Raw genomic sequence first — 121,417 nt, 5'->3', positions numbered from 1 at the left:
TGGCTTTGTAACTCAATGGGCTTTAACAGAAGACTACAAATATTTACAAACAAATGAGAGCCAGACCCCCAAGACCTCTCAGCAGCTCAGCCGGGTTCTAACAAAAGCAGTGAACACCTGCTGGCCACACTGAACTATCCAACAGTGCCAGATTTATGGTTTAAACACAGGAACAGTCACTCTGCTCCTTTCAAACCTGCTCCCCTGCCCTCCTCTGCCTGGGGCACACCTCCCCAAATTAACAACTTTTGCAGCAGATACTCACAGTCCTCCACAAGTTCTGCCAGGAGCCTGATGGCCCCTGTGTAGTAGGGGATGTCCTGGCCAGGGCTGCTGATCCTCTGCAGCAATTCCTGGATGGATAAAGCTGCGACATTCCCGGCCTGGATTTCCCTCTCTGCTCTCTCCTCATCCCTCACTCTCTTCTCCTCCAGCCTGGCCTGGCTCACACAGTCTGGGAGGAAAAATCACAAGGAAACTGAGAGTGGAAGGGAAATTCTCTCCCATCTTCACCAGAAAACCAGTGGGGAAAATATTTCATTTATTTATTTTTTAAATTTATTTTTCTTACCTTTGACCAGGTTTTGTTTCTGGGGATCAATCTGCAGCATCTTCTCATAGCACTGCCTGGCCTGGAGGGGAGGAGAAAAGGGCTCTGAGTTTCAGCTTCAGGAACAGGAAGATGACACCAGTGACATCCCAACCACATCCCAAAAGCTTTTGGGGCCACGGTCCTTAATAAACGTGAAAAGTAAAATTTATGGAGAGGCAGATGTCAAAACTCCCCAAAAAAGCCAAATATTCTCGGTCCTTACATCTGCCTGCTGTTGCGAATTCAAAGGAAAATTGCCGGTGAAACCCAAGGGACAAAAAATCAGAGTTCCAGTGAGAAAACACAAACTTTCCCCCTCTCACCCACCGAAAGCAGAACAGAGGATGGTCCCGCGGCCCCAGAATTCAGCCAGCTCACCTCGGTGAAGTGCTGCAGGGCCAGGTGAGCTTTCCCCATGAGGAAATAGGCTTTAAGGCAGCTTTTATTGCACTGAGTTGAAAAAGAAATCATTATTAGTTACGTGTTCAGAAAACTTCAGCCTTTCAGTATTTTTTTTTCCAGCGTTCTGATTAATAATTAGAGCTGCCCAAAGCAAAGATTAAGGTATTCATATAATTTATTATTTATTAGAGGTGCCTGAAGTTTTTATGCTGAATTATTGCCCCCAAGAAACACTGGCTTGAGGTGTGGGTGGAAAGCAGGGTTTCCCAAAGGTGATTATTTTTCCTTTTCATTTGAGTAAAAAAATGTGGATTTCTGTAAATAATCCCAATTTTAGAGGTCTTTTCCCACTTGACAGTTCTGGAATTACCTTTAATGCCCACTCACAGTCACTGATGGCTTTCTCATACTCACGGAGCTTCAGGTAGGCCTGAAATAAACCCCCAAAAAAGTCCAGGCAGAAGAATTAGAATCCTTCAAACAATTTCTGCTCGCTGTTGCACAAACACTGGCTAATTAAAAGGAATAAAATCAGGCTGCTGATTGGCCTGGCCAATTGATTTTTAGGGCAATTTCCATTCTGGTCTGCCATCTCCCCGGATTTTCTAATTTGGAATCAATTTAATGGAATTACACACACACACAGAGCACACAAGGCAAACAGAGAACGCAAAGCAGATATTTCACTCTATGGTTAGAGAAGTGAATCCTGGAAGAGCATTAATAATAAAAATAAATCAGAGTATTTAAATGAAACTGGGGATGGGAATGATTTTCCCCCACTTGCTCTGGAGGAGCAGGGGCTCACCACATCCAAGGGAAGAATGTTTTGGGGTTTTATCCTGGCACAAAAAGCAGCCAGAGGTGGCTCCTGACCTGTGCCCTGTTTGTGTACAGCTCCTGCTTGTCCCTCAGCTTCTCCAGCCCCTCTGAGTACCTCTGGATGGCCAGGGCAAAGTCTCCTCCCCTGAAGGCCTCGTTCCCCTGCTCCCTCAGGGCTGCAGGGCAGCACAGAGCGCTGAGAACAGCAATTCCCCCGAAATGCCCCAAATGTGCCTGAGGAGACCGGGGCCAGGCTCTCCTGCAGGAGCAGCCCCCGGGATTCCAGCCCAGCCGTGATTCCCGAGGCTCTCACTGCAATCCTACTTCTTAGAAAACTGAGCCAAACTCCCTCCCTCCAGCCCAAACTCCATCCCAAACTCCCTCCTTCCATCCCAAACTCCATCCCAAACTCCCTCCTCCATCCCAAATTCCCCCCTCCCCATCCCACACTCCTCCTCCCCATCCCAAACTCCTCCCTCCATCCCAAACTCCTTCCCTCCATCCCAAACTCCTCCTCTCCATCCCAAACTCCATCCCAAACTCCCCCCTCCATCCCAAACTCTCTCCCTCCATCCCAAACTCCCTCCCTCCATCCCAAACTCCATCCCAGACTCCCCCCTCCATCCCAAACTCCTTTCCTCCATCCCAGACTCCTTCCCTCCATCCCAAACAGCCTGAGGAGTTTCCAGCAGTCACCATTTGCCAGCTGCTCGTTCCTCCTCCTCCGCTGGGCTCGCTCTTTGGCATCCTTTTCCAAAGCTGCCAGGAAGGCATCTTTCAGCCAGGAGAGTTGGTGGCGTTTTAGGTGGGGGAAAAAATAGAGCAAACTTGATTAAAATAGAGAAAAACCCAATAATTCCTAGGGTATATTATAAAAATAGAGAAAAAAAAACCCCAATAATTCCTGGGGTATATTATAAAAATAGAGAAAAAACCCCCAGGTATTTCTGAGTGATTTCTTACTAAAAGCAAATCCCAAGGGGAGGTTTCAGCACTGAAAGGGGAAGGTGGCCGACAGGCTGTCACAGCCAGTGGTGATGCCACCCCAAGGCCGGGCACACCTGCCTCGCTGCAGCTCCTCTCCAGGGCCAAACAAACAGGTTTGCTTTGAAATTCCCAAAAAAAAAAAAGTGTTTGGATGAGGAGCCAGAACAGAACAAGGCTCCCAGCTGGCCTAAAACCCCGAGTGTGCTCCTAGAGCTGACTGAATTCTGCTTAAAAACACCGGGAAAAGTCAGTTGGGCTTCGGCAGGGCTGGGCTCAGGTCTAGCATGGACTCCAGCCCTGCTAAAACCGGTTTTAGGGCTGCGCCAGGCTGAGAGGAGTGAGGGGCACTGTCCTACCTGCATCCACTGCCTCGGGCCTCGCCGTGCCCTGCAAGAACACAAACACAGCCCAGCTATCATGGGGAGAAGGCACAGCAGCACAGCAACACTGTACAAAGCTTCTGGGAGCATCGGGGAATGTCTGGGAGCGTCTGAGACATCCAGACTGGCACGCAGAAGGAGCATCAGTCTGACATTTAAACAAGGGATGGTGAGGGTTTGATAAATCCTGACGCTCCTGGAAAGGTTCCATTTGTGTCTTTAACGAGGCAAGACCCGAACTGAGGCTTCAGGGTTGGTTTTTTTTTTCCCTTTTAATTTCAGAGGGAAATTAAAGGGAAAATTAAATTTTCCCTTTAATTTCAGAGGGAAAAGCCCTTACAGAAGTGTTGATGAGGGTTCTGTTCACCGTGGTCCTGCTCTCCTCCTCCTCCTCCCTGCTGGCTCCCTGCTCTCGGAGCCTTTTCTCAGTCTCAGCAATGGCTTTTTCCCGGACAGCCGAGTCCGGGGAGCTCAGGCCTTGCAGCAAATTGGCTAAAAAAGTCACAGAAAAAAACCCAAATAAAATACATATGCACACACAGCCCTTCAAACGTGGAGGCACCAGGAGTTCAGGTGGCACCTGCTTTGGGGTGAATAAGGGTAAATGTGAATAAGTGAATAAGGCGTTACTGCTTTAAAATCACAGAATCCCGGCATGGTTTGGGATGGAAAAGACCTTAAACCGCCCCAGTTCCATGGGCAGGGACACATCCCATAGACCAGGATGCTCCAAGCCCCGTTCAGGTTGGCCCGGGGCACTTTCAAGGAAGAGAAACTTCCGGGGGGCCAATTTCGCTTTAAATAAACAAAAACTTTCCCGCGGTCGATTTCACCGTAAACAAACAAAAACTTTTCCCACGGTCGATTTCACTGTAAATAAACAGAAACTTTTCCCACGGTCGATTTCTCTGGGATTTTCAGGAGCCACCCGCAGCTCCCGCCAGCATCACCGAAATTCACAGGAGCTCTCAGCATCCCCAATAAAACCAGGCGGCCCCCCAAGCCTCCCCGCAGCCGGGCTGGTGGGGAAACAGCGAACAAAGCGAACCGGAGAGGGGCACAGCGGGGATTTCCCCCCTTTCCCCACCGATTTTCCGCCTTCCTTGCCCCCCAGTCCTCCCTTTCCCTCGGCTGTCCCCGCCTGTCCCCGCCTGTCCCCGCCGGCACTCACTGACATCGTCCACGCGGCGCAGGAAGCGCTGGAAATCCGCCTCCGTGTCCTGGTCCCGCAGCATGGCCGGGGGACAGGGAGGGGACAGAGAGGGACACCGAGGGACAGAGAAGGGACGCCAGGGGACAGCGGGACCCGCCGGGCCCGGGCTCGAACCCGCGCCGCCGTTGCCAGGGGAACGCGGCTGACGCGGCGCCCGTGGATGGGCGTGGCGATGCTAATGAGGCGCGGGGTTATACAGATGAGGGCTGGGTGTGGTGCGTGTAAATGAGGCGGGCGGGGTTATGCAAACGAGCCGGCGGTTTGGCGGGAAAGCGGCAGCTCCCGGCGCAGAGCCGCGGGATTATCCCGGGTTTCTCCCGGGTGGGAAAGAGCTCCGGCAGCACCGAGCCCGCCCCGTGAGCCTGCCCCGCCTCGTCACCCGCCCAGGGCTCGGATTGCCACCTCCGGGCCCCCCGGGACACCCCCAGCGCGGGCAGCCCCTCCCAGCGCTTTAACCTTTCCACGGAGAAATTCCTGCTGATGGCCGGCCTGAAGCTCGTGGCGATTTTGATGCCAAATTCGGGTGATTTTTCTGTTAAGATCCCCCCGAGAGGCCGCGGGTCGCGGAGCTCTGCGAGGCGATGGAAGCTGTCGGCCACCGCAGGGAGCCAGAGCGCCGCGGAGCCGCGCTGGCAGCGATTGCCATTCCCGGCGCATCCCCAGCCCGGGAACGGCACATTCCGCACGGAGGGAACCCGGCAGCGCGAGGACGGGTCACCCCGGCAGGGACAGACCTCTCTGCGAAGCGACAGCCCGGCCACATCCATCCGCCAACGCCTCCACGTCCCGCCTCATCGCCTGGGAGGTGGAATCCGAAAAGCCGGAGAGGTGCCGAGCTCCAGGCAGCCGGAATTCCCCATCCCTTCCACCCCCCTGGCTGTAGGAACAGCCAGGGTTTCCCTTTTCCCCCCTCATGCACCAAACCCGAGCAATTCCCTTCCCTCCACCGCAAAGGGCTTGGTTTTTTGGTTTTTTTTTTTCCCTCTGATGAAGCTGTTCCCAGCCCAGTGTCCAAATAAAAACACCCACGAGGCCACAGCTGGGGCAGTGGTGTGCTCAGGAATTCGGGGTTTCTTTGGGGTTATCCCACAAAACCTGGGGAATAAAGCCACACGGGGCAGCAAATGTGCAGAGACCTTTAGTCTCTGGATACTTCAGATGATGCTCTGAAGCTCATGCACGATATTCATATACTGATAACTGATAAAAGGTCAGGTAATTATGGTTTCTGGAGGGGATGAGAGAAAGAGGCAGCTCGAAAACCTCCCTCCACCTCCCTCCAGCCCGCCCAGCCCTGCTCAGACTTACCCCGAATTCAGCCCGGGGGAAAAGCAGCCACACTCAGCCAAGGTGACGCTGCCAGCCGGGTGCCGTGGCCTTAACAGAGGGAGAGACGAGGGAAAAATAGAAATTAAATGGAAATTAAAAGGTCTGAGGGTTGAGAAAACGGCTGGAGAGACATGAAGGTCTGAAAAAGGATCTGTCAGCGGCTTTGCCCCAGCTCCAGGGGCAGGAAAATCCCTTTTCACGTCTCTGGGAGGGGAGGGAGGAAGCCCGGAGCTCCTCCAGGTTCAAAGGGCGCAGCGGGCAAAGGCAGGGCTGGTTCCATCCAGGGGGCATCGAGGGATCTCAGAAAGGGCAACCCCAAATCCCCCCCTGCCCCCCCAACCACGGACTTGGGCCACCTGGTGCCTCCCCACTCGAAAGCAGTTGGTGTTTTCTACACCAAATGACTTAAAAAGCTCTTTTTTTTTCAGCTAAATGGAAACTTCCGTGGGAAAATTAATTCTGTTTTGCCAGAATTTGTGAAGGTCAGGCAACCCTCCCCTCCCCGTCATCCCCAGAGGGAAAGAAATTAAAAGTTGGGCAATGGGGTCAATTTTTAGCTAGAATTTAGAAGAAAAAAAGAGATCAAGACTTTAAAATGAATTAATTGAATCAATTAATTACATTCAAACCTCATTAAGTTCAGGCACCCAGTTCAGGCTGGGCAGAGGTCACCTCTTACACCCAACACTCCAGTCACACTTTCCACTGCCAGGCAACAGAAAAGTGCCTTTTTTGGGAGCGAAAAAAGCTTCACAGTGGCCACAAAACTGCATTTTTGTGTTTGTTATCTCCCGGAAATGAGTAAATAAATATAGAGGGAGAAAGAAATAAACTTTAAAGTGCTTTTAGCGCCACTCAGCTGGGAGGAGGCAGCAGGACCAGGTGTCGGCAGAGCAGCTAAAGAAGGGCAGACTGCAGGCATCAGCTTTTTTTTTTTTCTTTTTTTTGTAGTTTTTATTTGAACACAGTATTCTGACAGAATGCAAAGTCAAAATCCTCAGTTAGTATCAGTATTTACACCAGTGAGAATGGGGATAAAGGTGGAGTCGATGTTTCCACTCGGTAAAAAGATTTTTTGTTTTTTTCTTTTTTTAACAAGATAGAAGGCCCCCAAAAGTAGGGAATGCTGGGGAAGGATGGCCATGGAGGGGCTGAGAACAACTATCAAAACAGCCTGGTGGTGAAAAATGTGGGGTTTGAAGGCTCCATAGAAAAGTGTGAGGAGAAAACGCCACTCTGGAAGCCGACGGGCGGGATGCACTATTGTCACCTGTACGAATGGTGCAGCACGAGATGGCAGCTCCTGGGACACTGGGGACAGGCAGGGGTGGGCATGGCACTGCCACCGGCCCTGGGGGAGCCACGGCAGTGCCACCAGCCCTGGGACAGCCACAGCAGTGCCACCAGCCCTGGGGCAACCCTGGCAGTGTCACCAATCCTAGGGACAGAGACATGGAGCAGCCCTGGCAGTGCCACCGGCCCCGGGGATGGACACACAGAACAGCCCAGCCAGTGCCACCAACCCTGGGACAGCCCTGGCAGTGCCATCAACCTTAGGAAAGGACACATGGAGCAGCCACGGCAGTGCCACCAGCCCCGGGGCAGCCAAGGCACTGTCACCAACCCCAGAGCAGCCAAGGCAGCGCCACCAACCTCAGGCTGGTCCCTCCCGGCAAGGGGACAGGTCAAAGCCCTGAGGCTGCAGCTGGCTGGGAAGGGGACACTTGGAAATGAAACGTGGATTTGCTGTTAAGGGCGGTGTCAACCCAGCACAGGGGAGGGAGGGTCACCGGAAGGAGCTGCCGGACGCGGCTCAGGGTTCCCTCCTGCCTCCATCCACCCCAAACCAGAGCTGTGGGACAGAAGGGACCCTAAAGCCCAGGCAGAGCCACCCCCAGACTGTCCCTGCGTGCTGGGCTGGGCTCTGAGCTCGTCACCTCCCGGGACAAAAACGCCAATCCAGGTGGGGCAGCTCCCCCAGGGCCCACCTGGCAGGAGCTGGGGGAGGTCCCTGTCAGGATTTTGGGAATGTTGGTGTGTTTCCTACCAGCTGCTCGGCTTTGGGGGTTACAGCACACACAGGTGACAGAAGCAGCCAGAATTGGGGACAAAAAGGGACAAAGGGACATCCACAGGGATGGAGGCACCGCTGCTGCCCAGCACTGCCCAGCTGCCTTTTAGGGATTCATTTCCTTGGGGAAAAGAAAGGAATCCTTGGGACCACGAGCCCAGGGTGCCCAGAGCTCAGGGACACTGCTGTGACAGGACATGCAGGGGCTGCCTTTGGCACCAGGCTCGGGAACGAGGCCCCAGCCCTGCCCCAAATCCAGCCGGGACGGGCAGGGCAGCCCCAGCCCGCACCTCCAGCCCTCCCCGGGCGCCCCAGGAGCTGAGGAAAACAAAACGCAAGAAACCCCACAGTTAGCAAACGACAAGACCATTGTTTCTCACAGCTGGGAACGGTGTGATGCCACTGGAACAGACTGCATATTCCCAAGGAACACACGGACACAGCCTCCACACCCCGCTCATCCTTCTGGGAACGCCACACTCAGCTCGGGTTGCTTTTCTCGTTTAAAGGCTTCTGCTCTTTGTAAGAGTTGTTCTCTTTCTCTTTGTTGTTTCTTTTTTTAAAATTTATTTATTATTATTATTATTTTTAAATTATTTTAATTCCTGAATATTTTTTTTGTTCTGTTTTTGTTTCTCAAATCTGAACTAGCGCTACACCTTCCACATCCAAACTATGTTGAAGCTTTTATTATTTCAATACTATGACAAAAAACACGGTTCACACTAAAATAGTCACGCACCCACAGTGCACAAGCTTGCAGATCTAAAGTAGAATTGAAAAAAAAAAAAAAAGGAATAAAAAGGGAAAATAAAATAAAACTAAAAATTAAAAAAAAGGAAATAATACCCAAAACCCCAACAGGAGGAACATCTCTATACAATGGGCTGGTCTCTCCCTACACTCCTCTGCCTTCCTTCTGCTCAAAGCTCCTTTTCACCCCAAAATCTCGGTGTTGCTCCACGATTCCTGATGATAAATCCCATCAATCAGCTCTCCCACCCCAAAATCTCAGTATTCTCTTATGATTCCTGATGATAAATCCCATCAATCAGCTCTCCCACCCGAAAATCTCAGTGTTGCTCCACGATTCCTGATGATAAACCCCATTAATCAGCTCTCCCCTCCACAATTTAATCCAGGGGCTGCCTCAGCCCGTCCCCAGCTCTGCAGGACTCCCAGGGATGTCCCTGGCACAGAATTCCGGGGTTTGGGTCGTGCAGGGCACACCAGGGGATGGGATCCCCCAAGGGAAGGATCCCCCAGGATCACCCCGTGGGGCTGGACCTGCAGGAAGGGGCTGGAATCTGCCCAGCACCTTTGGGGAAAAAAGATCTTTACTTTTGGGTTTTTTCTTTTTACTTTTTAGAGTCAGAGGACATGGTAGTGACTGAAATTGGAATTTATTGAAAATGGTGTTTACTGAAATTGGGATTTTCTGAAATTGGCGTTTTCTGAAATTGGGGTTTACTGAAATTGGTGTTTTCTGAAATTGGTGTTTTCTGGAACTGGAATTTACTGAAATTGGGATTTTCTTAGATATTTTCTGAAATTGGTATTTTCCAAAACTGGAATTTGCTGAGATTGGACTTTACTGAAATTGCTGTTTTCTGAAATTGGGATTTACTGAATCTGGTGTTTTCCGAAACTGGAATTAGCTGAGACTGGAATTTACCGAAACTTGGTTTTTTCTGCCATGATCAGGAGGGATGGATTTGGTCACACACCTGAGCCCAGACCAGCCCACACTGCCCAAGCTCCCTTGTGCTCCTCAGAGCTCCGGGAGGGTCCCGTGAAGGAAAGGGGAGAATGTCCTAAAAAAGCAGAGATGATATTTCTCTTATGCAGTCAGGCCCAGGTCCAGCGAGGGACTTCAAACTAAATTTAAGCACAGAAGGATTTTCCCCAGCAATTCCCTCGGCCCATGCAGATTTGGGGATTGCTGGGTAAAGCCCTTGACTGGTGGCCAAGTGGTTTGAACACCCTCAACCCACCCCCCCCAAAAAAAACCAAACCCCAAACCCAACCCCAGCATCGCTTTTCTTCTTACTCCAGTAAGAAATAATAATAATAATAATAACAATAATAATAATAATAACAATAATTAAGAAAAGAGAAAAGGGGAAACGACTACTGTAAACATCCATGGTTTGAAAAATGTCTCCCTTTGCAAAGCAAGCATGCTGCTAACCCTAGTGTCTACAGGACTGGATTGACTGAAAAACCAAAAAAAAAAAAAAAAAGGAAAGAAAAAGAAGAAGAAGAAGAAGAAAAAAAAAGGCAGCTATTTTACACATCCATTTCAACACAACGAAAGTTTAAAAAATATCTTGTCAATTGTAAACACTGGAAAGAACCAAAGTTGGCAAACAAAAAAAGAAAAAAAAAAAAAAAAGAAATGAACGTAAAATTGAAAAAAGAAACGTAGAGTCTGAATACTGCAAATTGAAATACATCCCCCGAAGCTGCAATTTTGGCATTCTTCCTAAAAAAACAGATAATAATAAACCCCAAATAAAGGTCTAACGTGGCGAGCAGGATTCAGTCACAAAGAGCTCGAGACACTTTGCATACTGACCAGATACAAGGTGAACAGAAATTATAACTTATTTATGAGGCTTTACATAGTTCAAACTCGACTGAAAAGTATAAAAATAAATTGTGGACTTTGTTCTTTAAGCACCAGCCGTGCCCAGCAGCACAGTGGTTATCTCTGCTATACTAACAAAGGAAACAACAGGGTCTCTTTTCTTTTTTTTCTTTTTTTTTTTTTTGTCTTTTTTTTTTTTTTGGTGGGTTTTTTTTTTGGTTTTTTTTTTTTTTTTGTGTCTAGGACTACTTGATTTTGAGCTTCCCAACCGCATTGCAACCAGCATTGCAATGTCTGCTTGTCTGAATGTACACGGGGCCAGCTGAGCCCTGATTTGGTGACGGGTTTAACCCTGTTCTTAACGTGTTTTACTTTTTAAAAGCAAGTGCACAACGAATAGAACCTGTCTAGAAACCTCAAAGAAACAAACAAACAAACGAAAAAAAAACCAAACAGAAATCAAAACAAACAAACAAAAAAGCCAAAAAGAGGGGAAAAAAAAAAAAAAAGGAAAAATAAAGAGACATTCCCTCCCTCCCCCCATTTATGCATTTTTCTGGTTGGTTTGTTTTTCTTTCTTAAAAAAAGGCAACAGACACTAGAGGAATGAGATGGGTGTGTGGGTTGTGATTTCAATGCTCGGGTGAAGGTTTCTGCCGTCCCCTCTGCCGGTGCTGATCATGCTTTGCTCTCGTTCTCGTTTGTTTGTGTGGCTTCGTTGGGCACCGTCTTCACTTCTGCCGCGGGGCTCTTCCTGTCCTGCACGGAGCCTTTGTCCTCTGCGGGCGTTTTCCTGGGGAGAAGCACCACAAGGACACACTTTAGAGGCACAGAAACACGGGCTGGCCTGAGCTAGCCACGGGGGAAAGAGTGTTTGTCTGGGAACAAACGGCTTTGGGAGAGCAAAACCTGCATTTCCTGATGGGGGAATAAGGAAATCCGAGCTCAGCTCCCCCAGCCTGGTTCCTTTAGTTCTAGATTAAGAGGGTTTTTTGGCTTTTGCTGCCCTGGGTTGGCTCAGGGCTCAGAAACCTCACACAGCTGCAGAAGGATTTGGCTTTAGCACCCAAACTCCCTGACAATTTAGCAGCAATCCCATTTTTCTTCCTTTGTGTCTCCCTAGGGGAAACCAGTCCTGAAATCCCCAGGATGCTGGAGAAAGGGGGAACACGGAGGACGGGAATTGTGTCACAGACATTTTCACGAGCGTGAGGGAGGTGACAACTGCCAGCCCAGCCAGAGTCCAACACCTGCAGCACACCTGGGACCCCCCCCCCCCCAGCCCCCAGGTGCTGTTTCCTCTCTCCTGCCCAACTCAGGGTGCTCCCCCCTCCCTCAGCCAGGGTCAGACTGCTCCAACCTCCTGCCAGCTTGGGGACAACCGCAGAGGTCCCAATGCTGTCACCCTGCACGGGGCACTGCTGCTGCCCTGAGTGAGCCCTGACCTGCAGGAGATGGCATCTGGGGCTTGTGCTCGTGACCTGCAGCACCTCAGCACCCTGCACACCAAACTGGACAATTCCTGCTCTCCAGAGGACAACCCAGCACAGACAAAGCTGCCCAAAAGCCTGAACACCAAACACATTCCTGCTAAATCCCCTTTCCTCTGCCTCCCTGGCACAGCCTGCTCCTGCTCTCCTCCTGCCACCTTCCCAGCCGAGCCCCGTGGGCTCTCGGGTGAGTTAGCTGGCGGAAGGGAACAGCGAGGTTAGTCAAGAGAACACCCAACAGAGGACACGGCACGAGCACCAGGGCACGAGGGACACAGCACACAACCAACACAAGAGTAAAGGTGGCCGTACTCGGTCTTTGCGGGGGCAGAGCCCTCCGCAGCGGCGGCAGCAGCAGGCTCGGGGGCTTGCCCGCCAGCCCCGCTGGCAGCAGGAGGAGAAGCAGTGCCAAGAGCTGCAAAAACATCCTTTGCAAGGTCAATGTCTGGCGGCTTGAAGGTCCCTTCGTCCATTTTAAAGTCCTCGTTCTGCGAGGGGTTGGCGGCGCTGCCCGAGGCAGCCTCGCTCTTCGCGTTGCTCGGGTTCTTGGGGGTCTCTGCCGGGCTCTTCACCGTGCTGGGCTGCACGGGCTCCTTCTCGGGGCTCTTGGCCACCTCCTGCTTGGGCTCCGAGGGAGCTGCGGGGCTCGCGAGGCCAGCGGGGCTGGGGGCGGCCGCCTTGTTCCCGGCTTTGGCGGCGTCGGCGGCGCTGGGGCTGAGCACGGCCTGCCCCGGCAGGACACTTGAAGATAAATTATTGGCGGCCGGAGCAGAGCTGGGGGTGTCGCTGAGATCAACGAGAGGGGCCACTTTGGGGCTGGAGGAGGGCGGCGGTGACGACGCCGGGGCGCCGGCCGTGCCCTTGGCCGGGGTGGCCTGGCCGGGGCCCGCGGCGCTGGCGTCGGGAGCGGCCGCGGCCGGAGGGGCGATGCTGGAGGTCAGCGTGGTGGTCTCGCTGGTGGGGCTGTTCTGGGCAGTGGCAAAGGTCTCAGTGATAGTGTCAGAGTTAGTGGTGCCCGTGGTGACAGAAGGCAGCATGTCCTCCACGGTGGCCGCGGTGTCGGCGGGGTGCCTGCGAGGGGGACACGGGGACCAGAGAGAGAGAGAGAGAGAAAGAGAGAGAGAGAGAGACAATGAAGGCCCGAAACGACAGCAGGGACGGGGGCAGAGAGGGAGAGTGAGGACAGCACACACACGTGACATGGAGAGGGACTCAGGAGCAGAGATTGCAGAGGTCACACATGCAAAGGGAGCCAGGCTGGGATGGCTGAGGATCATCAGGAAGAGGAAAAATAAGCCAAGAGGACGTGACCTGCAGGAATGGCTTGTTCACGTGGAGTGTTTGGGCTGAGGCAAATGGGATCCTGTCAGCTTGCAGAGACTCTTCTCTCCTCACCTAAAACTCTCAGCCTCTGGGTCCTGAGCTCTCCAGGCAGCTCTCTGCCAGCTCCCTGAGCCTGCAGCCCCGTGCCACTGCCACCACCACAACACGGTCCCACTGCGGGACCCTGGCTGCAGCCCCTCACCCCGTCCTGTCCTGCTGCAGGTGTGTCTGCAGGCCTGCACAGCCCCACCAAACCGAACCCCCTTTTCTCGCACGCACACGAACGCAGCCTCAGGCCCGCTGAGCTCTCAGCTCTCTCTCAGAACGCTCAGCCTCGCTGGGACTCCACACCCAGGGCCCAGCTCCTGCGGAGGATCTCTCCCCACGGGTTCGGGCTCCACCCAGCACTGCTGGGGCAGGGCTCGCTGCCAGCTGGGGCTGGCTTTGCTCTGGATCCTTTGCAGTGGCCCTGGACAGCGCTGCACCTCCGCGCCGGACAGACCGGCAGAGCCTTCCAGGAAACACTGCTGCCTTCCCCTTTCCCTTCCAGCGCTGGGAACAGCGACCGCTGAAGCTTGAGAGGAGGCGCTTCCTCACTGGCACGTGCAGATTTTACCTTTCTTCCTCTCTTCCTGCCCTAACTGGTGTTCCTGAGGGATTAGGGCAGCTGAGGGCAATGCAGTGCCCCTGTGCTAGGGCAGCCTAAGGCCACATACTCTGGCTCTGTCAGCGGGGTGGTCTCGTTGGGCTCCGTGTGCTTCCCCCCATCGTGGTTGGGGGTCCTCTCCTCCTCCGTGCGCACCTCCACGATGGGCTCCTTGGACTCATCCTTCCTGTAACGAGGAATGGCATGGGCAGGGACGGCTCCTCCTGCAAAGACAGCCTGCAAACGGTGACACACGCACGGGAGACACAGCTCTGGGCTGGGGAGTGTCCCCTGGGCTCACTGCTCCTGCCAGGCACTGCCCACAGTGCACCGAGCTCCGGGTGACGTCCAGCACTGGGGGCTCCAGCACTGGGATATCCAGGATGTCCAGCACTGGGATCACTGGGGTGTCCAGCACTGGGATCACTGGGATGTCCAGCACTGGGATGTCCAGCACTGGGGTCACTGGGTCGTCCAGCACTGGGGTGTCCAGCACTGGGGTCACTGGGATGTCCAGCACTGGGGTCACTGGGATGTCCAGCACTGGGATGCCCAGCACTGGGGTCACTGGGATGTCCAGCACTGGGGTCACTGGGTCGTCCAGCACTGGGGTGTCCAGCACTGGGGTCACTGGGATGTCCAGCACTGGGGTCACTGGGATGTCCAGCCCTGGGGTGTCCAGCACTGGGGTCACCTATCTGAAGGCCACCAACAAGAACGAGACAACGCCACCAGAAGAACAACTCCCCGAACACCTCCCTGCCAGCACCAACAAACCCCCGGCCCCTCCCCAGAGAGGTGAGGGTCCCCCAGCCCCCGAGGCGGCTCCCCTGCCCTGAGGGGGAGGATTTGGGGGCCGTACTCACGAGAAGGCCGCCTTGCCCTCCTCCATGTCCTTGCCCTTGGCGCCGGGGCCGGATTTCCCGCACAGGTTGACGGCGATGCACATCAGCAGCCCACACTTGTTCAGGAAGTAGCAGGTGACATCCACGGCCACCAGCAGCGCCACGAAGACCACCACGAGGATGCCAATGATGGCAGCAGTGCCCAGGCCCGTGGTAGGGCTAGTGCTGGCTTCAGAGACCAAGGGAGAGAAGAAGAGAAGGCGCTGGGGTTAAAATCTGGGGGTTCAGGGCTCGGGTTTGGCCGTGCTGAAGTCGCTTTTTTGGGAAGCCCACCCTCTGTGCCAGCCCTGTGCCATCACCAGTGCTTTGTCCTGCAGACAACCTGCCTGAAAGGATGGACCTGACGGGGCTTTTCCCGTCCCTGTGGGGTAAAGCCCGGGAAGCAGACAGCAGAACGTCCTCCTGCTGTGCACACACCCAGCGGGGCTCCTGCTTCCCTCCTCCTCCTCCTCCTCCCCAAGAGGAAGGTCCAGCGTGGCTCTGGCACTGCCCAGGCCTGGCCCAAGGAGCAGGGGGAGCAGAGCCCAGGCTCTGCAGCAGGATTTTTCCTGGCGGGACACAGATCCCTGGGCGATGCTCAGAGCTGGTGAGCCCGAGGGGGTGAAACTGAGTTCGACCCTTCCCTGGAGCTCAGGTGAGACCCAGCTCTCCAGAATGTGCTCACGGCCACCCAGCCTCTCACCATCCCAGCCCCTGGGGCCCCAAAGCCTTGCAGAACCCCCCAGCAGAGCCCCTTTATCCCCCCAGCCCCACTGAGGTTGACCTGCGCAGGTGAGAAGAGCCTTCCCGGGGCTCCCGGCAGAGCCACACCCTCTGCCACGCATCTCTTTGCTCAGGAACAGGAGGCAGAGAGGCGGTGCTGCATCCTGTGACCCCCAGATGGATCAAGGAACGCAGATCCCAGCAGGAAAAGGACAGAGAAGCCACAGTGAGGCACCTGCCTGCCACTGGGATCACAAATCCAGCCCCTGGGCAGCAGGACACTGTCCCGCAGCCCAGCCCCTGCCAGCAAGCTGCACTACGACCTGACCATCACCCTCTGATGCCTGCAGGGATGAGGAGGACACGGATTTTTCCCTCTTCTGATGTGCCCAGGATGGTTTTGTGGATGATCCAGTCACTAAGTGTGCCCCTGCCCAGCTCCTGGAGCTGTGTCACCCCTCCCTGCCCACAGGGAAGGAGCCCAGGGGAGCATCCCAGCATCACACTGCCCGGGGTGCCTCCGGAGCCGGGAAAATTCCCCTCACACCAGAGCGCTGCTCTTCGCCTCCTCTCCCCAATCCCAGCTTTTCCAGGAGCTGCCACCCCCCAAATTCCTGCTCTGACCCCTCTGATCCCCCCAAAACCCCAGGGAGAGCCCTGAGCAGGGACAACCTCCCTCCCTGCCCTGCCCTGCCCCGGGAGGAGGAGGAGGATGGAGGGGGGAGAACCAGGGCACGCCTGCGGAGCAATGTCCCTGTTTTTGCGCTGTTCCGGGATTTCACACCTCTCACAATGGATCTGGGCCAAGGTAATTGCCTGCGATTCGGGTTTCTAGGCTTTCGAACCTCTTCCGTTAGTTGTGGTTTCATCAATCCCCATTCATGGCATGAACTGATATTCCAAACCTTCCAGGGACTGGCAGCAAGGACACATAAAACAAAAATCCTCCACGACCCCGTGAACGTGGGAGGCTCTTGGTGCTGCCTCTCTTCCCTTGTAAAGGAATTCTGCTGTTCCCGTAAAATGCAGCAACAGTGGAGACTGTTCTTTCCACAGGCTGTCCCATCTGATTAAATTAAATTGCTCTCCAAATACTTTCGTTCCCTCCATCCTGTAGCTGGATTTATGTTGTATTTAATGGAACTAATATTTAGACAGCCCTAAAGGGTTTGCTGGGGCCTGAAACAGCTCTGTGTACAAGAGGAAAAGTATAAATAAATGGGCTGTGGAGCAGCTGCTCACACTGTGTGCATGAAATAAATGTAATAAATCGGTGCTGGACACTTCTGACCTGATCCACATCCAACCCTTCCATTAATCCCCTTTTGCCACTCTCAGGGCTAAGAGGAATAACACTTCCACCGGTTAAATGAGGAAACACAAACCATTAAAGAACTTCTGGAGTCCTTAATTCTAAAGAAGTGAAGAATTTATTAATTACAAATTACGTTGTTTGTTTGTTTGTTTTTTTCCAATGGAAAATGAGCTTCCTGCGAGGCTGGCTTTTGGAATCCCCCTCGTGTCACAGTGCACAGTAAAATCACCCAGCAGTTTTGGCTCCTGTACCAAAACTGCCCTGCCAGAGAGAGCTCAGCTCTGTCTTCCTAGAGGGGTCTCAGCTAGACAATGTCCAGGCACAGGCAGACAGACAAAAAAAGGGATGGAGAGAAGCAGCTGGGACCCCAGGCATCTCAAAGGTCCTACAGGATTTGGCAAAAGAGAGAAGAAGGGACGAAACAAATTTAAAAAAACCCCATTCTGTGCAGGCAGGAGAACAGCTCCGAGCTCTCAGGGGATGCTGCACCTGCACACAGGCAGGAATTCCCTCCGCGCGAGGTTTTTACAGAGCTGTTCCCTCAGGCACTGCCCAGCTCCCCGTGGGGACAGGGACCCTCCTGTGCCGGTGTCCCCAGCCCTGCCGGCGACACCGACCCACATTTCAGCACATGGGATCTCAAATTCATGTCACCTGGGGGTGAGCACACACCAGGCTGGGAGCTGTGCCCGGGCCAGGCACTGGGGGTTCGCAGAAGTGGGAATTGGGACCTCTGTGCTCTGCTCCTTCAAGCCCTGCTGCTCCCTGTGACCGACCGGGGAACGTCAGGGGATCATAAAACCCCGGAACGGTCTGGAAGGGGCCTTAAATCCCACCCATTCCACCCCTGCCATGTCCAGGGACACCTCCCACTGTCCCAGGCTGCTCCAAGCCCTGTCCAGCGTGGCTTTGGGCACTTCAGGGATCCAGGGGCAGCTCTGGGAATTCCATCCCAGCCCCTCCCCACTTTCACAAGGAAGAATTCCTTCCCAAGAAGCCATTCCCCCTTCCCTGTGCCTTCACCCGTTGGAAATATTCCCTCTCCACTCCTCCTGCCAGCTCCTCCAGGTCCTGCAAGGGGCAGTGAGGTCACCTCAAAGCTTCTCCTCTCCTGGCCGAGCACAGAGACACCAAAATCCTCTTTCCTGGAGGAAATCACACCCCTGCCCCAAGTGCCCACCCCGCTCCAGCAGCTCCAAGAGTCAGGAGAAGTTGTTTTTAAAACCTTTTAGAGATGAAACCTTCTTTTCACCCCCCAGAACCTTGGAGGTGCAGACACCTGCAGCTGCTCCTGGCGGAGCTGGACGTTCCCAAACCTCCCTGCCCACGGGAACAGCCGAACAGTGCCCTGACAAACATCTCCTGAACAAACTGGGGGAATCCTGCCAGGCTCTGGGAGCTGTTGGGATGAAAATCCCAGCGCTGGAGCATCTTCTGCTTCCAGATCTGCATCTCTGCCTCCTTTCTGAGCTGGCTTTTCTAAGAACTCTCTTTGAATTTTATTTTACTTACATCGAGGCCTGGGACCTTGAACACGAGACCTCAAGGGTCTGACAGATCTCTGGTGTCTGGTGTGTTACAAACCTGCACAAATCTGTGCTAAAAACCCGGTTATGCTCCTGATTTTAACCAAGAGAAAGCAGCAGAAAGCTTTCTATATTCCAGGCTGGCTGGGTTCCTGACCGCTGATGAGTTTGGGATTAATTTCAGCCACATTAATGATGTCTCAGCTCTTGCCACAGAGAATCCCCCCCTGCCCTAAACCCTCTCCTGGGACAGACACCCCCCCACAGGTGCTGCCCTCTCCCCACACCACCCCAAGTCCTGGAGATAATTCTAATCACTGTGATTTTGGTGAGGAAAACCTCTCAGCCTCTGTGGATAAGGGGAAACCCACAAAAAGCTGAGCCCAGCTCTACAACCAACTCAGTGAATCGAGTGAGAGGGGAAACCACACCAGGGTTTAGTAGCAGGATTATTTCTGCCGCACTTCAGCAAAACTCCAAAGCTCTAACAAAGTGCCTGCAACACTGGAAATGAGGGGGTTTTGTTAAAAAAAAAATAAAGAGAGAGAAATCCACAGGCTTTTTGCGTGTGACACCTGCCCCAAGTTTTCATTTCCAGTCCAGACAGAAGATTCACAACTCATAAAGAACGAGGTCTGAGCAAACACAGCAGAGCAGAGAGGGCAGAGATAGACACGAGATGGGGCAGGACTTTTCTTGTCCCTGTGAGGATTCTGTCAGGAAGAAGAACCCCAGCCCAGCTGAGAGGGTTTGACACATTCTGGACAGACAATTCAAGGATTTTAAAATCTCCTGATTTTAGGAGAGCATCGGAGAGGACGGATTTCCTATTCCAATGGATTTCCCGTCCCAATGGATCTCCTATCCCAATGGATCTCCTATCCCAATGGATTTCCTATCCCAAAGGATTTCCTATTCCAATGGATTTTCTGTCACAAAGAATTTATTGGGGTTGTTATATCAAGCTTTTTGTGATTATTTTTTTTTTGATGTGGGTTTTTGTTTCTTTTTTGGGGGGATTTTTTTTTTCTTTTTTAAAGAAGCAAAGCAGAAATCACCTGGATTTTGCCCAAAGGAATTCCCAGGATTTGCTACCAAAGATGGCTCGACAGCCCCAGTTTAGAGCACGGATTAATCCTGCCACACGCGCACACGGTTAACCCGGAGTGTTACTAAGGATCAGTAATGACAATAATTCTGCTGCTCAGGTAACTGCAGCCAAGCTAAGATCTCCTGTTAGAACAGCAAGCACAGGGACCTCCCTGTGGCACCACAGCCGTGGAAATCCAGGGAGGGTTAGAGAAGCACTGGAAATCCACGTGTCCACGGTGGAATCTGCACACCAGGGAGGGACAAGGACAAGCAGCGGAGCCCCCGGTGTGATCGCAGCTGACGTTTATGGTCAGAGCAGCAGGGCAGCAAAAACCTTCCAGGCATTTGAATCCACATGCAAAAAGCCCCCCCAGAGACGTCTGGGCAATCGGCAGGACGGTCTCTGACAAATCTTCTCTTGCTTTTTTACAGTCTCTGGGTTTGGGGGTGTGGACCGGGCCTCCTTTTGCACAAGATCAGCACCAGATGATGTGCAGAGAAATCAGTCAAAAGCAGGATCTTAAAGGCTTTCAACATTGCACCTTCCTTTGATGAAAACAGCAAGCAAACAACACCAAAAAAAAAAAAATCTTTCTTTACATCCATTTAAAAGGGCAAATTCATTACAAGTAACAAAAAAAAAAATTGTTGAAGAGAAAAAAAAAAAACTTGGCTTAAACCTTTCTTTTTCCTTGTTACAAAATACTGACTCTTTCAAATTAAACATTTTTTTAAAGTGTTCTGTGTTTGTTTCTTTTTTTTTTTTTTTTTCCTCTGAACTGACACGATCCTCTGAAGCAAAGTTATCTCCTTTCACACCTTGGTGGGACCCAGGCCTTCCCAAGCAAATATTGCTTTATTTGACTCTTTTGTTTTGTTTTGTTTTGCTTAAGTTTCTAACAGAGCAAGAGCAGAGTCACTGCAGAGAGAAGCAATGAGACAAAGGAGGACGACGCTGATGGACTTCCCAAGGTCGCTGCAGGTGCCAGACAATGGTTCCCAGGAGGGGGGAATGTGGTTGTTTTAAAAACAAATTTGGTGCATGTGGCAAGCGTGGATGTTCCCCGTGAGATCCAAGGTGACCATGGATGACAGACATAGGAAAGGAATTGGGGGGGGGGAGGGAAAAGGGAGAGGGCAGGGAAAGAAAGGAAGAGAGGAAGGAAAAAAAAAAAAAAGAAAGAAAAAGAGAAAGAGAGAGAGAGAGAAAGAGAGAGAAAAATAGATAAAAAAAATTAGGTCATAAATCCAGAAAACGTAAGAATCAAAGGTTTCTTTAATCTCGTAAATTAAAATGGCTCAGGGCTCAAGGAGCAGCACATTCAGCACAAGAAGGGGCAGAAGCTCAGCAAAGCCCAAAGCTGCAGAGCAGGGGACGAGGCAGGGTCCAAGGGTGGGGGTTTGCAAGCAAATGAGATTAAAAATGATGGGACAGAAGGGGCTCAGCGAGAGACAGGGAAATGGTGACTGGAGCTGGAGAGCACAACGCTGCCTTCAACGGGGAAAAAAGGAAAACAAGAACAGCTTTGGTGCAGCAGAGAATCCACCTGCCTGCCCCAGCCCTTCCCCACAGCCGGGGTAAACAATCCACATTATCCTCAAGGAGCACTGAGGAATCCTCTGACTCTGCCGTTCAGCCTCCCGGCTGCTTGGGAACCACCCCAGTGCCAGCGTGCCAATTATTATTAATATCATCATTACTGGAAATAACACCCTGATCCTTCCAGCCACTCTGCACAGGTGAGGGGAACAAAGCACTCCAGACAAGAAATGCACATTTTCCTGCAGGGAAACCCTGGTGACTGCTGCCAGGCACAGCAATGCCTGCTCCAGCTCTGCCTCTGAGTCCTGCCCAGCTCATTCTGAGACAAAAAACACACAGAAACGCCACGGGAACAACAAGGAAAGGAAAGGAACACACAGAGCCTCTTCCCTGCTGCAGACTGGCAATAAAACCCGTGGGGCTGCACAGCAGAGGGAAAACCAGCCTGGCCCTGGAATTATTTTCCTCAGTCGTTTCAGCCTGGGCACCAGGGAACACCTTGGAAGGCCAAAACGACAAAAAAAACCCAGGAGAGAAGAGTCACAGACCCAGCAACAACCACGCCACTGCACAAGGACACTGCACTGAGGACCAGCTGAATTCCAGCTCCCGGAACACACCCCAAATCTGCTCTTCCAAGTGCAACAGGATCCTCAGATCCCTCAGACCCCTGCTCCTCCTGCGCTTCACGCCAAGCTGAGCCAAGGACAACTTCAGAGAGGGCGGAGGAGTTTCACCTCTGGGAACAAACTGGGCTTTCCCTGCTTTTTAGAAGGTCACACGTGTTACATGGGTTGAAAAGGCTCAGAGCGAGGGTTAGAGGTGTTGAGGATGAGCATCACAGGGTGAGTTGTTTAGTGAGTTACCGAGGGTCCTCCCACCCGCGACTACGCCCTGGTCCAGCACCCCCAGGCTCTCCTTTGCCCCATCTCCCTCCTCCTCGCTGCCAGCCCCACTTTTCCAGCCCGAAGTCACCCATTTCCGTGCTCAGCACCGTGAGCTGCCTCAGCCACGGGGTCTGACTGTTCCCTGCAGCCAGGGATGGGCACAGGGGGCAGGGTAGGCTCTGAATTCTCGGGGAAGGACCGAAGGAAACTCTCTGGTTTTAACAGAAAACATGAGGCAGAATAAATCCCTTCAGGATGGGCCGGCAGCACCAACCCTGGCTGTGCAGGGCGGGTTTGACTCAGCGTCCCTGCCCTTAACTCCAATTTACAGCTGCTCCAGCAAAACCGCCCTCAGGTTTTGGGGTCTTTGTGTGGGTTTTGCCCCTCCTTTTTTTTTAAACTGTCCCCACGTGTAAAAGAAATCCTGACTGTCCTTTCAACAGCTTGCCACAAACTGCTCGATTCCAGTTTCCCAGCTGAGAGTTCTGCTTGGTTCTTGCAGCAAATTGTCCTTACCCCTCACTTTCTGAGCACACTAATAAGTACAGTCTGTCTTAAGAGCTTCCAGCAGCATCCTAAAGCTTTGGAGTTATTTTTCTTTTTTCCTCAAAGTTGAATCGCTGCTGCTCGAAAATTGCTGTCATTGGGTAATCTGAATGGAAAAACGCTCGGAGAGGGATTTTCACTCTCTGAGTTGGCCTTCTCTGCCAACTCCTCATGCCCTTCTTCCTCCAAAGACGGCCAAACAAGCAGGAAGGGAAATCTGCCCTGTGAAAAGCCGCCGATCTGAAGGATCTGTCTGAGCTCCACACGGGAACCCCACTGGTGCTCTCGGCAAGCTTTTCCCACCCCACACCGGGAGCCGCCATCCCCTGGGGAACAGCCAGGCAGGGATTGGCCAGGGGAGCGCTCCCACATCCCTGCCACGGGGATGCACAACAGCCATGCCCGCCGCCCTCAGCTCGGCACGGGAGGGGAACCGACCACGGGGGGCTTGAAGCAAGCGAGCTGCCGGGGTTACGGGGCACGTTAGGGGAGCCGTGGGGCGGTACGGGGCAGCAGCGCCCGCGGCGGGGCACACACGGGTACCTGGGATCACCGTGGGCTGCGCCGAGGTGCGGAAGGCGTAGTGGGCAGGCTTGGATTTGCCCTGCTGGTTCTCAGCCACCACGTAGACCTCGTAGTCGGCGTTCCAGTCCAGGGACTTGAGCATCACGTGGTCGCTGCCCGACGGCAGCCGGATCTCGGGCTTCCACTCCGAGGAGTGCTTCTGCAGGGGGGACAGGGGGGGCCTTCAGCCTCAGAACCTTCACATGTCGTTTAAAACCTTCCAAGGTTATGCTTAGGCTGATTTGCTTGACTGCTTTTAGTGGTTTGCTTGCTTTCAGTAATGTAAATCTGCGTGGCAATGACACGAGGTGGTGCAGAATAAACTTCCGTGTCCCGGCCGTGCCCCTTTGGCACGGGGAGGGACAGGGGATGTCTTCAGCTTTAAAACCTTTAAATGTCATTTAAAACATTCAAATGCCATTTAAAACCTTCAAATGTCATTTAAAACCTTCCAATGTTATGTTATCCAGCGGATACTGGAGGGAAATTCAGAGGAACCCCTTCACTCTTCTGGAATAACCATTTTTAGGAGAAAAAGGCAATCATTTTCCTGTGGCCTGCGTGATCTCCAGAGCTCCCTCCAAGCCCAGCTATTCTGGGATCCACTGAAACCACGAGCGGAGAGGGTGAGATGCCAAAGCAGCAGAAGAAACCCCCTCACTCCCTTCCTCTCAGTCTGCCCCAGCACTGAACTATTTCCAAAGCTGCAAGTTCTGTACCCCTCTGTCCTGCCAAAGTGCTCCTTCACATCAAACCCAAAATTCTCCTTCACATCAAACCCAAAATTCTCCCTCACATCAAACCCAAACCAGCTGAGTGACAGAGATTTCTCTGCTAAACCCTCCCAGAGCCCAGGGCAGCCCCACACTCACAGCTTTGTACTTGATCAGGTAGTGTCTGATGGGGGAGCCACCATCGTCCTGCTTGATGACGTTCACCTTGATGGAGTTCCCGTCTTCTCCTATGTGACCTTCCAGCTTGGGGGCACTGGGTTCCCCTGCAACAACGGGGCAGCCAGGGTTATTGGGGAACAAAAATAATAATAAAAAAAGGCATTATCAAGGAAAAAGCGCTCATAAAAGTCGGAATAAAACTTTATTATCGGTATTTATTATCTTTATTATCAGCTGACCCAGACACAGAGGGCACCGTGTGTCCGAGGTGAATATCTGCCACGTTTGCATTTGAAACACCAAAATTTCCATTTCTGCCTGTGCTGGGATGGAGTCAGAGTGAGAAAGATCCCCCAGGAAAATCCCAGAGCAAGGAGCAATTCCTCACTGCTGCAAATGCTGCTTTTGTTGTAAGAGCTGCTGTGGGATGGGATGTAAAGAGCACCTCTGGAAAGGACCTTGTGCCTCCCACACACACCCAGGTCTGCACTTTGAGTCCCTTTAGGGGTTTTAGAGTTGTTGCACCACTTAAATGAACGTGCAAATACCTCAGCAGAGGCCCAGAGCACATCCCCTCACTGCTGGGACTGGAGAGGAATTCAGAGAAACCCCTTCACTGCTCTGGAATAACCATTCTTAGGAGCAAAAGGCAATCATTTCCCCAAGTGCAGCCCAAATGTCCCTTCCTCCTGCAGGGCACAACTCCATCCCTGAACCCACCGCTCCCAAACTGCTTTTCCTGCCCAGCCCCTCAATCCCTCCAGGCCAGGATCCCAATCCCACCCTGCAGCTCTGCTACAAAAGCCAAATGCAGAGGGTGTGATTCCAGATGGACACCCCTGGATTTGTGCCCAGCTCCTCACGGACAGCACAGGCATTTCTCAGTGGCCAGAGGAAGGTTCACCTTCAGAAGGAATTTGAAGCCTTTTCCCCTCCCTCCTCCCTTTCAAAGGAACATGAGCACAGTTTTTGGGGAAATACCAATGGGAAAACTGCAAGACCCGGGCTGAAACTGTGATTTGAGATGAATTCCGTTTGGTTGTGCTGTTCCAAGAGGGGAATTCGATCCCACCCCGGGAGTGTGGGACACACACATTTGTGTTTAACAACACAGCAACTCCTCTGACGGCTGTAAAGAGGCAACAATCCCTTTCTCCAGGTTATGTCTTGCTTTTCCAAACCCTTTCCTCTGCCTTTATCCCCACTGCAAGGCTCCCACAGCCCCTGGAGGCTCCAGATGTGGATTCCACCCTGGGACAGCTGTCTCAGTGCACACTGACCATGAAAAGGTGACACGGGTGTGGATTAAAGCACAAATAAACAGGCAAAAACTTCACCCTCACCTGGGCATATTGAACACGCCAGTTAAACAAGCAGCGATATTGCTTTCCTCAATCCCAGAAGACAGGCACCACCACAAAGCCCCTGCTGTTGACTGGGGCAGGAGTCACCCTGCAGTAACTGTCCTGGCTGGTCCCCAAGAGCTGCCAGAGGGCAGATGCTGGTTCTGTCCCCTGTGCCCCACAGCAGCTCCAGGAGCAGCCCTGAGCCCCCCACCACCGGCAGAGCCCAGATCCTGCAGCTGGACACGACAGGAGCAGCATCTCCTCGGCCCTTCCCCGCTCCCCCAGCCTCAGGGATGATCAGGAATGAGCACAGAGATCTCCCGGCGCTGAGGGAACACTGCACTGACAGAGTCTGACCTTTCATCTAACACAGGCTGCAGGTTTTTTTTTTCTTCCCCCAGTGATTGAGCACCGAGACTAATAGGAACATCCTTTGAAAAGATGCTTATTCTTGATTTTAAATGTCAGAGATGCTGCTGTACTTCACACACAGCCATCCCCATGATTAATTGCCTGCTCTGCTGGAACTTTTCTTCCTTTTCTTCACTCTGAATTCCCTAATTTCTAGCTCCTGATTCACTCCTCCCTCCCCCAACAGTTTAAATTCATTCCTGCTTTGAGAAACGTTTCCCTTCAAAGAAAAGAACGCTCAAAAAAGTGCTGAAAACCGACAGGTGGAGCAGTGCAAGCCCTGGTGGAGCAGGGTTTTCTCTCCAGAAACACGGATTTATTTCATTTGTCTCAAGCAGGTGGATGCAATCCAGACACAGGGCTGTAAAATGAAAACTGGGTTAGTGTGTCAAACAGAGGAGGAAGAAGTTTAGTGGGAGAGGTTTAGTCCAGCAGAATCAGCAACCCTATAGTGAGTGAAGAGGTGAGTAGCTGGAGAGAGAAGGTGGTCAGCAGGAGCTCGGGGAAGGGGCTCATGCTCAGACATGCACGGGGGGCTGCAAAGCACAACAGCATCGGGGGTGCTCCATGCCAGGGCAGCTCCTGCTCACACGGGGCAGAAATCAGCCTGGCCACCCTGCCCAGAGCCTTTCCCAAACCGGGGAATCCTCCCAGGACCCCACAGAGCCCCGAGTTCCTCTGTTCAATCCCCAAATATCTGACTACAACGCTCCCTGTGCAGGAGGGATGCAGGACCTCGTGCTCCCAGTGACGATGCCGAGGGACTGAGGCTGAGCCGTGCCCAAACTTCCCCCCAGGACTCTCAGCAAAGGAGAGAAGGCCCCAGGCAGGAGCTTTACCTGGGAGAGGGGCTGTGCCAGGTGTATCCTTGGCTGTGCTGGGGATCCAGGACAGCCCATCCCCGCCAGGGGAGCCCAGCCGTCCCTCCCCTGGGCTCCACACGCACCCAGGGTGAGCCTGATCCAGGATTTCAGGACTTTTCTCCAGGCTGCCAAAGCCTGCATGGCTCCCCAGCCCTGCTGGGGGCAGGGGGGCTGAGGGCAGAGCTCTGAGCCATCACTTTTCCAATTTACTTCTCACCCACTCCCTGCTAAAGCATCGGCACACCAAACATCTGCTGCTGCAGGGAAGCAGGGAATGTTTCCTGGTGTCCTCAAAACCCTTTGGTTTCTACTCAGTGCTTCCTTGCCCTGCCACTGGTCTGCGGGGTTTCGGAAATTCTTGGTTTTGTTGCGTTTTTCAGAGGGTGCCACGAGCACCAGGAGCAACTTGAGGTTGGGCAGAAAGGAGAAAATGAAAGCTCAGCACTTTAAACTGAGCTTCAATCCTCGCCCAGCCGGCAGCAAGGAAAGGTCCTGCACCCTCCCTGTGCTCAGAGAGCAGGAGTGGGAAATTCTGCAGCAGAGGAAGGAGGAAAGGGCTGATTTCTGCAGCCTTGGAGCACCAGGTGAACGGGACTGGGAAGAGACACCAGGAGAGGCTCCAGCAGGGGCAAAACCAGGGAGGGAACAGGCTGGGGGGACACACGAGGGCAGCAAACACCGGCAGCAGGAGGAAGAACACAAACAGAACGTGCAGAAACGAGACAGCCACGTCTCCCATCCCCCTGGAGTTCCAGCGGGGAGGGCAGAGCCCGGGGACAGGGCCCTTCTGTGCATGCACTCATGTGGGAAGGTTACTGGTGTTAGTTTGGTTTTCCTGGCAAATCCCCGGCCTAAATCCTTCCCTGGGGGGGTGGCCCCGGACAAAAAGGTGATTCCAGAGCTCCTGGAGTGTAAATAAGAGCCAACTCCTCCCTGGTTCTCGCAGCTCCTCCTTTGGCTGGGGCAGCAGAAAAGCAGGAGCTCCCCTCCCTCCCCCCGGGACTGCGCACAGGGCGAAGGTGTGAAAATCGCAGGAATTGTTCTTCAGCGCCCCACGCCTGGCTGGAGGCTGATTCCACCTCCAGCACCTGCCAGGGTCAGTCATGGGCTCCTTGGTTTGCTCCTGGGAGCTGAGCTCTGGTCAAAGCCTTGCCAGGAGCGAGGGGCTCGGGCAGCAGAAGTGCAGCAGCACCCCTGGTGAGAACTGTGTGAGCTCCGAGCGCTGTGTGTGCTGCTCCACAGGATTTATATGCAGAACTTCATAGAGAGAGAGGATTTTAGAACAGCGTTTTGTACAGAGAGAGCATTTCGTAACACAGCTCTCGTTCCAGCTATGCTTCAGTTTTACTCACAATAAAAAGAAAATAATTTCTTAAATCAAATTGGGACACGCTCCAAGTAATCAGGCATCAGCGAGTTCGGGATTATTTTGTCCACTGTACAACTGAACCTGTACAGTGTGGATGTGTGCACGTATCTCGACATGAATGTGCATTTTACAGGGTCAAAATGCTGCTAAAGCAACAGGACAGAGGGTGCTCCCGGAATCCAGCCCTGATTTCCCATCGAATTCCAGTCTGCGGTTGGTTCCCTGAGAGGCAAAAGGATTTTGGCCTTTGCTGTTCACCCCAGAGGTTTTTTAGCACCTTCCCAGGACAGTTCCTTGCTGGGCTCTGAGGATGAAGAAGCAAATGACTGAGCCAGGCGATTTTTTGGGTTTTTTTTTTGTTTGTTTGTTTCCTGTTTTCCCTCCAAGTTTTTTCCAGCTCAAGGCAGAGACCTGAAGTCGAGTTCTTCCCATGCAGACAGTGACGAGCAACTCCTCCAAAAAGGCTCGGCGGGAAAGGAATTTTTGTTGGGTTTTTTTGTTGGTTTTTTTTTTTGGAATTTGGAGATCCCAGAGGGGAATCCTCACCCCAAAAATCTAGGCAACCAATCAGAACAAAGTGTTTTACCTTCTGTTCACCAGCGAGGACGACATCATCAGCACCATGCAAGCCACATGACAAATTCACATGATACGCACGCACATGAGTTTTGGTTGAAAGGAAAGTGGAGGAGGTCACATGGAAAATACAAAAAAATTAAAAAACTGATGTAAACAATGGGCAAGGGAAAAAAAATCAACAACAGAATTACAGAGTAAATAAAAAATAGGAGCAAAATTAAATTAGCCAGCATATATCAGAAACACCGGGGCGGGGGGGGGAACAGTAAAACCGCCTGGAAAATAAGAATATTAAACCACAGAAAGCACTGAGTTACGGCCTTGTGTTAGGCACAGCTGCGTCACTGCTTAGTCATACAAAGAACAAAAGGGACAAAAATCACTGGAGCGTGTGCCAGGAGTGCTGCAGGAATCCACAAAACTGCTGGGAAGAAAAAGGGAATATCGTTATCGCGAGGCAGCGGAGGAGAAAGGAGGGCAGACCTCGGCACCCCACGGCGGGGTGTGCTCCCTCCGCAGCACAGACGTGCTCCTGAACAACAGCTGCAAAGGGAAAATCCTGCTGCGGTGCCCAAGGAGAGTTCTCCCTCCGGGAGCCGTGGCTGGATTGGGGAGGGTGGGAGCCATGGGCAGTGACACCGAGGGGCTCTGCCAGCACAGGATCCATCACCAGCGGGGCCAGGGAGGGCAGCAGCTGCTGGGAGAGAGGGAGGAGTGCAGGGAGAGAGGCAGGGAATGAGGGGAACACCAGCTGCCAGCCCGGGGCAGAGCACTGAGCCCACATTCCCGTCCCAAATCACTCCACAAGTCGCGTCTCTCACGCTCGTGCCTCTGTCTCATCCTAATGAGGCTCCTCCACAGGGCTCCGGTGGTTCCCCGTTAATTTGATGTATAGAGAATTAAACCCTTAATCTTTTGGGCGCTTGTCTCTGACAAGACTGAGGACAGACCATTACGGGGGGGAAAAAACTGATGGCACAAAATGTAAAATCCATTTGTTCCAGCCAAGCTCTCAATCCATTCTCTTTAAACACAGAACTCCGGGCACTGTGAGGGGGGGAGGTTTAAGGGTTACTGAGGGATTGCCTGCAAGGAAAATCCGTGTCTTCTGGTCGGGGAGAAACATCTCCCCAGACTCCAGCCAGCCCGATATAACCTGAGATTTCAAACCAGGCAGGAGAGGCTGCCTGTCCTCCTGAGAGGAGCTTCAGGTAAAGATCAAGGGCAGAGTTAGCAGCATAAAGAGAATAAAATGGTTTGGGTTGGAAGGAACCATGAAGATTTTCCACTCCTAGGCAGGAGCATGTTCCACCAGACCAGGCTGCTCCAAGCCCCGTCCAACCTGAAAAAAAATCCCTTCTCAGGGGAGCTCAGCCACTGCAAGGCAAAACAGGTCCCAGAGTGGAGGGGGCTGCAAGAAAAACGTCAAAACTGGAACAGAACCGTTTCCTGGAGCAACCTCAGAGGGTTAAATCCAAGGAGAGACATTCCTAAACCTCCTCCATGCCTACAGACATCTCCCCCCACATGGCAGTGATCCCGCTGAGCCCAAACCCCAAAAAGGCAGGAAAGAGACCCCTGCAGCCTCATTAGGTTTCCATCCCCGCCCCCGGGGTGCACAGAGCTGCTCTCATTCCCTAATTGCTGCTGGTTTCACTCGCTGCAGCCCCGAGGTGAGGCCAGGGGAGAGCACAGATCATCCCCAGCAGCAGCAGTAATTAAATGATGCAGAGCTGGAGGAGCATCTGCCCCGTGCCAGTGCCCTTTCCGTGCTGCTGAATTTCTCATTTTCACAGGCGGCAGCACGGCCCAGCATACCAATGCGGGCTCCATTTGCATGAGCGCAGTGTACACACAAATAACAGCGCTGCTCCTGCTCACAGCCCCAGCTCCAGGGCAGGGGACTCACCCTCCTCCTCCTCCTCCTCCACACACAACCCCCAGGCCAACAGAACTGGGGGAAATGTTTATCATTAATTAGCTCTTAGAGGAGCTTTTCTGGCTAAAGATCTATTTTTTTTTTTTTTTTTTAAGAACAAACTGTTCTGTAAAACACGAACCCGACGTTTTCCGTCTCCAGACCCTGCCCTTGGCCCTCCCCAGCCCATCCTCCAAGGCTGGTGGGAATTCAAAACCCTCTGCAGCACCTGAGAGCATCAGGGATTGGGGTTTGGCACTTCAGAAATGGAAATTCCTGCACAAGGAACACGCTGGTTGTGGCCACTGGCAGACACAGGACATTTAGAGCCACGTGTAAGACCATGAAACATGCCAGTCATAAATGCATTATTAATTATAATTAATTAAAGATTCCTTTGACTGGCCATACTCTCCCTCCATCCCAAGGCCCAGGATCATCCCACACTTCATGCTTTTAGTGTTCTGCACTCAGAAAAGCATTTCTAACCCAGCTCAGGTGAACCCCTCAGTCACCTCGCACACTTTTTATCACTGCAAATCACAGGACGAGCATTTGGCTTTGCAGAGATCATTAGTTAGCCAAAACACACACATGCACCAGGTAAATCCAGATCTCCACTGACTGTTTTCTTCTCCCTTGACCACCCAACCAGCAAAGGGGTCTGAATTCAACTCCCCAACGCAGATATGGAGTTTTGTGGCAGCCTGAGGCCTCTTTTAAGGCAAGCAGGGCCCTGGGATCTCCCCTGCAGGATATTCTACCTCCTCATTTGCATTTTCTTCCAGCATCCAACATCCCTAATTTGAATAGCAACTGCATCTCCCTATATCCACTGCAAACAGGGCAAGGCAGGGCAGCCAGAGAATTATTCAATCCCTTTTGCAAAGGCAGCTTTAACACTAAAACGGGGGGAATGCAAAAGGAAAACTTTCTTTCCGGAAAGGATCGTTTCTTGGGGGGGTTACGTGTAATCCTGGTTCTGTGCCTGAGGTGCTTTGGTTTTCTGAAATTCTTCTCCCAAAGAATTCTCTGTAAACAGGAGAAGAGTTTTTGGAAACGGCAATAACTTTGTTTTCCGTTCCTTTCCCTAGGAGGGACTCCTTGATGTCCCTCTGCTCTGACCAGTGTGAGTGAAGAGGTTTGTCTTTGAGTCGCCGATCAAACTGGTCTGTGTAAAACAGTATTACAAAAAGACACATCCCAGAACCAGAAAGAGTCATTTTCAACCTCCTAGAACTCGAAGTCTCGAAGTAAAACAGCGCCAGTTACTCCTCTTCCTCTCCCTCTCTGGGCTTTTCCTGAATCTTTAACTCCCATTTGGCAGAGCGAGGGGGAGAAGGGCAGCGTGCTGGGATGGAACATGCTCACACAGCAAACTGCTGCCCCCAGACACCAAACGCTGCCCGGGGATCCCCCAGGGCAGGGCCAGCAGCTCCCAGGTACTCACTCTGTGCTGTGGAGCTCGGGGATGCAGCAGCAGGAGGAGAAGTTGCTATGGAAACACAAGGATGGACAGGGCACAGTCAGGGGGACAGCAGGGACACAGAGGGTGACAGCCAGCCCCGGGGACAGGGAGATCCTGCAGGATTCCTGCCCTGTGCTGCTCCCCAAGCGCTGCCTGCAGGGATGGGGGGTCCTGGCAGCCCCAGGGCCCTCCAGGGCACAGGGACTTCCTTCACCCTCAAGAGTTCTGAAGCTCCAAATCCCCGTTCTCGCCTCCTTCTGCCCATTAATGGGATATTTGGGAGGCCCCCAGGGGCAACCCCTGAGGAGAGCCGAGCCCCTGCTTGTTCCCAGCTCCCAGGAGCACAGAGAGACGAGGAGAACAGGGCTAAGAACCCTAAAAAAGGGCAGCTCCTCGGGAAATAAATGAGTCTGGAGAGAAGCCTGCACTCCCCAGAGCACAGACTGTGCCAGCACTGCCACCAGGACTGCCCGGGCACAGGGACAAGGAATGTCTTTGCTTCCAAAAGGAGGGACACAAGCTGGGAGGGAATTCTCTGTTAGCCCCCACAAAACCTTTGAAACCAAAAAGAATTCCGCGCCTCCAACAGGCAGGGACCTGAAAAGGGTAAATCAGACCTTGGGAAGCTGCAGAGCAGCTCCAGGGAGAGAGATTTTGGAGGGGGAAAAACCCTCCAGGGCGGTTAGAACAGCAGCACACTGTGTGAGGAGACCATGCAGAGCACACAGCAGCAAACGCCCCTGGCATACTCACTGTCTGCTAAACGGGAGCTGGGGGCAGCAGCACTGGCTGGAGAGAGAGAAATCAGGTGAGCAAAGTCCTGCAAAACGCCGCCAGAGGCCAGGAGACGAGGGGATTTGGAACGTGGGGGGTGGTTTCAGTGGGGTTGGTGGGCCTGGGGGTTTGTACATGGAGATATTTTGGCACCAGCCCCACACAGGCCCTCGGGGTTGGACATTTCGGGGTTCCCAGCCCTGCTCCCCTGGCCTTCTTCTTGTAAAGAAAAGGAGATGAAGACAAGCAGCAAACGGTTAAAATGAAAATACAAACCCAGGTCAACTCAGACACTCTGCCAACCTCCAGAATTCTCATCTGTGCCACTGGAATATCCATAATTATCACTAATTACCTCATGGAGAGGCCCTCTAAGATAGACAGAGGCTTCTTTTTCTTACTGAGGGAAATTAAATAAATCAAAGTGACTTCAGGCTTATCCCAGCGGGCATTAAAAATTGTGTCAGGTTGTACATTCAGACAGAAACTTCAAATAATAGGGCAAGGAAAACAAGTGGCTTTGGTTAATCTGAGCTGCAAAGCTCCAGAAACATCTCTGTGACCTTCAAATCACACTTGAGGGGACAAAACTCCTTCCTGCCTGTGACTCTGCCCACAGAGAGGTGACTGGAATTCCAGCAGAGACGGAAAAAAAGGCATTTTTGTGGTGCCATTTCCTCTGGAAAGGAGCAGAGGGGACTGGGGGACACAAAGCCCAGGATGCTCCCAGCTGCAGAGCCAGGCAGAGCAGGACGGATTTGTAAACGAAAAATGAGTTAAAGGAGGAAGAACTGCCACTTACCCTGCAGCTGGGGGGCACAGAGCGACTGACAGCCCACTGCCACAGGAAAATAAATTTAAAATAAGGCCAAAACCTCCGGTCCAGGAGTGCTGGAATGTTCTGCACAGCCACCTCCCTGTGCCCAGGTGATGGCCCTGGGGCTGGGCAGGCAGGGCTGGGGCTGCCACAGAGCTTTTCATGCTCCCTTTCCTTTTCCATGTTCCTTCTCCTTTTCCATGTTCCTTTCCCATGTTCCCTTTCCCCTTTTCCCAACTGGATTTTCCCTGAGGATCCCCAGCCCTGCTCTCTGCTCCTCTCCTCCAGTTCAGAGGGGCCCCAATCCTCAGCCGAGCTCCAGCCCTGACCCCCCTCATGCCATCACTGCTGCTGGAATTAACGGGCTCCAAACCAGCCCGGAGTGCACAAATGCCCTGGAAACGCCTCCCAGGCGGCTCCCAAACCGCTGCAGTCCTGCTGTCCATCCGTCCAGCCCTTCCCCTCCCTGCTCCACCAAATCCAAGCTTTTCTCCGGTGCAACCCCAAAGGGGAGACGGCACAAGCGCGGCTCAAAATTTGGGTGCAAAATGAAAGCATTTTTAAAATCCTCTCCCTTTTTTCACTCCAGGAATCTCAGAGAACGTGACAGCAGCTTCTGCGAGCTTCTCCTTGTAATCCTGGGAATAACAGCAGCTCCCCACAGGGGTGCACTGATAAATGGAATAATGCTCAGTGGGATAAAGAGGGTTTTTAGCTCCATTGATCAGTTTTGATTGGAAAGGCACAAAGCTGTGCAGCCATCTCAGAACTTCACCCACAATTACACCGATCCATCACATTCCCCACTCATTTTGCATGGGGAAGAGGGGAACGTGCCTTTCTTTTTAAATTTAGTAGGAGGTTTATTTATTTAATCACACAATCTACACAAGTGCTGGAAGACTGTCCAGTGGGAAAAATCATCAGTGAGAAGAGAAAAAAAAAATTGATTTTTTTTTTCCTTCAGTTTTGTCCTTTGAAAACTGTGGAGATACTCAAAATTTTGAAGCTTTTGGTTGGCTCTGGTCTAAGCCAGATCTGCAATTTGGCGGAATTGATTCCCCTGAATTATCTCAGTATCATTAAAATTGAACAGTTTTTAATGGATTCATAAATACGAAGCCTTCCACTACTCCACTCTGAGTCAACAAGCTAACCATTATTATTTTTATTTTTATTATTATTATTATTAGATAATCACTACATTAAATACTTTAACTGCATGCTGGAGAGCACAGACTAAGAGTTAACCCTAATTCTGGTCTAAAAAAGAGCAGAGTGGCTACTCCAGAGTCAGTGTTGTTAGGAAATGGACACTACCAGTTACTCCGAACCTAAAGCCCCTGAGAGGGAAAAAGGCACTAAAAATTAAAAGCTGAAAAGTTCTGGGTGTTAGAGGAACACTCTAAAAAAACACAAAGAGAGAGTGAAAAGAAATGCAGAGAGCACTTACGTGGGTGAGGGATGCCTGCAGTGTATCCATGGATGGGACACAGACCAAAAAACGAAATAAAAAGACGGGAGATAGACACACACACACAACAAAAAAATATATATATAAATGAAGAAATAAATGATCAAATAGAAGATGTGAGGAGACAGAGAATACGGAGCCGGAAAATCACCATCCCAGGCGTGCCCTGCCCAGCAGGGATGGGCAGAAGGTGCAAAGTGGAGCCTGGGCACAGCTCAGGGGGCTCCAGACATGCTCAGGTGGGCAGCCCTGGGTCCGGCAGAGGGTCTGGAGAGAGAATTGCAGCAGAGGGCTGGGAACAACATCCAGGGCTGAGTGCAGGAGGAAAAGGAAGGGAAGGAACCAGGGGAGAAGCAGCTCTCCCTGCCTGCTTTGGTCACATCTCCCCTGCCCACTCGGCTCCTTAGTCGCTTTCCTCTTTCTCTCCTTCCCACCTGGAGGAGCTCCCAGGGGTTTCACTCTTCCCTGGAACAGGAGGACAGTGCTGGGCCACAGCAGGACATGGAAATGGCCCAGGCAGAGCCGAGGAATCCATGGAAGCCCCTCTGGGCTGCACAGGCATCTCAAAGCAGGAGAGAGCATTCCACAACCCCAGGCCAGCCCTGTGCCGAACACCTTAAACTGGAGAACAAACCAGCCCTGTGACAGTGACATCACACTCTGTGACCAAAACCCTTTTTCTCACTGAAATTCTCCTTTCCAGTGCCCCTCCTCTTTGCCAACACCAAGGTCAAACCGGAAACAGCAACCGGTGCAAGTCACACAACTCCTCTGCCAAGCCAAGAAGATCCTGAACCATCAACAAAACTCACTCCAACCCCAAAAGCACAGAGGAAACAGAGGGAGCAGCGAGGTCTGTGAGAGAGAGAAGGTGAGATCCATGCACGGCAGAGAGCCCAGGAGGGAGGGGCAGGGGAGGCTGGACTTACGGACTGGCTGTGTCTTGAACTCGGCGGGCAGGCTGAGCTCCCCCACGCCCTTGCCATTGACAGCTGACAGCCTCACTGCATAGGTGGTCTCAGGCTTCAGCCCCGTGATGGTCACCGTCCCCTCCACGTTGGCTGGGGGGGAAAAAAAAGCAAAGGGAAGCTCAGGATTCAAAGAAAGAAACGGACAAACTTTGTTTTCCCCACGCAGGGAGAAAAGGGCCAAATGAACTGACTCTGGCTGGGATCACACCACTCCAGTGGGGAACTAAAATAAGAATTTCAGCTCCACACGGGATTGGCGGTGAAAGATTCAGCTCTGGAGCAGAACTGTCCCTTCCGCAGCCCTCCCCAAATCAAAGTTCTTCTGCTTTATTTGACTCCAGGATGGATTGTATGCAGCGAGCGCCGCTATAGATCACTTCAACAAGACAGGTTTGCTGCTGGAATAGCAGAGTTTATTTTCCAAGGGGGACCAAGGGGTGACAGATGAGGGTTCAAAAGCCTCCTGTGGGAAGCAGCGAGTGAAAACAATTATTCCAAGCACAGGGTTCTTCACCTTGCTCAGACAGAGCTCTCAGCAAAGCCCAACCCTCGTTTCCAGTTGAAAATTCCACTCACAGCAAACGTTGAAAAACTTATCTGGGGCGTCCAGCCTGAACCCCCCACCCTCCCTGGCTGTTCCATACAGGAAAGCTGATTTTATTTTCAGTGCTGGTGGGGAAGGGAGCAGGATTTTTGTCACTCCTACCTTCCTTGGCGTCGTAGAGCCGCGAGTGCCAGTCGCCCTCGCCCAGGGCCCTCCACTCCGCCTTGTACCTGAGGATGGGCACCCCGCCCGTGGCCTCGGGCTCGTCAAACTCCACCTGGGCACTGCTGGAATAGGGCTCCACCCTGCCGATGGAGGGCGAGGAGGGCGTGTCTGGGGACAAGGGACAGCGGCAGTGAGACACAGACACAGCGGCTGGCACAGGAGCCGCGGTGGCAGCTGGACACGTCCAACAGCTTCGTACAGGACGAGGGTAGGGCTGGGGCTTGGAGAGCGTGCAGGCAGCTTTTCAAGATGTTAATTAGTGCACAGATCTTAATTCTGTCTCCTCTCAAAGAGGCTGGAGCGTCCCAGTCCCTTCTCCAAGCAGGGCAGTGCAGCAGAAGTGTCCTGAGTGCCCCTCTGTGCCCAGTGTCCCTGCACAGGGCACTGCAGTGCAGAGCTCAGCCTTTCCCAAACCCGCCCTGTGGCAGCCCTGGAGCCCCTGCAGGGGCCGGCACAGCTCTGGGGCTCAGATCCTGCATCCCAGCTGCTCCCAGAGGGCTTTGGCTGCTTTGGGGTGCACAAAGATCTCAGCTGTGCCAAAGCGCACCGGGAGCACAGGAAGGAACAAGCCCCTGGAGAAACAAGGGAACAGAGATGCTGAGCAGCTCCAGCCCAGCAGGAAATCCGTGAACAGCCTCCAGGAAGGCAGAAGCTGCTCTCCTGCAACACGAACCAGCCAAGCAGGGCCACTGCGTCACCTGCTGTCACCTGCTCACCTGCCTGCACCAGGATGAACTCGGAGGACTCCTGCCCGATGCGGTTCACGGCCGTGCAGTTGTAGTTCCCAAAGTCGTTCTCCGAGTCTGGGGTCACCTGTGGGGGGAAGGAAGGCTCAGGCTGGGACCACAGAGCCCTCTTCACTCTGCCAAGGCACCCTGGATTTAGCCGGGGAGAAGGCCCAATGAACCCCAGGTGTTTGTGCTCCCAGGGCTGTCCATGGGGCGAGAACTGCAGTGGGCAAAAGGCAGAGGCAAGCAGGGGCTGTGTCCTCTGTTCCCTGCTTTTCTTCACCTTCCATTTCCTGATTTCCTTCTACGACCCGATTCCCTCAGAATTTATATGCCAAAAACACCACCCAGACTTCATTTCTACCACGAGGACAAGACTGAATTCCTTCAGCATCACTCCTTTGATGGCACCGAGCCCTCCTGGCTTCTCCTCACCTCCAGGTAACTTGCCGAGGGCGTGTTGTAGATCTTGATGTTGCTGTAGTTGGAGCTGGGCAGGAGCTGCCCGTCCCGGAACCAGGAGATGACAGCACTGGGGTAGGCAAACACCTCACAGGTGATGTTCACTTGGTTTCCTTCCCAGGTGTACACGGCCACAGGGCCCTGCAGCTTGGGGGCATCTGAAAGACACATTTGGGGCGGCAATTGGAGCCAGCCAAGCTCCCAGAGCAGCCTCGCTGTGAGCATCCCTTGGCTGGAGTCCACCTGAACGCAGGAATCTAATATTGGCAATGGGAACTGTCCTCTCCTCCAGGGGGTGGGGAATGGCTTCTGCTGAAGGGCACGAGGAGAAAACCTGCTCAGCAACATCTCACACAGAGACTGCTACCAGCCTGAGCTGCTTCCACAGCCTCACCCTCAGCACGCAGGGAGGGAACGGGGAATAAACCAGCCCCAAACAAACCCTCAGGCCGCTGACACTGCACCTCCAGGTAATAAACCAGCCCCAAACAAACCACTGACACTGCACCTCCAGACAATAAACCAGCCCCAAACAAACCACTGACACTGCACCCCTAAACAAACCACTGACACTGCACCTCCAGACAAACCAGCCCCAAACCAGCCCCCCCAGGGCACTTACACTGCACCTCCAGGTACATGGCCTGCGAGTCCTGGCCGATGGTGTTGCTGGCCGTGCACACGTACTCGCCGGCGTCCGTGTACTGGATGTCCTTGAGCGTCAGCGAGGAGACGCGCGCGTGGCTGCGCACCACGATCCGCCCGTCCAGCGTCTGCACAGAGCACAGCACAGTCAGGGCCCCCTGAGCCCCCTCGGGGCAGCCCCAAGGGGATGGCACCTCTCGGGAGCCGGGGGTTTTGGGCTTCCTGTGCTAACTGGTGTGGGCTCCGTGTTTTCGGAGCTCTTCCCAAGGGGAACTTTTCGGCGGTTTTTCTTTTTCCCGAAACGACCTTGTGTAGACAATGTTCCTTTCCCATGGCAGCAGGTGCTCTTTGCTATTTCTGTTCCTGAGCCAAGGGGAGAGGTGTCAGCCCTATGGACAATAACGTGACTTTTTAGCCCAGCGTGTTATAAAAGGGCTGAATGAATTGTAAATAAACCTTCTGATTTCTGCCACCTCCTGACTGGAGTCAAGCACCTTTATTTCGTGTCCTATTGCAACAACTGGTGCTGACCCCCAGGCAAACACTGCATCGACCTGAGGCCGTGGAACAGGCTCCCAAAATTGAGTGACAGCACTGGGACTGTGGGTGTGGAGTTTAAATGAAAGTGTGTGGTGTCACAGGGTGCAAAACTTAGTATTTAAGGTTTTAATATATAGTAATGCACATGGGGCAAGATTTAGGGTGAGGGCTTGTGTGGGCCCGGTATTTCTGGGTCTGAGAGATTTTTAGCCTGCTGGCAGCTGCTGATGTTTCCCCAAGGAAAAATTTTCTCAAGAAAGTTTCTTCTCCAAACAATCCTGGCAAACAACTCTCCTGTCTCAAAACCATCTTTCTCCAGGTGGTGTTTTGCTGTTTCTCTGGTTTAACCAAGGGGATCAGAGAGGTGTCGTTCCTATTCACCAACTGTGTTTAGTCTGTATGGGAACACAGAGTTGGATCAGGCAAAAAAGGAAGCTCAGAACTTTCACCTGAACGTGGCACCCAAAGAGAGGAAAGTGCAGGGAAAAGGGCAAGAACACCTCCAGAGACAGCCCTGCCTCAAGAAAACTCCAGAACCATTTCCCACACGCAAGGGAGTGTGGGGATGCCACTGACAGAGAGAGAAGGAATGTAAAATCCAAGGGGACTGCCAAGGGGCTGCACCCACCCAGCCACCCCAGCCCGCGTGGTTTTCCTCTCCAGTCTGTCACCAAACCTCCCCTAATCCAGGAAAACACAAAGCCAGGGGCTCCCCTCTCCCTCCTGCTGCTTCTGCCTCAGCCTGGGAGCTCTAAAGCCCCAACTCCCTCCCCTCCCTGCTGATTTTGCAGCACAAACACAGGAGAGGAGATCTGGCAGCCTCCTGGCTGTGCCTGCTGCTGCCTCCTGCCACTCTCCAGGAGCATCTGTTTCCTTGGAAGGTACAGGACAAGTGCTGATAAATGAGTAAAGCCCTGAGGATTTCCAGCAGCCAAGTGCACAGAAACCATCTCAGGTGTCAGATCTCTGGGCCTGGAGCCTCTCTCTGTGCTGAGCTGAAGTCTCAGGCCCTGGGACTGGCAAAGTTTCTACAGGTAAAAATCTTTTGTCCCCTCAGTTAGTTCCAGTATCAGCTCATGGGCACCAGGCCCATTTCAAATGCACAGCAATAGTATCTCTGGATGACACACAAACAGCTAGGTGCGGTTTTCTCCTCTCCTCTTCCCTGCTGCAGTCCCTGGCCAGTGCCCTGAGCTCCAACCCATCCCTGTCCTGCTGGGAACAGTCATTCCACGGTGCTGGGGGCATCCTCTCCTAGAGCCTCACATGGAACTACTGCAGATGGCACAGCCAAAATCTGCTTTTCCCTCCCTGCCCTGCCTGCACTGCTCTGCTCTCCTTTTGCCTGGCTTTCATTTCCCTCCAGCTCACTTCCAGCAGGATCCACGGCTGCCAGGACTGCAGGTCTGGGGGAATGTTCTCAATTCTTGTCCCTGTGACCTCAGCAGGAGAGTGTGAGGGACAAAACATCGGTGTAGGAGCAGCACAGGTGGTTCTAGAAAAGGCAATTTCACACCCAAATGTCTCCCGCCTTTCTCCCCACTTCCTCAAGAGCCAACACAAAGGAGTGCCAGGAAATCATGGTCAGGGATGATTTCGTGGGCAATGCAGCTGGTTCTGAAGATGAAGCTCTGGTTTTTAAAGCAAAAAGGCGTAAGGGAAGAAAAAGAGAGATCAGGAAAAGCATCAAAGGAGAAGAAGAATGCCTCCCCAAGAAAGCACATCACAAGGTTTCTGTCTCCCTGCTGCAGCCCCTCAGGGGCTCTGGGTGTTGGGAGACAGGACAGGCAGGAATTTGGGAGCCAGATGTCGACATCTGGAACCCTTCTCCTCAAATGTCCCCGACTGCAAGGATCCGGGCTAACAAAACGTTCCCTGGTGCTGGGGGAGCAGCTCAGGGCCACGGGCAGTGAGTGAACCACGCTCAGAACAGCGCAGGATGTTCCCTGTATGGCCAATTATTGCCGTTCATCCTCAGCTACTGCAGGGGCTTCCCCCCAAATTCTGGCCATGCCCTGGGGCACAGCTGGGCAAGCTGGGCAAGAGCTCAACAGCCCCGGGCCAAAGGAGGACAGCAGAGACACACAAACCACATTTATCCCCTTCCCTGCACCTTCTGGAGCTCCCAGGCCTTTCCCAAACCAGCATCCAGGCAGAATTCTGCCCAGTGCTGTCTCCTCCTCACCCACATCCCCACAAACCCCCCGAAAATCCCCACCCCAGGCAGGAATCCCACTGGAGGAAGATGAGGGGTCTCTCCTTGCTCCGTGCAGGGTTTGATATTTGTATTTAACTGCAGCCCCAAATATTCCTGAGGCTGCACCCAGAGGGGCGTCCCCAGTTTGGACTGGGACTGAGGGCACCCAGAGATGCTGCCAGGCCTGACTTCACCTCCTCACCCGAAATTCCTTCAGTAAAAGTGAAGTACTCAACGCCAAACGTTCCCTGACCTTCATCCCGCTGCTGGAATCCACTGCTTAAAGCCCCCAGGCGACACCAAAGCAATTTAAAAGCAATTTTAGAGAGATCTCCTGCACCCCACTGGGGTGTTTTAAGGCACAGAGGCAGTAAGAAATTTAGAGACGGCAAACTTAATAGTATTAGTGCTCATATTAATCAGAAGCTGGGCAGGGAGAGCACAGAGGAAACTCTGGGGGCAGGGAGGGGACAGCTGGGACAGGAATTCATGTCACTCCTGGAGAGATGCAACTCCTCAAATTCCAAATTCTTCAATGCAAACTGCTCTGGGTATCTGATGCCTCCAGCTGCCACAACAACCCAACAGATCGTTCTGAAGGAAGAATGGGCAGGAACCCCTCAGCCCCCCCACGGAACACAGCTGGGTGGGGCTCAAGTTCCAGCTTCACTTTGTTCACTCCCTGGGATTTAGGATGGCTTAAAAAAATCGTTTAAAATAAAAATCAGAGCCTCCACAAAGTTGACCCTAAAAATACAAATCCGAGTCACCCAGTTCTGACGGCTCGTTCTGTTCTCCACCTGACCCCTGTTATTTGCTTGGGAACTTTCCTTCTGGTCCGTTCTGAAGCAAGAGTGCTACAAATCAGCTGCATTATTATTGATGTTATTATTATTGTTATTATTATTATTATTATTAAAGCACAGCACTGAATGTGAAATCAAATCAAAACCCCATTTGCACCGACCCCAGCCGCTGCGTTATCCCACCTCCCCCTTCACTGACCCTCGCAGATCAAAGACAAATAAAGATAATTGAGCAATTTGGAGCATTTTTCTGGAGAAATGCCCCCGGTGAAAGGTTTCTCTGCATTGACTTGGAAATGGAACATGATGCAGTTGTGTCCTTTAAAGAGAAGGTCAAACTGAAGGAGTGCCATGAGCAAATAGGTGAGTTGGCTGGAGCAGAGGAGGCTTCCCCGGGGAAAAACGACTTTCCCAAAATACAGGTTGGTGTTAATTCTCCCCTCTCTCAAAGAGAGGATGATTCACACTGGCAGCACGGCAAAAGAATGGTGAAAACAGCGTTTTACATGGGCTTTTAATTTTAATCGCCTTTTCTTGAATTTTGAAGTGACAGGCAGAGTTCCTCACTCCCAACACAGCTACTTTGCTCATCCAAAAAAAAAAAGTGCATCACTACACGCCAGGCAATTTCTACCTCTAGAAGCTGCTTCTTTTACGTGTTGGTATTTAACTGGGTCAGATTAAGGCTGGTTTAGTCGGTTACTGCGCTAGAGATTTGTTAATCCGTGATGCTTAGAAGAGAAACCAAAAACCAACGACCTAAGGAGTTTGCTAAAGGTCTGGTAATCTGATACCTCTTGTTTCTCGGGCCGGGTCCACGAAGCCTGGAGAGAACAGATATAGAACACGACAAGAACAACAGAAAAAAAGCAATAAGAGTTTATCAAAGGTTGCTTTCAGGTACCAGCGCTCGCAGCACGATGAGCTGTGTGCACATGCAGGCTCCGAGGTGCTCATCTCCTGTTTGTGTGTGTGGGGGGATCACAGCTTCCCTTGCCCAGCAATTTGGGTTCGCCATCACCATTTCACAGCCTCTAATTGGTCTTTACATGACGAAACAGAGGCTGATGGCACCTCCAGAGTGATTGATGACATGGCAGTGACTGTTTCCTTGGTCACAGCTCACCTTTCCTACACACCTGGTGCTCGGGAGGTGACTCTGCCCGCTGAATGGCAGAGTGCAGAGCTGGTGCTCTGCCCCTGGTCCGTCGGCCACCCCGCACCGATTAATTAACGCTGATTAATGTGCTCATCATGCATTTGGAGCCCTGGTTCCATGCAGGCTGTGCCGGCAGCCCCCAGCTGTGCTCAGGGGGGGCAGCACCCGGGCCCTGCTGGGCTGGGGACAGCCCCAGAGCAGAGAAACGTGCCCAAACCTCACATTAAAGCCAAGATTTCCCACTCAGAGAAAGGCACCAGCGGCACGGGCCACGTCCCCTGTGCCTCACAAAGAGCCAGGTTGCTGCGTTCCATCTCCCCCCCACCCCTATAATTTGTATTTCAGGTATCTCCTGGTGTCTGTTACTTCAGTTGATCCCCTTCAGCTCGGGAGTCAAAAATCACCTGCAGGGATGAGGGCCAGGATGGCACCGCTGGCACAGTGACACTGTGGGGATGTCACAGCACACACGAGCGACAGGGATGGAGATGGAGGCTCGGGGGGATGAGAACCAAAAACAGAGCCCTGCTGCCAGGGGGCTTCTGTGAGACTGGAAAACCGACAGATGGGACACACAGCCTCCTAGGAACACGCCTCTGCCGAGAGCAAATGGTTTGTTGGTGGCTGGAAGCCTGAGGTGCAGCTCACCAGCCCCTGCAGGGGTGGGGACACTTCCAGGACATTTCTAGGTGGATCCATCCTGCTGTGCACAGGGTGCCTGAAGGCTGAGCAGGCAGCCCAGCAATCCAGAACAATCCTTTTTTATGTCCAAGGAACTCCCTTGTGAGGCCCCTGCCACTCCTGGCTGCTCTCTGCAGTGCCACCACAGGGGGACACTTTCATCCCTTGGGGTCAGCCCAAAGGAAGATGAAGAAGGGAAAATGCCCATTCCCAAACCCTCAGTTTGGAATGGCCCTCAGGAGGATGGGGAAAGAGGCAGAGCCACACTCCCCATCCCAGAGAATTCCTGACTGACCCTTCCCCAGCAAGGCAGGGACAGAGCAGCTCCAGCCAGCAGGGAGGGAGGGGGAATCCAGAGCCCCGTGCAGCCCCGGATTCCCGAATCATTCAAAACTCACCCATTTGCTTTGGCTGCCAACAGCAGCGAGCTGCGGGAGGCTGCTGGGCAGCAACAGCAACCCAGAGACGCAGAGGAAGGATGGCCTGGGCTGTTTGCGGGACAGAACAACGCACTGATGGGGTTCACCTGTCACGGACACCTGTAACTGAGCCAGGCAGCTCCGATCCCGGCAGAAATCTGCATTTTCCTGCTGGAGGAACAGGGAGCCTCGCGGGGCAGCCCTGGGGGAAAGGCCCAGTGGCAGCACGCAGGTTAAACTGCGTTCTTTGGGATGCAGGAGCGAGGGATCAGAGCTGATCCCCTCCTCTGCTCTTTGACTCCCTGGGTGAGAAGATGCTCCCTGGGTCCTCTGCCCTCCAGGGAATGGGGAGAGCAGCTCCCGGAGAGATCCAGCTCTGGATAAAGGACCAAGGGCCTGCAGAGTGTTTCCCTCCCATCCCCACGGGCTGAGCTCCCAGACACTGGGGCACCCTAAAATCTGCCAGGAGACACGGCTGAACTAAAACCTCCTTCTTCTTTGGGGGTTTCAAGGGTAGGTTTTCCAGAATGTTACGGGAGTTAAGGCATCCCTAAAAATCTGCACTGAGGGATGATTACGAGAGCAGACAACACAAAGCAAGAGAGAAGCATCCAAGTACCTGGATAACAGAAATATTCAAGAGTAGGCTTGGTAATTCTTAAAATAGCATTGTTTGTCCTGCATCAAAGACCATCCACTTCCCTGTGCTGTCCCAGAGGAAGAAAGTGGAGAATGAACTGAATAGATGCATTTGTAAGAGAATATTTAATAGAATTAAATATTCTGATAGAATCTGTAGTAGAATATTTATGGAGCTATTCTGACCTCGGGATTTTCTGGGCGACTGAAACGTTCACCTCAACTTAGAGCACAAGAGAGAGAGAATGGGAGAAGTACAAAACAAACCAAAAGGCACGCACACACACAAAATAATCCAGCCTAGAAAGTGCATGGGATGCGACAGAAGAATGTTTGCCCTGAAGGTTTGAAGCAGCACGTGAGCACATGGCAGCACCTCAAACCTTGGCTGTTCCCCCATCTGAGAGTGTCACAGTGTGAACATTTCCCTTGCTATCGATCACCGGCCTGAGAGCGTCGAGCAGAGTCTCAAAAATCAGCAAAAATCAGTTAGCAGTTTTGCCACGGAGCTCCTGATGGCTTCACTGGGCTGTGGGGGGGCTCTGCTACCACCTCACTTAGTTTTCCCTTCCTCCTCCCTGCCCCAGCTCTGCCCACGGCTGTGATCCAAACTCCAGAGCCAGCAGCACTGGAGCCCTTGGCACCTCCCAGGGCTCTCCTAACAGAGACAAACGCAGCAATAAATAACCTCAAATCCTGCCCAAACAGCTCCCCCAGTCAGGCTGCAGCTTCTGCAGGGACTGGGAACCTCTCCCTGAACATTGCAGGGATTCACAGCGGCCCTGGGATCCAAAAGATGCCAAGAAAGAGCTGAAGCTGGAGAACTTCGGCACCCTGATTAATAAAGTTACACATGGACAACGTGGGGAGGGGCTGACGTCATGGGGGCAATTAAAAAAGCTCATTTAGGAGCTGCAGTGCAGGACGGCAGCTGTGGGGACAAGTGACAGTGGACACCTCTGTTGCTCCAGGACTTTGAGAGTGTCACCTGCTGCCTCCACACTGAGCCAGAACCTCTGGCATGGCCAAGGCAGCTGAGCCCTGAAGCGTCCTGTTATTAGGAGATTATTAATTAGCAACAACTCCTCACTCCTGCTTCTGTCCAGGCCTTCTCTGGCTCCAAATTCTGCCTCCTGATCGCTGATGAAACATCCCCAGCACAGCAGCACATCCTAACCTTGCCTCATTAAAGGAGCCGGCCCCAGTAACAACACCAGCGCTCTTCCTCAAGAAGAAGAAAAAAAAAACCAACAAAAACCAAACTGCTAATTATTTTTGCCTTTTAAGAACAAAATGGCACTGATGGGATCAACGGAACAGGTGAGCACAAAAGGCAGCCAGGCTTTTGTGCCTCAGGGATGTGCAGTGTCAGAGGACAGCACGGAGGAGGAGGAGGAGGAGGAGGGATGAACAGGCTCATTTTGGATCCACTGCATCCCGGACAGGGAGGGGGCTCATTCCCACCTCCCACAGGCTTCCTGCAGCTCTGGAGAGGGCTGAGGGTCTCTCCAATTCGGAACTGGAGGAATTACCAAGTGTCCCACCCAGCTGTCCCAAGCCGAGGTGGCTCTGCCCAGGAGGGGGTGGCCCTGCCCCAGGTGTGACCCGTGCAGGGACGGCAGCAGCAGCAGCTCCACGTGCATCCACATGCAATTCCAGGCCAGGGCCAGGAGCTGTGCTGAGCCCAGGACCCCGGGGGCTGGGGAAGGGCTGTACCTTCTCCTCGTTGCTGATGTTCCTGGTGGAGGTTCTCCAGGTGATGGAGGGGATGGGGTCCCCCGAGGCCTCGCAGGTCAGCGTGATCTGATCCTCCAGCTCCATGGCTGTCTTGTTCTCCACGTAGGTGATCTTGGGCTTGGCTGGGCAGGGGAAGGAAAAGGAGCCTGGGCTCGGGTGGGGCTCAGGGTGAAGCTCGTCGCTGTCACCAGCAGCCCTGGGGAGAGCTGGGGCAACTCACTGCCAGCTGGGCAAGGAGCACAGGGACTTCCACCAGGGCACCTCCTGGCAGAAATGAAGACCTGAAAAAGCCCTTCTGCTCATCTCACAGCTGAGAGGACCCATTTCGGAGGGAACAAACGCTCGGCCCCCGCGATTACCAGCTCCCTGTTCCACCTCCCTGCCCCAAATCAGCCCTCTGCTAAGCAGCTTTGTCGGGTGGCTGCACACAAGGCAGGGAGAGAATTCCAGATCCCTGAACGCTTCCAGATTCCTGGGGGAAAGGAGAGCTCCTGATTCACTGCTCCGAGCCTGAGGTCACCCACACCGTGCCGGGGTGGAGCTCACCTCCCTGCCCAGGTTGCAGCGAGCCCCCCTCAAGTGCTAAAGCTCATTTCGGTGGGTCAGGATTCAGGCTGGAGGGTATTTCCAGCCGCCTGTGGGTCTGACCCCCCAGCCCTGCCTGTGTTTTAGCAGAGAGGAGCTGGGTGAGTTTCCCCTCCCCACGCACAGAGGGGCAGCTGGGGATCAGCCCCAGCAGGCATCAACTGGGATAAGCAGCTCCCTGTCCTGGGCTGGGGCAAATTTGGGAGGAAACCTCCCAACGGGATCCCCCTGGGAGGCAAAGTGTGCCCCCAGGACACTGCCCCAGGTGCCCTCAGTGTCACCAGCGCCCAGCTGGGCTGTCAGGGCCGGTTACCAAAGACTTTGAGGTGGATGGTGGCGTCGGCCTCGCCAGCCTTGTTCTCAGCGATGCAGATGTACTCGGCCTCGTCGCCCTTGTCCACCCCGTGGATCACCAGCTCCGAGCCGTCGTAGTTGAAGCTGTATTTGTCCTCGTCCTCCACCTCCTCCACGGGCTCTCCATCCCTGGGGGCACAAAGGAGCCACCCAAGGCTGCTTCAGGCCATGGTCACACTGCAGCTCCTGGTGCCGACAGGGACCAGCACCTTCTCCTCTCCCCAGGGGCTCAGAGCTCACCCTGAGACCTATTCCCAACCCTTCCTGGCCCCAGGGCTCCTGGCACCCCACAGAGCTGTAACCCCACCAAAGGTGGCCCCGTGCGTGCCAAGGCACCGCTCCAAGCGGCCACCAGCCTCCCCACGTCAGTCTGTGCTCCTAACCCTCACCAAAGGCTGCAGAATTCCAAGGACTGTGTCCCTGGAGTGGGAATCACTGCCGAACAGGGAAATGCAGGAAGCTGGGAGGGGACACAGCTCACCTGGCTGAATGATGGGGAGCACTGAGGGAATTCCTTGCCTTGCTTTGCTTTATTAAACTGTTCCCATCTCAGCCAAGGGGGTTTTTACCCTCGGATTCTCCTCCCTGGGTGGGCTCTGTGCTGCCTGCCCTAACCCACAGCAGAAGGTGACTTCAGCCCCATCGTGAGGCCAATCTTGGGAGAAAAATCAACTCCTCCCGGTCAGAGCATTCCCATCCCTGCAGCCTGGCTCTGCAGAGCCCAGCAGGACAGAGCACACTTACTTTGTCCAGGTGACGGTGGGCTCGGGAAAGCCATCAGCATCACAGGCCAGGGTGACAGACTGGCTGAGGTTGGCAGTGGCATTCATGGTGCTCTGCCTGGCCCGCACCGAGGGAGGCACTGCAAGGGGACAAAGGCGCAGTGAGCTGGGGAGGACAGGAGGGGTGAGGCACAGGGAGGCTCCCCGTGCATCTCTGATGGCACCAGACCCCGTCACCATCCCCTGCAGGGCTCCATCAAGGAGCCTGGGGCGTGCCCAAGGCCACCAGCACAGGGGAGGAAGGGCAGTGGGTGGGGAGACACAAAAAACCCTCAGGGTGGTGGCCAGAGGCACCTGTGAGTGCCACCAAGCTCAGCTCCTCACTCTGTTTCTCGGCGTGTTTTTACCCTGCAAACACCTGAACTTTCCTGGCAAACCCTCCCTGCATTCCGAGGACACTGGACATGCATCCCATGGACACTGGACATGCATCCCATGGACATTTTCCCTGGACACAGCCGAGGAAGAGGACAGGGCGAAGCTGAGGCAGCGCCTCCAGCAGCAGCCCGGGGCGAGGTGCTGCTCTGAGCCCTCACCGTTGACGATGACCTGGATGTCCTTGAAGTTGATCTCCCCCCGGGCCAGGATCCTGCCCTCACACCTGTAGGTGCCCTCATCCGTCTTCTTGATGCCCCGGATCTGCAGGTAGTTGTTGGACAGGACGATGAACCGCACTGCAAGGGACAAAAGGAACGGGAGCTCGCTCCAGCTGCTCCTCTCCTCGCCCCTCCTGGGCTTGCTGGGATAAAATCTCCCTCCCCACCGTGAAACGGAGATTCTCTGTAGCTGGATCTGCTTGTGCTGAGCAGGAAACGTGTGTGGAGAGCAGCCCAGCGCTGTGGGGCTGTGCCCAGGGAGATGAACGGGTAAATGTTCCCACAGACACGTTGGGCAGTGAGCAGTTCGGGACTCATCCCTGCTGCCCCAGAGCTCCAGCCTCACCGCCTGTGTGCCAGGGCAGGGAAAGCTGCTCAGCTGCAGCCAGGGCCTCTGCCAGCCCCTCTGGCCACGGCAGCCTGCAGCGTTCGGGAAGAAAAGGAGAAGTTCTTGCAAGGAGCTTTCAGCCCCTTCTCCTCCTCAAGGCTGGAGGGCGTCCCAACATCCAGCTTTTCTGTCTGATGGCACTCCTTTGATCTGTGCTGTTTTCCAGCACTCCTCGGCTGATCCTGGGGCCAAAGCCTGATGGGCATTTCAGTGGGAACAGGACTGCCCCGCCACTGGCAAAGCACAGCACCTGGGACAACTAAATTCACACCCACGGGCTCGTGCCAGGCACAAACTGCTCCTCCTGCCCCTTGTGACCCTTTGTGCGGGAGGGAGATGGACATCTGACCCCGGCATGGACGAGAACCACGGCCTTACCATCCTTTTTTAGGATGACATCCCTGCCTTTGTGCTTCCAGATGATGGTGGGGGGCAGGGAGCTGACCACGTCACACACGATCACAGCGTCGTCCCCCTCCTTGAACTCCTGAGGGGTGGGGGCGTTCTTGAACATCAGCTTTTCTGGAAACAAGGGAAGGAGAAGGTCGCTGCAGCTTCCTCAGCACACCTGGAGCTCCTGCCTCCAGCCTGAGGGGAGCAGAGAAACCCCCAAACCCCCAGAAATGTCCTTGTTCCCAGGGGAGGATAAAGGTCTGAGTGGATGCACTGCCCACAGCACCCTCACTCCCGGCCACTCTGAATAATGCCCACTGCAAGGGGGCAGAGGCTGCTGGCCGGGCTCTGCTGCAGCACCCGAGGGCTCCCTGCAAACCTTGGGACACTCTGGGCCCCTCTTCACCCCACACCAGAGCTGTGTGCCACCCGCAGCAGCTCCTCTCCTGTTCCCCCTGGCCAGAAGCACCAGAACCTTCTCCGCCCAGCCCTCGCTCTGCTGCCCTTCAGAAAGATTTCAGCCGTGGGGGTGCTGGAGATGCCCTGACCATCCAATTCACCCTGACTCCCACCTTCCCCTCCACACCAAGAGAGAAGACTGCATCTGAACACCCCCTTTCCTTTCCTTTTTCCCTTCCTTTTTCCCTTCCTTTTCCCTTTCCCCTTTCCTTTCCTTTCTCCTCTCCTTTCCATTTTCCTTTCCTTTTTCCTTCTCCTCCCTTCCTCCTTTCCCTTCCATTCTCTTTTCCTTTCCATTTTCCTTTCCATTCCATTTCCATTCCATTTCCCTTTCCTTTCCTTTCCATTCCATTTTCCATTCCATTCCATTCCATTCCATTCCATTCCATTCCATTCCATTCCATTCCATTCCATTCCATTCCATTTTCCTTTTCTTTCCATGTTCCTTTCCACTCTCCTTTCCTTCCCTTCCCTTTCCCTTTCCCCCTCCTCCTTCCCTTCCCACCTCCCCCTGGGAAGGTACAACAGCTCCCCCCCCCTAATCCTGCCCCACAAACCCACAGGAAAACCCCCGGGAGCCGCTTCCTTACGGAAAATCTTGACGTTGACGGTGGCCTCGGAGTCTCCCTCCTCGGGGCTGCTGACCACGCACTTGTAGATGCCGGCGTCGTCGATGTTGGCGTTGTAGATGGTGAGGGTGGAGGAGAAGTCATCGTTGCGCACCACCGAGATGCGCTGCTGGTTGGGGCTCAGCCGCTCCCCGTTCGGGGAGAACCACGAGATGTCCTTGAACTTGGCCTCCCCTGCCACTGCGTGGGGAGAGGGCGGGATGGTGAGACAGCCCTGCAGCGCCCACAAACCCCACAGATCCCAAATTCATCCTGCTCACGGGCCCTGACTGACCCCACAGCTAAATATCAGCACCCAGAAATCCCCACAGATCCCAAACTCATCCTGCTGCTCATGGGTCCTGACTGACCCCACAGCAAAACATCAGCAGAGCAGGGTGTGCCCCACTCTGAGCCAAATAAATCACCCCAGTGTTATTTATAACATAACCCTGCAGCCACCACGCACCTTGACATAAGAAGAACTTGGACTCTCCAACGCTGATCTCCCCCTGGCTTGGAACAATGTCCACTTGGAGAGAAGCTGGGAAGGGAAGGAGCACGGTTAGACAAGGGCCGTGGCCTCCAGCATAAAAAACCTTTGCCACGCTCACAATCCCCACGGATCCTTTATTGAATTTACAGTCCACAGTGACACCTGTTTTCTGATCTGAACTGCTGGTTTTAAACACCAGAGGAGGGTCTTAAACACCAGAGGAGGGGTTTAAACGCCAAAAGAAGGTTTAAAACAAGAGAGGAAGATTTTAAACAAGAGAGGAAGATTTTAAACAAGAGAAGAAGGTTTTGAACATGAGAGGAGGGTTTTAAACACCAGAAGAAGGTTTTAAAGAAGAGAGGAAGGTTTTAAACAAGAGAAGAAGGTTTTATGCCCCAGAGGAAGGTTTTAAACCCCAGAGGAAGGACAGCACCCCTGCCCTCCCCATTCCCATTCCCCAGCAGCCCCTCCCAGGGCACATCCACGCAGGCCCAGTGCCCTTTCCCCCACCACCATCCCTGCCTCCTTCTTCATTGCATAAATTATGACCCATTAGGCAGAAAATGTAATTGGATTCTGGCTCTCCTCCAGCTATAGCTTAATTCCACGGCAGATCTGTGGCCTAACAAGCCCGGGTCAAGTTGAATTTGAGGACGCCAAAATAGGTTTTCTTTGGAAAACACCCTCTGTGTTCTCATGTAGGGCATGAAAACCTGCAAATCTCTCTCCCAGAGCAGCTAATTTTACCTCCAGAGCACAGAGGCATTATTTCAGCTGCCAAGCACACCTGGGGTTGTAAGAACCAAGCAGTGCTCCAGAAATGAAAACCCGGCTGTGTGTGCCAACGGCAACATTCCTGAAACTGCCGGGGAAACACAGGGATCGGGGGGTCAGGCACTGAGTGTGGAGCTCCCAGAGCTGAAGGAGCACTGCCTGCCCTCGCTAGGAAAGCGCAGGATTATCAGGGTTTTCTGGGCACGTTCCTCTGGCCAACAACCACCCTGACACAGCGCTTCTCTCCGGAAGAAGACGGGGAGCAATCATCAGAGTTGGGATAATCCCAGAGCAAGGTCCCTGCACCTTTCCTGGTTCTCCTCTCTGGAGCTCAGCAGGCTGGCCTGACAAATGCTGCTATTCCAGCCCTAAACAGCCCCAAACCCCCAAACCAGGCAAGACTCAGCTGGGAGCAGAGCTTGGGAGCGCTGAGTGCTCCAGTCGTGGCCACGGTCACACGCAGAGCACTGCACGTCCTGCAGGGATTCCAGAAATGGACATTCCAGAGGAGTGGGAAGGAGCTGGGAACCCCAGCCCAAGGCAGGGCTTTCAGGGCAGCCCTCAGCCCTCTGTTTCTGCTCAGCACTGGGTGCTGCTGGAGCTGATGGAGACCGACCAGAAATTCAGCCCCGTTCTCACTGCACTCTGTAAATGCAGCCCCGAGAGCTGCTGCTGCTGCTGCTGCTGGGAAGGCAGTGCCACAGGCTGGGAATGATAATAATGCCTTTCATTCCAACCTCAGGTGGTTTCTGGCCCGGCCAGGAAGGAGAAGAAAGGCTCTGTGGAAAGCACTGAACTCTCCATCACCCCGAATTCAGCGTCTGGGCTCTACCTGACAGCTTTTGTCAGGCCTGGCTGTGCCTCATCAGCTGCACAGAGCCAGGGAATTATCTCCCTGGAAATACAGGCAGGAGATCTGAGCAGCAACACCCAGCTCTCAGATTTTCCTGGGGTTTTTTTATATTTTTTCCAAGGGCTCAGCTCCTTCGGCGCATTGAAGCGCTGGGTGGATTTTCAAAAGAATGAAACCTGGAAACCACCCCTGGGAAGGCAAATCTTTCAGAAAGGAGAGGAGGAAGGACATCCCGGGCTCTGCCTCACTCAGTCAGTGCTCCCTCTGCTCCCCCAGCTCCAAAGTCACCATTAAATCCCATCGTTAGTGGAATAAGGAGCAGCATTTCTGCAAAGGTTGTGCAGAGGGGCAGCAATTCCTTCACTGCACATCGGCACAGCCCCTTCCCAGCGTGGAGGAGGCACAGGGGGAGTCTCCTGGGACGGTTCCTAACTCCAGAAAGGCACTTTTCAAACCCAGGAATTGCCAGCAGACAGGAACTGTGACCCCCAGGACGAACAAAGACACCTCACAGCAGCCTGTGAACACAGCCTGCTCAGCCCAGGATGCTCAGGTGCCCTGGGGCTGATCCCAAGAGCCAATTCCCTCCTTTTCCATTGGGATTGGGAGCTCCCAGTGCTCGCCTGGCCACAAACACACCCAGGGGAGTTGTTAAAGACCCAACACTGAGAAATCCCAATATTTCCGTTCTGCCAGAAATGCTGAGGAGCAAAATTCCACCTGTCTGTTTTTTGGTTTTTTTTTTCCTCAGTCTCCCGTGGCTTCTCCTGGCGGTTCCTTGGAGGATTTCGGACAGGCCGTGGGGCTGCCCTGGCCCTGGCTGGCAAACACTTCTGAGGCTTTGTCCCACTGACCCCTGCACGCAAAATTAGGCACAAAAGCGCCCAGCTGTGTTTGTCCAGCAGCTGCAGCCACAGGAACCGCAGGTAACTTCTGGAATTCAGCTGCGGGAGGGGGAAGAACCCCCGGCACGAGTGACTGGAGCTCCTCTGTCCTCATCTCACACCGGGGAAGGCTCAGGCCGGCCGGGAGCAGCCTCCAGGATGTGCTGCCGCTGTCACCTGCACAAACAGGTCCCCGGAACAAAGGGCTGTGCCTGGATCTCACCAACAGCCGCCTGTGATCACGCTGACAAAGCCCCAGCGCTGCCGATTTTAATCGCCGTTTAATCGTTATTTTGGCTTTGCAGTTCAGGGAAATGGGGACTATTTTTTCCACTCTTCATTTAACAGACACTGCGAGCCCATTTGTATTCTGCGTCCAACTTGGAGCAATAAAGGCCTTTTTAGCATCACATAATAACTGCATTAAAAGGCCTCTTCATAATCACACAATAACACTTTTTATAGCACTGCCCTCCCCCATATCTTTTATCTGGTTATAAAGTTCCCCAGCCCCCGAAAAATGCTGAATAATTCCCCATTGATTAAAAAAAAAAAAAAAACCAACCAAAAAAACCCCAAAAAACAACAACAAAAAACCCAACGAATTTGCTAATGCAACTTCCTGTTCATCTGTAGTTCAATATAATTAAGTTTTGCATCTCAACAAAAGAAACGAGCTGAAACGAAGCCGTGGTTTTGGTGGCAGGCAGGGAGGCTGTGTCCCTGCCGGGCTGGGGCTGAGGGCAAGGCAGGGATTTATTCACCTGGGCGGTGAATGAAGCGCCACGGGCAGCACGGGAAAGTGAGGTGATTTTTGGGGGTGCCCAAATTCCCAAGGTGCCACAGCAGAAGCAAGAACCCCAGTGCTCCTGCCACAGCCAAGCCAGGTGACGCTGCACCGCCACAACACCTGAGTGAAAACCCAACATCAAAAAAGAAATCACAAACACTGGGGCAAACAAAGCCCAGCACGGATGAATTCGGCTGTGACTGAAGCCTTGGCTCCATTCTCACAGGCTGCACCTTCAATTCAGTTCATTCCTAGCAGCGATTCACCAATTAAACCCAATTCCAGGAATAAAAACCATCGGGAAAGAAACATCTCCTGGATCTAACGGGCACGGCTCGTGGAGTAAGGGCGGGATTTGTAAAGCTTGTGAGAGAAGCAGATTACGGTGAAAGCCCTCAGGATTTAATACACAACAAAGGCTTAACAAGACAAAGACAAGGCTCCTGTACACGGTCACTTTATTAAAAATACGCTGACTGCTCAGGAGGAGGAGGCAGCAGCTGGGATTGATCCCAGCTGGGCTGCAGATCCAATTCCTCCCCCGTCGCCATGGCAACCACTCCCTAAATCTGCCAGGAATTGGAGGAGGGGATGGCTGGCTCCTTTGGGGAATATCAGCTCGTGGAGAGGCGGGGAGGGAGCAGCAGCACGGTGCCACGGCACAACACCCCACAGAGCTGAGCCCGGGGCCAAAATCCAGACACCAAAGCCCAGCTGGTGGCCCTGGAGGTGAGGGATGCACAGAGGGAGCATCCATCCCCTGCCCTGCACTGCCCTGGAGGTGAGGGATGCACAGAGGGAGCATCCATCCCCTGCCCTGCACTGTCCTGGAGGTGAGGGATGCACAGAAGGACAATTCCCTGCCCTGCACTGCCCTGGAGGTGAGGGATGCACAGAGGGAGCATCCATCCCCTGCCCTGCACTGTCCTGGAGGTGAGAGATGCACAGAGAGACAATTCCCTGCCCTGCACTGCCCTGGAGGTGAGGGATGCACAGAGGGAGCATCCATCCCCTGCCCTGCACTGTCCTGGAGGTGAGGGATGCACAGAGGGACAATTCCCTGCCCTGCACTGCCCTGGAGGTGAGGGATGCACAGAGGGACAATTCCCTGCCCTGCACTGTCCTGGAGGTGAGGGATGCACAGAGGGACAATTCCCTGCCCTGCACTGTCCTGGAGGTGAGGGATGCACAGAGGGACAATTCCCTGCCCTGCACTGCCCTGGAGGTGAGGGATGCACAGAGGGAGCATCCATCCCCTGCCCTGCACTGTCCTGGAGGTGAGGGATGCACAGAAGGACAATTCCCTGCCCTGCACTGCCCTGGAGGTGAGGGATGCACAGAGGGAGCATCCATCCCCTGCCCTGCACTGTCCTGGAGGTGAGGGATGCTCCTCACCCGGCTCGTGAACACTCCATGATGTGCCAGCAGGCACAGAGGGAGCAGCATCCCCTGCCCTGCCCCAATTCCAAACCCAGGGGCTTGGGGAAGGGCTCAGCTCTGGCACAGCACCCCCGAGCCAGGGCAGCTCTGGGGCTGGGCACAGCTCTGCCTCCAGCCACCCTTCTGTCTGAAAATCCCCGTTTCCAGCAGGACCCCCTGGATGCTGGGAGGTGGGAGAAGGGAACTTCACTCACTCCCATAAGGAAACCAGGACACAAATCCAAATTGTTCTGCAGAACAGCACAGCCCGGGCAGTGAGGATCCCCTCTGCCCTCTGGGCCTCACCCATCACACCCTCCGAGGGACAGGGGGGCTCTGCCAGCCAAAATCCACGTGCACCCGTCCATCCCTGCCCTCCCGCACGTCCCTGGGGACTATTCCACAGCGCCAGGGAAAGGTGTGCTGGGCCAGCCAGCTGAAATCAGGGGCCCAGGCAGCCGTGGCAGCACGGAACACACAGGCAGGGAGTTCAGAGAGGTTTCTCCTCTGCTTCGTTTCAGTGAGAATTATTCCTCTTCTGAACAAAGTGACGTGTCCAAGCTGATGCAGGCAATCTGTGCAGGGCAAAGGGAGTAATTCCAATTCTGTCCACGCTGTGACCCCATCCTTGCCGTGCACAAGATCTGCTCACAAGCGCTTTTAAATTTTAAATGACCACAAGGCACGCCAAAAAATCCCATTAACACCTTTTCCTACAGAAATTTATGAATCACAGTAAAACTTCCCAGACACCTCGGTATTTTTCACATGGAACACAATTTAATGCCTCTTTTGATGACATTGTTGATAAAAGCTTTTTATTGCTATGGATCATAAAACTAATAGTCCTATTTACCACGGCAAATATTTTCATTTACCTGAGGCAGGGTAAGGCAGGATTCTTTATGGAGCCATTGAATCAGAGGATGGACAATTTTTAATTAAAGCCCAAGCAAGTCACAGTCTTCTGCTGATAGAGAAGTCTGGGTGGTGGGAGGAACCCGGGGAAGATGAGAAAAGCAGGGTTTGTAAAAGCTCAGGGTTCCAGGCTAATCTTGCAGCAGTTTGTCCTGGCTGTGCAGTGAGCAGCACAAGCTGCATCCTTCAGGGGAGCAGAGAATTCCTGCCTTTGGCAGGAGCAGCTCCAGGAGCTCCCTGGCTTTCCTCAAAGGAAGGGATCCCTGCTCCCTGCAGGCTCCATTCCCACCCATCAGCCCCAGGAGCACTCCCAGCCCCAGGTCTGACCCCCAAGTGGTGAAAACAATTCTTCCCCAGCCCCTTTTTTTATGTGCTGGTTTAGTCCAGGGGACGTGTTTTTAGCCATGGCTAAAGCCGAGGCAGCTGCAAAGCCTGAACTTCAGTATTTGCTGCACAGGAATTTAATTCTGAACTCCAGTGGAGCATTCAGTGCAGGTTCTCCCCAGGAAGGCACATCCCAGGTCCAGCACGTTCATCCCACCCCACACTGCAGCATAATTCCTCCCTCTGCCTATCGCAGCTCCCTACTGGAGCTCTCAGGAGGAGAATAAACCTCTCTCTCCTATTTCAGCTAAAAGGCAGAGGGGAGAAAACACAGAATGCTGTTTTTATCTCTTTTCCCTGCTCCCAACGAGGTCAGACCATGCAGAAGCCAAGCCCTGATGTTCTCAACTGCTGCTGGTGAAGCACCATTTGCTGTAAATGCACAAAAGTGGGTTTCGGTCTCCCTGCTCCAGCAGCAGGTGGAAGTTTCTGAGGGGTGACAACAGGCTGAAGATGGAGGAGCCACCTTCAAGGCACCCAGGCTGGGGTTTTGAGGTGTTCTGCACCTAAAAGGGATTTCTAAAGCTCACCCAGCTCCACCTTCCACTATCCCATTGCTCCAAGCCCTGTCCAACCTGGCCTTGGACACCTCCAGCTTCTCTGGGCAACCCCACCCTCCCAGGGAAGGATTTATCCCCAATATCCCATCCAGCCCTGCCCTCTGGCAGTGGGAAAACATCAAATATTCCACCTGCGTTCCGGAGAGTTACAGCCTCTCCTGAGTTGTGGCTCACCAAAGTGCTTTGGAGAGACTCCCGTAGGTTTCAGTCGCTTAAATTCATATCTGGAGCCGTCTTCTGCCAAGTGTAAAGTGTCAGAAATCAATAGTTTATTTAATGTGTCAATTAATCTTTCATGGCTGCTGGGACCTGGGAATTCTGTGGTAGCGGAGTATCACTGGATAGTTTAGACGGAGCTGCAAATCACAGCCTTAGCCCGGCTCCTCTGTGAGAAACAGGGATTTCCAGTGCTGCCTTACAGCCAGATTAAACAGTCCCACTCTTCCTGGCTATGTGAGGTGAAGAAGGAGGCTCATTAATAAATTAATTGACATTAAAAACACGGGGAGGCTGCTTCACTAAATAAAGCCACGTGGGGAGAGCAGGAGGCACAGGGAGGTGAAGGAAGAAGAGCACGTGCCAGTATTTATAATTTTTATCATTTTTCAGACCAGCCTTCAGGGCTGATGAAGAAAAGCACCTCAGCCCATGGCCAAAGCCCTGTCACAGACCACGGGGATGCTCCTGGGAATTTGGGGACTTGGCTAAAAACATCAGTGCCTCTGGAAACACCACTGGAATTTGTGGGTGACGTTTCCAGTGTGTGTTAACTGCAAAGCCTTTCGCCAGCCCCACGCTGAGAGAACCTCCAGAGTATCACCAGGACTATCAGAGTCATTGACAGCACCCACTGAATAAAACCTGAAATATTGTTATAATGAAAACTGGAGGCAAAAGACTGGGAAGAACAACATGCTAATACACTGCCCTATTTGCTCAGCCAGCATAGGAACCAAAAACCCCTCCAGGCAAGAGAGAAGGGAGCTGTTTACTGCTCTCCGCTGCTCAGCACTGCCCCAGCTCCCTGGCTGGCAGAATAAAGCCAAGGTAAAGGCAATAAATCAGAGCCCCTCCTCATTTTCAGCCGCCCCAAATGCACGGAACAGGAGGAGTTTACACAACCCCAGATTTAGACATCATTCACAGCTCCAGAGGCTCAAAAATAGGTGATGCCAAGGAAGAAACAAAAAGGATCTGAAGGCAGGCAGGGTATCCAAAGGCCTCCAGCATCAGCTGTGACTGACAGGATAAACACTCCCCACATTGCCAGCAGCCAAGAAAAGGCTCCATCCACGCTCCTCTGGGAAGTCTCCTGGAAACCCAGCGAGAATTCAGCCCGGCAAACACAAGACATTTAATCACTGCAACTCATAAGTTATGCAAGGCAGACAAAGAACGCTTCAGCTGAGCATTTGTGCCCCAAAATTTAAGAGAACAGTCCGGAGTTCAGCTCTGGACCTCTCCTGGTCTGTGCAAGCAAGACACTCCTTGGAACAATTCACTCCTACTTGCAAGAATTTACTCCAAGACTTGCAGGAATTCACTCCATGCGAGCACCAAAAGAAAACCTCCAGTGAACTCCAAACACAGCTGGATTTTCACACCTCTCCTCGTGCAGCAAAACACTGGACAGAGGGAAAATTGAGGGAAAGGGAACCAGACTCCTGCTGGGTGCTTGAGGTGACCCTGCTTTTGGGAAGGATGTCTGTAAAAAACCCAAGAAAATGAAGGAGGGACACACAGAGGTTGATCATCTCCACACAGATCCGAACACACAGGGCACAAACGTGGCTCAGAGCTGTTCCTTCAGTGCCACATTCTGATTTCCATCCCCTCAGTGCTTTGGTCTCTGTGGGTTTGACTGAAGGCAGAGCAGTGGCCCCGGGCCCCACGTGCTCAGCATGTTTAATTTCTGCTGCAGACAGAGCACACCCCATCAAAGGAGCCCTCCAGGAGGAAAATAACGGGGGCAGGCTGTAGATGCAGAGAGCACGGCCTAAGCCACAGCTCATCACTGCCACGACTGCCTGCCTTGCTTTAAAGCCATAAAAAAGGCTTTTAATCTGCGCTAAAACCACCGCGACTCCACCAAAGGCAACGACCAAAATGTGAGCACAAATCTGTAATCCCGGGCAGGCACCGCCAGCCTGGGCAAGCCACACACACCAGTCCGGCACTTTGCTTTTCTCCCAGCTTTGCACTCTGCTGCACTCCCAATTTTTCTGTCTCCTCCACAATTTCTCCTCGCAGGAGGGAAATACCAGACCAATTTGGTCCAACTGCTGACAGGAAAAGCTTGAAATTAGTGGCACTACAATTAACCAGAAAGAGACAATAAAATTGAGTGGTCACTGCGGCTTTCAGAATATTGGGGCATAAATTAAAGGTCCAAGGCAGGATTCCTCTAATGGAAGGTTTTCTCCTTTAGCTTCCATGAAGAACGTCAGCCCCCCAGCTCCTCATTTAGATGTACAAATGGCCAACACCGAGTGTCAACACCCAGATCTCCATTTAAATGTACAAATGGCCAACACTGAGCACTAATTGTCACACCCAGATCCTCATTTAAATATACAAATGGCCAACACTGAGCACTGAATGTCACACCCAGATCTCCATTTAAATGTACAAATGGCCAACACCGAGTGTCAACACCCAGATCTCCATTAAAATGTACAAATGGCCAACACTGAGCACTAATTGTCACACCCAGATCCTCATTTAAATATACAAATGACCAACACTGAGCACTGAATGTCACACCCCCAGATCTCCATTTAAATGTACAAATGGCCAACGCTGACCACTGAATGTCAACACCCAGATCTCCATTTAAATGTACAAATGGCCAACACCGGGACTGACACCTCATGCCTGGAGATTTTGGTGCCTGCCCTGCAGCCTCAGCCCCTTTTATTGAGATGTGCTCCCTAATTCCCAGGCCCTGTCACTGGGGATTACCTGGAGCTGCAGCTAAGCCCTTCAGGGGAGGGGCTGCTGTGTTTAAAGGGCTTTTGGCAGCAGGTCCCTGCTCGGTGGCACCTGCAGGGCAGGCATGAGCCAGGGGCAGTACCTGGCTTTGGAAATAGAAGCAGGCCAGGTTAATCCCCGGGATAATGAATATCCAGGGGCAGACTGCACCTAACCCCTGTCTGCTAATGGCTGGGAGTGCTCCAGCAGCCTGAGGATTTACAGCTCCTACAGCTGCCTCCTGAACGTGAATTCCCCGCATTCTGCGCGTGGATTTCCTGAATTCCGGCCACACCAGCACTCCCTGGCACAGCTGGGACTGCTGGGGTGTCCTGCAGGGCCAGGAGTTGGATTTGGTGATCTTTTTGAGTCCCTTCCAGCTCAGGGGTGACTTTTGTTAAGGGCTCCAAGTGCCCAGATCTCGAGATGACTTTGAGCACTGCTGTGTCTGACCGATGGTAACAACAGGGCTGTCCCCTGTGATCAGGTTTAGCACGTTTCCCTGGTACTTACAATGTTTTAATTGGAATTACGGTGTAAGAACCACGCACTGAAGGGGAACGGGAAGGGAAGGAGATGCTCAGTGATGTGTGAGGGCAAAGACCTTTAAAGCACCTGAGGATTCCTGCTGAATTCCTCCCCTCCCACACCCCCTGCTCCTCTCCAGGGTGTGAAAGGACAGCACAGGAACAGCAGCACTGCTCTGGAATACAGAAAACGGCCAGAAAAGGCAGCAGCAGTGACAGAAATGTCCTCTGAGAGTAGCAGCAGAAGGAAATGTCCCCAGAATGACAAAGCCAAAGCCGGGCACACAGCAGGGATCGATGCAGGGGCTGTGCTGAGAGGACAAACCCAAGAGTCACCACCCCTGCACCACCACAAACCCTCCTGGAAGCACCAGCATTAATTGCTCTTTACTTTAAAGCATCCCCAGGGAGCAGTGAGAGGCACAAGTGAATGTCCCAGATACGATATCCTGCTTTCATCTCCGCCAGCCAGAGCCAATATTGGTTTTCCCAGTTCCCCCACGCAGCTGCCCAGCTCTGCCGCTGCTATTTCTGCATCTCTGGGACACATTTCTCCTGCCACTAACAACTGCTTGCTCTGCTGGAATGGAGACCACAGTGGGGCTGGGAAAGCTCCCTCCCAGCCTGGAGGGGTTTATTTTTGTGCTCCTGGGTCCCCCAGTGAAATCCCACCAACGTGGCCCCTCCCCAGGAGAAAAAAGCAGCTCGGGCAAGGCTGCAAGAAACACGAGCACAATGCGGGCCAGAGAGGTAAAATAATCATCATTCCTCATGCCAGAGTCACTGCATGGGAAGGATAAACTTGTCCACTCATCCCCAAGGGTTGCTGTTCTGCTTGGGGCAGTCCAAAATGCAAACCCAACCCGGGAGTTTCCGAAGGAAAGGCAGCAAATCCTCTCTGAAAACCGGCCTCAGTTTGGGCATGGTGACCCCAAAAATGCCACAGCAGATTCCTGTGGAGCACTGGAAACAGATCAACACTTGCAATACCAGGAAAAAAAGGGGGAAAACCCAACCCAGGCCAGCCCAGCCAGCATTCAGCACTGCCTTCCTCGCTGGATCTGCCTGTTCACTCCTTGCTGGGATCAGAAATGTGGAGAGGCCCCTTCTCCGCTCTCCACATCCCACTCAGAGAGTTCCAGCATTTCTTTGTGCCACCCCACAACCCACCAAAATGCCTTCTCGTTTCCTGACAGCAAAATTACCCCAGCTCTTCCAAATAAACACGACTTGGTCACGAACTCCTCATTACCAAGGGGTGGTTTGGGGTTTGAAGCCTTTTCTTTCCTGCACCCACAGGGCCAGCATTCAAAAAAAGCATCCCTGGCAGCGTCCAAGGGCAGGCTGGACAGGGCTTGGAGCAGCCTGGGACAGGGGAAGGTGTCCCTGCCCACTGGGTGGGCTTTGGGGTCCCTTCCAGCCCAAACCCTTCATCAATCCCGTGACTTTCACCCCAAATTCACAGACTGCCAGCTCCCAATCCCACAGACCCTCAAATGGAAGGCACAAAGGGAAAGGGAAGAGTCAGGAATGTGGAGCAGGAGATGCAGTTGTGTTCTCAGAGTTACAGATCTGTGTGTGCTGCTTCATTGCCACTGCGCACCTCCCCAGATTCGAAGTGGTTCCTGAAGTCAAGTCTCTTTCTTCTGAAACTACCCACCAAGTCATGAATCTTTTTTTAATATCCCCTCATTTAGAATCTTCGCTCTTTCATCTCCAAGGAGTAAAAGGCAGCGCAGGGAAATCTGTTTGGCTCAAAAATAATTCCACGTAACAACCCCAACCACCACCAGCAAAGCAGAGAGTGGGGAATGAGTGAAGGGCAGGAGGAAGAACCGGGAAATTTAAATGAGATGATGACACAAGACCTGCATAAAATCTTCTGTGCCACCTTGTATCGATAACGTAATACCAAATGATTTCTGCAGCCACCTTGTGTTGATGAAATAACACCAAACGATTTCTCCAGCTGTGCGTGGGGCAGGGTGGGAGTGCACAGTGCTCCCAGGCACAACAAAGGCAATAAAACAGCTCAATTCCAGCCTGGATTAACGCAGGCACTCAGGTAGGGGAACAATCCGCCCCGGGAAGAGCAGCACAGCGCTCTCATTGGGATGTTAATGAATGCAGCATCATTAACACCAAATGGCCGCGGAGTTAAACACACCATCCCCGGGCCCAGCCAAGCAAGTTAATGGTTGCATCAAACAACGAGGTCAACCCTTCCCCTGCCCCAGTTATTAAAATGGGAATTCTTGTTGTTATAGGACGGCATTAAAAGGAATTTACTGGCGCTTTTATGTTTTACATTCACTCGTGCAGCGCTACAGTTATTCAAAGTATTTGGCACGCCGGGTCCGCGGCCACAAAGGGCGTTTTGTTTCTGCCGGAGTGAAGGACAAGACAGGCAAGGACAGATAAAAATAAGAGGAAGAAAAGGAGACAGAAGATGACAGAGCCACGCAACTGCAGCGCCACATCCAAGGGAGCGCCGCACCGAAAATCTGAGCGGAAAAACTTCTTAAAAAAAACAAAGGCAAGAGCCGCAGACCACAGCAAGCAGAAGGATTTCACTGCCAAGGGTAATTCCAGCACTTTTCGGTCAGTTTGTGCTGCATGCCGAGCATGATAAACAGGAGCGAAGCAGAGAGAGATTTCCCCCTGCGCTGCTTGTCCTGGCCCACCACACCACGCTCCGCACCGAGACTCTGCAAAAAAACTGCATTTTCAGCTTTTAATTCACAGCTAACCTGGCCGAAGGCAGCATAAAATACCAGCAAAGCAACGCCACTCTCCGGGCTGGGAGCTGTATCCAACATAAACCCAATCATGATTGAAGGAAAGGAATCAATTCCTTTCTCCCCATCCCGGTTTTGACTTTTTTTTTTTTTTTTTTTTTTTTTTTTTTTTTTTTTTTTTTTTTTTTTTTTTCCAGGCAGCACTTTTCCTTCTTGTGCAAGTCCTTGTCCCGAGCTGAATGTTTATTTTCCTGCAATAAAACAGCTCCCGTGGAATTCCTCACAGCCAGGCTGATGGGGGCACACAGTCACCAATTAACCAGGTTTTAATGCAATTTCTACCCCAGCCCGGCCTTCCTCCTCCACCACCTGCCAGGGAAAAGGCAGATCCCACGGAAGGAAAGGAAAAGAAATAAATAAAACAAAACCAGGAGAAGAAAAAAAAGGAACCTCTAAACCCCAGCGGGCAGCCCTGACAGCCTCGCTCTCCTCTCACAATATTTCAAGTGAGAAACTCTCCTGGGCTTTCCACAGAAACAACGATTTGGGGAGAAATGCTGAGCGAGGAGGAGGAGGAGGCGGCAGCAGGGGGTGGAAGAAGCCCCAGATTGTGATACCCCACAAACCTCCTGCCAAATCCACCTAGGAAATCTGATTTTTTTTTTTTTTTTCCCTGCGAGAAGCCCAACAGGATCCAATCTGTGTTTTCCTTCGCAAGTCTTAGGGAAGAAGCCAAATCCTGTGCTGTGCTCGGTGCTTTTGGGCACCATCTGCATTGCAGGGTTTCTTCTGAGCTGAACCAGTGTCCTTACAAAAAAATAACGGGCTTTTGTAGGGCCAAAAATTATCATGAGCTTTTGCAGTGAAAGGAAAGAGAATTGCACGGCCCCCTTGATTTTAACAACGTGAAACACCCTGAAAATACCTGGGATTTTATAAAAAACAAAATTCTGGCTGCAAAGAGGAAAAATCTGAGTGGGTTCTGTTTAATTTCCACCAGGATGTGTCCAAAATTACTGCAAGGAGCCAGGGAGAGCAGGTGCACCCCAAAAATCGAGCTGCAGGTCCCTTGTCTGGGTGGATAAAGGTCTAAAAACCAGCCCTGGAAATCTCAGCCGTGGGAACAGCAATGGTTGAGGGGATGGAGCTCAAACAGCCTCAGTTTGGGGATGAGAAATTCTCATTTCCTAAGAATGCTGAGCAGCAAGTTGGGACAGAGCGTCCCCAAGCCTCCCCGCTCCGTGCCCTCCAGCAGCACCTAAAAAAATCTGAAAGAAATCTATCTTGGTTAATGAGAATAAATTAATCTGTGCTCTTTCTTCACTGGAAGAAAAGGCAGGGGATAAATAACCCCTCCCCAAAAAAACTGCAAGAGGGAAAGGAAAGGCAGGCAGCCAGCCCAGCACGGCCACTGGGAGCTGTGTGACACCAGCCCAGCTCTCACGGGATGTTTGCACAACTAAAGCACCCACTGCAGGAACGAAAAACATTCTTCCCTCAAACAAAAAAGGGGGGAAAAAAAGGGGGAAAAAAAAAGGAAAAAAAAAAAAAGAAAAAAAAAAGGGGGGGGGAAGAAAAAATGAAGGAAAAAAAGGGGGGAAAGGAAAAAAAAATAAGGAAAAAAGGGAGGGGGAAAAAAGAAAAAAGGGGAAGAAAGGAAAATAAAAATAAAAGAAAAAAAAAGGAAAAAATAAAAGGAAAAAATAAAAGGGAAAAAAGAGGGAAAAAAAAAAAAAGCCGGGCTGGCTGTAAATGAGAGCACTCAGGCACTCAGGTCACTGCAGTAAATCACAGCCCTTAATTTCATGTGAAAGGAGGGAATGTTAGACGACCACAGGACCCTCAAAGAGGCCTTTGTTAGCAGCGAGCCCTGCGCATAAATACATTTCAGAAGCCTGGAGAAAGGAGGCTTAGAAAGGAAAATGCCTCGGGATTTTTGGGCCTTATTTTATCACCTTTCAGAGGATAAAGAAGCCGAAAAATCAAGAAGGGCTACAAGTGACAATTAACCTATTAGCACACGCGAGGGACCATTTCGTTTGCAGCAAGGAGCTGCTCCCAAGGGCTCTGCTGCACCTTGGAGGCCACGAGGACTCGGGAGGAGCAGGAAAATAAAAGCAGGAATCAGGAATTCTCCATCCTTCCTCATTCCTGCAGGTCCCACCACCACCAGTGACACGGAACAACGGCTAAAATTCATCATCCCAGCCGATAAATGAGTATTAAATGCTCCATCCTGCACTTCTTCTCCTGCTGGGTATTGTCTGCTCTCAGCATCTCAGCCCCGGATACTGTAAAGTGGATTTTACAGCACTGCAGGTCCTGCCTGGGTGAAAGGACAGTGGAAATTCCCGTGGGAATGGCACTGAAATCCTCACCGGCGACTCCTCCGTCTCCTTCCCATCACCTCCCGGCCAGGTCAGGGCTGAGCAGGAGCTGATCCAAGCTGGGATTTCCCCAAAATCGGAGCCCTGCTCTCCAAGGAACCACTGAAACAGCCTTGGAGAAAAAAAAAGCTCCTGGAGCACAACAATCCCAAAGGCAGCGGCTTTGGGAGGGAGCTGTGAGAAATTCGGAATTTCGGAGGAAGTGTGGAGAGCATTAAAACAAAAGGTGGACATTTAGAGCCAATTCATGGGTGGAACTGAGGGGGAAACAACCTCCTGCAGGTGCTGTCAGTAATTCTGCCCAAACCAGCAACGTGCCACCTCCCCTGCACCATTCCAAGGTGGATTTGCATCCCAAATCCCGTCTTTTTTCCCCTAAAAAACGCGTGGGGCTGGGAGCGTTTCTCAGCAGGAACGCATCCCCCTGTTCCCTGACACAACAGGCTGAGCCTATAATTAAAGAGCTTGGGGAAGGATGCAGCACTTTTCCCAAACTGAATCCCAGATGAATCAGAGCAGCATCCTGCACTGGGCTGTGACTGGGCGTGGAATCAGCTGGAAATAAAGTGCCTGAGCTTGTGTATATATATATGTATATATATATGTGTGTGTGTGTATATATATACAATACACATACATACATATATATGTATATGTATTGTACATGTATATATGTATACATTTTATATATATATAAAATATATATTATATATATAACATATTGTATATATAATGTATATTATATATTTTATATACTGTATTATATTTAGACTCTGTGCTACTTCCCATGCTGCAAACGTGTGGAGCCCAGAATGGACCAAATCCTCCCCAAATTCAGCGCCAGCAAGTCCTGGGCCTGTGTGATAAATGGGAATAAACGCAAGAAACCCTTGGAAAGGGCAAGGAATAAACCCAAGCGCTGCCTTCCTGACTTAGCTGAGCACAGTGGACAAGCCATTAGACAAATTGGAGCCCCCAGACTAATGAACACCTGCCCTCAATCCGGGAAAACAAGGCAGAAATCTCCATGTAAATGGCAGGCAGCTCCTGCAAACAAGAACTGGCACCATTCCAGAGCCAGAACTGGGCTGTCAGGACCCGGCAGAGTTTGGAACTCAGCTGGGGACAGGCCTGGAACGAGTTTGTTATCACGCAATTAAAGCACTGCTAATTTCTGGTGCAGCAAACGCCAAGCTGCTGCTCCTTGCGGGAGGGATGGGCAGGGAGCAGGGATGAGGAGCAGGCAGGAGCAGACACAAGTCCATAGGGAATGGATTATACATGGCTTAAATGGCCTAATCCACTTTGCCTTCAACAGGTCCCACATAAACAAGGCTCCAGTGCATGTTAAATAAAAGCCCCATGAAATTTTAATGAAAAGCAATATGCAGTTACAGAAACTAATCTGCTAAATGGAATCATTTCATAAAGTGGCAAATTCTGCGAGGCAAGAGGAGTCGTGGAATAACCTTATCTAATACCCAATATCTGAGAGCAGCGTGCAGATTGGGTTTGGGGGAAAGCAGCAGGAGCAGGAGGGGTTTTTTTTAGCCTGAATCACTGAAATTCTGAAGCTCCTCTGAACTGTGCCCCTGACATCCTGCTTTACCTCGAGCAGAACTGCTCATCCTCGTGCTCCTCCCACGATGCTCCAGCCTGACTTGTTATTTTAATATTTCCTTATTGGTGACAAGCCCAATAGGGCAGCAGTCCTGGAGATTGCTGTCCCCCAAATCAGGGCGATTATGGGCAGGAACAGGAGCCAGACCCCAGTGCCACCAGCAATCCTGTCCCTCATCCCTGCCACCGCCGTGATCGTGGAGATGAACACACAGAAACCAAACCCCACTGCACCTCTGACAGCTCATCGATGGAAATAACGTTTCCCTGCATCACACTCACCAGGCGTCTCTAAATCCCGTTTATTTTAAGGCCTGGGGGCCAGCACTATTAAAACCCACCAGATGCAAGAATAGATTTTGCCACGAGGTAAAACAGGATTAGGAAAAAACCCTCAGTCTTTCTTTTCTTTTTTTTTTTTTTTTCCTTTTCTTTTCTGCTACTTCCTAAGGCTGGATCCAGCCCCGGTGCAAAGCAGCAGCCACATAAACAGCATTTGTTGTCTGCAGAGCTTCCCCTCCGCACACATTTCACTCCTCACCCCTTGAAAAGGAATCAAACCCCAAGCAAAGTGCTCCCCCAGGCAGCCGAGCTCTGCTTGGGGCTGAGAAAGGGACGCAGGGAAAGGACGTGGAGATGGTGGAGAACAGATTTTCAGGGAACCCCACCGGCAGCTCAGCCCCCCTGGGCTCATTTGGCGTCTCCAAACACGGCCAAGCAGTGATGGGATCACCTCTGTGTGCCTGATCCGCACACAGCCAGCCCTGAGCACTGATCAGACCCCAATAAATCCACTCATCCGTCACACAGCCCCAGCGAGCCCTGCTAGCACCAAACCAGCTCATTTCTCCTCTGCACCGAAGGGATCCAGCCCTCCCAGCCCTGGAACTGCCCGTTCTCCCCGGGTATAAAGAGCACTATGCAGTACAAAACACCCGTTAAATCCAGACCCTACCTGGCTTGCTTTAATCACCTCATGCAGATCAACCAGTAATAAAAAAACGATCCCAAAGCAAGTTCAGATCATATTGAAAATGATCCCGTGCTCTGAAAACCACCACGAGTCTTTCCCTGCAGGAAATGAGAGGTTTGCTTCATGCTTTGGTATTATTCTGAAACCAAGGGGGAGACACGTTGTTCCCTGCCTCAATATCCACCCCAAAACTGAAATGCCACCACAAAACCCATTCACACATGCAGCCAGCCAAGCAGAAATATCACAGGGATGAGAGAGAGAGAGAGAGATGAGAAAAAAAAATAAAAAAAGATAAATTAGATTAGTCTTTTGTTCACTGTGTCACATCAGATTCTCTCGAAACAACTTGAAAAAATGAATGTGTCAGGAAATTGGGGCTGCTTATCAACTCTGCAAACTGAAACACCAAAGCAACCAGACAAACTGTGTGTTTCCCCCCCCTCTAATGTGCAAGATAATTGCCATAAATCATATGTTTCATTCCTTAATTATTTTGAAAAGGGAACAGATGATAAAGAATGAAACACCAGGAAAAAAATGAGCTGCAGTAAAAATGGAGAGGGAAGGGAAAAGGCTGTGCAGAAGTGATCCTGCAGGGGCACTGCTGACGGAACTGGCTTCCCTGAGCATTGACTGAAAACCAGTGCACCTTCCCCAAGCTCACAAACATTTTCCATCTGGGTGTGGAGCTGGGGAAACCTAAAGCAGCTTTGGGTTCCTTTTTAGGCCATTTTTTAATAATTCTTTCCCTTCTAAAATCAATAATACATAGCTATGTTTGTCTTCCAATGAGCCCCATTCAAGAATTCATTTCAGAAAGCAGATTCCTCACAGGGAAAAGGCACAGCCAAGGATCCGACACAGCCACTGACTCCCGAAATACCATCCCAAGGGTTTTCCGCAACACCAAAGCACTGAATACACATTCAATTATTTAAAAATGTTAGGCGGCTCTTGGGAGCAACCAAAAAAAAAAAAAAAAAAAAAAAAAAAAGGGAGAGGCAATATGATTTATAATCCAGGAAGAGGGAAAACAAGGAGAATCCAAACTGAAATACGTTTTGGGGAGAAGAAGTGATACAATTTAATTATTTCCTATATTGTCACTGTAGGGAAAGCAGCCATGAATCGGCCTCTTGTTCATTCTGGGGCATCATCACACGGCACAAAGTGCAGCCAAATCCTGCCCCGAGCCCTGGGAGAGGAACAAGGAGGGAATGGGGTTTGTCTCTGTGGGACGCTGCCACCTTCATTAGAGTCACAGCCACTAATTACAGCCCACGAGCACCCACAGCGTTCCTCTCCAAGCAGATGTGCAAAGAATTCCCAACGTTTGTGTTCAGCGAGGACTGGGAACAGGAGAAACTCCAGGCAAGAGTGCCCTGAGCATCCCAGCTCCTCCAGGAATAATCCAGGAATTGTGAGAATCCCAAAGGCTGAGCCTGGCAGGGATGGCAATGGCACGTCCCAGTGACAGCACCAGCAGTGGCAGCACCCCTTCAGCCTCTCTGCTGCCTGAATTCACAACAAAACCTCACCCCAGAGGGAAGAGAACACCTTTGGCACGATGCTGAACGAGGTAAGAGAGAAGAAACCATCTGGAAATGCAAGTGGCACGGTGAGGAAGACGTTTTAAAGGCAGCACAGCCCCTGTGAGTGCTCCACACACACACACTGGGCACTATTTATAGCAATTAAAAACCAATCAGAAACCCAAACACTGGAATTCTTGCCCTGAGAACAGGCACATTCTGTTCCCTGCACAGAGCCCTGCCCTCTCCTTCACAGCTCAGTGCTCGTTTTGTGTGCACAACTCTCATTTTTAAACCACAGTTTGCACGTCTGTCCCTGGCAAGGAAGCTCCGTGGCCTCCCCACACCTTGGGAGCAAAAAATTCCTCCCAGGACTGTCCTGTCCCAGCACAGAGGACAGGGGAACGTGTTCCCAGTGACAGCAGCTTGTCTGAGGGCTCAGAAAAGGGCTCAGAAAGGGCTCCTGGTCAGGGAAAAATGGGTGGAATCAGCTGTCCCTCCAATGACAGGGACCCTGGAAGCCAACTGGGACCCCAAAATGCCGCAGTTTTTGCAAAATGCAAAATCCCCAAAGCCCAGGGATATCCCCGTTCCCAGGGAGTCAGCAGCCTCCCCCCTCCATTCAGATATCCCAGCTCCTGTCAGTTATTTCAGGCTGTGTTCCCAACCCCCTCAACCACACAACTTCATTAAAAAACATCTATAAGGACAAGCTTTCCCACTCATGGAAAATTCTAGCAACATCACGTTATTGGGGGGAAAAAAATAAATCCCAAATCAAATCCCAGCAGTGCCAAAATCCTCCCCAGGACCAAGGATTCCCAGGGATTTAAGCTGCTCACATCCAACGGGAACAGCCTGGCTTGGGGAAGTCTGAAACCAAGGACATCGAGTCAGGATTGTCTGCAGGAGAAGATAATTTAAATTAACTAAGAAAAAAAAATTAAAGAGAAAAAAAAATCAGGCAGCTGCTGCCAAGGGAAGTGTTGGCTCCAAGTTTTTCTGGAAGTGCTCTGTGGGCAGGCAGTGAAAGGCTCCTATAGAGCGCTGCTGGCATCCCATTATTTCCTGTTCCCCCTCCCCTGCCTGCATGGGATGGATGCTTTTTCCTGCACAAGGAACCCCAGTGCTGGAAAGGGGCCTCTGTGCTCAGCAGCCTTTTCACCTTCACTTTCCATCACCTGGGCACGTTCCTTAGAAATGCCACTTTTGGTGAAGCTCGGGGATTGCGAGTTAGGCGGGAATTGGGTGGTGGAGTTGAGGTTCCACAGGGAGAAGGGTTTTTACTGAAACCCAGACCCTGTAAAACAAACACCCTGCCCGATTCTGGCCCGTTTAAGGGGCAATCACATCTCCACAGAGCTCTCCAGCAGCACCTGAAGGGGAAGAACTCAGTATAAACCTGGCAATGACTTCCCTGAGCAACGGGGAACAACACGGAGCAGAGAGAAAATATTCCAAGGAGGGTGGCTGGGGTCATGAAAGGTGCTCACAGCTGTGTCTAACAGGATATCCCAGGCCAAGGACGAGGGATTTAGTGCACATTTGGTGCCACATCAGCCTCTGCAGGCGGATGGAGCAGCCCAGGCTGATGCTCTGGCACTGAGGAGCCCAGCACGTGCTCTGAAAGATGCTCCCGGCTGGGATTTGGGGCTTTTAAGAGCAGAAAATCCAGCGTGGGCAGAACTGCCCCTCCTGGAATATCCCATTTGATCAGCCGGGACAAGATACCTGGAGCCAGCAGCACCTGTGGGTGCAGGACACGACCCTGGGGTGCAGGACAAACCCCTGGATCCAGGACAAACCCCCGGGATCCAGGACAAACCCCGGGATACAGGACAAACCCCGGGATACAGGACAAACCCCCGGGATCCAGGACAAACCCCGGGATACAGGACAAACCCCGGGATACAGGACAAACCCTGGGATTCAGGATAAACCCTGGGATCCAGGACAAACCCCGGGGAGCCAGATCTCACGAGGGACAGCGGGTGAGCTGTGACAAACCCCAGGGGATGCTCTGGACCTCCCTGCGGCAGCACAGGCAGGGCCAGCAGAGCATCCCCCCCGTTCCATCAGGAGCAGCCCCTGGAAACGTGCCCAGCAGCAGTGCAGGACGCTCAGCACCCCCAGGACCCGGCAACACTCCCTGGGGATGCTCAGGAAAGCTCATTTCGGGCGGAACCCACACAGAGAGATTTGGGTTTTCTCAGCTCCTCACTGCTAAGTGAAGGATTGCTCTTGTGAGCACATCAGTCAGGAACACAGACACATCTCCTGCAGAAAATAATCGCTCCCAGCTCCCAGACTCCGTGTCTTGCACACTGAGACCACCCAGTGAGGCTTGCGAGGGATTTTTTTTTTTTTTTAAAGAACAGTTACTCATTCTTCATCATTCCCCTCTGAGTAACGCTTTTCATCTCGCCTCCTGCACCTCAGCAATGCTCAGTTTGTTGAGCTCCAGCACAGCAGCAGCAGCAGCAGCCAGGGCTGCTCTCCCCAGGGCTGTCACTGTTACACTGATTTATCTCCTTCACCCAGACCAGCCCGAGCGGCATTCCAGCCAGTAAAACCATCCTGAAGGCGACTCAGGAACCACACACCACGCACGGAAGCACCAACAAACGTTTCTGACACTGTGCAGCACGAGAATTCCCTTCAAACAACGGGATTAGCTGCTGGATTTGGCTGGATTGGATGCTGAGCACAGCTAATAATACCTGGCGTGGGGCAGAGCAGCCAGAGCTGATCTGTGATTGCCGTGTCCGTTGTTCCCCGGGTCTGACACACCCGGGAGCTGAAGGGCACAACAGGGACAACTTCGGGCTGCTCCTCCTCCCCAAAGGTTTCAAAAATATCTGAACGAGACCGTTCACAGCTCGTAATGAACGTGTTGTGCCTTCTAGGAAAATAAAAAAATTAATAAATAAATAAAGATCAAGGCTGTAAGAGGATAAAAAGGTTTAGGGGGTACAAAACCAGACTCTGAGGAGCCCCCACGTGGGACCAGCTGAGATCCATCCAATCCTGCTCCAGGATTAACAAGAATTCCACTTTGAGTTCAATCCAGAAAGAGCCAAACCCACAATTATATATTGTACTACATATGGACCTTGAACCTTGAACCAGAGCTGCCCCTCACATCTGGGGCCAGATGTGCCCGGTGAATTCACACACACTCCGTGCAAGGAGGGGAAAAAAGGATCTGGTGCCTAAGTCAGCGCGGTCAGGGAATCCAAACTGCAGGTGGGATCTGTCTGCGTGACAGAAAAAAGATAAAAAAATCAAAGCTTGCTAATTGAATATTTGAGGGAAAAGATTAAAACGTTCTGTTATAAATCCTCCTCTACGGAGAGCAGAGCTGTGGGCACAGTTCTGCCTTCAAGCCTGCAGCTGCACAGATAAAAATACCCACAGTAACCCAAGATAATTTCAACTCTGGAGTAGCATCTACGTAATTCACGTCCAATCAACTCCTTCCTAAAATCAGCCCTGACTCATGAATGACGGCGGATTTCGGCTTTAAGAAACATTTTCTTCCCCTGTGGGAAAAAAGAAAAACAACACGAAGTGGTGTTTGCTCATCCTTGTTCAAAAGCCTCCTTCCAGCATCATGTAATGAAGTGGAAGCTTTGTGTCACTAAAACACAAATAATTAAATATGTATTTGGATTTTTTTTTCCTCCTTTTTCTTTATGGATCTACTGAAGAAAAAGCCAAACCCAAAGGACAATTCCCACAGAAGCCAAGAGCAGAGAACTCCAAACAACACAAGCCAGCAATTGTCTGTGGAGGGAACAATGGATCTTTCCACGGGGTGAGCTCATTAAAAAATGCACTCTGGAGGCCTGCCTGGCAGCCAGAGCTCCCAGAAAGGTGATTTTTGTTATCAGCCAGCACCTCCCGGGACACCCGCACCCCCGGCTTCATCACAACGCTGATAATGAGCTGCAATTACAGCCAGGCACAATCGAACGGAAAAGAAATACATTTAAAATGGGTGAACGCAGCGAGTGACCTGCGGTGTTCTGCGAGAATATTCGAGTAAAACCATCTTCTGTCAGAGGCTGCTGAATTTACAAAGCCCCACGCCAGACACTCCTCTTTTCCTGGTCATTACACCGATGTTTTGCAGCACTCGGATCCTCCTTTTTAATCACCTGCTCTATTTCCCCCACTCTGCCTCAAATTGCCGCAAACTGGGAAAAACAAAACCCGCAAAGTTTGGTAACAGATGGCGCCAGGAATGTGGGATCTCCTACATGCCTGCGAGCAGGGATTCAGTCACTTCTGTCATTTAGGGAACAGCAACAAAAACCCTCGGAGGGGGTGACTCACTGGCATCCTGACACCGAATTATGGGGAAAACGGAGATAAGAATGTGTCTCTGAGCTTCAGCCAGCCGCAGCTTTGGGGTGTTTGAGGCAAATAATGGGAGCTTTTAGGGAGGGGAGAGAAAGAAAGGTGTTATTTTACACCAAGCCCTAACCCAAAGCACTGGGATGGTGTTTCTGCCACCCCAGTATCCCATCCCCAGCCCTCCCAGATCCTTCCTCCTCAGAAACACAAGGCTCCACCACCTCTGCTTCTCTGGCTGTTTTTAAAGCACCTCACTTGGCAAAAATCCCGATTTCCTGCACGGAGACACCTCCTTCTCTGCACAAACCAGGAGGGAATTACCCAAACCTGCCGGCTGTCCACTTCATAACACAGCCCGGGAAAACGTGGGCATGTTCTCTAAAAAAAAAAAAAACAGGCAGAACTAGATGAATTTCATTCGTGCACAAGAACTTCTCCTGCAATCTCTCAGGCTCTCTCCATCTACGCCACAAGTTTTCTCCCCCTTAATCACACTTCGCTCTGAATTAAGCTGGATTTCCCCCTCTTCAACGAGGACAATTTCCCCCTTCATCCTCGTTGATCTGCCAGCATTAAAAATCCTGCCGCCCTTCCGAGTGCGTCCCTCGCTAAAAATCCTGACGTCCCAGTGATGGCATTCGGGAGCAATTTCCTGCCAGAGATTTACATCTCGTGTTCCCCCCCACGTCTTGCCCACTGCCCAGGAAAACAAAGAGCAGCAAGGAGAGGCGGTTTGGGGCTGGAACAGTGATCCCATTGTCCTCCCAGGACATCAAAGTCCACCGTGCAGCTGCTCCTCGTGGGCACCGGGACGGGGGGCACGGGGGTCGTGCCCGGCTTTGATGGATCGGCGATGGCAAAGCGATTTAAAATGGGATTTTCTGGTGCTGCAGCAGGAGCCTGCCCTGGATCTGCTGCTCGTTCCCCTGGGGAATCGCTGCTCTGGCACCTCCAGTGATGACATTCAGGGATGAAATTCGGAGATCATGGGTCCCGATTCATCAGATTTTTCAGAGATAATTCTCAGAGATGAAAATTACCACCCAGAGGGTGAAAATACACTGTAAACGAGAGTGATGGATACAAGGGGTTGGCGGAGAACACGGGAATGCACTGGAAGTGCATGGATGTGAGTTTCCCACTTATCTACAGCCAGCGTTCCTGCCCTGTTTGGTGTTTTTAGGAGAGAAAACCCTTTTAGTTTTTCAGTTTCCAAAGCTGTAGATGGAAACGTCCCAGTGAGGCGGGTTTGTGCTGGGATTGCCCAAGGATCAGGAGATCCTTGGTGCCATCTCCTCCTCTGCCACTGTCAGCAGCTGCTCCCCCTCCGCGGACACTGAATTTACCCCTGGACACGGGAACAAAGCGCCCACATTTTATTCCCTGACATGGAATAAAGAGCTCCCACAGCAGCTCTGCCCAAAGTGGGTCCCCAGGGAATTCAGGGATTTAGGTGAAGTGTCCATCTGTCCCATTCCTTCCATCCTCTTCATCCCAGCTCCAGCCACCAACACTCGCTGCTGTTTCTGTTCAATCCCTGTGTTTTAGGAACCTCTGAGCACCGGGCACACACCCTTTACAAAAGGGCTTTTAATCGCCCAAAGCAGCGAAATCCTAATTCCCAAGTGCTCCTATCCACAGCCCCTTTCTTATCCTTGCAGGGTGAGAACTCCCTGCTGTGAAACTCGCTAAAGGCAAAAAAAAAAAAAAACCAAAACAAAAACAAAAAACCCGAAAAAAACCAAACCCATCTAAACAAAGAAACAAGTTAATTAATTGCCCACTTGAAAAAGAAACAAAAAAACACAAACAAAGGCAAACTACAACACAAACGTGTCACTGCTGCAAAGGGCGCGTTCGCTGCCCGCTGATCCTCAGCCATTTATTCACCTGCTCGGCTTTTAATTAGATGTTTTTAGCCTAAACATCTCCTCTTTCTTCAGCAGATCGTTATATCCAATGGAGAGGGTTTTTTTTTTTCCTACGGCAAAAAAAATGCAAATGTGGGATGAGAACCAAGCAGAACTCGCAGGGCTCGTTGAGCTTCTCGCTATTATTTTATTCCCGTTTCTTCCACCCCTTTACCACGTTCACAGTGGATGGTTTGGGGAGTTTTCATCCATCTCAACAGCAGGAGTGGGAACAGCACACAAGTTTCCTCCCAACAACAAGGAATGACTTCACTGTTGTTTTCCTAAGCACGCAGAAGAGAACCAAGGGGGGAAGGACATATGCAAAGGCTGCTCCCACAATCCTTTCCCTTGCAAATTCACAGGCAGAGTGGTTCCCATCTGCTTTACAAGAATGTCAGATAATAAATTACTATTCCACCTTCTGTGCTGGAAAACGGAGCAGAAAACAGCGCCTGGAGTCCCCACCCAGCCCTGACTGATCCTGCACAAACCCAACAGCTCCACTAAATCCCTTTTTGGGGCCAATTTCCAACCAGGATCCAAGGGACAGCAGGCACCGGGTCCCCACCCACCCTTGGGGACAGCCAAACACTGCACAGGATCAATTTATTAGTAATCCGTTTGTCCAAATGGATATATGGAACATATATTTGGATTCTGGAATACCAAAACCTCAGCACGCAGCAAACAAGAGACAAACGTTGTGAAAAAGAAGAAAACAAATGGCAATTCGGGGGAAAAGTCAGGAAATCATGGAATTAGGAATTAACAATATTTAAATCCCAGAATTAAATGGAGTAGATATAAATCATGGAGTTAGGAATGGCATGAGGAATGAACTCAGAGCCAGGACACGTCACCAAGTACTTCCTCACCAAGGGTTAAATTCAGAAATCTGTGGAAAAATCCATGGTGTCCAAAGGAAAAAAAAAAAAGAGATTTGGAAAAACCCAAGCCTGTCAATGTCACAGGAAGGAGCCCCACAGACTGCAGTGGGCTGTGCCTGAGGAACATCACTAATCATCAACTGCAGGCCAAACCAACAACTGAACCTCCAGCTGGAGAGGAGAGAAGGGAAAGACACCGAGAAACCCCCAAGCAGACAGAGAGTATCAGCACATCAGTCCTGGTTTCGTGGTACAAATGGCTGCAGGCAGATCTGCAGCCACACTGAACTGCATTGCTGGTCCCTCCCTGCATCGCTGCAGTGCCTTGGCTGCTGCACCCCTGCAACGTCTCCCTGCAGCTTTTGGGGAAGGGAAACTCAAATTCCCCCCAGGGAAACGCGCAGAGCTGCAGAAACCCCGCACACAGCCCCAGAGAGTGCAGCTGAAAGAACCATTCAGGATCAAAATGCTGAATTCTGGAGTCTTTGCTGTATGTGTCCGAGGCTCCTGAACGGCCACAGGCCAGGCAGAGAACAGATCCCTCCAATGGAAAAAGGGAGGCTGATCTCGGAAAACCATTCCATTCCAAACCCCTGGAAAAGGAAGGCAAGGGAAGAGGCAGGCTTGGCTTTCAGGAGAGCTGCACACACTCTGCAGGAACAACTCCTCTCGTGAGGCACCAGATTAAAACACCCACCAGTGCTGAAGTCAGGCGAGGCCAAACTGCAGCTCTGCTCAGCCCTGAGGGAAAGGAGATCAGAGCAGGAAAACAAGGTAGGACCGAGCCTTGCTCCGGGTTTATCCTCGTGGAACATCCAAAATGCCGAGCAGAACATCTCCTGGAGGTCTGTGATGCCTCCAAGGGCAGCTTTGGTGGCACAGGGAAAAGACAAAAGAGATGGAATTACAAATTCCTGGGATAAAGTCTCTCTGCTCTTTCCACCCTCATCAGCAGGACACAGAAAGGTCCTGGGGAGAATTTGGACACCAGATTTACCAGAAGAGCTCTCACGGCCATTTCTGGAGCTGGAATAATTAATTATTTGCTCACACCCAGTGCCCAGCACACTGAAATCACTTTGGTGTTGACCAGAACTGGTACTGTGTGACTGTAACCCACCAGGAACACTCTTCTCTTAGCAGAAAGATAGGAATTTCCATTTATCCTGGATCCTGTGATGGTCTGAGACACAATTATGGCAAACCCAGCTGCCTGCACCAACACTGGCCCAGCCTGTTCCTCCAACAACAGAGGGTAAGAAAATCCAGGTGTTTATGTAGAGGTAAATAAATTTCACTTCCCAGTGCTAAATATTTCAAAGATGTGCTCATGATTGGCCCAGCCCACCCAGAACTCCGCCTCAGAAGCTGGAGGTCATGAAGGAAACTGTCAGCGCACCCAGCAGACAAAAGGATAAATATTGAGCATCCTCATCACCTCCTTTATGGCTCCTGTTCAAAGAATAAAAGCCTCCCACTGCACTTGATGGTTTTTTTATCAACAGCACAATAAATCAGTGCCATCTAGTGGAGTCCAAAATGTTAACCTGGGCCACAGCTCCCAAATCTTACCTGTCCTGAATTTACAGCCTCTCCGGGAACCTTCCCTGCAGCGCAGGCAGCTGATCCATCACACAGACAGCGCTGCACAAACCTTCCTCAAGCCTTCCACAGACCTGGAGCCCAAAACGCATCCCCAGCATCAGCAGGAATTTACCTGCAGAGCTCCTGGGTGCGCAGCCAGCAGCTCTGCAGCCGCACCAAGCGTGGGCCAAAAACCCACAGGAATGTTCAGTGCAAGGGGGGGGGGGGGAAATGACTGCATTGATTTATTGGGGATTTTCCAGCAGTTTGGGAACTAAGAATGCACGGGGATGTTTAACACGGCGCTGCCGCCACCTTTCATGAAGAACACCCCGATTAGCACTGTGGGATGCTGTACTGCTCTGCTTCAGCCCCTCTGCAAGGGCACCGAGATCACCGCACTGCTCTAGGAAGGTCAGATTTGTCCAGACTAAACAGGAGCACACGCCACAAGTTCACTCCAAGTCCCCTCCTGTGTGGTGGTGAAATTCCAGGCTTTTGGATAAGCACAAAACGTGATTATTTCCCTTTCCATTGGTAAAACATCATTTCTGGGGTTTGGGATTATAAGGAGTGCATCTCAGGCCCTAATGCAGTGTTCACACACTGTTATTAACAAAAACTCCAAAATGTGAGCTAGGAGGGAACAGAGTTGACCAACAAGATGTGGATCACCAAAATCCCACCCCAAAGTCCCAAACTAATTCCTATTAATGCTTCCACGTGTCCAAGAAGAGAATCACACCCCCTGTCTGGAGCACAAATCACCTTTTCCTTCCTAAAAGCTGCTTCTGGGAGCTCCCACTTCAGCAACACCCAGGAATTTCGACAATTATCACAATTATTCCCAGCACTGCTGCTCCAGGGAAGAACCCTGGTTCCCCTTCACTCCCACTTAAGCTCCAACGTGGGAAACCTTCTGAAATTGCCATCAAGCCTGGAAACGCAGCTACTCTGAGAGGCTCCTGCATCTGACGCAATGCCAGGCAGGGATATTTTTAGTTCTAATCCATTTAAAGTGCTAAATTCCAAGGGAATCAGCAGCATTGCTTTCACTCACCCCTCCTGACCAAATTCCTCTGCTCCCACCGCTCCTGCAATCTTCAGGGCAAAGGAGATAAGAGAACCGTTCACCTGATAAGAAAATACCTTTATCTTTTGTTTCTTTAATGCTTGGAGTCCCTCCTGCATGTAAATAATAAATCACACACAATAAATCTGCTGGACGCAGAGGAGGCTGCAGGAATCCATCAATAATGCAGGGCCTGAACGCCCCAAACCAGCCAGGGTGGGATTTGCTATTTTTACCTCCAGGCTGCTTTTGGGTGGACCAATTTAGGTTGATGGAAAACCACTCCTGGGAATACACGGGAGCTTTGGGATAGGGCACTGATCACCCTCCAGACCTGCCAGAGTGACTGCAGCTACAAACCAGAGCCCTGAAATCCAGGGCTGAACACAACAGAAATGGTCCACAACGGATTTGTGGCTTTTAAATCTAGATCCAGTCTCATAAAGCAAGAATTCTGCATGTAAAAATGGCTTCTCTCAACCAAAATAATGGGGATTGCCAAACTCGGTGCTTTCATCTGCAGGTAACTGGCACATTCAGCCTTTTCCTTGGGGATGAACAGGTAAAAAGTAAATTAAACACAGACAGGCTATCAGAAACTGAAGCACGCGTATTAAAAAGCCAAAAAAGGAGCTTTAATTTATTGGGATTAGATAGCACAAACAAACAAACAAACAAACAAACAAAAAAGAGCTTTAACTTTTTGGTATTAGATAGCACTAACAGAGATTGGCCTAAAGGACAGCCTTGAGAGTTCCCCCATCTCCCACAATTAATTATTTTCACATCAAAATAAGGCAAACCCCCACAAGCTTTTGGATAAACCCTTTTATTTCTACTATTGTTTTCTCAGCAAACACCGACCACTGCCACTGATAAAAGCAGAAACACCTGAAGTGTGTTTGCCCAGAGCACGAGAAAACCCAAGGCAAACACACTCCAGGGACTGCTCCAACAGCTCCTGCTCCAAGGGCGCCTTTTCACCTCGAATATTCAATGAGCCCTCAGTGAAATAATGGGAAAAGCTGCTCCAGAAAACGTGCGTTCTAAAGAAGAGCCCAAATCAAAGGGCTTGAAGTGCAAGTTTTCTTCTGAGTGGAAAAAAAACCAACATCCCAGGACTGGGTTTGTTCAATGCTCTGCTGATGATGTTGAGGTTTGCTGGTTGCAAGCGAAGGAGAATTTTGTTCTTACAGCAGAAAACCTGAGTGTGAAACGGCACAAAACGCTGACAGATTGGTTCAAACCCTCCCAGAGCTCCCCTTCAGCAGAGCTGAGAGCAGCCAGCAAGGAAAAGAGCACTGCTGAGATGAAATCCGCTGTGTTTTTTTTCCCTCCCCACCCACAGCAAGGCATTAACGAGCAGCAGGTCGCATTAATTGCAGTGTGAGCAGCAAGGCAGGGCCTGGGTGGGAAAAAAAAAACCCAAAACACCCCAACGTTTTCTATTTCGATCGAAATCCTGTTTTTTTCAGCAGGTGTGAGGAAGATCAGCACAAATTTATTTCCAATTCAGTGGCCGTTGTGCGGATTTACGCTGATCTTTACTCAAGCAGGCACTTGGAATTTTCATTGGGATCCTTCAGTGCCTGTGAGCAGGTGAGAAAAATTCCTCCCTGGATATTCCCTGGGCCTGGATAAAAGCAGGATTTACCTCCTCGTGCCTGATTCTGTGCAAAACCAAACTGCACACCAGCATGACCACAAAAAACACACCTTTTTTTGCCAGGTATAAAAGCATCTTACTAACAGAAATACCCATTTCTGGACAAAAAAAAATGGCTTTTATTCTATTAAACAGAGATATATCACAGTTTTTCTTGCTCTGGAGCTGACAGTCATGCTAGCCTGAAATGGGAAATTAAAACCACAAACCATCGCTGCAGCACTACGTTATTTTTGTCCACGAAGCACAAACTACTCCAAGTTTGCTTGTGTGTCATGAAATATTCATTTTACAGAGAAATGGAGAAAAATTGAGAGAGCAGAATGGCCAAAGCCCATCCCCAAATAAAACACACTGGCAAAAGCCAGAAGTGAATCAATACGGAATTAAATCTCTGATGCTGTAACTCTCCTTACAGAAAGAAAAAAAAAAAAAAAACAAACAAGAAAAAAATGAAGTTCCAGGCTGTCTGCAAGAAATAAATTCACACATTTTATTCTCTTTCCCTCCCTGTATTCCAGCTTCCCTCCTTCACTCCCAACACGCCCCAGGAAGCAGGATAGAGGCTGCGAGCCTTCCCGGGGCTGATGGGGAGATTAGAGAGCAGCAGGATTTAGGGAGTGTGCAGTAATTCCCCGTGTCTGCTGCCAGCCCCGGAGCACGCCGGGCTTTGGGATTATCTGCTGCAAACGCAACTGCAAAACACACACTCCCAGCCCCGTTCTTTTGCCTCCTGCAGCCTCACAAGGACTGAGGAAACTCCTCGGCCAAGCAGCTGGTGGTTGCATTTCACTGAAATGCACAAGTGCCTTTCTCTCACTGCTAGCACAGAGAAAAATGCAAAATTAACTCCCCAAACATTGCAATTAGCTAATAACGAGTGGGTGTTTTGCTCACCAGATCCTGGGCTGCACGGGAATCTGTGATGCGCGTTAAGATAATTGAAAAGAAAGTTTCAGAAATGGTCCTTTTGAGGCTTTTCAAAGCACACCCAGGTGAGCTCCAAGTGCTTTGTCAAATCAGTGCCACGGCTTGCACACAATGAATATAAATGACATAAAAATAATACGAGGGCAGCTGTCACCAAAGGGAAAACCAACACTGGTTGTATTTATTGTATTTCCTGTTGCGCTTCACCTCTAAACACTGCAAGTGCAATGGGCTTCATATGGAATTCCGAGGGAAATAAATGGGAATTGTCCGGGGATGGGAATGGTTTGGGGGTTTCCTTCTGACTGCAGTGACACAGGCAAAGCTCTGCTGCACCAGAAAATCCACCCATTTCCACCCCGAAACATCCACACATAAACCCAACAACTCGCACTAAAACACACCAACAGGAACATTTAGCAGAAAAAACGCTCTCCCCGTCTCGTTGCCTTAACAGCATCACCAAATCACACAAAAAATCCGCATGTTCCCTACAAAAAATACCCTGAAAATACCATTTGGAACAGGGAGACCAACAATAAACACACCGAGAGCTCCACTGCAGCGATTCATTTCCACAAAGACCTCTCCACCTTAAAACCAACCTCAGCCCAGACCGAACAGCATCACTCAGGGCTGCTCTGGTGTTTTTTAGCTCCTTGGATACCTGTTTGCTGCTTTTCAGAACTCCACTCCCGAAATTCACACCGACAGGGAACTCTCCCTGCCAGTTTTCTCGCAGAACAAAACAATCAAGTGCAGGAAAATGTGCCCAAGGAGTTGATAAAAGGAGGAAAAGCAGAGGCAAAGAGACACCAAGGACTTCAGCAAACAGCTCAATAATATTGATCAAACACAAACACAGGATAACATCTCTGGATTTGGGGAGCACGGTGATTTTGGCTGTCTCAAATGCAGTTGCTTTTTTGTTGTTTTTTTTTTTTTATTTTTTCCTGCCAGCAAAAAGCTTTTCTTCAGCACAAGCAGGAGCAGCTTTCACACCACGAGCTGGTGGCAATTCACAACCACGACTTGCAGCCCAGTTCTCCTACTCGTTGTGACAAAACACAATTCCCAGTGTCCTGTAACTGGAACATTTCTATGTCAATCTGTCTCTATCCAGACAGAGATATATAGATATAGATATGGATATAGATATAGATATAGATATAGATAGAGATAGAGATAGAGATAGAGATAGAGATAGAGATAGAGATAGAGATAGAGATAGAGATATAGAGATATAGATATAGATTTTATCTGCCCATTTTCGTCTTCAGAATACCAAGCTGTCACCCATTCAAACACCTCTGGAGTCCATGTTTCCACACCTGGGGCTGTTTTGTCTGACTGAGCTGTGAGGAGAACGGGCTAACACTTCATGTGGAGTTCACAGTTATGCACCAACGCGGTGCAGAAGCTGGAAAATACAAAATTAAACCAGGAGGCACGAGCAGAGCTCAGAGCTCAGAGCGGGGCTGCCCTTCCCCAAACGCCGCCCGGGTTCTGCCGCTCTCAGCCGCGCCACTTGAATGGAATAAAACTGAATAAAAAAAAAAACCCCTTTGAGCACGACAATCCCGGGGCCTGCACAATGCAAATCAGAGCTCCTTTGAGAGGGTGATTAATATGCAAGGGCAGGCCGGGGCTGCCGAGCATCCCCCAGCCCCGAGCTGCCCTCAATTACCACCAGGGTTCATTTCCCACCTCCCATTAGGCAATGGTGCCCCGCACGTTAAAGCCCGATTTGCTTTCAATAATAAATATTGTGCCAACACCGCTGAGCTGCCTGCTCCTCCTCTGGAATATCCCCCGAATATCCCACCGAGGAAGGCAAAAATGGGATTTAAGTTCGTGAATGCTCAGTGCACATCGATCTTCCCTGTAAAAAGAGCTGCATTTGGAACTCGCTGCAAAGAAATAAATGTTTAGGGTTTTGGGGTTTGTTTTTTTTTTTTCATAAAACAAGGACGTTTACAGCCCTACAGTTTGATTTCAGGGACAATTAACGGAATTCTGCAGGAGCATCTTGCGGTTGCAGTGACATTTAAAGTATTTTATTTATATAGTTGCCTTTGGGACAAGAGATATTAAACATCTGGGAAAGCCCATTCAGATTTGGAGGCAATGATTTTCTGTTTTCGCTGTCTAAAATCTTCATCACTTCATTTCATCATTTATCACGGATTTACACACCGCCATTCACCTGGACTTGTATTTCAAGTTAATCAATGTGCTAAATTAGAATTAACCATAAACCAGCAACCAACAATGGATATTCCTGTTTATCATAAAGATTCAAGGGTAATAAATATCATGACTCTAAACAAAGAAGGAAAAGTAAATTAAATATTCAAATAAGCTCCTATTGTAACTATTTTTTTTATAAGAGTAGAGGCAGGAAAATCATGGAAAAATTGGGGTTGGAAGGGATATTTTGAGATTATCCAGTCCAGGAGGGGAAGGCAGGAGGTCACCAGGGGTGAAGGTCCATGGATGGAGAATCCACAATCTCTCCACTCAACCTGTCCCAGGATTCATCCAACCAAAAAACAAAAAAAAAAGATGGATTTTGGTGCATTTTCATACGTTCAGAGAGGATTTGCTGTATTCCAGTTTGTTCTGTCGCTGTGCTGGGCATCCCTGGGGAGATCCTGGATGTCTTCTCTCCTTCCCAGCAGGGATTTCTCCACATCCACACCCCTCGAGTCTTCTCTCTCCAGTCTCAGCTGCTCCTCACACCAAAGATGCTCCTCCGGTCCCTCCTCCAGACTCTCTGCAGTAAATCCACTTTTGTTTCTGGCCCAGAATCGGGCCCTGCACTCCAAATGTGGCCTCAGCAGCAAGGAGCAGGTGGATTGTCAGCAAATTAACCTGACTTGCCTGATTTTAATAACAAATCGTGGAAAGGACCTACCCTGATTTACCCGATGGCTGTAACAGTCTTAAAAACTCAGCTATAAAGAAAGCAGAAATATTTCTGTTCAAGACACGATGAGATTGACAATTCTGGAACAATCAAAGCAGTCAAGAGTTTCTTGGAATGGATTTTGTCCTGGCCGAGAATGCCCTGGTGAGGTGATGGACGTTTGTTTTAACTCGAAATAAATCAAACCTGCTTCCCATTTCCAGAAATCGACCATTTCCAATGGATTTCCCAAATATTTTTCCCAGCTCCCATTTTCCCAGCACCCCCTGCATCTGTCCTGCCACGAGATCTGGGATGGAAGCAGAGGAGGGATCAGCCCCACCAGGTATCCCATTACTGCCCGCAGCCCTGCATCAGAGGTACGGATATAGGGCAGCATCCCAGCCCGGCTGTGGGGTCAGGGCCTGCCACCCCCTGGGCTTTGTCCCCTCTCTGACCCGGTTTCCAGGCTGAATTTCCCTGGGGACACTCAGCTCTGACACCCCTCTGGTCCCTCCATCACCTGGGCAGGGCAGAACGCACAGCGAGCAGGGGCAGAGATGAAAATCCCCCACATCTCCCACCCCTGGCTCTGCGCAGGGAAGTTGAGACATTCATCTTCAGAGGCACAAACATCTTATTTTTTTTTTTTTTTCCCTTGCTCAAACCCAGCATGGCTCCGTGATCCTGAAACACCACATCTCCATCCCAATCATCTTTCACTTTGAAGGATTCGGAGATCTCCCGCCGCCCTTAAGCACAGCCCTGAGTGACTCTACCCCACAGCTGCTGCTGCTGCTTCTTCAGAGGAATCTCAAAGCAATTTGCACTTGCTTTGCAGGATAAACCTCCCATTGTGTGCTGTTCCCCAAAATTCAGCTTTTCCGGCAGCTGCCTGCAGATCTGGAGCTCTCAGGGCTCAGGCTGTTGATGGCCCACATTTGTCCAAGGCAGAATTTAGCTGAAGCACCTCCAGTGCACAAATTCTTGGCTCAAAAGCAACCTCAGAAGAGCCAAAGCTGTGACGGGGTCCAAAAAAAAAAAGATGCTCTGAGGAAGTTTTCAGGTGGCCTTGGGTGTTTTAAAACACGTCAGCACCTCCCCTGGACACCCCAAGGTGTCCTGGCACAAGGATTTTCATGGAATCATGGAGCCACTGAGGTTGGAAAAGCCCTCCAAGGACACGGAGTCCGAGCTGTGACCAATCCCCACCTCACCCAGCAATTCCCTGGACACTCAGGGATGGGCAATCCAAACCTCCCAGGGCAGTCCCTGATGATGTTTAACCCTTTCCACGAAGAAATTCCTCCTGGAACTGCTTTTCGTGGAACCAGAGAATCACTGGGGTTGGAAGAGACCTTTGAAGTCATCAAGTGTGGTTTCCAACCCTGCAGCACCACCGTGCTCAGCACACAAGTGTCCCAGATTTCCCGGGCGCGTCCAGGGGTGGTGACTCCATCCTGTATCTGCCATTTATCCCGGGAAGGTCTGGAATCTGCGGGCATCGCTGACTGTGCGGAGAGGGATTATCTGCCTTACCACCGATGGAGTGGGAAAGCACTGGCTTTTAAGGCACACATTTATTTTAATCTGAATTTCATCCTTGATTGTTTTTCCCCCTCTTCTTCTCCATTCCCCGCACCCTGCCCACCCCAAACCCCCGGGATAAGCTGCCTGCGGAGCTGCCGGAGCCGGTCCCCAAGGCAGGAGGAGCGGGCGCTGCCATTTGGCTCTCACGGTCACTTCAAAAGGCATCGCTCCTAATGAGCAGCTGCATTTCCCCACCAGGAACTCCGTAATGGCCCCGCTGCCAAACCCCGCTCATTTCCATCCCCGTGCGCAGCCAGCCCTTTGCTCCATGCTAATGTGTTTTCCTAAACAAAAGGAGCCGCAGCCAGCCCGGAGCTGACCTTCAAATTCGCTCCTGTGATTTGGATGGCTCGAAGTCTATTTGCCTGGTGGCTCTTTTTTTCTTTTTCCTTTTTTTGGTTTTTTTTTTTTGGGGGGGGGGGGATGAAAAGCGACACATTAATTCCTTAAAAAAAAAAAAAAAAAAAAAACAAAAAAAAACCAAACCAAAAAACCAAAAAACATGCGCAAAGGAACCAGCCGGGAGAGAGGAGCTGCTGGGAGCCGTAGTTCCCTGCCAGACACACCCTCAGCCCCAGTTATCCCCATTCTCGCCGTTTATAAACACCAAGGAAAACAACAATCCTGTTTCCTTGCCGGTTTCAAAGTCGGGTATTTACAAATGAGTAAACGAGCTTGTTTCGCGTCACGTTTCACACCCCTGGGAAAGGACGGGATTGGGAAATAAACAAAGAAATAAATAAACATCCTCTTTTCAGTGCACCTGAGAAACGCCGTCCTGGGAGCATCAGCTCAGATCCTTGCACCTTTCTCGGAATTCCCTGCACAAAAGCCAGCAGACAATTCCAAAGGAAACAGTTTCTCCCAGGCTGCTCCCAGGGGCATTTGGGGAAGTTCACAATACCCATTTAAACGGAATACAGTGCAAAACCGATGTTTCCAAAACCCACTAAAAAAAAAAAAACAAACCAACAAACCCAAACTGTGCCTTTTTTATATCACCAGGTGTGTTAAACAATGAGAAAAACCGCAGGACGGCCTTTTAAACGAGGAAATAAACTGTGCTTTGTCTCCTCCCCGAGCTATCCCTCTGTTCCTCGCAGACTGATGGCAGCAGATGCAGGATCCCCTCCTCCTCCTCCTCCTCCTCCTCCTCCTCCTCCTCCCCCAGCAATTGGTTCTGCTTCCCTGGCAGCCCGTGCAGGAAATCCATGGCATCGCCCTCCCACCCCCAAACAAACAGGAAAAGCCATAAAAAACCCCTCCATGGCATTCTCTATCCACCAGAAACCATCGCTGGCACCCAACGGCGGAGCAGTCTATCCTTAAAATACATTTCTGGAGAGGAGCCAAGAAAAGTGAAGGCACTTTCAGCCTGGAGAGCAGCCACGATGTTTAACACTTCAAAAACCGGGTGTTCACCAAGTTCCTCTTCTATTAAACGGCCTTAAAAAAAACCAAACAAACCTCGGACAAAACCCACACGCAAAAGACCCAAAACAAACAAACAAACAAAAAAACCCCAAAAACCCACGAACCCAAGGGTCAAGAGGGGAATTTTCAAGTTCATGTGTCAAGGGGATAAAGTTGATACAAAATCCTCTCTATTCTTTAGGAAACCACAGTCCTCAGGATGTACATGAAAGGAGAGGAGCCATCTGCTCTGTCTATAAATCAGCTTCTGAATTATCAGACGATGTTTTAATTTTACAGCAGACCAAATAAATCGTCGCTATCACAGGCCACGGGGACACACACGAAATGTGGAATTATTCTAAAAGACACGGTTTGGTTGGGAACCTACCCCACAACTGCGCTCACACACCACTTTCCTCAGGGATTCCTCACTGATAAATATCTCTTGCCTCTCTCATATTTAAGCTTAAGGGTTTTTTTAGCAGCACGATCATAAAAATAAATAAAATCAAATAAACAGAATCAATAAAAATAAATAAAACACCCGCTTGCACTGACATCTCCACAGCTTTCAAAGCTGAATTCCTTCTCCCCCATCAAAGGCCGGTGAGCTCGGCTGGGGAAAAAAAAAAAAAAAAAAAGAAGGTCCAAGACCAGAGCATCCTTTAGGGTGGAAAGCAGAGCTGGATGTGCTTGGTGCTGCTTTCACCATAAACACTGCTGCTGCTTTGTTCTGGCTTTTTAATATTTTATTTGGGTTTTTTTTTGTGTGTGTGTGTGTGTGTGTGTGTGTTCTCCGTTTTATGCTGATTTAACAGTTCCAGCTGTGCAGCTCCCTAGGCAGTCTCCATATTCATAATTATTATTATTGGATAAACATGTATTCGAGTGGGGCAACAGATGAGATGCAGATAATTTTTCCTTTTGCTTACTCCCATTTATTTCCCTTGGAAAAAAAAAAAAAAAAACCAAAAAAACAAAAACCCAACAAAAACCACCCCAAACGGACGGGTTTTATAGTGCCCTCCCCCAGGCGAGGCAGGCAGTGTGGATGTGTCAGGGAGGCGCAGGGAGCAGTCTGGCAGCTCGGCACGGGGGACGAGCAGCGATGTGCAGCCACGGGCACGGGAGGGTGTGGCCGGGCCAGATGCGGAGCTGGAAATGGGGGGAAAAGCTGCCGGGAACGGGAGCACGACCCCTCCTTCACGGCACGCACCTTCTGCTTGATTCTTTTATTTTTATTTTTTAATTAAAAGGAGGCTGAGCAGCAGCGCCTTGCCGGCTGCGGGTCGGGGTGGGTGCCGCGCTGGTGTTAAACAGGTGGCTCGGGTTCGGCAGCAGCCCTGGGGACACTGGTGGCACCGGACAGCGATTGTCACCGCGGGAGCACAGAGAGCCCCAGCAGCGGTAATTGCTTAAGGAGATAAAACCCCTCAGCGTGGGGAGGGGCGGGGGGCACGGAGCCAGGGATGGAACACGGCAAGGACACACCGACAGCTGCGGGGACCGCGGGGACACGGACACGGCACCCGGGAGAGATAGCGGCTGTCACCAGCCGCGGGGACAACGGCGAGGCGGCGATGGCACAGACAGCCCGGGCGGTGCTCGGGGCCGGGATGCTCCCCGGGGACGGGGGGACAAGGGGCTGAGCAGGACGGGACAGGGAGGGACAAACCCTGCGAGGCAGCGCGGCTCGGGGAGCGCTCCCCGGGGAGCGCCGGCACGGACAGCGCCGGGGACGGACGGACGGATGGATGGATAGCACAGGGATGATCCCGGAGGAGAGATGGCGGGCACAGGGATGATCCCGGAGGAGGGATGGCGGGCACAGGGATGCAGCTCGCAGGAGGGATGGCGGGCACAGGGATGCAGCTCGCAGGAGGGATGCTGGCTGGGGCGGGGCCGGGGCAGGTGTGGCCGCTCCATCCTGCCGCTCCCAGCCCACCTGCCGCTCCCGATGCCGGGCGGTGGCGACCCGAGCGGCCACGGCGGGGCCACCGCTCCACCGCTCGCGCCCGGGGCCGCTCCACAACGGCAGCGCCCCGCGCCCCTCCTTTTTCTTTCTTTTTTTTTTTTTTTTTTTTTTTCTCCTCTCCCTCTCCTCCTTCTTCTTTCATTATTCCACCCGCCGCACGGCGATCGCATCGCTCGCTCCCTCCGCGGCCGCGTCCGTGCCCGGCCGGCGGAGGGAGGGCGGGGGCGGCGGGAGCATCCTCCGTGCGCACCGAGCCCGCCGCGACACCGCCGCCCCCGGCGCCCGCAGCGGCGTCCCCTCCGCGCCCATTGTCTGCGCTCCCCGCGCAGCGACCCGCGCTGCCCCGCTACCCGCGGGCAGGGCAGCGCAGCCCGGCCGCCTCCTCCTCCTCACCCTCCTCCTCCTCCTCCTCCTCCTCCCGCAGCCACCGCCCCGCGCGCAGCCCCCGCACCCGCCGAGCCCCGCGCATCCCCGGGGTCCGCCCGACCCCATTGTTCTGGGCGCGCCCCCGCCGCCGCCCTACCTGCGGCTCGCAGCAGGACGAAGGCGCAGGGCAGCACGGCGAGCGGCAGCAGCATCGCACCGGCGGGCCGGCGAGCCGCTCGCCGGGGCTGCGGGCGCGGGGAGGGCGCGGGGAGCCGAGCCCGGCGTGGCCGCTCCGCTGCGCTCGCTGCGCCCGGCGCGTCCCGGCGCCGCCGCGCTGACTGACAGCGGCCGCAGCGCCCCGCGATCCCTGCGCGCCGCGCTCGGCGCCGCCCGCCGCCCTCCGCCGCGGCAAATAGTGCCGCGCCCGCCGGGGGGACGGCCGACGGGCCGCCTTTGTCCGGGGAACAAACCGGCGGAGAGACTAACTAATAGTAATAGTTGTTGTCATCACATTAATATCAATTATCGTAGCATCGTTAGTAAACGTTATCGCATCATTAGTAACTCTTATCACATCGTATTCTATTCCATTCTATTCTATTCTATTCTATTCTATTCTATTCTATTCTATTCTATTCTATTCTATTCTATTCTATTCTATCATATCATATCATATCATATCATATCATATCATATCATATCATACTATATCATATCATATCATGTATCATATCATGTCATATCATATTGTATTATATCATATTATATTATACTATTTTATATTATAATAATTATTATAACATTATTATTTATTATAGCATCCTTATTATGATAAGGATTTTATTGCTATGTATTATTACATATAATATTTAATTATAGTACAGTATAATATAGTATATTGTAGTATTTTGTAGTGTATTGTACTTTATCATTGTCTATTATATGTTTATTATTATCACACTATATTATAGTGTTAGAATGTAAATTATTCTAATGTGTATATAATTTGTATTTAATATTTACGCAAATATCTCTATATAATACGCATTATCTGCTATAGAAAATAGGTCTTTTTTATATATATAACATATATATATATTTAAATTATGCTATATATTGCATGTAATATAGATGTAATATATAAGGTATAAGTCATTACTGGTTGAAAACACACCTTCCCTGCTGGCCTGGAGCAGCCTCAGCCAGGATTGATCATCTGCAGAGACAACCTTGCTCCAACACTGGCACCTTCTGCTCTCCCAGTTCACACCAGTTCGTCCCAGTGCCCTGCAAATAACTCTGCATCTCCCCAGTATAACAGCACTGGGCCAGGAAAATGCCAATAATAATTCACTTTTTTTTTTCAGGTCATGCCCATGCCCGTTTTGGAGCAGAAAGCCAACCTCGCCCTAAGAGTACTGGGGATAAAAACCTCGAAAAACCCTCCAAAACCCTTCTTTATCCTGAAAATAATTAGCTCATGTCTACATATTAGATATAATTTCTCTTATTATGAAGGGCACTGAGCTTGCAGCAATTATTTTCCAGCTTTACAAGATTAAATCTTCGTGAGCTTGGCCTGAAAAGAGCAACCCCAGAAGAGAACAAACCAGGGTGTCACAGTGTCTTTTTTCATTATTATCATTTCCATGGGCAGATGGTGAGAGGACGAGGGGGATGGTTCCAGACCTAGAGAGAGGATGTTTAAATGGAATATTGGGGTGGAATTCCTCCCTGTGAGGGTGGCAGAGCAGCAGGGAGTGTCCAAGGTCAGGTTGGAGCACCCTGGGACAGTGTGAGGTAAAAATCACCTTATAAAAACCACTTTTAGGGCATGCAGAATAAGAGATTGTGGCATTGCACAGGCTGTTATTGACACAATTTTTATAAACTCAGGGTTTCCGTGAAATCCCAGTCGTCTTCTGCACAAAAACCAACAAAAAGAGTAAAACTCTTGCAAAGCAGGAGCATTCCTCTGTGGTAAACAATAGTCTTGGAGAGAACATCCCTTCAATTAAGGCAGCTCTTTTCCCCTTCAAGCTGACATCCCCAAAAATTGGAACAGAAGGATATGTGAAGAGAGAATACTGCACACAACAAACACCATGAATTATTGTGTGCTGTGGGGGAGCAGTTGTTTGTGCTGGAGATACCAGCACATCTTTATTCCTATTAACCAATATTTTAGTCCCTGAGGTGGGAGTTTTTAACTCCCCGCGTGGATAAAGGGAAGGAAAAATCACCCTAAGCCCCCTCCAGCTCAGGGATGGGGCAGAATAAAGGGGAATCTGGAGAGACCATTTCACCTCGAGCAGAATTAAAATTAGAATTAAAAAGAGAATTTAAAAGAAGAGCTTTTCTCTTAGAAATACTTGACAGAGCAAAGACACCAAGTGTCTGGCCTGAATTGAAGCCTCCAAGTAATTTAAAACCAAAATCATGGATTTTTATGATGAAGGTCCAATGGAGACGAGTCCCAGGCATATCCAAATGGAATGAGGTGCTCCAAGTACATTACCTGACACATTTCCCTTTTCTTTTGGCCATTAACAGAGGTTTATGGGCTGTGCCCGTGCATTTATTTTCGTTAATATATAAAATGAAAAGGGAGGAAAAAACCCCATCAATCAATAACTGAAGTGCAAGTTTCAGTTATTGACTTCACTGGGTACTTGGCATAAAAGTGAGCAGGAAATTTGAAGTTTTCTGCCACATTTAAAAGCAGCAGCAGCGGAATCTGTCAAATTAATTCCGCTTCTGCTATGCAAATGTAATAAAAGTGAATTTTAACTACACAGGCATTTCACAAGTATTAGACCCAGATTTGTAAGCCACAGAGCAGAGTTCTGCCTTATTTGTGGGCTCTGGGAAAGGGGGATAATTAGGGAATGGACCTCCGAATTCCCCCTGGTCAGAGGGGGATGGTTCCGTGCTCTGCAGATGTTGATGGTGATGGATAACAGCACTATGCAAAATGACCTCAAATCAATATTCTTCACAGCCAGGCAATAAAAGCAGAGATAGTCCCTTGAAACATCCCTCTCTTTGTCACAGATTATTTTTACAAGTCTTAATATAGAGGAAAAGTAAGAGTATCTCCCTTTCCTTGTTTAGGCAAGCGGCTCACAGAGATATTCCCGTGCTCTGGTGATGTCATAAACCAGAGGAATGAGGGTGAAGTCATCAGAATTGGAGAGGTAAAATTACAGCCCAGAAATTCACAATCTGAGCACTCCAAAGCTCTGGTTTATGTCCATCCCTGGAGCCAGCTCCAAGCCTGAGCCTGGATTTCTGCTTCCCCACAGACAGGGGGATGGTTCCGTGCCCAGAGCTGTGGGAATGTGGATGTGGAGCTGTTAGTCACGGAAATATCCCGGGAAGGACCTCATGGCCCTGCTCTGTCACTCTGACTCACGGCTCACATGTCACCCAGCTGGTGGCATTCCTGGGAGTCACCTGGCACTTGTGGGAATAAAGGAAATCTTCCATCTTTTAAATTTAACATGCACGCTTCCATGTATAAAACCATTACACACTGCCAGGGCGCAGTAAATGTCTCATTTTAATATTTTTAACCTACCCAGTCAACTCTGGAGCTTCAGTTCAGAGGAGAAAAGGATTCTCTGCCGAGCAGAATCACAGAAATGAAGAGGGGTGTAAAGACTACATGAGGATTAATTGACTATTCTCTTCCACTCTTCCCATGCTGTCACTGGTCCCTGCTTTAATTTGAAATATTAAAGGTATTCAAGGCGCCTCCATCAGCCAGTGCCTCTAAATAACAGACATCAGCATCACTAATACCTGGCTATTTTAAAAGAACAGCTGCTCTAGTTGCTGCTTTTATTTATAATAATAATGTTCATTCCAAGCCTCACCATCACATCATGTGCATTAATGCGAGTGTAAAACCAGTGTGTGCAAAATTAGCAGAGAAGAGACTAAAACAAGAGGGTGTCTCATGGTAGCAAGCAATAAAGGGTTGTTTTAATTGAAAAAACCCATCCCTCAGTCTGCTTTGTTTTAAAAAAAAGTATAAATAAGCCTGGCAGGAATGCTCCAGCACATGTGAACGCTCTGAGGAACCACATTCTCTGCACTGCCAGCCCCACACTCAGCACATTCTTTCCACAGAATTGGCCCTGAAGCATCAATGACCAAGTGGACTCACTTGGAAACTTAATGAAGGTTCCCCCCACCCCACAAAAGTAAAGAGCTCTCCTAATATATCAAATATCCAAAAAAGGAAGAGTAATTGACAACTTTTTGCTCGTCTCTTACCACAGGGAGCTCCTTGCCAGTCAAAGCTCCAGAGGAGGAACCCACTGGAGCAGAACTGTGCTTTAAACTTTCCTCTTGCTGAGAGGCAACCCAACGGGATTATGCTGATTGCCCACAAGGCAGGCAGGTAGGCAAGACAAAAAGGAATAATTCCATTTTTAAATCAGCCCAGAGCACAGCTGAATGTTTCCCCAACGTTTTTTTTTCTTTTGGTTGTGACTGGGTTTCAGGCACAGAAGAATAAGACTTGTAACAGAATCTCACTCTCTGATTCTGTGTTATGTCAGCCTCACATTTCTCCAAAAATATTGTGGAGAGGATAAAAATATGAGTAAAGGAGTGTTTCTATTTTTACATAATGGTCTTAAGATGGTGCTGAAATGCAGTGAGAAAGGAAAAGATCCTGGAAAATTCTTGCTGTTGAGGCAAGAATCTTTTTTTTTCTGGAACTGAACACATCCTCTGCTTTGTTACCAAAGCCTGGATGGAGGCTCTGGGATTTACAATATCCAGGTTGTTTTGAGGCAGCTTCCCAGGCACACTTCTGGATGTTAAAATTCAGCCACGATACCTTTGGGCACCGGTTTTGGAATTTGATCTCTGCCATCACCAGCCTGGGGGCCTGAATTCGCTCGTCAGCATCATCCCCAGACCCCAGTGCTGCCCCTCCAGTCCTGACCACGATTCCCAGAGCTCTGTCTCACTGACCTATCCTGGATTTTTAGGATCAGTTTTTATTGCTCATGTGCTGCAATCCGAATTAAAGCGATATTAAATGATTCCCTAAACACAAGGTGCTCCTCCACGGACAGGAACTTCACGCAAAGCATTCAGCAACAACAGATGTGGTGGTTTTCATCTACATGTGAGGGTTGGGAGGTTTTCAGGCTGGCATGGATGCCACTCCAGCCATCCAGATGGGATCAGGAGAACACCTTTAGTGTGGCTTTAGCTCTCCTCACACGAGTTTCATCCCTGCTGAGGAATCGTTGGGCTCAGCGCTGGCAGGAGCGGGGCCAGATGATGTAAGATGATGCATTTCTCTGGCAGATGTCTGCCATCTGCACAGCTGCTCCAGCCTCTCTCGGAGAAGGGCTGTGCTCGTCGTGGGAGGGGAAAAACACAACACAAAAACCTCTGCTAGCACTCAGGATGCTCTTTGAAGCCATTCTGATCCCAGTCAGGTAGGACAATCAGGGACAGGCAGCGTGTTTGGCAATCAGGGGGGTCCCTGAGGGCCATAACTTGTCTTGATGAATCTCCTGGAGACAAACACATCCTCACCCCTAAATACAGCTCAGCTTGTGCAGCTCTCCCTGCACTCCAGCAGCAGCCCTGGCAAGGGGCTGGAATTCAGCCCGTTCCCCCATTATTTCACATTCCTCATTTCACAAAACTCGGTTTCCCCAAGTGCTTGTTGCTCTGGAAGCCCATACTCGGTGTTTTAACAGCACAGCCCCTGCTCAGGGCACAGCCAAGACAGGCCAAACACAAAGTCACCTTAGCTGAACACACTGAGGGGTTTGATTTAGTGACGTGTCTTTTGCTTCCCTGCAGGAAACCTGTGGCCAACAGGAGGCTGAAAACAGAGCTCCCGAGCCTCAGCTCAAACCATGGAGCACAAGGCCGATCCTGAAGGCAGCAGGATGGAAATAAATGCAAGAACAACAGAATATCCCTTCCCCTTTCCCTCATGCCCTTGTCCAAAAGCTCCATTACAATATTGTGAGTCATTAAAACCTAAGCTGTGATTTCTCCTTTCAAGCGTATTTAATGTCACAAAGCCTCTGGAACTGCGGGATCTTGCCCCCTTTTCTTTTTTTCATGATTTGTTTCTTGCTATTCCAGTTCCAGATTAGAAGGGATGTAAATATTTTCCTTCTCCAAGCCAAGCTATCCTGCAATGATGTTTTCTTGAATGAAAATCATTGCCATTCCACAGCCCACACTCCCTTTGTATTTCCTTTTTTTTTTTTTTTTTTTTTTTTTTTGCAGCCCAAACCAGCCCCTTGGGCACGCTGACACTCAGCAGTGCATCAGAGGAAATGACTCACCATTCCAGGGCTAATCAATATCCACACTGCACTTCATTCCCAGCATGGCTGAGAGTCACATCCAGGCTATTAAACACAGCCGTTTGTGCTGGGGTTAACTCCGGGATCAGCCTTTATTCCATAAACAGCCAAACACTCCACAAAGTTGCTGCACTGAAGGAAATCTCTCTCAATATTTCAAATTTCCATCTTCCGTGTCTGACCCAGCTTCGCTTCTGAAATAATCCCACTACAAAAGCCCCTTCTGCCCCTGCAGGGAAAGGATTCTGTCCTAGGGTCAGGCTGGGATTTCCTACTTTTGCTACCAAGGTCAAAATATTCAGCCGAGGGAGCAGAACTGTTTATCTGTAGGACCTTTAAAATGCATGTGGAACGTGCATCTTCCTGCAGGACACTTGTTGGACACTGAAACCGCATTTTTAAACCCCAGGAGCTCCTTTTCTCCTTGCTCCCTTCTCCCCTGCAGGAGCAGCTGAGCCCAGGGAATCTCCTCCCTGGCAGAGATGCTCCATCCAAAATTGTGTGGCCACAGCAGCAGGGCAGGGATTGTCCCTCCAGCGCTCCTCCCACTCTCTCTCTCTATAAGAAAAGACATTTTTTTTTTCCCAAAAGTACTTTCTGTGATGTAACCAAAAAAATATTTCCAAATGGGGAAATCTACATGAAAAAGAAAACCCTGCTTAATCACGGGTTCATCCTCTGCCCGTGGCCCCCATTTATGATTTAACAGCGTGGAGAAAACTGCAGAATAATTCATCCTGGCATGAAGGGTGTGTGGCCTCACTGCTGGCACAGAGCAATCTCCCAAATTGTGCTCTCCATGTAAATCACGGAACAAATGGAGCAAATAACAGGGAAATCCAATAGCAGAAGATTCTGTTTCATGTCTCTGTGCTGTGTTTCCAGCTCATTTAAGGGGTGCACAGGGTTAGGGGTGGGGAGCTGACCTGGGGCGCCTTCCTAGAGCTGGGGGAGAAGCACATTCATGATCAGCCAGGTGACAACATTGTTACCTGAGACTTCTGGGGGTTTCTCCTCACTCTTTTCCGACTTCATGAGGAAAAATAATAATTTTCAGCAATAACTTACGGAATTTGTCCCTGGATTTTTAGCTTGATACCTGATTAATTTAAGCTAGAAATACAACTCACCACATTTTTTTCCTGTGATGCAGCCCCAGGGTCGGGGATTTTTTTGCGTAACAGTCTTTGGTACATCCAGACCTGGTTTCTACTTTCTTAGCTGGCGAGTCATTTTGTGTTTCTGGCCTTTTTTGGGGTAAAATCCCAGTTGGAAATGGGTGCTCACCCATGAATAGAGGCCTCATTTTCCCTGCTGTCCCCCTCCACCCCCAGCAGCACAAAGAGCCTCTGTCGGGGCAGAGCTGGACGTAAACAAACCCAGATGGGGGCTCCAGCACATCCCTCCCTGGAACACTGATCCTTGAGCAGAGATGGCACTGGAAATCAGAGATGTTTTTATAGAAGGAAAGGGAGGAAAGGCTCAGGGGTGTGGTGTCTGTGTTTGGGGTGGCCTGGGGAGGCCCTGAGAGCCGCCAGCATCACCCAGAGAGGGCTCAGGGAGGAGGCGCAGGGTGATTACCTGCCTTGGGCCTCTGCCAGGGGAGTTGTATCAACGCCACGCCTGTCATGTACGACATTATGGGAGCTTTACTGCCGTTAATTTATTGTGGTGCCTCAGGAAGGGAAGAACACGGGGTTTGTGCTCAGTCAGGGTGACAGCAGGGCCACAGATGGAGGCAAAAATGGCATTGCCACCACTCTGCAAGGCTCAGAAGGGACCCCTCCTTCTGCTCCGAGCTCCAGCCTGTGAGAGCCCACAGCTCCAGAGCCTCTGCTGCCAGTGGCAGGAGAGAATTCCCACTTTATCCTCTAAAAACTGCTGAATTTATTGTTCCCCCTGGTCTGCTGGGGGCAGGGGGTTGCAGCGTGGGCTCCCCGAGGCACTGCAGGATGCACCCTGCCCAGAACGTGGCGTTGCTGTGAATTCACACGAACCCAGTGCAGCTGGTTCTCAGCTCAGGCTGGCAGCTTTGAGCCTCTTCACAAGGAACGACTTTCGTGGTCTCCTCACCATAACAATCATGGTTCACTTTTATTTTATGTGCTTACAGGTGGAAAGGAACGGGGCTGGGGAGCTCAGGCAGCGGGATTTCAGAGGCTGAACAGACCTGCTGGGTCCTGGTGCTCACTAATCCATCGCCTGCTGCCTTCTGCTGTGACCTTCTGCAGTTCTTCACAGAGCCCCAGCCTGTGAAATGTTCCCAGACTAATTAGCCAAAGTGTTTAATAAAGAACGGGGCTATTGCTGGTAATTTAGCGTCTCATTTCTGATGTACGGCGTTGCCGCGTGTATTCCTGAAATCAGCCATTAATTCAGGCAACACATTTTCTGGCGTGGGGGAGATAATGGCTCCCAATTTTCCTTGGTTTAACCTCCTGCAAATGTGCAAGACTTTCTGCAAGAATAATTTCCATTCGAACATTGCCTGACTGAGTTGTCTTGTTTTCCAGAGAAACCAATAAAAAAACAATGAAAAAAAAAAGACGCCAGAAAGGAATTAAAAGTGAAAAGTTTCTCTCTCTCAGCAGAAAGTGACAGAGGCCAACTTGGAAAAGCCCAGGGTTTGTTACAAGCAGGCTGCATCCTGGCTGTAAAACCCAACTCCAGGCAGTTCTGGCCTGAGCCTGAACTTTGCTGTGTTATTCTGGAGGTGCTCAGAGCAGAACATCTGTCAGATTTATCACAGCCACACCAAAAGTTCCTGCGGGCGGCTGCACCCCAGGTTTCTGCCCTTCCAGCACCCACAGAGAGGTGGGGATGGGGCAAGTGCTCCTGGAGCCGTGCAAACCTGAGGGCTGCACTGAATTTTGGGACAAACCAAAATTCCCCTGGCCTCGGTGGAGCCCTGGGCTCCCCTGCAGCTGCCAGGATGCTCTGCTGCAGGAACAACGGGAATTGCTGCTGCTGGAATCTTCTCCTGAAGGTGCTGAAACGATTTTGCCTCCTTCCTCCTTTTTAGGAGTCATGTTTTGCCTTCTCTGTTCCGTTTTTTTGCTGATTTATGCCCTGGCACATCTGCGAATCCCCAAACAGGTGATTTCTCCTGGGAAATAGCTGGAAGCCCTTTGGAATAACCAGGATTCCTCTCTCCCAGTGAGCCCACACCGGAGTGGGCTGGTGAGAGAGCTCTGGTGAAGGGCTCAGGGGTTGGATCTTGGCATTTGGGATTTGGAATTCGCTGCCAGGAAGGGCAATGGCAAAAGCAGCCAAGCAGCAGCTTGACAAGGGGATGAAGGATGTTTTTGAGCTAGCACGGGTTAAGGGATTCTCCAGGCTGAGGAAAGAGCCGTGGCTGAGCGGATTGTGCTGCTCTGCAGCCACTCCCGTTGTTATTCCCAGCTCCTGTCCTCGCCTGGAGCGTGCTGCTGGCTGCCCGGGGAGCAGGGATTGCTCCTGGAGCCTGCAGCTCCAGCCACGGCTTTGATCAGTAATTGAGCAACCCTTTGTTCCCTGATCCTGATTTAGTGCCCCTCCTCTGGGAGACGAGGATTCTGGCTCTGCCAGATCCCTGCAAGGATCCAAGAGCCTCTGGATGGGTCCAGTCTCAGCTGGTGCATGGTTTGGGGGTAAACACGGGCAGGAAAACACATCCCCTCCATCATTTACTCGGTCCCCGCTGTGCTGTGAGACCTCAGCTCTTGCCTCGGGATGAGGCAGCTCTGGGAATTGTAATCCCTGAGGAGACAGTGCCGGGCTGCTCCTGGAGGAAGGGCTGGGGCCCCCTCCCAGCCAGGTTTCACTGGAGCCACCCCAGCCCAGCCTGGCAGGGGGGTCACAGCTTCTCCGGCGGCTCCTGCAGCTCCCCAGGGCCGGCTGTGCCGGGCTCTCAGCTTCCTGGAGACCCCCAGCACCACGTCCTGCCCCCTGGGCTCCCCCTCTCCTGCACAAACCCATCTGCAGAGCTCCTGGCGGCATTCCTGGCCTTCCCCTGGGAACTGAGCGATCCGCTGGGGCACAGCTCTGGTCTGACTCCCAAATTCCCCCCAGCACAGTCTCCTCCATCGGGGGATGGACCCTGAGATGTGCAGGGTGAGAGAAAGGTGTGAGACCCACCCCTGAGATGTGCAGGGTGAGAGAAAGGTGTGAGACACACCCCGGAGATGTGAGACACACCCCGGAGATGTGAGACACACCCCGGAGATGTGCAGGGGAAGAGAGAGATGTGAGACACGCACCTGAGATGTGCAGGTGTGTAAGGAAAAGGTCCCAAACTGAGGGGAAGAGGTTGGTCTGGTGAAGGTCATCCGCATTTTCCCATGGAAATCCATTCTTCCCAAAGCCTCCTGGCAGGGCTGGGCAGTTGTGGTTTGCACCATCAGGGTGGGATCCAGTTTTCCTGCAGGGCCTCACCCTGTGACATTCCTGCAGTCCTGGTCCTACTGTGCTGCTTGCATTTGTCCCGAGAAATCTCAAAAGGAAGAAGGAAACTGGGACTTTACGTTTACAGCCTATCTATGGCCCATTGTGTCCTTGTTGTTATCTGAGGGGGAAAAAAAAATCCATTAAAATTTGGCAGTGGGAGATAAATAAATGCAATTATATTCCTGGATATCAGCAGCAAACTCCTGACAAAGTCCCAGCGTTGTTTGGGTGCTGGGGATTAGCTGATAGTGTTAAAAAACAAGGCTGAAATAAAGAAACGTTTAACCAACAAAACACAATTCCCTTCCTGCTGCTACCAAATGTTTGGGAATAAAGGGTGGAAACTGTGATTAGGAGGCAAAATATTTGGCTCAGAGCAGGTTTGAAATTTACCAAAGGCTCGGGTGAAAGTTGGAGTGTTTGAGTGCGAGTGGTGATTATGTCCTGGTCAGTAATTACAGCCTTTGAGCCCGACAAAACACCGAAATTCCATTAAATCCTGAGATTTAAGGTGGACTGGGCCAGATTTCCCATGCTGTTCATCATCTGGGAGCACCTGCAGATTCGGAAAAAAAAAGATCCTCCCTTGAGGAAAACCCGCAGCACCACCTGGGCTCGGAGTTCTCTCACAAGAGAGGCTTTTTTCCCCCTTTAGTTTTTTATAATGTTTGCATTTCAGTTGTGGTTTCTTTTGATGAGTTCATTTGCCTTTGTGTGGTTTGTCTGATTGCGAGGCATTCCTCCACTGAAAGAACATAAATATTTACAGAGCACCCGACATCAGAAATGTCTTTTGTAGTGAGATCCCATCACTTACAGCCTGCGAGGAAAACTTGCAATTAACTGCGACGGGTGGCTGGCATTTGCATCCACGAGACAAATCCAATTTACTGCGTTTGATAGCGCCAGCGTTGGAGCTTTTCTCCGGGAAAACGTGGAGCTTTCCTGTTGCTAAAAGGCAATTTTGGCCTAAATTCCTACTTGAGCAGGGAATCAGGCAGCGAGAGGATGGAAGAGCGAGCTCTGTGAAAACGTCCCGGCTTTGATTTGGTTCCAAAGGCTGATGGGACAAAGGGAACACCTGCAGGAGCCCGTCCCTGGGCAATCCACGCACTTCTGAGGGAGCTTCAAAGCCTGCTGCCTCCAGCTCCTGCTGCTCCTGCCACAGCAAAACCCCTCGGGTGTGGTGACAGCAGCTCCATCCTGGCCCAGCCCCTCCGAAGCTGAGCACAAACTCAAATTTTTCAGGGTCAGGGATGTTTTTACAAGCCGAGATCTTTCGGGGATGGGGATGCAGGACTCCCTTAATGCCTCTGTCTCTCCCATGTCCCCATTTCATCTCATTGTCGCGGGAAGTTTTGGGTTTGGCGAAAATCTCCGGGGAGGTTTGGAGCGCCCATCCCCGCAGGTGTCCCAGGAAGGGCTGGAGGTGGCACTCAGTGCCCTGGGCTGGGGACAGGGTGGGGATGGCTCACAGCTGGGACTCAGAGGGGTTTGCCAGCCTCAGTGATCCTTCATTCCATGGAAAAGTGACGGTTTAAGGCAGGGGTGGAGGCCGGAGAGCAGTCAGGCCTCGCTGTTGCCATGGCGATGCGGCTTCGGCCTCACAGCTCCAGTTCTGCTCCATCCAGGTTCTCCTTGGTCACACCGGGATGCTCTGGTCCCAGAGCCGTGGGATCTGCTCCCTGTGGGGTGGCCCCGTGACGAGGTGTGGCAGAGAAGCCTTTTCTGCACAGGGAGCTGCACTTCCAAAGGAAATTTCCTGCTCCCAGCTCCTTCCTCAGGTTCAGACGTGGGCTAAAGCAGGGCAGGGCCTTTCCAGCAGCCACCACGCCGAGTTACAGTGACGCTGATGATCCCTCCAGCTGGGAACAGGGCTCCTTTCCCTCCCTCCGCTCGGCACTCCGCACACCTCAGCCCCTTCGCGCCCCGTGGCCTTCAGGCAGCGCCCTGCATCCACCTCCTGCCTCCAGCTCGGGTTTAAACCCTGCCGGGCTGCTGTGCTTCCCCCCGGACACGGCAGGCAGGGCGGGACGAGGGGTCACAGAACCCCCCAGGAGATTCCCAGCGCTGCAGTCGGGCAGGGAGCTTGGGAAAGGCTCGGGGGAAAGGGACAGTTTTCTCCTCGCTGTCCACCCACCTGGCCCAGCAGGGCACAGAGGATCCGATGTCGTGTGGGTGAGGAATGCGGGGCCAGGAAAACAAACACGGGCTGCTGATTAAAGGCCGCACCGAGGGACACGGGGGGGACAGAGGGGACGGGGCTCTGGGAAGGGAAGTGGGAGCTGGCTCCTGTTCCTGGCCACTGCTCCGCTCTGTGACCTGGAGCACATCCCATCTCCTCTCGGTGCCTTTTGTCCCCGGCTCTCAAGTGGGACGCCGGCCCTGCCCGAGTTCCCAGGCGGGACAAAGGCAGGGAGCGAGCTCGTTCCCATGTCACAGCCCCTGGCAGCCGGGGGGCAGGGCTGGGACACGGGGACAGCCCTGGGACACGGGGACAGATCCTGCGACACAGGGACAGCCCTGGGACACGGGGACAGCCCCTGGGACACGGGGACAGCCCCTTGGACACACACAGGGACAGCCCAGGGACATGGGGACAGATCCTGGGACACGGGGACAGCCCTGGGACACAGGGACAGCCCCTTGGACACACACAGGGACAGCTCCTGGGACACAGAGATAGCCCCTGGGATACGGGGACAGCCCCTTGGACACACACAGGGACAGCCCAGGGACATGGGGACAGCCCTGGGACACGGGGACAGCTCCTGGGACACAGGGACAGCCCTGGGACACGGGGACAGCCCTGGGACACAGGGACAGCCCCTTGGACACACACAGGGACAGCCCAGGGACATGGGGACAGCCCTGGGACACGGGGACAGCCCTGGGACACAGGGACAGCCCCTTGGACACACACAGGGACAGCCCAGGGACATGGGGACAGATCCTGGGACACAGGGACAGCCCTGAGACACACCCTGGGACTCACCCTGGGACACACCCTGGGACACACCTTGGGACACACCTTGGGACACAGGGACACACCCTGGGACATGGGGACAGCCCTGGGACACACCCTGGGACACACCCTGGGACACAGGGACAGCCCTGGGACATGGGGACAGCCCTGGGACACACCCTGGGACACACCCTGGGACACAGGGACAGCCCTGGGACACGGGGACAGCCCCTAGGCTTTAGTATATAGTATACAGTGGCAAGATGGAGGATTTAGGGTGTTGTCTAAGTCCTTCTTCTTCACCTTCTTCTTCTTGGTTTTGGGTGTTCTTTTTCTTACTGGGTGAAAGGGTCCCCATTGCGGGCAAAGGGTGGTCATTACTGGGTCAAAAGAAAAAGTAATCTGGGTGTCACCTCGTTATTGGGTAATTAGCGCTGAAAAGACCTTGGAAGGAGTCGGAGCCATTTCCTACCTGGTTAGCAGAGCTCACAACTCGTGCGACCGTGCTAGAGACAAGAATTAATAAACATCCGAGTCCGAGCACAACAACCGCGTCTCCCGTGCTTGAATCCTGGCTCTGACAGAAAGAAAGGAAGATCAAAACCTCCCAGTCACCTGCTCATCACCCACCCCGGAGCTACCCAAGGAGCAGCAGGAACTCCCTGATGTCCTCACAGGGAGGACAAAGCCTTTGGGAGCAGCAGCAGAGCGGTCCTGCCACAACAAGCTCCAGGCTGGGAAGCTGCCACATGTGAGCTGCTGGGGGAGCACACCTGCAGTGCGGCAGGTCCCTCTGGAGCTGCAGGTGTGCCCAGGTGCTCTCAGGGCAGCGGCAGCTCGTGCTGAGGGGTCTCGGTGTCCCAGGGAGCGGCTGGCAGGGCCGGGGATCACAGAGAGCCACACAAAACACAAACCCTGACTAGAGTCAGCAGGGGGATGGAAAGGGCTTGTCTGGGAGCAGGAAAAGTGGCAGGGCTTTGGGGAAAGCTGCCGATGCGGGGATGGAGGGAGGGATGGAGGGATGGAGGGATGGAGGGAGGGATGGATGGATGGATGGAGGGATGGATGGATGGATGGAGGGATGGATGGGAGGGCTGACACCCAAGCTGCAGCAGCCACGGGGGAGTGCCAGGTGTTTGAGTGAGGAAAAACCTGCTGGGGAGAAATCACTGCTGCTCCAAAGAACCAAAGGAATGCAGCTCTCTGTTTGCAAGGAATAAACACAGGAGCTGGAGGAATGCGCATGTCCCACCTGTGGCCCCGCAGAGAGCACCCCTGGACGATATTCCCAAAGCTGGAGGTGGCCATGACTGAGCTGGGAGAGGCTCAGCAGTGCCGAGCCCTGCAGGAAACACCGGGAAAGCAGCAGGAAAATCGGGAGAGGATGGCGAGGTGGCAGGGCTCAGCCTTGTGGTGGTGACCCACTTAATCCTCCACACCTTAAATGGTTCAAATAGTTGACAAATGACTCCCCCACGCCTTTTGGGCTTGGGCTGTTTTCTGTCTGCCTGCACCAGGAGATGCTGCTTTGATAAAGGTTTGTTTTCCTTGTCTGGCGGGGAGTCCCCGTGGGAAAACAGCCCAGCCGCCTCCTGCAAGCTGAGATGGGCACAAGGAATTCAACCCCGGGACAGTTCGGGGCAGTTCCGAGGGGCAGAGAGGAGCTTTCCTCTGGAAAACTGGGCCCAAATCCTTGCTCTGCACCCAGCCATCCATCTCCTGGCTGGCAGTGATGTCCCATTTTCTGCCAAGGAGTGCAGAGCATCCCTCATCCCCTCCTGCCTCAGGAAGCAGCAGGGAGATCCATCTTGCCCTCTCCTTAGCTGTGTTTTATAGCATCAATACTCACCTCTACATTTTAATTGCCTGTATTTTAATTGCCTCTCCCTCCACCACGTGATAAATGCAAAGCTCACAGAGCCCATTCAGGGAGAAAAAAAAACCAAAAAAACAACAAAGGGCTGGCAATAAAACTGGCATTTTCTAATGTATTCTTCCTCACAGAGACTCCTGGCCTGCAAGAACTCATCTCTCCGTGCAGGGAGGGTTTGAGAGCATTCAGATCATGCACACCTTATCAGTTCGGGAAGTCACTAATAATAATAGCAACGATAATTTGCAGTTACTTCCCAACGCAATTTAGATTTTTAAAGAGGAGCTCCAGCACCTTTCCTTGCTCCTGGAGAGGCTGTGCCCCGGGCCCAGGGGGGCTGGGAGGGTTTAATTGTGGCACTGAGTGATTTCTGTGCTGTGGAGCGGCTGAAGTGGAGCAGGCTGGCGGAGCTCAGCTCGTTGTCTCGGGGCCCTGTGTCATCCAGCTGTGCTGAGGACAATTGTGGAGCACCGAGGTGACTTTTTACCTGCTCAGGTGTCACCTTCACTGCTCTGAAGCCCCATCCTGCGGGGTCCTACCCAGGCAGGGGCCAGCAGTAAAATTACCTCTTTCCTGCATTTGAGAAGGAGCAAAGCAGGTGGTTTATTAGCCGACATTGGATGGAGGTTTGGGGGAGGATGGGGCCTCCCCCCTCTTTGTTTTTCACTTTCCTATTCAGCAGAGGAAGCAGAATTGGCTCCTGAGGCATTAAAACCTAAGAGAGTTGATATCTAGGGCTGCAGCTGCCCCAACAGCCACTGCTTGGGCCCATCTTGAATTAAATTTGGGGGTTGGCTTCTGTACCGAGGCAGAAATGAGGGAGCCCTCTTCCTTTAGGGGATTAGATGGAGATCCTGACAGCGCCTCCTGATTTAAGATCACTGACCTTCTCTTACTTCTCAGTGTGGCTGCAGCAGAGACCAATCAATCCAGCTTTTATATGAAAACTGCCTTTGCATCTCTCTCCATTTGGTTGCATTTCCCTATTAAGATGTAACGTATCAACAAGATAAAATGAAACACTTGTTTTTACAGATGCCAAGCCAAGGTTTCCATGCAGCCAAATCCCAGCCCCTGGAGGGCTGGGGATGTCTGGGGTAGAGGGTTAAAGTGCAAACATTTTCTAGAGGTTTCCTAAAGAGCTGAAATACAAAAATCGTCCTCAGCTGCTCTGAATTCCTTCCCTCTCTCAGAAATGAACGTTGCACTGGCCGTGTTTAGTGCAGGACACACATTTCCCCCGGGTGAACGCCAGGAGCTGCTCCCTGTGTGTGAAACAGGGCAAACCCCCCTCTCCCTCTTCACATCTGAGCAGCTCCTCCCCTGCTGCTGGCTCAGGGCTGGCTCTCTGCTGAAGGATTGGGTGTGTTTGAAGTTTGACAGGTTCACCTGTGCCTGCGTTTCCCAGTCCTGAGGAGAAGCTGGACGAACTCCAGAGGGAACAATTCCTCCTCCCTACAGAGCCCCGTGACAGCTCCCAGCTGCCACCAGACATTATTCCCTGGGCAACACAAGGATCCTGTCCCGTGGTGACTTCAGATTTCTTTTGGTATTCATGATAGAAAGGTGGGAGGGCAGCAGAGAAACAAGGCTGCCAAAAACTGGGCAGGGGAAGAGACACGAGGAGTGAATTCTACATCTTCGGTGTGAATATTCAACCCTCCCTTTAGCAGCATCCCGGATCTTGGCAGGTTATCAGCTTGATAAATGTCATTTCTAGATTGGCAGGTGATTACAGTTCCTTCTCTGCACTCTGCTGACCCACAGCAGCTGAAAATTCAAGGCAGCTGTTCCTGCTGAGCCCCGCTCCCCTCTCTGCTCCCTCCACATCCTCATCACCCGCTCTGACTCCTTGCTCTTCCCAGGATTCTCCTTTCCCTGCTTCGTGGCCCAGTTTGCAGCACTATTTTTGAGAGCAAACCCTGCTCCACTCCCACGTTGGGATGGATTAAAGAGCTTGTAATTGCTGCTGCTCTAAACTCCTCGTTAAGGAGCTGCCCAGAGCAGGTTTAATCAAGGCGGCAGCAGCTGCCTGGCTTCAGGGAGGCTCCGGTGGTGACAACAAGCAGTGGCAGCTGGGGACACATCCCTGCTACCTGGGGGCCTCTCAGGGCACAGCAGATGTGAAAACAACGCTGCTCCCCACGGAGCTGCCGTCCCAGGGGAGCCGGAGCTGGTGCTGGGGTTTTTCCTGGGCCTCACTCCCAGCCCGGAGCTCTGACGGTGAGCTGAGCCCTGCCAGCATCACTGCAGGGCTCCCCCAGGCTCTGCCAGGACACAGCAGGGCTTTGCTCACAAGCGCTCCCTCGGATTTTCCTGAAAAGAAAAGAAAAGAATAAATAAATTTAAAAGTTCTCATTCTAAATCTGCAGCTCTGAGAGATCTGGAACCCTCCCACTTCTCACCCCTGCACCGAGCTCCTCCTGTGCTCTGCGCAGGGGCTGTGCAACTGCCCTGGACTCCTCATGGAGAGGGATCCCTGCATGGAGAGGGATCCCTGCATGGAGAGGAATCCCTGCATGGAGAGGAATCCCTGCATGGAGAGGAATCTCTGCATGGAGAGGAATCCCTGCATGGAGAGGAATCCCTGCATGGAGAGGAATTCCTGCATGGAGAGGAATCCCTGCATGGAGAGGAATTCCTGCATGGAGAGGAATCCCTGCATGGAGAGGAATTCCTGCATGGAGAGCCCTCAGCAGCATCCCCACAGCCCCTGCTGCTCCTGTCCCCTCCGTGCCAGCCCTGCCAGCCTCTCCCTTCCAGGCCTTTATTGCAGAGACTGGGGCTCAGCCAGGCTGATTCCGGGCTCTGTGCATGGCAGGGGCACCCAGCAGGAGCTGAGGGGATCTGCAGCAGCAGGGGAAGGGCTGTGCAAACCCTGAGGCACCACAAGAGTCTCCTTGGGGCACAATTCCTTCCTCAGTGATTCCTGGATCAACCTCCATGGCAGGGGATGGGAGGAGGGAGAGCTCAGCCCCTTTCTCCAATGATTTCTGCACTCTCCATCCCTTGCTGGATCCTTCCCCTGCAAGGACCTTTTGGCAGCCGCAACCAGGATTTGTAACTTTAATTTCTGCTGGTTGCTGCTGCTCAGCGCCTGTCTCCAGAGCAACCCTCAGTTTCTGTGTGCCTCCAAATCCAGGTCTCCTGGCCAGCAGTGCCGAGTCCCAGGAATCTCTGTTCCTTTCCTCTTGGAAGGGCGCAAAGCGAAGGAATTCCAAAGTCTGAGCTGTGCATGGAAATGTTGCTTTCACACAATATGCAAATCAGGAACTCCTCCCGGCGAGTCCAGAATATGGCAGATTTGGCAAGGGAGCTGAGACAATCCCACGTTTGTGGTATTTAATGTCCTGTTTAAAAAACAGTGTCTGAACCCCAGCAACTCTGAGCAGACTCCTCGTGCAGCATCTGTTACCTCACATCCCTCCAAAAATGAGGATCCTCATCCTTCTCCTTTCCAGGCTGGGCTGGCTCCATCAGGTCTTGGTTTGAGACCACCATGCCACCCTCCCCTCAAACAAAAATCTCATTCATTTGCTTTAAAGAACCTTTAAGTAATAATGTTGGGTTTTTTGTAGGAAAAAGCAAGGTAAGGACGACGCTCTGGAAAGCTCCGTGAGGCAGATGGGACACCCAAAACTTCACATCAGCTTTTGCCAATAGCAAACCTGTCAAAGCACTGAAAAAGGCTCCGTAATTGAGGCTGGAGGAGTTTTGAGAAGGGAGAAATGTGTTTGGAACGACGGGATCTCAGTTTTAAGATTTTGGAGCGGGGTTTCTGTAACTGCACAATTTGCACGTGGAGCTATTTTTATTCCCTGGAAAGAAAAGCTCCGTTTGCCCTTCCCCTGGCCCGTGTCCCTCCCTGCTGTCACAGCACAGCTCACACCAGCAGCTCCCTGGCACGGCGGAGCAGATTTGCAGTGCCTGAGCACATCTGGGTGAGCACAGGGGCAGGAGGGAAGGAGGGAAGGAGGGAAGGAGGGAAGGAGCTGCTGCTGGAGCTGCTCAGCACAGAAAACACCCAGGGCCAGGGGATGCCTGGAGCCAGGGGCTGGGGCCGGGAGAATCCTCCTGGACACCTCTCAGCTGGCTTTGGCAGCTCCTGAGGCCGGGATGGGGCCAGCTCCGTGTGGGAGCAGCCAGGTACGCTCAGCTCAGCGGGATTTTCCTGCGCTGACTCATTTCGCACCGAGATCAAAGCAAATGGAGCTGGCCACGTTTCAGCCTGTGCCCGTCGGAGTGGAGAATCCACAGCTCTTCCCAGGCTGGTTCTGGGGTAAAAACAACAAACAGCAGCAGAGGTTGGTGCTACAGCACCGATTCTGGGGCAAACCTTTCTCATTCAGTCTTCCTAGATTGAAGGATTCACTAATATTCACCAATATTCATTAATTAACCTGTTAGTTTGAGTCAGATACCACCACAGCCTCTTATTTTCTAATCTGGAAAACGAGCGTTCCAGATAAGAAGGGGATGATTTCTTCCTTTCTTCCTTTCTTCCTTTCTTCCTTTCTTCCTTTCTTCCTTTCTTCCTTTTTTCCTTTCTTCCTTTCTTCCTTTCTTCCTTTCTTCCTTTCTTCCTTTCTTCCTTTCTTTTCTTCCCGTATTTTTTTCCCTGCTTGGCGCAATGTTTAAATGCCTCGTCAACACAGAAGCAACGCAGGGAAAAAGAAAAAGAAAAAAAAAAAAGGTGACACTAGGAAAGATTAAGGAAAACGGGGAAGATTAACAAAGCTTGATAGGCAGGCAATTAGAATCGAAGTGAAGGATCGTTAGTATTCATTACCAGAAAACACGGGCAGGGAGGATTGTGCAGCTGCTGGAAATCCCCAGGATCTGACCGGGGAGAAGTCATCCCAAAAACCCACTTGCTCTTTTGGCTGCTGAAGTTTCCCCCGGCAGTTAAGTGGATTAGCTGCTTTTTTTGTTGCCTCTTCACCCTTCAAAGCCTTATCTGGGCTGAAGAGTGTTTGAAAGGCCTTTGAAATGAGGTTCTTGTCGGGGCTTTCAGGGAGGTGAGATGTGCAGTGACTGCCACCGCAGTGACAGGGACTGAGTGCTCCCAGCCCAGGGACAGGCTCAGGCAGCGCCTCTGGAGCGGGGAAAGGCAGGAACGAGGAGGGAACAAGGAGGGGAACGGGGATTCAGGGCTCTCCTTGTCCCAGGTATTAGCAAAGAAATGAAAGGAAGAGGAGGAGGGAGAGAGAAGGTGAGAAGGGTTCAAGGCAGACAAGATTCCGACGGCCCGTGAGAGGAACCAGTGGGAAAAGGGAGCCAGGAGCGGGCTGGGAGGTGACCCCCGCAGCAGGAACGCTCCAAGGCACCTGCACATCCCCGGGCAGAGCCAGGCTGATGTGTCCGGCAGCAGATCCCACCCCAAAACCACCCCCAGCATCACAAAACACCAGGGAAACCTCCCTCAGCTGCAGCAGGGGAGAGCAACGGCGATTCCAAACAAGACACCTTGAACGTGAGCTGAAAAGTGCCCAAAACCCCTGCCAGGATATCCTGAAACAGCTTGGAAGAGCAGCAAAGTTGTTTTCATGTAGCATCGTCCAAGTCAGAAGACTGGGAGGGTTTGAAGTGCTTCTTTCTGAGGGAAGAAGTCAAACCTGGTCTGTTCCTTGGGGAAAAATGAACCCATTAATTGATCCTTTGGGCTTCCTGAAAGTCTCTGCATGGAGAAAGAGGGGTTTATAAACATTTTTTAATAGTTATGGGTGTGAGGAGATAAAATTCCACCTGATAAAATCCACCTCCATCCCTAGGCCACCACCGGCAGCTCTCCTGGCCCCCAGTTCACCTCAGCAAACTCGTTAATCACCAAACAAGTGATAATCACCTCCAGCACAGGGTTTGAACCATGACAGGGATGTCAGAACAGGAGCCAGGAAGCTCTGGGGAAGCCTTCCCTGCCCTGAACTTGTGGCCCCACGACTCTGGGGCTGGGAGAGGAAAAAGAAATCCTGCCTTTTACCCCAGGGGAAAACCCCAAAACATTGCAGGAACTGCCCCACTAACCCCAAAGCATTGCAGGACGTGCCCCACTAACCCCAAAACATTGCAGGATGTGCCCCACAGACCCCAAAGCATTGCAGGACCTGCCCCACAAACCCCAAAACACTACAGGAACTGCTCCACAGACCCCAAAGCACTGCAGGACGTGCCCCACAGACCCCAAAGCACTGCAGGAAATGCCCCACAAACCCCAAAGCATTGCAGGACGTGCCCCACTAACCCCAAAACATTGCAGGATGTGCCCCACAGACCCCAAAGCACTGCAGGAACTGCTCCACAAACCCCAAAGCACTACAGGAACTGCTCCACAGACCCCAAAGCACTGCAGGACGTGCCCCACTTGCAGCCCGGGCACTCAGGACCTCGCTGACAGTGCTGTCAGCCCCAGCCTAACCCCCCTGGGCCGCCCTTTAATTGGGGACTCCTCCAGCCCAGGCATTGATCTGCTTCTGGGGAGCTTCAGGCTCTTTGCTTTCATGTTGATAATCTGGGATCTGACAGATTTGGGGGATTATTTAGGGCTGGAGCCCCAATTAATGATGCTCCTGACGGGCAGGACAGAGATGAAAAGCACCCCTGGCTTTTCATCTCGCTGCTGTAAACACAAACTCTGTCCTAGGAGGGATCTTGGAGGGGAGGCAGAGCCTGGACCGGGCCCTGGAGCTGAGGGCACTTTGGCTCTAGGCAGAGGATGAAAAGGGGCAGCTTTGAATCCCAGTAAAAATCTGCATTATTCCTGCCCCCCACTGCTGCTGCTGGTTGTGTTCACCCCTGTCCTTCCCCAGGAACTCTCTCGGAAGAGTCACCTCGTACAGAACCCGTCTGCCAGGAGGGTTGCTGTGACAAATGGCAGGACACAAGCACGGCTTTCCCACGTTTGGTTTGGGGTTTTTGGGGAGGGTTTTCTTCGTTCTGTTTTGGTTTTTTGGTTTTCTTTTGGGGTTTTGGAGTTTTTTGGGGGTTGTTTTTGTTTTTGTTTTCTGTGTTGTTTTGTTTTGTTTTCCTTCTAACACCTCAGAGGTGAGAGTGGCAGCACAGCTTGCTGTCACCTTGCAGTGGCATTGCTGCCTCTGCCCTCCCTGCAGCTGCAGGTGGCTCCAGGTGCCTCACACCCGCAGTTACTGCCTTCCCTGTCCCGATGAAGCAGCGCTTTGAGGCTGGGACCAGACAAATTGGTCCCTGGGGAGGACAGTGATGTGTGGCAGCGCTGGTTTGCATCATCCCAGTGGCAGCATCCAAAGAGCCTGGCCGGCCCATCCCCAGGCTGGGGGAGAGGAGCCTGAACCTGGGGACAGGATCCACCCGGGACCCGGCATCATTAAACCACTGCTGGGGCTTTTCTCGGTGGTTTTTTGGGATTTAAAACCTCTTCCATGTCTAATCAGGTCAGGCTCAGACGGCTCTGAACACGCTGCAGCCCAAGCAGAGAGTTCAGGCAACAGGGGAAGGTGTTTGCATCACTCACTGAGAGCCTTTTAAAATTGCAAAGCTGCCTAAAAGATTCCTTCAATACTTGGAGGGCAGCATTAAAGCAGATATCCTTTCCCTGCTGGCTGTGGTGCCCGCCTGGCAGGCAGCTGGGCTGGCATCAGTGTCCCGGGGTCAGGCTCCCGCAGCCTGGCATTCCCAGCTCCACGGAAAATCCATCCCTCGGGAAGGATGAAGGGTGTCCAGCCGTAACCGGGTGCTCAGACACAGCACAGTCTGATTCAAGCCCCCACGGGGTCTTGGTTGGGAAGAAATCTCAGATTTCGTTTTGTACAGTCAAGACCAGCCGTGAGGATTGTGCCTGAAGGAACGAGAGGGAGGATGCCCTGAGCTTGGCCCCGGGGTGGCACTGCTGAAGGTCCTGGCCCCTGGGGGGTGTGGGCTTGGCTGAGTGTCCTCTCTGAGAGCTCAGGCTGCTGCTGCTCTGCCACCAGAACGTCCTGAGCTCTGCCCCGGTGAATTCTGCTCCGTAACTGTGAGGGTGGGAGTTCGATGAACAGAGGGAAGGGGCAGGATTCCTGTTTTGTTCAGTTTATCGCCTTCCCCAGCTGCTGTCTGGGCTCTTTGGATACGGAAGGAACCCCTCCCAGCAGATCCACAAGCTGTGAAAACCTGAATTCCCTCCTTCTGCCACCCCTCCCACCTGCCAGAAGCCACAGCTCTGAGCTCTCCTAAACAACATCCCTGCTTCCTCCTCCTTTTGCTTCCTGTGCAAATCCACACGCCTGCCTTGCTGGATGATCACCAGGACACGCGATCCAAACCCCTCCTGCTCCACAGATGGAGAGGGAAACCTGCAGCCAGGAGAGGGCTGGCTCAGCTCCCCGCAGCTCCTGGGGATGGTGTTTCACACCGAGGCTGCAGGATTGGTGCCTTCCCTGCTCCGTGTCCTGAATATCAACCCAGCTCCTCTTCCCTGGGCCCGGAGGAGAGCTCCCTGACAAGGTTCCCTGTGCTTTGATAAATGAGGGACCGTGTCCAGAGCCGCTCCTGGACATCTCTTTGCTGGCCTGGAGCACCCGGCACGTTCCTTTTTAATATCTGGGCTGAACTCTGCAGCTTGGACAGCCCCGGCCAGAACATTTCCCTGTTCATCACTCACTTTGCTCCATGTGGGAGTGCCATCCCTGGCCTGCTGCCTGCTCAGTTCCTGCCTCATATTGCTCACTTCATCACCAGCGACAGCCCTGGGGATGGAGCAGCGGAATGCAGAGGTTTGGACAAAGGGCTGAGCCCGGTGGTTCACGGCTCGTGGTTTGTATATGGGGATAACCAAAGCTGCAGTTTCAGCTCAGTGCTTCTGATTTCCCAAAAGTGGGAGAGAAATGCTCCTAATAACCCTCAACCACAGAGCCAGGGCAGAATTCATGTGACCTGAACATCCTGAGGGATATCCCAAGCGAGGACCGTGGGGTGCCCTCCACATCCTGTGCACTGGAGGGTTTTTAACCCCTGAGCATCTGTCACCAGCACCTGTTCTCCCCTTTCCCGAGCCCGGCTTTGGAAAGAATGCAGCTGGGATTGGAGTTGCTTTTGGCCATTTGCTCCCGCTGGGCTGGCTGGAGAGCTCAGTGAAACCAGGAGCCACTCACACACAACAAAACCCCTCTTTATCCCCCGGGGGATCTGTGCCAGCCCATGCTCCCGGGCCAGGAACTCCACGTGATCCACCAACAAATTCTGCAAAACAAAGGCAGGGCCCAACTCCTGGCCGCAAATCAGGAACTGGGAAACTTCCCACAAATCCTGCAAGTCCTTACAAGGGCTTGTCCTCAGGTGTGAGGGCTGCGTTCTCTCGGCGTGGGATCTGCTCACTCCACTCCAAAGAAACGTCCGACATCACCAGCCAGGGCTCTGGATCCAGGCTGCTCCCACGGCAAACACGGGATTTGTGGAGCTGATCCTGGAATCAGCTGCCTGAGCTCCGGGCTGACTCAGCTCCGTGATTCATTTCTCATTGATGAATTGGGAGGAACTGAAAGCGGAGCCTTGGCAGCGGCCCGGCAGAAGAAATATCCCTTAGAATGAAAAAGTGAGAATGGAGGTGAGCGGGGTGTGAGACAGGATCTGTCTCCTGCCATTGCAGGCGCTGTTCATTCCCAGGTTTTCCCGGCAGCTGGACTGCATGGAGAGGGGAGCACAGGTCCTGGCAGGGCTGGTGTGGCGGAGCAGTCCGTGCTGGTGCAGTCCCCACTCAGCCTCCTGTGAAACTGGGAGCGTTGGAGCTCCTCTCCCTGGGCTGGCAGGGATGGATGCTGAGGAGGGAAATGCTCCTTCCCAGAGCTGGAAATCTCCAGCTGGCAGCGAGGCTCACCTGGGCCGGGGCACTGCTCCCCAGTGAGCTGCCGGTCTGAAATTTTCTCTCTTGGAAGAATCATTTGCTCTTTCAGTGTTTGTTCTTCCTCCTCTCCCTCTTTAAATACCCTGAATGAAAGCGGATTTGTGGATCAAGCAGTGATGGAAGGAGTGAGACCTTCCCTGCAATCCCCGTCTCAGTTCTCACCCTTCACTTCTAACACTGCTGCCCCAGCCTGATCCTTCTCATCACAGCCCTGTCCCCGTGTCTTTTCCCCCCTGGAGATTCCATGATTCTGTGTTTAGCAGAGGAAATTGGGGAATTTCCAGCTGGGGCAGGTTGGATGAGCTGGGCTGATTTACCCTGACCAAACAGCAGCAGCCACAATAACTCCCAGCTCTGTGCCGCTGGAGGGTTCTGCACCCTTTGCTTTTGTCAGCTTGGGAACGTGCTCCCAGCTAATCACACTTGGGTCTCACTCCTGGCAGCTCCTGTGCCTGATTCCCAGTGCCCCGGGAGCTGATCCTGCTGTGGGACACGCTGGGGACTCAGCCCTGGGCCAGGAGCTTTGGGGATCAGGCTGAGATCTTTCTATGAACAACATTTCCATGCAGTGCTGGAGGAGAAAATCCTTTTCCCAATCTCAAGCCTTGCCCATGGTGCAGGTGTCCTTCAAACTGCTAAGAGGGATCTGCAGGTCTGGAAAAGGTGGGGCTCTGATCCTCAATCCCATTGTTTTGAGCTCGAGAAACAGCTTTTCCAAGCCAAGCCTTGTCTCCTTGCCAAGCCGGCTGTTAAATATTGCGGAAATGTTCGGAGCAAACAACATATTTATCCTTTCAGAGCAAATGATGGGTTTGTTTCCAAGCAAGCCCCCGTTCCGCCGTGATTTATTCCTGCAGCCTGCACCTCTCATTCCCTTTTAAAAAACTCGCTGAATGCAGGTGATGGATTTTTGACATGATTGATTTTGACCCGCCTGGGCCTGAGCTAAATGAATCAACACTGGCAATTCCTGTGCCTGAGCCGGAGGAGCAGCCCAGTGGATCAGGGCATCCTTCTTCCAATTGAAATGTTCCAGCAGTGGCTCTTGTTTTCCAGCTCAGGAATCATCCTCACCACACCAGACTGCAGCTGGGAAATGGTGGGAATCTCACCGAGCAAAGCCAGGGCTGTTTTATGCTCTTTGGACTCAGCCTTCGCTTGTTTTTAGGGACTTTAATCCAGGCTGAAAAAGAAATTAAGGTGGGTTGATAGCGGCAACTTGTTGAAGCAACATCAATATTTCCCATTCATGTTTCCCGTTAGTATTTCCCCTTAACATTTCCCATTTCTAGTTCCATCTCAGCTTTCTGGTAGAGAAATCCTCTTGTCTTGCCGCCCTTTCCCCGTCACATCCCAGCCCTCAGAGGCTCAATTAAACGACTCGGCTCCCTGCTGCTCCCCCGAGCTCAGACCCGCGGGGGTTTTGTCTCCTGGCGAGCTGCACCTCGGGAATGCCCAGGTGTGCCGGGGGTTTATCTTCATCGCACAGGGCTCCCAAAAACCAGGGGTTTAGGAGGAGAACAGCTCCTGGAGCCAGCCACTGGAGGGAGCCGCTGCAAGGAGGCTGGGCTTGGGCAATTTAAACCACTTCAAATGTGATTTAAACCGCCTTGGAGGCCCAGCGGCTCCTGCCTGCGGACACAGCTGAGGAGGGATGGAAATGGTCGAGAGGGAGGCGCCTCCATCCTCCAGACCCGCTGAGCCTCTGATAATCCACTGAAAACTCTGAAATGTTCTGTCAGAAGGTGTGCAAACACCCTGCTGTGGGGGTGAGGCCGAGGCTGGAGGAAATCCGCGCGCTGGGATCAGCAATAAACCCCTGCCCAGCAGCCCCGAGCCTTCCCTGTGCAGGCTCAGCCTCTCCTCACCGGGAATGCTCCGGTGCCTGCAGCTCCCACTGCCCCGGGCTGCTCCAAGCCCCAGTGACCACCACTTCCAGGGATCCAGGGGCAGCCCCAGCTTCCCTGGGGGATAAAGGAGTGGCCCCAGTGATTGTGTGTCATCCTGGGGAAGGGGAGGCCTCCATCCCTGGAAGCCTCAGCCCTGCATTCCGTGCTCTGCCCTTTCCCAGTCAGGGCGTTCTGGGTTCCTGGGGAGGTTCCTGATTCCTGTTCCAGCCCCACCAGATGAATTCTGCAGAGGTGAGAGATGCTCACGTGGAAACGCGGGTCAGAAGCGCAAACGCTGCTGTAACCTCCCCTCACTGCCCTGGAACCGGCCCAGCCTTGGCTTTTATTTTGTCCCACCAAGCCCCAGCTGCACGAAGGTCTCAAAGGCAGCCCTCTCCTGGCCTCCCTGCATCCACGGGCAGCAGATGGAAAATCCTCCTGTCCCCCTCTCCTGGAGCTGGAGCGGAGCCCCGGCAGGGACCCGGGATCTTTCAACGCCCTCCATAAATAAACCCGTGCCTGCAGGAGGACAAAGCAGCCGGCCGGGGTCGGGACAAGGGCCCAGCTGGCAGCTCTGGGGCCGGGGGTGGCACAGGGACACCTGGCCTGGGTGTCACTGCAGGGACACACACAGGGACATCGGCCTCAGTTCATTCCCAGAGGGGCTGCCCCCCAGCTGGCTCCTCCCTGCAGCACTGCCTGAGCTCTCAGAGCTGAGCTGATCTAATTAAATTATCTCCTAATGAGCTCTGGGCTCTGTATGGGCGTTAGGGAAAGGGTGGCTGGTGAGACCGGGGGGGTTTAGGGAGAAAAAAGGGAGGGGAGAGGAGAGGAGAGGAGAGGAGAGGAGAGGAGAGGAGAGGAGAGGAGAGGAGAGGAGAGGAGAGGAGAGGAGAGGAGAGGAGAGGAGAGGAGAGGAGAGGAGAGGAGAGGAGAGGAGAGGAGAGGAGAGGAGAGGAGAGGAGAGGAGAGGAGAGGAGAGGAGAGGAGAGGAGAGGAGAGGAGAGGAGAGGAGAGGAGAGGAGAGGAGAGGAGAGGAGAGGAGAGGAGAGGAGAGGAGAGGAGAGGAGAGGAGAGGAGAGGAGAGGAGAGGAGAGGAGAGGAGAGGAGAGGAGAGGAGAGGAGAGGAGAGGAGAGGAGAGGAGAGGAGAGGAGAGGAGAGAAGAGGAGAGGAGAGGAGAGAAGAGAAGAGAAGAGAAGAGAAGAGAAGAGAAGAGAAGAGAAGAGAAGAGAAGAGAAGAGAAGAGAAGAGAAGAAGAACTATTCAGAAGACTGTTCAATACTCAGATTTTTCTCACACAAGCCATGCAGTGGCTGTCACCTACGCCTTCCTCTGTCACCCAGACAAATCCACTTGTCCAGAGCTTTGCCCTGGAGCACTGCTGTGGTGAGGAAGGAAGGAAGGAAGGAAGGAAGGAAGGAAGGAAGGAAGGAAGGAAGGAAGGAAGGAAGGAAGGAAGGAAGGAAGGAAGGAAGGAAGGAAGGAAGGAAGGAAGGAAGGAAGGAAGGAAGGAAGGAAGGAAGGAAGGAAGGAAGGAAGGAAGGAAGGAAGGAAGGAAGCTGCAGGGCCGCATGTTCGGAGCAGATGAAAGAGCAGAGCAGTGCTGAAGGGGAAACGAAACGGGAATCAGCTGGGACTGGAGCACAATGCTATGTTTAGCCTCACCAGGCACGGAAAAATATTTATTTCCAGCCTCAGGGATGGAAGAGGGGCACGTAATTAAGCAGCCTCAGTGATGAAGGCCACTCTTTTGATGCCTCTGTGCCCCCAGGGAGCAGCTGCAGGAGCAGAGCTGGGGACACTGAAGCGGCACCAGCGACAGCAGTCCGGATTTGTGGGGACTTGGTGTGCAGGCACAGCGCTGGGAGCGTCCCACTTTGGGACTGGGGGAGAATGTCCCACCAAGCCAGGCCTTGGGATAAATCTCTCCTCGGTTTTTTGGGTGTGGGGATGAGTTTGGGCTGGAGCTGTTGGGAGGTGACAGGACAGGGAGGAGGAGCAGGGAGGGGAGGTGGAAAAGCCCGGTGGGAACAGGGAGCTGGGCTGGGACAGCAGTGCCAGCCCCAGTGCCAGCCCCAGTGCCAGCCCCAGTGCCAGTGGTGACAGGAGCTGGCCGCCTTCCTGGGAATGGCCCCGGGGGCTGTGCTGCCAGGAACGCTCTGGAAATCCCTTTTCTCCCATTCCTGGGGATCTCCTCGAGCTTCCTCTGTTGCTCTGCAGCTGAAACATCCCCACGACACTGCTGGAAAAAATCCATCAGTGCCCGTTTCTCTCCTTTCCCTCTGTCCTGGAGCTTTTCCAGGCAGGATTTGAGGGGAATAAAAGCAGGGATTGCAGCAGGAGCTGTCTGAAGAGGCCAGGCTGGTGGTTTGTGTGATCCCTGCTGCATTCCCAGCAGAAATGTCCTCGTGGCTTTCAGGAAGGTTCTCCCAGCCCTTCACCTGGCTCAGATTGCCCCCAAAGTGTGGCACAAACACCAGGACACCTGAAACTCAATCCCGAAATACAGGATAAAGCTCCTGCACCTTTGGGATGTGGCTCTGCAGGAATTCACAGGGAAAATTTCACGCACAGGAAAAAGGGCAGAGAATGACCAAAAAGCTTTCCTGTAATGAAAACTCGGGTGGAATCCTCCCTCCTGGAAGCTGCTCCCTGCCAGCCGGGGCCAATTTCAACGGGAAAACAAGTTATTCCTATTGGATCAGCACATTTGTCCTTCCTTAAAATGCTGCATTTCCAAATTTCTTCCTTAGAGACTTGGATGGGAAACAACGCACGGGAGGTGCCAGCTTGTTTTTTTTCGTGTGTG

At 52.0% G+C, this 121,417-nt stretch overlaps 2 protein-coding genes across 16 annotated transcripts in view; both read right to left on the bottom strand.

Moving 5' to 3' along the window:
• TTC12 (tetratricopeptide repeat domain 12) overlaps positions 1-4,516 on the bottom strand; it is a 12,909-nt gene extending 8,393 nt beyond the window's left edge. The window contains exons 1-9 of one of the 6 annotated variants that reach the window (XM_066203557.1): positions 4,355-4,516; positions 3,524-3,675; positions 3,160-3,190; positions 2,513-2,590; positions 1,871-1,992; positions 1,365-1,424; positions 920-1,042; positions 572-632; positions 266-454 (exon numbers count right to left, since the gene is read on the bottom strand). In XM_066203557.1, the coding sequence (XP_066059654.1) occupies positions 266-454; positions 572-632; positions 920-1,042; positions 1,365-1,424; positions 1,871-1,992; positions 2,513-2,590; positions 3,160-3,190; positions 3,524-3,675; positions 4,355-4,418 (880 nt within the window). In that variant the 5' untranslated portion in view covers positions 4,419-4,516. Of the gene's footprint in view, positions 1-265; positions 455-571; positions 633-919; positions 1,043-1,364; positions 1,425-1,870; positions 2,013-2,512; positions 2,591-3,159; positions 3,191-3,523; positions 3,676-4,354 lie in introns of those variants that run through there. The other 5 variants (XM_066203555.1, XM_066203560.1, XM_066203556.1 and 2 more) reach the window with 5 other exon arrangements.
• A 3,823-nt stretch (positions 4,517-8,339) lies between these two features.
• NCAM1 (neural cell adhesion molecule 1) lies at positions 8,340-91,534 on the bottom strand. 10 transcript variants are annotated; one of them, XM_066203509.1, is made up of 21 exons: positions 91,407-91,534; positions 51,225-51,299; positions 50,738-50,956; positions 49,674-49,817; positions 48,848-48,985; positions 48,274-48,391; positions 47,489-47,658; positions 46,570-46,712; positions 42,750-42,779; positions 38,390-38,540; positions 37,741-37,925; positions 37,294-37,390; positions 36,515-36,685; positions 35,767-35,898; positions 34,817-34,831; positions 23,798-23,922; positions 22,905-23,085; positions 14,712-14,919; positions 13,916-14,032; positions 12,189-12,947; positions 8,340-11,179 (listed from the first exon to the last, which is right to left on the bottom strand). In XM_066203509.1, exons 1-21 carry the CDS (start codon positions 91,459-91,461, stop codon positions 11,065-11,067), a joined length of 3,348 nt encoding a protein of 1,115 aa, XP_066059606.1. In that variant the 5' UTR covers positions 91,462-91,534; the 3' UTR covers positions 8,340-11,064. The 10 variants fall into 10 exon arrangements, with proteins under 10 accessions (XP_066059606.1, XP_066059607.1, XP_066059608.1 ...); XM_066203510.1 differs by lacking the exon at positions 34,817-34,831; XM_066203511.1 differs by lacking the exon at positions 42,750-42,779 and having other exon boundaries at positions 91,407-91,533.
• Positions 91,535-121,417: the final 29,883 nt, after the last annotated feature.

This window comes from Chamaea fasciata, unplaced genomic scaffold (genome assembly GCF_029207755.1).
Source record: "Chamaea fasciata isolate MVZ Bird 193981 ecotype frontalis unplaced genomic scaffold, bChaFas1.0.hap1 SCAF_24, whole genome shotgun sequence".
NCBI classification, from domain to species: domain Eukaryota; kingdom Metazoa; phylum Chordata; class Aves; order Passeriformes; family Sylviidae; genus Chamaea; species Chamaea fasciata.
This window is presented reverse-complemented; position numbering and strand designations above follow the sequence as displayed.

Bases quoted from the DNA above. Each gene is read 5' to 3' on its own strand.
- NCAM1 (XM_066203509.1), bottom strand. From the start codon at position 91,461: ATGCTGCTGCCGCTCGCCGTGCTGCCCTGCGCCTTCGTCCTGCTGCGA. The intron at 36,686-37,293 runs GTGAGCAGGTGA...CCTTGTCCCCAG, and splicing joins GTTCATCCTGGTGCAGGCAG to ACACGCCCTCCTCGCCCTCC. The intron at 11,180-12,188 runs GTACGGCCACCT...GCTTCTCCCCAG, and splicing joins TCTGCCCCCGCAAAGACCGA to GAAAACGCCCGCAGAGGACA.